We start from the raw sequence: 142223 nt of genomic DNA on the forward strand, positions 1-142223 counted from the left end.
TTTATTGACAATTTATGTTTAATAACTTTAAGACCACATGCACCCCATGCATATTTCTACCCTAGCTTTTGTTAATGGATTTGAAATTGCCCGCTGCTGCTAGACTATACAAAGTGAAGGCTGGGATTGTGCCTTGTCTAAGTCCTTCAATGGGTTTCCGTTCACAAGCCACAAGGTACTCTAACTGCATGCTTAGTTACCTGTCTCACCAGATCAAGCTCTGTGAAACAGGTAACAGTCTTGTTCATGAATGTTTCTACCATTTAGCATACCTGGACTTAGGAGGTGCACCGAAAGTATCTGACTTCAAACTTAAGTTGCCAGTGGCAAACACTTGGCACACAAAAATTCAGTGAAAGACAGTCTGAACAGTTCTGTGCTAGGAGGCAAGACATTTGGGGTTTAGGAGGACAAAAAGTAACAGGCCTGCAGAAGTCAAGTGGCCAATTCAGAGTCCACTGCTATTTTAACCCAAGAAAATTCTGTACATACACTATTAGCCACCCTACACCAGAGGTGTGCCATATGGCAAAGGAGGAGGAAGTAGCAGTGGAGTGAGTAGTAAACATTTATTTTGAGGACTTTCTGGTGTGACCATGTAGTTAAAATAAAATCACATTACATATCATGAATCAACTTGGCCTCTGTAGGTTCTTACTAGTGCTAGCTGATCTCATACCTTTAAATTTTTATAAAATTAACTGCACTGCTCACCCACGTATGCAATAGAAAAATTCATGAAAATCACCATTATTGTAGTAGTGTCTTTTCTGTCTGTTGCTATGCATATTTTAAGTTACTGAATGCTTTTTGAAAAGAGGTAGTTTCAGTTTTGACCACCTGCAGTAAGTTAGGCATTACTTCACAGTTCAGAGAGTAGCAGTCTCTCCTTGGAGAGTTCTTGCCTATCACAAAGAAAAGCTGTGCCCTTTATTGGCTAAAGCAGCAGTGTTCAAAACCAGCTGGTAAATTTGGGATTGACTGGATAAAGGTTCAATACTATTAAAGGATTAATACTATATTGTGAGCCATGATGCTTTTCCAACATGCAATCATCTTTTGCTTATCGTCAGCTGGTATTCCATGTTGTGCAATGGCTGCAAAGAGAGTTACAACGGATTTAGAAACATACCACCGAGACACTCATAGATGGTAAGAACCCCAGGAAAAGCCAATGAATGATTAAGTCGCTCCCAAATCCTCAATAAAGTGGCTCAAGATGACAGACTGATACCAATCACTTGTATTTATTTCAGGACATAATATACTATTTTGACCCATGGACGATACTAAACTATAATCCTGTTAAGTATCTATAGGATATTTTATTTTTGTAAAGATAGGTCCTTAAAAAAAAAAAAAAGACAGATTAATAACATATCAAAATTAGATTAAAAACATAGGTCATTGCTTTCATTCTCTGTCCTAGTGTTAAAGGTGTTACAAAGACACACAGAATATCACCCGGCTGGTCTCTTTTGGGGAAGCTATATTCAAGTTGACAAAAAGTACCCCTACATTTACAGACACAGCTGTTGCCAAAGGGGTCTTTCTCTGATTTTAGCAAAGAAAAACAGTCCAAATTGTATTCTTTATACTAGGTGATTTAACTAGTATATAACATGCTTGGCACATGGTATTATTTTTCTCCTACTGGAACAAGTTCTTGTTTTCTCAAAGCCTTTCCCCAACTTTTCTAAAATTAAGCTTAAATATCATTTATTTCAAGCCTTCAAAGTAAAATGCTATCCTCATATATACATGCACCAGGTTGGTATATTCATATCTATCCTTTCCAATTGCAGGCTAAGCAAAGACATGCATTTAGAGCTGTATTAATGTATTAAAGCAAAAGACAACCCAACTTAATATCAAGAGAAATTGTGACCTTCCATGTAGTGCTTGACAGAGAAACACTGATTTTGACACATTGTCTTATTTTATTCAAATAGCAGTCTGCTCACACATGGTCCAAGAACACCCAAATAACAAAGCAAAGATTGGTCTTCAAACATTATAGCCAATGATGCCACGCTTGCCTATGATCTCGCCAACATAAAACCACATCCACACCTCAGTGGCCACCAAACCATTCAGTAGAGCTTCCTGAAAAAAGAAGCACAAATTTTAATGTACATTTTTTTCTTATATATTTAAAACTATTCTTTTCCAGGATTAAGTGACTGAGAATATAAGGATGCTATTCAAATTAAAGGGCAGTTTTAGTCAAAGTCAAGAATTACTGATGTTAACTTTAACTGCTGAGAACCCCTGAACTTTCAATTACGTAAGGTAAGTAGGCCAGAGCTTATAAATTCTTTCAAAGCATTCTTTAAAGACCTGAACTGACTTAACCCTTTCATTATTAGTTTATGAGACACTTTATGAGCCCTAAAACAACCCACATCCTGGAAATAGCTGCCACATTTAGACAGGGCATTCATATGAAAGGATGGCTATAGGAAGGCAAGTCTCTGAACAGACATTTCTGTCTGGCCAAAGAAAATCTGTTGAAAGATGAAGGGCTCTATCTTCCCCTTTAGACATAATTTTTATTCATTTATTATTTGGTTTAATTCTTTCCAAGTATTCAGTAGTTTCCCAGATCAATGTTTTATTGCCCTAAAGAGAAAAAGTACACACACACAGTTCCAGAAAACAGCAGTTCACACAAGCACAAATATGGAGCTTGAAACTCCAGTTGAAAAAAATACCTTTCCACAACAAAACTGGGCCTTTTCCTTTCAGCACCTGGAAGTGAATTTGTTCCAACTCTTTTTTCTTTTTTTTTTTTGGCTGTGCTGAGCAGCATGTGGGATCTTAGTTCCCTGACCAGGGACAGAACCTGTGCCCCCTGCACTGGGAGCACAGAGGAGTCTTAACCACTGGACCGCCAGGGAAGTCCTCAAGTTCCAATTCTTTAGAATTCTTAAGTCTTTAGATTTTATCTCCACCCTTCATATTATATTATATGCTTCTAGGTTTTGGTATTTTTACCCTCCATGAGTCTTAGCTGCTTGACTGTGATATAGACCAAGAGATCTTTTGGCCAAATTGGGGATAGTTTTAGGACTACAGACAAAAAAAGTACAGAATCAGCAAAGCAAGCCATTCTATTTAGTACACTAAACAAACAGGAAAGGAAAAAAAAAAGCTGCCCAGTAAAAATGATCACTTCTTTGTTATAAGATTAATAGGAAACTAAGACATAAAACAGCCCAATTATTTCAACCCAGATGACAAAATTACAAAGTATCTTTCTTCACAGTCAAAAAAGAGATTATCTCTCATTATGTTGGTTTCAGCCTCACTGAAAAATACATATATTAATCAAAACAATCAGAAAAATCCCAAGGGGAGACATTTTCTTTTACGCACATACGTTTTCATTTAGCCCATAGTTACCTTAACTGTGAGCTGTTTGAAGCTACCAGTTTGAGCACTATTGATAATTTTTTTCAAGCTCTGAATAGCTGTAGGGATCTCAGCAGGGGTTGGAGGAACCAGCTCAACCTTGGCATAGTGCCAAAATGTGGCCAATCGAGGCTTCGAGTAAGTCACAGCAGCTGGAAAACAAAACAAAACAAAAAACCAGGATGAACTCACTAGAGACCGAAAGAAGCAGATGTGTGGGCTGGACACAAATATTTATTCATGCATCACATTCATTCAATGCTTGTACCAAATGTGCACCCGGTGTGAAAAGTCAAAGCTGCTCCCTGGAAACCAGAGGCTTTTAAAGATGCAGAACACCTGTGTCACAGGGCAGTTCAATCAGGCAGGAAGCTATAAGCACATTCAATTATGCCAGGACTTCACTAGTGGCCAGTACCAGAGTACTAGTACTTCATTTATGAATGGCAAATCTAGTTAACTATAAAGTTACTAGAAGTTGTGTTCAAAAACAAGAAAACAGCAGCAATGTAACCATACTGTCTTGTAGAGACCAAAAAATTTGGAGGGAAGAGGTGCAGAAGGGGAGGGAAGGAGCTCTGTAGAATGGCATCCTTAAGAATAAGATTAAAACTTGTCACTATACTGGCCACAAATCCAGATGGAATTATACCAATTAGTACCCATTTTTGGTATCCTCATCAATATGTGCTGGATTAACAAAGGCACAGCTGCTCCTCCTTCAAAATACCACAAATAATAAAAATAAAGCCTACATGTAATGTTAAGAGCAGCCAAAACTTAACTCTGTTATTAAGCTGAAATTCCTCAAGGTATTTACTATTTCAGGAAAAAAAATTTTTAACAACCAGGGTAGATGTGAGACTGTGGTAGTGATTTCAGCAAAAGAAAAGGTATTTTATATAAAAAATTACAAGACAGCATGACAAAAATAGCACAAATACATGAACATCCATAAAGTGTCTACTGTTTAAAGACAGATAACCCAAAGCTCCTGGTACTTTCCCTATTATTAACTGCCTGTATTTAGGTTATTTCACTACTCTTAAAGTTACTATCTCCGTCATCCTCTGGCTTAGGGCCATGGGTAAATCTTTAAGCGGACCCAAAGCTCTAACAGATAGTTCTAAATAGAACTGCCAACGCCTGCGCTATCAAAGAGAACAAAGTCTTGTTTAACAGTCAACAGTCTTTAAAATTATCTTCAACATACAGATATATTCTTTATAAACAAACAAATCAGTACAATGTACACAAACACTGTACTTTAGTTGGTAAATTTGTTTCTCAGGGAGTTTAGGTTAAAAAGTTTGAAACTGCTTTACATGCATACAAGGGATGAACAAAATGTAAGTAAGTTAATGGTGGATGATGGGAGCCAGGTTTCTCACTGTTAAGAGAGGGAAGTTACAGATGTGGAAAAAAAGAACAAACCTTGCGGTACTGGATTAGAGTTGGAGACATTCATTATGAACCTATGTTTAGTTTTATATACAGATTGATCAATAAGAAACAATTATAGTTGACCTTTGAACTGCACAGGTCCACTTATATGTGGATGTTTTTCAATAAATATGTACTACGGTACTTCACGATCCGAGGTTGGTTGAATGCATGGATGTGGAACTGTGGATATGGAGGGCCAACTGTAAAGTTATACTCGGATTTTCAATTGCATGGGGGTCAGCGTCCCTAATCCCCACATTGTTCAATGGTCGTGTGTGTGTGTGTGTACACACACCCATGGGTGAGTATACAGATGGTCCCCAATTTTTGATGGTTCAACTTATCATTTTTCAACTTTACAGTGTGAAAGTGATATACATTCAGTAAAAATGATACTTTGAATTTTGATCTTTTCCCAGGCTAGCAATAGTGGGTACCATACTTTTTTGTAATGCTGGGCAGTGGTGGCAAGCTGCAGTTAGTCTATCATGTGATATGAGGGTAAACAACCAACACACAACCATTCTGTTTTTCACTTTCAGTACAGTACTCAATAAATCACGTGAGATATTCAACACTGTTTTATAAAATAGGCTTTGTGGTAGGTGATTCTGCCCAACCGTAGGCTAATGTAAGTATTCTGAGCACGATTAAGGTAGGCTAGGCTAAGTTATGATGTTTGGTAGGTTAGGTGTAATAAATGCATTTTTCGACTTACAATATTCTCAACTTGTGATAGGTTTACTGGTACGTAATTTTATTCTAAGTAGAGGAATATCTATATGCACACACCTCCTTGTCCACTGAGAGGGCCTAGAGGCAATGATATTCTAGTACAACAGTCCCCCCATATCTGTGATTTTGCTTTCCATAGTTTCAGTCAACCACTGTCCGAAAATATTAAATGAAAAATTCCAGAAATAAACAATCCATAAGTTTTAAGTTGTGTGCCTTTCTGAGTAGTGTGATGAAATTTCGTGCTGTCCCTGTTCCATCCTAATGCTGTGTCACAATGCCTACATCATCTGCCCCACCTCATGCTATCATGTAGGCATTATAACATCTCACTCATCAGAAGGGTGAGTACAGTACAATAAGATATTCTGAGAGACAGCTCCCCTCACATAACTTTTATTGCAGTATTTTAATTGTTCTGTTTTATTAGTTACTGTTGTTAATCTTTTACTGTGCCTAATTTATAGATTAAACTTTATCATAGGTATGTATGTATAGGAAAAAACAGCACATACAGGATTCAGTACTATCTGTGGTTTCAGGCATCCACTGGAGGTCTTGGAACTTACGTTCCATGAATAAGGGGTAACTAGCATAGTCTAGCGGCAAGGAACATATCCAGTACCTAGACCTTAGTTTCAAAATACAATTGTCCAGTAAAAGGAACTAGGGTTCCCTGGAGAAATGGCTAATTCTAAGGCTGGGGCAGGGGATACATAAGATGAATCTGGGGAATTCCCTGGCGGTCCAGTGGTTAGGACTCAGCGTTTTCGCTGCCGGGGCCCGGGTTCAATCGCTGGTCAGGGAACTAAGATCCTGCAAGCCATGTGGCGTGGCAAGGGAAGAAAAAAAAAAAAGTCTGAAGCATCTTGTAGTACCAGAAAGTAAAGGGGAATGTCGAAGGGACAGAGGTGCCAAAGTGACAGTTCTCAATGACCAAAGCTGGAACAATGTGAGCAACAAAATAAATAACATACTACTGTACTACTGGAGGTACAAAGTTTGAAATAAATGTACGTGAGTCCATACAATAAATGACTGAATAAAAAAATGGGGAAGAAGAGACAAATCTTTCTCACAGAAGAATTCTATTTAAATGTGTGTAAATATTCCCTCTTACAGGAGATAGAATCCTGTCCCTGCCTCCCCTAATTTAGTTACTTGCTTCTAAAGAATACAGTATGGAAAGGAAAAAACAGTAACTTTAGGAGAAACCTAGTGAAACTACCTTAACCAAGTGATGAAAGCTAACTTCACTAGTGATGTTATATGGATATCACTTACATCATGATATGTGATTAGGGGACTTCATTTTTGTGGTATTCTTTCTCAAAATCCACAGCTCCAGGGACTTCCCTGGCGGTCCAGCGGTTAAGACCGTGCACTTGCACTGCAGGGGGCGCGGGTTCAAACCCACATGCTGCGAGGTGTGGCCAAAGAAAAAAAAAAAGAGAAAGAGAAAAACAACAACAGCCCCATAGCTCCAGACTAATCATGACAAAGACACCAGACAAATTCAAAATGGGGAACATCTTTAAAGGATACCTAGACAGATACCTACACAGACATCCTGAGACTGTCAAGGTCATGAAAGGTAAGGAAAGGTTGGGAAACTGTCACACAGGAGACTAGAGAGATAAGACAACTCATTGCACTGTGGTACCCTGGACTGGTTGCTGGAACATAAAGAGATTAACTGGAAAAGCTGGTGAAATCCAAATAAAGTCTCAAGTTTAGTTAATAGGAAAAAAAACAAAAACCAAAAAAAACCCCCAGACTCTATGACCTTTCCGGGGAAGTTTGATGAATAAAAATTACTTATTTCTGTAAGCTTCTTTGTCCTCCAGGAGAATTAACAGATACAGTTAGCAACGTTTTAGATATTTAACATTAACACTTAATACACTAAGTTACGAAGCAAAATACAGCTCCACTTTAACATTCTGGCCCCAGTTGAGTTCTCCTTTCTGAGTACTTCTGGAAGAATAACAACCTATATCTTTCAATTATTCATGGTAATAGAGAAAATGGTTGATATATTTCATAATTATTTTCATATTACTTTTTTTTGGTAAATTATCATTAAAATTAGTTTGCAATTCCCCAAGATGCACCACCGAAAAGATGTGAAAGCCCTGGGAGAAGAAGAAAAATCCACTTGAAATTAAAAAAAATTTGCCTCAAATCATCCACAAAGTCCAAATAATCAAGCTACTATTCCTTCTCCTTGTATTACGTAAAAATGTAGAGCTTTATCTTAGTCAAGTTGTAAACTTAAGTTCTTCGGTGAAGTGTGTAAACGGATAATAGTAGTGGACTGTGGGGTTCCGTAGGAGAAGAGAATCAAGTATTTATAGTATCTGACACTGTCAGGCATTCGGTAACTCATTGTTCTGACTGCTGATGGAGAAAAGGGAGGAGACAACGACGAAAATTTGAGCGAAAGCCGTTCAGAGATCTGCGCTTCAACCACTTACTAGAATATAGCACACCTAGCGAAGAAGCTTCCGTCTACTTAACTGATCTCACTACGGGGATAAAATGAATAGCTTGCTACCCAGCAGACAAATGAAATATTTACTGACATAAGACTACTACCCTGGGCTGTGACTACTCAGGGTTGTTCTGAAATACAGCGTTCTACCAGTAAGGCTGCACCCAGCTTTTTCAAACAGAAAATCCTCACGAACGCTAATCTATGGTAATAAACATCGCTCCTTACAAATATCCCTTCCTATGCTTACCGGGGCAGGAATATTCGTTCGTAAAGCTCAATTTCACCTAAAAATTCCCTTAGATTAAAGGCGAAGTATCTCAGAATCTAGCCAGGACAAAATGCAAAGGCAACGTTCCAAAGGTCACCCATCCTTAAAAATTCTGCAGACTTCCACATACTCCACTGAGAAGCAAACAAGCTGATGCGGCCGCATTTCTGTGCTTTCAAGTGTCTCTGCCTGCCGTCTCCCACGCTCTCCTGACTGAGCCATCCCCTCTCTATCCCTCCTCGTGGAGGTCGAAGGGCGTCATGGCGACGGCTGCTGGGCGACCCCGGCTGCCTGCACACTCCTTCCGCTCGCTGTCGCGGTCAGAATTCAGAATTTCTAGGTTGTAGACAGAACCCAAGCCGCAGCCGCAGGCCTGGCCCGCGGAAAGCTTGAGAAGAGCCGCCAATCCGCTTCCTGCCCCCCACCCCCCAACCCACGTTCAGGCCGTGCCCGCCGCGGCCCCCGCTGGCCGCTCCGGTGACCGCCGGCCGCGTCCTCCCCTCGGGCCTTCGCAGGCCTCTCCGCCCGCCCGGGTACCCGCGTCGGCGGGATGATGCCGCGCTCACCGCTGACCAGCGCCGGGGCCTTCTCCGCGAGGTTACGGACAAACTGGGCCATAGTTCTAGGACGGAAAGCCCGTCGCCCCGAGTGGCCGGCTGAATGTCACCCTCCCGGAAGGACCTGCCGCAGGACCCCGTTCCGCTTCCAAGGTCAGGCCTCCCCTTTCCGCGCCGGTCCAAGATACTTAGGTGTCCTAGTATTTTTCCGGAATTCAGTGGGCCAATTCATTTTCTTCAGTCACAGATGAGAAAGTGGGTACGAGAAGATGAGACCAGAGAGCACGTAAAAAACAACGGAATTCCGCAGAGAAACAGGCATTTCTTGGGGCAGCCGCTCAGGGAAGTTCGAAAGGCCGGCGCGAGGAGGGAAGGCGCATGCGCCCTGCGGTGGCGCCGACCTCCACTTTTTTTTTTTTGCGCACGTTGCTTTTGCAGCTTTTCAGAGAGAACGAGGCAAGTTAGGGCTGGAAGGCACCGCTGCGATTTTTCTAGGCCAACATAATCGTCTTACGAAGGCAGAGAGGGTCCTAGGCCAAACACGGAAAGTTAGGGGCGGAGCAGGCGCCACACACCCTGTCAGCTGACTTAGCCCATTGCCTTTAGTTGATCTTTTGTAATCCTGGTCTTCCCCGCATCCTGTATTAGGATTGGAATCCAATTCCCCTAATTCCCTAACCAGCCGCAAGGAACTATGGGGATATAAGGAACAAAACCGCATTTACTGAGGGCCTCCAGTCTGTCAGGCATTTTGGAATTTAAAGAAAGCCTGTGTGTTAGGTAGTGTGCCCATTTAAGACTGGCATTGGTAAATGGCCACAGTAGCTAGTGAGTGGCAGAGTTGGGATCTGATGAGGTTGCAATGTAAACAGAGAAGAGGCATTAGTATCGGATTAGGCGTGATGCTGATCTGGGAAGACTTCCTAGAGAAGGAGATCCTTGGGTTGATGTATAACAGAACAGCTGTGTCCTACCGAGTTGAACTTTATAGTTAACATGACTGGAAGGAAAGATATACGTAGGGATGTGGCATTTGATGAGAAAAACACAATAAATAATGGACCCGGGAAAGCTGAGTAGAAGTAAAACTCTGATTGATGGAATGGTTAGAGGTGGAATGAAAAATTAGGAGTGATATCAAGGAGTCAAGAACAGCGCTTCAGTGAAGGAGTGATAAAGTTGCCTGATACTCCAGAGAAGTAAAATTAAGGATGAGGAAGTTAATGGAGCAATATAGAAACATTAGCTAGAGCAGTTTCAATTAGGATAGAAGCCAGAGTGAATGAGTGAAGAAATATGGCTATAAAGGAATACCAGCCAGAAAACCAAATATGAGATATGAAAAGGGAGAGATTGCAGATCAAGAAGTGGGATTGACAAGATTCCTGATGAGGCTGGAAATAAGGTTGGAGGGATGAGCCTTGAAACTGTGGGGCCTTTTCCACAGATGGGATGATGGAAGAGAAGGTTGAAAGTGGAAATTCTGAAATCTATGAAGTAGAAGGCAAGGTCATCTGAGTGTGAGGGTTAAGTGGGAGGGTGGGAGAAAATCTAAGGAAAGAAGTTAAAGTTTGGAATAGCTGTTGAAGTTAAGGACACACAGGATTGTTGGTCGCACCACTCTAAAGTTTGTGTCATTTTTCTCCAACAGTAACCTGTAGCTGGGATATTGGAGCAGAGGGAAATGGTTGGGTTAATCTGGGCTGAGGTTTTGCATAGCAGAGGTGCAGAAACAAGGGGCAAGAAAGGGGAACTTGATAGTGAATGATTAAAATGAAAGACCTGGAGTTTAGGCCAGATGAAGAAAAGTGAAGCCAAAAGTGAACTGCTTAGGAAGAAACATGCCCTGAGACTCATCTGAAGATAACTCCAGGGTCCAGAAGCCTGGTAAGGCAGGTTAGGTCAGTCAGGCCACACATTTGATACGACCTTTAAAAAAAAGTCAAGTTCAGAGCCTTCTAAGTTTTCAGAGGGATTTCTGGAACTGCCACTAGCTTTTGATACTGTAATAAAGGCAGTGATAACAAAGGTTGTTAAGTCAGATGTTCATTTATTAAATACAAGCTTTGAACAAACACCCCCAGGCAAGTATGACAAGAAGTAACCTTCCTGGAATGTTCCAAAATACAGTTACGTTGATCAAGTTTTATTTCAATCAAACTTTTTGTTGTTTTGTTCTTCATTTTCTTTGTTTCTAGGTTCTTTTTCTTTTCCAAGCAGTTAGAGCATGTGCATTATTTCCTCACATGACATCAACAGTGCAGCACCAGCCTCTGGCTTGTAAAGGCACCCAGTAGACTTATGCTCTGTGCAATGGCTGCTTAGTAAGCAGCATCAAATAAAGTAATGAAGCTTTTGTAGAGTGTGATACCAAATAGCAACTGGCACCTTCACCTGCACCATTAAAAAACCTTTGACATTTCTTTGTTTTCACATATCCATTAAAAACTGTATTAAAAACAAACAAACCCAGATTGCTTGATAAAACCTACTTAATTTTCCAAGTTTAGTATTACCCTCTTAGTAAGCAATACTAGAGCTGATTAAAGAGTCTTCACTTTCCTATCATACGCTAGCAAAGCCAACACATAAAACTAGGTATGTCAGAAAGTCTGCTCTAATAGATTTAGAGCTTGCTTCCGAGTTCCAGAAAACACAAGCCCTCTTTAAGCTTCCGAGTGCACATATGCACCATGTTGTCCCACGATCATAATTTTTTAGTCTCATTTTTGGGATGTCTTAAATTACTTCAAGGAAAGGAAAAAGGCACAGAGGACACTTGGTTTCCTTACCAATAGTGGCCTTAAGCTATGCACTTGCCTTTGTGATGAGTTTATAGATATTCAGCAGCATTAATGGTGCCATAGCCATTCATAAAAAGTTTCAGGAAAAGAGATTTTTTTTTTTTTAAAACAAAACAAAAAACCTTGCCAGAAAAGGCTTACAATCTGAAGACTTAATACAGAAGTAGAATACAGACACAGATACAAGAGGCAGCATAGAGGTTGTTAACTAGAAAGCTGCTGGGAACAGCTGCCTTCTGAGGTTTTGTGCCCGTTTTTTCCTCCAATTTTCTCCTATAAAACTCTGGTCTTTTCCCCACTTCTTTTAAAAATGAAAATATCCTACTACATTGGGTTTGGAAGATAAATGCAAGTAAATTGAAGCTTATTTTATACAGTTCATTCTCAGAGAAGTAAAGGAGGATAATAAATATGAAATGAAGCTCATTTTAAGAAAATAAACAAATCCTGTCAACCCATGCCTTAAAGGCCCAGGGAGCATACTGAATTACTATCTTACATTCTGGCATTTGCGAGAGTCCTAGACTGCCTTTTTCATTTATAAGCACAGCAATAGGCAACATCTACTTTATATCTAGTGTGGGATGCCCTCTGACTTGAGGGTTTCCAGCTGATACCATCAAAAACACATCAAGGACTGCTTATAACAACTTGTGTTGGATTACCGTAAAACTACCATCTTATTTGAAAGAGGCCGTGGTTAACAATAATATCCTCTAAATGAAGCAATGACCCCTGTTTCTAGATCATACCACTTTTCTTGTTAGTTATATTTTCGGGCTTAGAGGGATAGTGATATAGACAGTCCCTAGGGGAATGTGCCTCGCTCAGCGTGTTAAGCTGCACAACTGAGTAGGGAACTCAAGCTCAACTTGTAAAAGTGGGGCCCATCCATCTACTAACTGCATAGGGCTAAGTGGGTATTTAAAATGGTTTGTGGACAAGGTTGTGCTCAAATTCCTGCTCTGTTAATTGATGACCTAAGGCTGAGTTAGAAGCAGCTCTTAGAAGTCAGGTCATAAGCCCAAACAAACATTACCTATATACATTTTACAGTCTCAGAACTTTGTCTAGAATAAGTGTTAGTAAACATGGCCACACACTGCATACATCTTACCATGGAAGAGACAATATAAAGTGGTACTCTGTTTACACTAGACCAATATAAAAATGTACATGGTGTGTGTATGTAGGTGTGTATATATATATATATATATATATATATATACTGAGATATACTGCTGCTATTAGTGTCTTAAAATGACATTTTTCATAGTTACAATGTTTGTTGCCTAACTTTTCTACTCAAGCCTAGTCCTTGATTTCCAGTAGATGAAAAGGGCCCAACAGCCTTCTTCTTTCACCTCGGAATTTTCTGAATAAAGTGTCAAAACTGCAAATTTGTTCTACCAATCCTCCTAAAAATATTATAGGGCTAAATTTTCTGTGGTAATGACAACTCCATGGGGGAGTGTTTGGCCTCCAAGGTATCTCTGAGTTACAAGATAACACAAAACTAAGAGCTACCAACTGAAGTTGCATAAGATTCCTTTTTTCATGTCATCTTTCAACTTATTCAAAAATCTACTCAAACATCAAGTATCTGCTTTTATACAAAATGTTATTCTGTAACATTGCAGAGCTGTAACAAGGAAAAGGGCTGAAGTCTGGGTCACAAAGTCTAGTAAATACCTTGATAACACAGGACATTCTGATATCAGCTGTCACTGAAATATGTGACATCATACACTTAAAAGCAGTGCTCACCAAAGATGTTTGAGCAGTTCTTGGAAGAGAAATAGTAAGGTGGCAGGAGGTTTTAGTAGTTGAAGTTAATGTAATTTAAGGTAAGAAAAGGAAGAAGAAAGAACAGGAAGAGATATAACAAAGGGTAAAAATTAGTGATGATTTCCAAATGTGGTGATGCTATAAGTATAATTTCCTGCAAGCCAGCACTGTAAAGTTCTTAGGAATTTTAATTATCATAATATGAGAAAGCGCAGTTCTCTAATTTAGTAAAGGGTGAAGAAAAAAAAAGAAAGAAAGCAAGAAAAAGGCAAGGAACAGAACCAGAAAGAGAGAAACCACAAACAATTGTTTATCTACACTCTGGGGTTGGTTTTTGGTTTCTTTAGGTCGCAGTATTTATTCAAGTTGCTCCTTTTGTTGTTGTTTCCTCTCTGCGAGCCACCGTTGGATTTTTTCTTTTAGTTCTGTGTTTGGCCGGATCTGGTCCATGGTGAGGGGACTACGGTTAAAGGGATCTGTTTGGTCACTGAGACAAAGAGAAAAAGAGAAATGGGGGTTATTTCTGTAAGTTCTAACATCTTCAGCCAAAAAGAGAATACCTAGGCATCTCACCTTGAGACTGAAGCTAGAGTGTATTATGATTCTGAATCAAGTGCTGACTTGAGGTTAGAAAGAATGGGATGAGAGAGAGTGATCTGGGAGGTTTTTTGGTTTTTTTGCAGATTTTTTAGCTACTTTGTCTCTCTGCTTAACAAACTTTATCTCAGCATTGCTCTTCAGATGGTATTTGATTCCATTTCCCCAAGACAGAGACCCTATAACAATCATGTCAGCATAAAGAGCTGTTTGTAGTTTTAGTGACAGACTCTTGAAACAGTATAAGGTGTTAAGGGATAAAGCTTTGTAGGTTGACACTGGATTTAGCTAGCTGATTGCTCTTCAAGTAAATGCAGATTATGGCTTCCTCATAGGTAAGATGATATACCTTCTCTCTGTATTCTGAAGCCACGATAAAAATATAAATTCTCACTGACACTTTGGAAAAGACATACTACCCAGCACAGCATCATGCATATAGCGAGTGCTTAATACCAAATACCATCAAGTAGAACATCCTTTTTTCCAATATTTAAAAAACATTATTTCCCTAGATCTGGGTCAACTTATATAACTTCATTTTAAATAGGCAGAGTCTCTCAGTAGCCATTTCTTTCTAATGCTGCACTTAGAGTAGGCAGGCTGGGGAAAACTTGTAGTCACCATGGCTGAGTCCAACAGCTGCAGCAGAATGTGGGTAAACCCATACGATGAGTGTAAAACCTGAATTTTTTTTTAAAATCTGTCTTTTATATTTTTACAACTACAGTAAAATTAAAACAATTTCATGTCAACTTATACTCCAGGTTGACATATTTTATAATTGATAGAAATTATTTCCTTGAGGAAGGAAGAGGTAAGGTTAGCGCCAGCATTTCTCAACAGGTGTCTTGTTTTGGATGTTGAAATCCTTAACAATCAAGTGATATACTTCTACCAAAATGCCTCCTCAACACAATACGTTAATAAATCAACAATGTGGAGTACCTACTGGGTGCACAGTACTGTACTGGGAGAAAAAGATGATAGCAGACAAATGTACACCTGTACTCTTGAGGCTGCTTTCGGGGGCTGGCTTACCTGAGCAAATGTCTGGCAATGGTGGATCTATCCACAGTGACTCTGGAAGACGGCAGCACCACAGGGTCAGACATCAGTGTGCTCATGATGGGATCCAGAAACTCATCACAGGCATCTGCATAGGTCTCCTCTTCCTGTTGTTGGAGGTCTGCTAGAGACTGAGCACAAATACCGGGTAGTTACGGGGAAATCACAGAAGCAGCTGAACTCAAAATGCTCAGTGACTATACCTTAATCTTCAAGGGTTATTGTTAGTAACCCTTTACGGCGACAGTAACAATTCTCAGCTTTATGTTCGAAACACGCCAACATGGATACTATAGGAGCAAATTTAACATTCAGCCCCAACTCTGAATCTTCAGTTTGGCTCAGCTGCTAGCAGCCATGACCAGAAATGGATTTAAATGTTAACAGGGAAAAACAAAAACCACACCACGCACAACATCCATCCTTCTGACAACAGCCCGGCTGTAAGGGGTGGGGGTTGGAGGGGGTTATTATTTGTATAATTACAGAGTTACTCATGCAGTCTGTGTATGAAAAGCAGTTTCCGGTTTTAGGTACAAACAGGTATGGGAATTTAAAAGTGGCTTCAACATCTGATTGAACTTTAGTTCCTCAGCGATCCATCTGCCTAAGCTCTAGGCAAAGATGAAGCCCAATTCAATAAATAAGTAACTCAATGAAGGGAAGACTGTTATCAATTAGGAAGGTTCTCCATTAGACTCCGTGCCATAATTTTTCCTTCTTCATAAATGCAAATGAAGCCGCTCCAACGAAAGGGATTAGCTGAGTACAATACAGTATTTTAATCTTTAAAATGTATGGCCATTCCTATATAAGCCAACTACCAACTACAAATAGCGAGAACAGAGAAAAATCAATAAAAATCAATGACTAAAAGATACTAATCTTGAATTGTATTCTGAAAAGTTCTGCATTAATATTGTAGATTTTCAAATCTATTGGTAACACTGTACAGAGAAGTTTTCATAAAAACAGCCTATTAAAAATCTGAAAAAAAAATTGTTTTCTTTTAGTAGAAGCTTCTTATTTTTCTGTTCTCACCCTCATATTGAAAAGAGTAGTACTATTAAAGAATATGGTAGTTTAGCTATTGACTAATCAGGAAGAAGCAGCTATATGTATTTTCTCAACGCAATACTCTTTTCCCCCCTCAAATTGGATAAAAAAGCAGAACGGCTGAGTTGACATGATTTTTATTGAACATGTTAATAAGCAAATTATCCTCCTCCTTACCTTGATTCTCTCTGCTAAGTTGCTGAAAGCCACAATCATATTCCCAGGCTTATTTATTTTCTTCAGGACTCGGACTGTCTGTGCAAAGAGAGTTGGGGAATAGGAACGTCCATCCTTGGGCACAGTGGCACAGAAATTCTCCTCATCCCTAGAAGGTCAGCACCAGAAAGAAACTGAGCATCAGAGGATAGGTCAAAGAGGGCAATAACGGATGGGTTGAGGAACAAAGTTCCCCATCACTTATATACCATGAATGTTCTTTTGATATAGAATGATTTCTTCTAATTTTTAGGAAGGAAGTCTTATCAAGTAGCCCATGGCCTTAAAAATATACTGCTTTACCAAACAATGGAACAATCAGTAAAGTTTATCTTTGCACAGATCAAGGCAGAATGTTGGAAATTCCAAATAACGTCCCACAGGTCATACAAAATCTCATTATTTAAAACTACAGAAGATTCCTTCATCAGCCAACTAGAAACAAACCATTTCCTTTCTATTTCCACATAACTACCAGCTAGTCATTCCATTGTCAAAACCCCCAGTTAAGACATGAGCAAGGCCTCTGGCCTGCCCAATTTAAATCTCAGGTACCCAAGATTTAAGTAGATGGTGCAGATATCTGAAACGAGCTGCTGGGGTTTGAAGTCAAATTCACTGAAGTCCTTGACTTTTAAGGCCCCCATCTTGGGGCCAACCAGGTGCTGCAGGAAGTAGTTCAGCATGGAGATGATGCGCTCGGCCAGGAAGGGATGCACAAAGAGGGATTTGATCTCTGGAAAAAAAAACCAAAGTCTGTGAAAACTCAAGCCATTAGCAATCTTCAACTTACAGTGTCTTAGAGTTTTACTTGGAGACCTCTGGGGACTGCTATTTTTTAAAATACATTTTCATTGCAGTAATATTAGAAAATATTAGACAAGGAAAAGCAAACAAACAAAATATAAAAACTACTACTCAGATGTAAACACTGTTAACATTTTGCTAATATATCCTTCTAGTTTTTCTGTCCATATTTACATACATATACATTTATAAAACAAAGTGATTATCATATTGTACATATTCTGTAACTTACTTTTTTCATTAACGATATCGTAAATACCTTACCATTTCAGTAAATATTGGTTCTTGTGCTGTCCAACATGGTAGCCGCTGGCCACATGTGACTATTTAAATTAATTAAAATTAAATTAAAAATTCAGTTTTTCAGATACACTAGCCACATTTCAAGTGTTCAATGGCCACATGTGGCTAGTATCTATAGTATTGGACAGTCCAGATTTATAGAACATTTCCATCACATAAAGTTCTATAGGATAGTGACGATTGATACCCTTTTTAATGGCCACATAGTTTTCCAATGTGCGACTGCACCGTGAGTTATTTATTTACTCTATCTTTATTGCTGGACATTATGACTGTTTTCAATTTTTTCCTATTATAAGCGTTTCACTAATTGATGAACTTCACTGTGTACATATCTTGTAGACATTACTTCCTACAACAAATTTGTAAGGAACTGCTAGGTCACAGCATGAATGAATGAACGAATGAATGAATGAATAAATAAATAAATAAATACCAAGTGCAACAAACCAAGCAGTATAAGGCTTGCTTAGTACTGCTGGCTCTTAATTTTTCAATTTTAGTCATTATCTGTTGACTCTACTACTGATGAGTTTAGCTCTCATTGCTGTCCCTCTTCCCCAAATACAAATTGCCCTAATATATAAACAAATCTTTCGTGAAATAATTTAGATTTTGTCATTAAGATTATGTGAATATCATATACAGCAGAGCCACAAAGTATTCTAATGATTATATATATACTTTTTAATTTTTACTTTTTAAAAAAAATTTTTAATTAAAAAAATTGTTTTATTTATTACTATTTTTGGCTGCATGGGTCTTTGTTGCTGCACACGGGCTTTCTCTAGTTGCAGCAAGCAGGGGCTACTCTTCGTTGTGATGCATGGGCTTCTTATTGCAGTGGCTTCTCTTGCTGCGGAGCATGGGCTCTAGGTGTGCGGGCTTCAGTAGTTGTGGCACGCGAGCTCAGTAGTTGTGGCTTGCGGGCTCTAGAGTGCAGGCTTAGTAGTTGTGGCGCACGGGCTTAGCTGCTCCACAGCATGTGGGATCTTCCCTGACCAGGGCGTGAACCCGTGTCCCCTGCACTGGCAGGCAGATTCTTAACCACTGTGCCGCCAGGAAAGTCCCAATACTTTTTAATACTTTTTTTCCCCCGCTTATTTTCAGAGTACCTATCATTAAATCTTTCGAAACTCTCCACCAGAAATGTAAAACTCTCAAAAATAGTTTTTGGAGATGTTCTTTCTGGAAGCTTCCATTCATCACTCCAATCTGGACTCCTTGTTTTATAGGCCTATGGTGTGGTCATACAAGCTACCTCTATCATCAGCCTGGGAACTTCCTTTGCATCTCTCTTACAGGATTCCACTTTCTTCCTTCATTTTGATGGAGTATATTTATCCTTTTGTAGCTTCCCAAAAAAGGGTACACGGGAAGTAAATCTGATACCTTCATATCTGAAGATGTCCTTACATTTTACCCTCAAACAGGGTAAAATTGTTTGGTTGGCTAGAAGATTCTAGGCTGAAAAGATATTTTCCATCAGGACTGTGTTCCAGCTTCAAACGTCAGTGCTGTGAAATTCAAAGATGTTTTGATGCTTAAACCATTGTACATGACCTGATTTTTCTCTGGAACCTTTTAGGATGCTCTCTTTACCCTGATTTTCTGAAATGCCACAATGATATACCTTAGTGCAGGGGTTTAAAAATTCCCTGCGCTGGGTACTTGGTGGCTCCTTTTAATTTAGACTCTCTTAGTTTTGGGGAATTTGGGGGGTATTATTTCTTTGATAACGTCCTCCATTTTTCTCTTTTGACACGTCCTAGATTGATCCTTAATTTTCTTGTTTTCTCTTCTAATTTCCATCTCTTTTTCTGTTCTACTTTCATGGAAGAGTTCCTTGAATTTATCTTCTAACCCTTCTACTGACTTTTCAAAATTTCTGAAGTTACATTTTCAATATCCAAGAGCTCCTTCTTGTTCTTTGCATAATCCCTTGTATTGCCTCTTTGTTTCTGTTTTACGTATGCTGTATCTTCTCTCATACCTCTGAGGTTATAAAGATATTTTAAAGCAGCAGTCCCCAACCTTTTTGGCACTAGGGACCGGTTTCGTGTAAGACAATTTTTCCACGGAGTGGGGGTGGGGGTGGGGTGATGGTTCAGGCGGCAATGCGAGTGATGGGGCGCGATGGGGAGCGGCAGATGAAGCTTCGCTCGCTCACCCGCCGTTCACCTCCTGCTGTGCGGCCCTGTTCCTAACAGGCTGTGGACCGATACTGGTCCGTGGCCTGGGGGTTGGGGACCCCTGTTTTAAAGAGTTTTCATGTGTTATCTGTGTTTCACATTAGAGGATTTCCTCAAATGTCTGGTGATCCTTGGTTGTCATTTCATATATAATCAATATAAAAATTATTAATGAAAGGTTTTACTTTGTTTGTAAATACAAAGTCTTGCAGTGTGTATTTTCTACTTATATCACATCTCAATTCCGACTAGCCAAAGTTTAAATGCTTGAGAGCCACATGTGGCGGGTGGCTACTGAACTGGACAGTGCAGCTCTAGAGGGAGTAGAGATAAATATCTCTGTTTGATCCACCACATTTAACCAGAGTTCAAGAATATTTTTTTTCAGGTAACACAAACACCCCCAGATACACTGATATGGCTAAGTTGTCCTCAAGAAAAATGATACTAACTTATGCTTTCTGGCAGCTGTGTGAGGACGACCATTTCCTCATTCCCATGTCAACAATGGACAACATCATTCTTTTTGAAGCTTCTCTAGTGATTCACTTCCTCTCAGACTGTGGAGGAGGATACTGTCACCAGAGCCTCAGTGGGCTGATCCCTCAAATGAAGCAGATCTTAACCACTGCATGTTTTGGGAAAGCAGTGTGTTGTATCCTTACCTGATGTCAGAAAGGCAAGGGTACCAATTGTTTCATTGGACATGATGTTATGGAAACGTGCCAGCTGTCCAAACATCTGTAGGCCAGCCTCCTTCTCTCGGCGGGCTTCTGGAGTCAGACTGTCCCATTCACCTCGGTCCTTCTCAATTTGTTGAATTTTTATCTTGCTCAAATACTACAGAAACCAGAGGTGGAAGGTATCAGAGAACAAAGTGTATTGAAGGGAAGATGATATTTAAGAGGTCCTATTTAAAATCTAGTCCACTAAGCTGGGAAAACCACGGACTATCTAAGAGACATGAGGCTTTATTTCTCAGCACAGGGCTGAAGTTTAAAAAGAAATTGCGAGGAGACTTCCCTGGCGGTCCAGTGGCTAAGACTCCATGCTCCCAATGCAGGGGACATGGGTTCGATCCCTGGTCGGGGAACTAAGAATCCTGCATGCCGCAAGGCACAGACTTAAAAAAAAGACGAAAAAAAAGACAAAAAAAGATAAAAAAGAAATTGTGGGAAAAATTGTTTCAGCCTGGGTAGACTTATGGGTAATTCCCCTGGAAATACTATAGTCTATGAAATAGAAACGAGGATAAATAGTATACGAAATATTGGTAAAAGCAATCAGGCTACAGGGAAAAAATAGATGAAAGATGGAAAAAAAAAACCACCCCCCAAAACTGCTTATCAAAAAACAAAGCTCTATCAAATATGCAAAAATGTCTGGAAGGAGAACCATAAATATTTAAAACCCTCTACCTCTCACCACTCTTGCTGTTGTAGCAAGCATGTTAAACTTACAGTCCCATGAAAACGCCATCTGTGTCATTCTGTCACATAGCTCTTGCTTAGAAAGGTCTATTTATTACAGGACTTGTTTTCTAAGGCAACAGATCTAAAATCTTCAAGTATGGGATTATGAACAAGCAGGAACATTTTCTCACAAATTAAATACAAGCTACTGGGAGATTGCTAATCAATACGAGGAATGTGTGGGCTATCCAACAGGCTACCCTCATGATTTACCTGCTTTGTCTCCCTTTGGGTCACTGCCCTTTCTTACACCTGTCGCAGATAAGGGAAGTTTTTATAGGAGCAATAAGCAGCTCCACAAGGGATGGTTAAGCTGAAGGAACTGAGAGGCCCCCACGTGTATACTCTGTAAAACTCATGTTTCAGATATAGCTAAAGATTTGGGAGGCAGTGGACAGATGAAGAGTACTGATGACTTGGAGTCTTTATGTGAAAAAATAACCCAAACCAGAGATTTTTTTTTCAAATAGTGGTATAAAAGTCAGAAGCTTTTAGGAAAGAGGGCTAAGGATCATTGCCTTGGTCAGTCACTGTTACTAATGTCTTGGGATGGAAGAAAGTTGAAAGTCACTAACTGAATGAAGATCCTGTGATTTCTTTCTGTAGTGCTAGACTGATTAGTTCTGCCAGTGTACCTTAGTTTGGCCTTTCACACTTTCTTTTCCACTCTCTGCCAAAATATCATCCTAGCTCATAAGGCCCTTGGTCTTGGTCTCTAATGGAACAATACCTATCAGACTCTACAAGGGCAAGGTTGGTGGTACATTACTACTTGCAAATTTTTGGTGTCCAAGACTGGTACTAGGGGGTTGCTAGCATAAGGATTGCTCTATTATGACTAAGAGGTAAAAAGTATGTATGACAGTATAAGGGCAGTTAAATCTGTTTGTTTGTTTACCTGTATGGCTTCATCCAAAAGGAAGATGGCATCGTTCATTAGCAGGTTAAGAAAGCGGAGGAAAAGTGGGGGATTCATGGCTTCTAAATTCTTAGAGGCATAGTCAGCCAAATCCTGTAAGTCCCAGCCCAAGAAAAAACCATTTTAGTACCGAATCACAACCCACTGGGGCTTATGTGGAGCAAAACTCAGATAACTCAACTTTGGTTTCACCAAAAACATTCTCACCTTAATGCTCTCTCGATAGGCATCTGTCCCCCACATGTACCTGAGGATGGGATACATGGGGCGGCGGTAATTAAACTTCTGCTCAAACTGATGGGGGTCTCCTGCAGTAAGGTAAGAGCAAAACATCAGCAAAGGTGGTGCTATTAGAGAAAAGGCACGAGCTTATGTTTATGTGTAGCCATTTTATAAAAATTCTGGATGTTGTCAAGGCTACCGGCAAGACCTGCTGTGGGAGTTTATGAAGGCCTAGAGTCATAACCAAGTGTTTGCTTATCTCCTTACCGATAGAACAAGAGGGAGACATATAAACGATACAGTACTCAGAAAAGGACAAGGACTGAGCTGCAAAATAAAAGCCAAGGGAAACAAATGCTTCCATATCCAAACGTAGACTACTTATCAGACTTTGAATGAGGCCTCTGAGCTGGCCATTGTGGCCGTGCCAGCCATGTGCAGAATGGGCTACTAAAAGTAATCCCCACATTCTTCATGGATAACATCCCAACTGTGGGGCCAACTGGTTCTTGATTACTCTGAAAAATCAGGCCAGGAGCTAAAAATCTGAGGCTTATACTGCTTTTGACATGCCAGAAGTACCACCAGAGCTCTACAGGCTGGGTCATATAATAAAGGAGGGGCATGGGATTTGGAGTCAGGAGACTTAGGTTTTCCTTCTGGCTCCACTTAATGCAAGTCTCTTACTCTTTCTCAACTCCCACTTCCTCAGAAAACAAAACAGGAATTATAATACACCTTCTATTATTACAACCAAAGGGTCGTAGTGGCTGTATAATGAGATAACTGCAATGATTTATTGTGCAACTTCTTATATATTATAAAGATTTACATACACTGCCTCAACCATCACTTCAACCCCTTTTACAAATGAGGAAACTAAGTCTCGGAGGTAAGCAAGTAACAAAGTCAAAATTCAAATATGGAAAAACAGTCAGTAAAGTGTTAAATGTCTCTTTAATATTAACTGTATTTATCACTGGCTGGTAGGACATCCCCTTTAAAAGGGGTCTTAAGTAACTGCTTTGCATATCTTGTTTACTGGTTGAGAGGGGGTACTGTTTACTCAGACATAGCATCTCAGGGTTACAGCTCAAAAGGGCATGAGAGAAAGGGAATGCTGCCTGCTGTTATTCTTAATCTAACAACTAAACTGTACGAGAGTTAGACCGTCTGGACAAGACAAAAGAATATCTCAATCAGCACATTGTCTCATTATCCACCATTCTGTAATTTTGAGGCAGAGAAAAATAAAGACCCGGGGTTTTAACTGGACAGACTAATTAATTTGAGTATGATTCTATCAAAAATTATAGTGAAGTTGTTAACAGTATGCGTTTTTCTTTTTTAAGGTGAGAGAGACCTGATTCTACCACTTAGTTGTATGACATAAACAAATAATTTAATCTTTTTGAGCACCCATGTCTTCATAGGTAAATGGGGATAATAGAGTAAAACTTTCCAGATGGCAACAGATTAAGTAAACAATGTGAAAAAAGCACTTAGCATCAAGGGTAGCACATGGTAGGTATTCAATACATGATGGCTTATGATAGTTTCCTGACATTTAAAAACTGATCGGCGGCGATGTATCAGTTTCTTGGTTCTAGACTGCTTTACCTGTAAACTCAATGTCCACAAAGACCTTGATTAGAGCTTCTGCGAGGTGGGATGCGTAGGGAAAGTTGCAGAACACACGTTTCCGGTGGAACACACTGGACAGCAAGGGATTTGGGGTCTGATCCATGTGGGGCATCACTGCTTCCAGCACCTCAGCGAGTTTGGCCCTTAGGTGGGGATTCTTCATCCTATGAATAGGGCAGAAAGCAAACTGAGCAGGCAGAAAATTTGACTCCCAAATTTATAACTATTCTCTCCATACGAGGAGTCAAAACATCATATATCATCTGTACAGAGAGTTACAGGAGAAAACACGACTCCGCAGTTTTAAGTCGGTCAATTTCTGGGGGATATGCAGAGTGTACCGTTCAGCTCTTTAAGATCATCACAGCTTACCAATTACGAGGGTGAGTACTTAAGTTTCTATTTAATGCTCCGCCGTTCTGTTTACTTCTCTATAACAATGCATGACTTACTATTTACTATTCTCTGACAGCTTCATCTGGGATAAACTTGCCTTTCCACGCTTTCTGAGGCTAAGGGCCAGGATATTATTATTCCACGTTACTTATAATGCATACCATGTGCGCCTAATACTTGTTGACTTATGATTTTTCATTAGGTCTGCTCAGTTCAGTGAAGGACTGGCTTCTACCTATGTCTCACTGACACGGCTCAGGGGATTGTGGATCTCTTCTTTGTGCAGCAAATTCTCACTTACGTACGTACTGTTTCCTTTGGCCTACCACCAAAAAATCAGAGAAGCAACTCCACAGGTCAATGAGCGTCTTCCTTTGGGAAGGAGGACTAGAAGCTATGAATGGTAAGACTTGAGATCAGACAGCATTTACCCAAGTTTACTGCTCATCCAACTCAGAATTTTAAGAGCAAACTTTGCTATCATACACTAGAAGATCATTAGCACCTGGCAAGGTCTCTGGCATTAAGGTAACTATTTTAACCAGGGACTAGCAATGAAATTCCCATCAGGTACCTTATATGCAGGTTCAAATTCTCTGTGGGCAAAGTCCTTTGTTTATTATGCCTCTCAAGTGTGGGATTTTGGGCTACCCATAAGGATAGTCAGGTGATTCATTAATGTTAACACAACTTCTGAAGGCAACCCCTTATGATTCAGGCTTGTTTATTTCTTGGTTTAGAAGTCTTCTGAATGTTTTGCAGCTCTAAACTGTGACAGAGCCACGCTTTCAGCACTTCACCTTTCTATGCTTCCAGTGAAAATGGTGATAAAACGAAGGACATGTTCCAGGGAATCTGCTGATGTCTCCAAGATGTCGTCGGCAAAGCGGCGGAGAAAAATGAGGAAATCACCCAAGTTATCTGCAAAAAATTCTGAGAAAGAAAATATACACTGGAATTAGCCAAACATCTGACTCTTTGTATTATGCAATATTTAAATTCCTCCCTTTTACTCTACTCAGTGAAGGTTAAAAAAACCCCAAATGTCTTGTAGGTACTAGAAATGACGATAAATTAATATAGAATCTCCTTTGAATGTAAGTCAATTTTTATTTTTATCCAAGTAAACAGAATAGTAGAGACATAAAATGTTAACACACCAGTGCAGTTTAAGAAAGTATACTGATAGACATTATACTTCCACACTCAAGGTTAACTGTGCGTTAAAATAACCCTTTAGATGAAAAAGAATCTTGAATAGAAATGAATACGTTAGATGACTATGGTCTTCACTCTTCGGGGTCCTCCACTGGTCCTTGCCTTCTAGTATTTACGCCCTTGTATACCTCCTCCTACACTATTCCAGGGTAGAAGACACACTATGGGGCACACAGAAGTGATGGCATGTCATTTCCGTAATTAGGTTATAAAAGCCTACAGCTTCCATTTTGGTTCCCTGCTCTGAGGGAAGCCACCTGCCATACCGTTAGCAGTACTAAGGAGAGTCCTGTGTGGCCTGGAAAAGAAGCCAGCAAGCAACTGAGGTTTGCCAACAACCACACAACTAGGCTCGTAAGCAGATCCTCCAGCTCTGGTGGAGTCTTCAGATCCCCATGGCACTGGTGGGCAGCCTGGCTGCAACCTCGCGAGAGGCCAGAGTCAGAACCTTGCAGCTAAGCTACCCCTGGATCACTGACCCGTGGAAACTGTGTGTGATAATGTTTGTTGTGTTAAGTTGCTATGTTTTGGGGTGATTTGTGACTCAGCAATAGATGACCGGTACAGTGATCAAGAACAGGTAACCTGATTTTGACGGACAGTTTCTGCCGACCCCTCACCAACATACATACATACATACATACACAATCTCACTTCTGGGTTAACCGAGAGGAGATGATTTTTTTTTTTCTAAAGAATAGCACAGGGGGGTGGGTTAGACAGATAAATTTGTAAGTTGAACGACAAACAATAGTAATGATAGAAACTAACAGCTCTGAAAACCCTGACCGCACTTCATCCTTTGAAGACTATTTTCTTATCTGCACAGCAGTGGCGACACAATGCTGAGGAACAAGCTGTCAGTTCCCCCAGGCTTCAACCAACAGACATTACCTACAAGTTTGAGCTGTTTCTCCAAAAACAGCTGAATGATAACTAAGGAAGGATATTTTGAGGATTAAACTTCCAACGTGACCCAGTTAAACTTACATGGCTATAAATAGGAAGCTCCCAAGGGAGAGCCTGCTTACCTGGCACGTAAGCCAAAGAACTGTAGCCATCTGGCAAAGGAAAAGTTAACTCTATCGGCTGTGAGCCCTCATTGCCTATGGCCAGTTGAACTAGGAGAACAGCCATGGACACCTGCAAATTTAGGCAGTTTTGCAGCATTTGCGGCTCAGTCATGGCAGTCTTAGTAGAAAGATAGATGGTCATCAGTCGTTCAAACTGCTCACGGAGGTTGTCAGCAGCAGGGCTAGAACTTTGCTGAGCATCCCGCCAGGCTACCTGCAGCCGATGCAGATTTTGGTTGATTTTTACCATCTGATCATGCAACCTGCCCCCAAGAAAGCAGAAAAGGCTGGGTCAGGAGGCTCATATAGGGACAGTTGAGTACAGACCGTTTTTTTTAATTTTAACATCTTTATTGGAGCATAATTGCTTTACAATGTTAATTTCTGCTGTATAGCAAAGTGAATCAGCTATACGTATACATATATCCCCATATCCCCTCACTCTTGCACCTCCCTCCCATCCTCCCTTACAGACCATTTTTGAAAACCAAATCCTCACTTATTTATTCTATTATTCCCTTTTAGGATGTAGGGAGCTGCAGTTGTGATGACACAGAAGGCAATCACAAAAGTTATTGACAGGACAGAGGTGGGGGCATAGCACCGGGAAAATGTTACCACGTATTCAAGAATTGAATCTAATTACATAGATTAGTTGTCTTCGGCTGAAATGCACCATCCATAGAATGGCTCGGTTGAGCAGGGTGTAGATTGGGCTTTTATTATGTACAATATATAACGATCAGGCAAAGTACAAGAAGCCCAGCAGGAGAGTTTGACACCACACAAGCGCAATGATTGTACCTGGATGTGGTTATATGGACAGTCTTTCCATGGGTAGTAGAGAACTAACGCTGGTGAGAAAGGACTCTAGATTACTAATGACCACATATCAACCAGCAGCCACCTATGATGCAGCCTAAGAGCAGCTTCCAGTCCTCTGATGCTCAATATAAAATTAAATGATTCTTCCAGAAGGGTCAGCCAAGTGTTCTCTAATGAAAGGAAGACCCATAATTCAATGTTATAGATAGTTGTGTCTATGTGTACAGTCCAAAGTCATTCTTGGCCTCGTGGATAAGGTCTAGGGTTAGCTAGTCAGTCAATACTGGGAAACTAGATGACATTCATTTTTGTGTTTGAATCTACGTGGTTGAACAGGTTAAACACATGCTAAATTGTTATCTATTGTCTCACTTAAAATGTCAATGATAGGGATAGAAAATGTCTCTAATAAAGATATAATTTCATTTTTCCAAAAATTTGCTGAGTTTTGAAAAATGCTGTGTCAGTTTAAGTATCCCGAAAAGGCATTAAAAATTGCTGTCCTCAATATACCTTCCTATAGACTGTGAGTGAGTAGCTATTTTCTCCCCTTATTTATACTTGTCACAATCAGCTAAATCAGAGGGAAAAAAAAAATCATAGAATAACATACGGTTAGCCAGAACCAGACCATTTTTGGAAGTCATACACTTTAGCTCTCAAATCTTCACACTTCCAGAATCCTCCTTATCTTTGGTACATAGATTTTTATGTTCCTACTGATCTTATTGAAATACCTTATACACATTTAATTTTGTCAATTTTGTCTCTATACCATAGCGTAAAGCTTTCTCTTTTTTCATCAGGAGTAATAAGTAATGAAAATTCAAGAGCAGAATGTGAAATGTTAAATGAAAACAATTCCACTTTAGCAGATGACAAAAGGAAGATGGTGATTTAAAAATGTGCAAGTTTAGAGAAAAATACTAGTGTATCTTTAATTTTAAAAAGTTTAACAGGTCAAAAATTAAAAATAAATTCAAGTTATATGGATAAAGCCGCTTCATGTAGACACAAATAAATGCATATAATGCCCTTTTCCTACTAGATCCTAATGTCAGCCTTCAGAATAAAGTGAGATTGTTATCTGTAAGATGCACTTTCAACCTTCTGGTTATCAACACAACCAAGCAGTTCTTTCTTAATGACATCAGAGCAGTTACCTGTGAAATCCCAAGTACAAGGTGTACTCTGTCAGGACAAGGTTTTCTGTTACAAGGTTGTAGTTCTGGGGAAACTCTGGCTCCCGCACAGCTGGGATCAAACAGGTTTCTTTGTCCAAACCTCAAAGAAATTAAAAGGAAGAGTAAATGGCTTGCCACAGACATCTATCTTGGCTCCAGTGTCCCCTTATTCTAGTTCAACTTCCATCCTGCTATCAGTGAATTAAGTAATACCTTCTTAAAAACAAATCTTCTCACATTCCTACTCTCTTGTCTAAAAATGTAATTTGGCTTCTCAGTTTATAGAAATACAGTTAAATCTCTTTAGCTTGATCATGAAATCACCAACAATTAAAAGGAATGATAGCACTGTAGATTTTTCCAGGGGATAGATAATAGATCATTTGTATCTATTCTGTGCTTTTCTGTATTTAAGATTATTTGCTTTTGAGCATGTGTTACTTTTATAATTAGAAGAGTTATAAAACTGGGAGGAAATACATCAAGATTGAGTGATTCATTTTGAGTGGTAGAATTAAGAGTGATTTATCTTCTTCTTTTCACTTCTCTGTGTTGTTTGAGTTTTCCCCAATATTCTTCCTCCCTAGGCTAATATTTCCTGCCAATTCCCATACCCCTTCCCCCACCTACCCCTTGTTCCAGCCACATTGAGCTTCTCACTGTTCCTTAGTTAAGACATTACACAGCTGTGTACCTTCATACTTGTTTTTCCCTCTATATAAAGGGCCTCCTTTGCTCCTTTGCTTGATAAACCCAACTCATTTTTCAGGACTCAGCTATGAAGACCTCCAGCTTCTGTAGAATTAATCATTTACTCCCTCCTCTGTGCTCCTGTAGATTAGCCCTAGACCATATTATGATGACCTGTTAACATATCTGCCTTCCCGTGGAGACTTTGAGTTCAAAAAGGACAGGGACTGTACTTTATTCATTATCATAAAGAATGAATGAATGAGCGAATATCCAAGTCTGCCAAATTCAGACAGAAGGTCTCATTAAAGGACAACATCTAAAAAATAACAGTTTTAAAAAGTTTGTCTTTTTAAAACTCATAATAGCTTTTCTTTTTGCCTCACCTTCTTTGATAAAGAGGGACCTCTGTGAAAAAGGATATAGAAGTGAATGGCTTAGATGTTACGCGCACACAGTTTTGAGAAGACCAGCTCCCCCTTACCTCTCATGTGTACATTTTTTATTTTTCGTTCTTCATCATTCAACTCCTTCAGGGCACAGTAAGTGGGATTAAAGGTGAGGAGCCGAGAAGATCTGGGTTTGCAAAATGGCTGGCATAACTTCAGGAGAGCAGCACCCAGATTCAGAAAGAAGGCATCCGAGGCATACATTTGGAAGAAGATTTCTGGCATCTGATTGGCCCAAATCTTGGTGCGGCCTGCATTTGCATGCAAACAGTTTCCAAGCCAGGACAAGGTACAGTGTTTGGTTTCTGGAGAGAGCTGGAGTAAGTTCTTCAACATCTGGTAGATCTTTTCATGGAACCGAGCCATGAACTGTTTAACCAGAAAACACAACCACAGAACATTCCAGTTTCACAATCCTAATATTTGTTACTCTCAAATCTTAGCCACTGCCAATTTCCAAAAATACACGAATCCTAATCTTCTCCCTCACTCTCCCTGTGCCTTATGCCACCATTTCTGATTAAAAAAAAAAAAATTTTTTTTTTTCTGGGAACTTTTAAGAGATTTCCTGATGAGCTGTCCAACTGCAGGTAGCATTTACACAGCTTTACAGTAGGGGATGGTAAACTTCTTCTGCAGAGGGCCAGATGATAAATATTTTTGGCTTTGCATGCCATATGGTCTCTGTAGCAACTATTCAACTCTACCACTGTGGCATGAAATCAAGCCATAAACAATACATATACACAGGGGCATGGCTGGGTTCAATAAAACTATTTACAAAAACGGACGGCAGGCTGGATTTGGCCACTGGTATAATTTGCCAACCCCTGCTTTAGAAAGTTGTGATGACGGGAGATTTAAACTGCCCCCAATTCAACCATTTATTGCCATATGTTGGCCAGACTTCTACCATAATTTATGCTAAGAAGCCCAAAAAGAGAGGACATAAGTAGAAGGAGGAAAGGGAAAACAATTTGGCTTTTAAGCTGGAGTTCAATCAGAAGATTTTAGGAGCTAAAGTTATAAGAAATAGCTTGGTGAGAAAAACGAGGATTGAGAGCAGGTAGCTGTGCTACAGCACAGGGCAAAGAAGAGCAGCAGCTTACTCTTCAACCACACAAAGGTTTGTCCCCTGCTCTTAGCGCCTGCTAAAAAGAGGGCCATTTCTGGACATGATTATGGTAGAGAGCCAACCAGATTGATCTGCTTTCCCAAAGAGGCTCAAGCAGCCTTATCTGCATCTGCTTTCTGAGGAAACGATACTTAATCTAAGATCAGGGGGCTGGGATACACCGGTAAACAGCTCCACCTGATGAATGTTGGCCTCTTGTACTTTGATCTCCTGGGGACTGGAACGAGATGGATTCAGGAAGTAGCCATGATTTTCTACTACACCCGGAGTCTTTAATAAGCAGGAGATATTCAGGATTACTCCCAGCAAGGTCTTCTGGTACATCTGCCCATTACTAGGATCCTTGGGCTGAATGTATTCTACAAAAACCTGTAGGAGAAGACAAGCCTAGTTATTTGTCTGTATGATGAGATAAATGATGGGATGAGAGGGCCTCAAAGAGTTAAGACTATACAACAACCAATGTATCTTTCTCTTATTCCATAGGCAATATTACACTGCCCTCAGGATAGGGAAGCATAGAGTATTAAGCTTCCAACTCAACTGAATACATATGAGCTTTCAGACCTACCTTTGCCATATCCTTTTGCCTAGTGAAATACAGAAGAATGTCCAGATACGCGTACAACATGATCTGGCAGAGTTCTAGATCTTTTATTCGGCCCAATAAAATATCAAACACTGGAATCATGACTTCTGGAAATGTTCGAACTTCCTCATCCAGTATCAAGGCTTCGATGACCTCATCCAGAAACTCAGCTACACCTTCAAAATCTGACAGAAGACAAAAGAGAGAGAGAGGAGGCCATAAGAATTTTTAGACGCCTTTACACACAGCTCTTTACTCTTCTGATACTTTTGATAATTTTATTGGTATTCAACCTCAAAGGTCAAGGTGTGAGCTCTCTTCCTTAATTTACGCTGGAACCATAGTAGCTCTGAGGCTTTCTAATGCAATCAGAGGAATGTTACACTTGGAAATCAAATGTAGAAGCTCATAGATGTTGCTTATGTACTCACGGCCTCCTAGGATGGCTTCCAACATCAAATCTACCAGTTGCTCGTGGATGTTTTGGTCAACATAGATCTCTGGGGTGAGGAGAACTGTTCGGGTATTGGACACAGTGAGGTTCCTGCACTGCACTGCAAAGGGTAGCAGGTTCTCTGGAACTTTGGTAATCTGGAAACAGCAATGAAAAGAGGGAAGAGGCTAGCTCTGTGACCTGGCACAAGGACAGATATAGCAAATAGAAGGGAAAAGACACTGTGTCCCAAAACAGTAGTGCTTTCCTGTGGATGCTTGAAAAGCCATGAGAGTTCATTCTTTGGTTTAAGGAATCACCTGTTAGAAATTCTAATGCTGGAAGTGATCAAGCTTAGTCTACTCTGTTATATACACCTTAGTGGAAATGAATTTATCAGACCGTTTTTTAATAAGGGTGTGATATATTAAGACGTTTGTGGAGAGAATAATAGGAGGCACTTGTTAATTGGGGAAAGGGGTAGACCCCAAGCCACAGAAAGGAGAGACTAAAACTTTAGAAGATAAACTAACAGTGCCTCTGATATCCAGTTCCACATATAATATGATGTATATAAATTGATATAATAGACACTGATCTTGGGACTTCCCTGGTGGTCCAGTGGTTAAGACTCTGTGCTTCCACTGCAGGGGGTGTGGGTTCGATCCTTGGTTGGGGAAGATCCCGCATGCTGCATGGCACAGCCAAAAAAAGAAAAAAAGACATTGATCCAACTCTCTGGCTTATGTGTTAAAGTCATACCCAAGAGGACAATGGAGTACTCAATAGGGATTATTCTTTTACCTCTTCCTTGGCTCTTTGGAAACAGGAATAAAGGTAACAAAAAATGTGCCTCTCCCCTGCATCTCGATCAGCAGAGAGATTCAACGTTGTAGAAGAGGTCATGTTAATCAAGTGGTTGCCTGGATCTTGAAGTAATAGGCGAGTGAAGACGGCCTATTAAGAAAAACAAATAAACAAAAATACTAAATCATTGCAAAGTTAATTTATTTTTAAATTTTTTTGATGTATTTTTTATTGAAGTATAGTTGATTTACAATGTGTTAGTTTCAAGTGTTCAGCAAAGTGATTCAGTTACACACACATATATAGATATTCTTTTTCAGATTCTTTTCCATTATAGGTTATTATAAGATGTTGAATATAGTTCCCTGTGCTATATAGTTGGTCCCTGTTGTTTATCTATTTTATATGTAGCAGTGTGTATCTCTTAATCCCAAACTCCTAATTTATCTCCCCTGACCACTGCAAAGTTTATTTTAGAACATCAAGATACAAAAGATAATTCTGACACAGGTTATTATGAGAATCACAGAACACAGAACAAATGGGGAAAAAAGAGCTCAGTGTATCATTACTTTAGAAAGTATTACATATACAAATCTAGTTGTTTATGTAGTTATCCTAAAGCAAGCTTAAGTGTCTAGCATAGCCCCTAGCACAGAGTAAGCATTAAAAGAATATTTGTTGAATGGTGTGGAGAATCGGAGATTAAACTCGTATGTGAAATCTACTACTCTGCATCACTGCTGACCTCACTCAGACTTATAATAAACACAGTTTAAATGTACTGGGTTGGCCAAAAAGTTCGTTTGGGTTTTCCCATACCATCGTACGGAAAAACCCGAATGAACTTTTTGGCCAACCCAACTATAAAGTTAAACTACAAGTTGTCAAGTCTTCCCTATCAAACTTTTATTCCTTTAATGTTAATTAGGCACCTGTAAGGTAAAATGTATTGTTTTGATTTTGGAAAAGATATAAAAAAAGAGATGGACCTTGGCCTTGATAAATTAGTGTCTACGGGAGAGAGAAGACAGGTTCATAAAGAAGCCAAGACATGAGACAGAAAGAGACAATTCCCGTAAGAGATGCATGGAGATTACTGCCGGAGCCCAGAGGAGAAAATAACTCCTACTTGGCAAAACTTTGTAAACAGGATGGCATTTTAACTAGGTCTTAAAGGATGGGTAGATTTGGACATGGGACCATGGTAGATGAGAAGATTCCAAAAGAGGAACACCACAAACAGTGTAAGAGATGGAGCTAAGCAAAGCCATGGTTGGAGAAAGGTAAGCAGAGTTCAGCTGCAAGGTTAATTTTTGCGAAGGCACATGTAAGGAATGTTAAGAATGGTACCTGCTCTACGTTGTTCATATCAAGCCAGTCTTGATCTTCCAGGTCTACTGCCATTTCTTCCAAATACACACAACGGCTGGGGATGCCATTCCCACTTTTCAGGCTTGGGTCACCTGGGAAATGGTTTTAATCTGGTAGGTTAAGGATAATGCTTCTGTCTTATACAGACAACTGATCTTGATGGCATTTCTCTTGAACCCCAAGTTTGACTCAGGTAACATCAGAATGATCTTGACACACCGAGCAGTATCTAAAGATTTAAATCTTTTTTACCCCTCAAGAGTATGTGCTTTGTTATAAACCTAACACCATGATATTTAAAGAGTAAATCCCAGACATCAGCACTAATTCTGGGGTTTAACTACAGATAGGGCACAGAGGGGAAACACTATCTGACCCTTCTTGGGGCTTTCATCTAAATGTTTAGGTCACCTCTGAGAAGAAAATGGATTTAGCTACCATTCCCATTTCCCTTTTAAGGTAGTAAAGGCAGTAGCTACATGGCCCAGTCAGTATCAAAATAGAAATGAAAGTTGTATCTGTGTCAAAATTCTGCTTTAGGTCACATTAAAAGCTTCCTTGAAATATAAACCCTGTGTTCCAGGGAGTATGATGGGTTTGTTTAACCATCAGATACAATAAGTTTCTAGGAGCAAGTCCCTAGCCCAAGCAGGAAGGGCAGAGTAATAAACACACTGGCTGCAAATATGTAACTCACTGTTGTCCAGAGTGATGAGGAAGATCCTTTGGATCATGTGATTGATGTTGAGTTGCTCACATATTTCCTGCTGTGAACGGAATGAGCGGCTAATCTCAGCCACAGAGTAATCAAATTCATCCAGGCTCTCTGACACACTATTATCTGAGTCATCTGGGCTGGCTGGGAGTTCATCTGCCAGAAAATGTAAGTCATTAACAGTCACAATGCTCTCTTTAAGAGAAAACCAAGTACACATGATAAATGTAACCAAGAGGAGGATAATTTGGGGTGTTAAACAAGTTAACTATCTAATTAGTGAACATCTCAAGTCAGGCAACATCTTTTGTTTTTTAAATTATGGTATCATTGACATATTAGTTTCAGCTGCACAACATAATGATTCGACATTTATATATATTGTTAAATGATCACTACAATAAATCTAGTTAATGTCTGTCACCATACATAGCTACAAATTTTTTTCTTGTGGTAAGGATTAAGATCGACTTTAACAACTTTGAAATACACAATACAGTATTGTTAACTACAGTCACCATGCTGTTCATTGCATCCCCATGGATTCTTTATTTTATAACTGGAAATTTGTACCTTTTGAAACCCTTCACGTATTCTGCCCATACCCCCCCGCCCCGCCTCTGGCAACCACCAATCTATTCTCTGTATTTATCAGCGTTTTTTTTTTTTTTAAATATTCCACATAAGTGAGATCATATGGTATTCGTCTTTCTGACTTATATCCCTCAGCAGAACGCCCTCAAGGTCCAACCACTGTCCACCTGTTGTTGCAAATGGCAAGATTTCTTTCTTATTTATGGCTGAATAATATGCGTGTGTGTGTGTGCGTGTATGTGTGTGTGTGTGTGTGTATGTAATTACATCGTTTTCTTTATTCATCCGTGGATGGACCTTTAGGATGTTTTCACATCTTGGTTATTGTATACTGATGCAATGAACATGGGGGTGCATATATCTTCTTGAATTAGTGTTTTTGTTTTCTTTGGATAAATACCCAGAAGTGGAATTGCTGGATCATATGGTAGTTCTATATTTATTTTTTTTTAGGAACCTCCATTCTATTTTCCATAGTGCCTGCACCAATTTACAATCCCAGCAACAGTGCACAAGAATTCCCTTTTCTCCACATCCTTGCCAACACTTGTTATTTCTTGTCTTTTTGATAATAGCCATTCTAAGAGGTGTGAGGTGGTTTTGATTTACATTTCCCCAATTAGTGACAGTTTTTTTTTCATCGATTAGTGATGTTGAGCACCTTTTAATGTACCTGTTGGCCATCTGTATGTCGTCTTTGGAAAAATATTTATTCAGATCCTGTGCCCATTTTTAAATTGGACTGTTTGTTTGTTTTGCTATTGAGTTGTATCAGGAAACATTTTAAATACAGAATTCTGAAATCCCTGGTTATAAAATCTACATTTTAAAAACCAAAAGTTTTATTCTTTATACTCATAATTAATTGTATTCCAAAATGCCAATAGTAGCAACACTATCTTCCCTACAGAATCCTAGTGGGCAAAGAATTACCCAATAGATCAGTATGCCTTTAATTATATTAAATATGGCTTGGGGCTTCCCTGGTAGCGCAGTGGTTAAGAATCCGCCTGCCAATGCAGGGGACACGGGTTCAAGCCCTGGTCCAGGAAGATCCCACGTGCCGCGGAGCAACTAAGCCCGTGCGCCACAACTACTGAGCCTGTGCTCTAGAGCCCACAAGCCACAACTACTGAGCCTGTGTGCCACAGCTACTGAAGCCTGTGCGCCTAGAGCCCGTGCTCTACAACAAGAGAAGCCCATGCACTGCAATGAAGAGTAGTCCCCGCTCACCGCAACTAAAGAAAGCCTGCGCACAGCAACGAAGAAGACCCAACGCAGCCATAAATAAATAAATAAATAAATAAATAAATGAAACCAAAAAAACAAAACTTCATAGACTAAAAACTATCCTAATTGTTCTTTTAATGGGCATTTCTCTAATTATTAGTGAGACTGGATTTTTTTTTTTGGCTGCACTGGGTCTTTGTTGCTGCACGTGGGCTTTTCTCTAGTCGAGGCGAGCGGGGGCTACTCTTCGTTGTGGTGCGCAGGCTTCTCACTGTGGTGGCTTCTCTTGTTGTGGAGCATGGGCTCTAGGCGCATGGGCTTTAGTAGTTGTGGCTCAAGGGCTCTAGAGCACAGGCTCAGTAGTCGTGGCGCACGGGCTTAGCTGCTCTGCAGCATGTGGGATCTTCCCAGACCAGGGCTTGAACCTGTGTCCCCTGCATTGGCAGGCGGATACTTAACCACTGTACCACCTGAGAAGCCCGAGACTGGATTTTTAAAGTAACTTGATTATCATATATAAATCATTTCTAACTTTTTTTTGGCCGCACTGTGTGGCATGGCATGCAGGATCTTAGTTCCCCAACCAGGCATTGAACCCATGCCCCCTGCATTGGGAGCACACGGAGTCTTAACCACTGGACCACTAGGGAAGTCCCTGTTCCTAACTTTTGTTGTTTTTCCAATGAGTTACTTTTTTCTTATTGATTGTATCCTTTTATTTTTTATAAAGCAACTTACAAGAGCTTCTCAGGATGGCACTCACGCTAAAGGGGTATATAAGTACGTTGTTCATTAAAAGCTACACACAAGTCTGCATCTGCTTTTTACCTCTACTGACAAAACAGTTAACTCTACAAGTCCAGGCAAAACTCGCAGAAGCAAGAGTTGTGGGACTTCCCTGGTGGTCCAGTGGTTAAGAATCTGTCTTCGAGGGGCTTCCCTGGTGGCGCAGTGGTTGAGAATCTGCCTGCCAATGAAGGGGACACAGGTTCGAGCCCTGGTCCGGGAAGATCCCACATGCTGTGGAGCAACTAAGCCCGTGCTCCACAACTACTGAGCCTGTGCTCTACAGTCCGTGAGCCACAACTACTGAGCTGCAACTACTGAAGCTCACGTGCCTAGAGCCCATGCTCTGCAACAAGGGAAGCCACTGCGATGGGAAGCCCGCGCACCGCAATGAAGAGTAGCCCCCACTCGCCTCGACTAGAGAAAAGCCCACGTGCAGCAACAAAGACCCAATACAGCCAAAAATAAATAAATAAAATAAATTTATAAAAAAAAAAAAATGAATGCGGGGGACATGGGTTCGATCCCTGTTTGGGGAACTATGATCTCACATGCTGTGGGGCAACTAAGCCCGTGCTCTAGAGCCCATGCCCCACAACTAGAGAGCCTGTGTGCTGCAACTACTGAGTCTGCGCGCTCTGGAGCCTGTGTACCACAACTAGAGAGAAGCCCTCACACCGCAATGAAGATCCTGTATGCCGCAACTAAGACCCGACGCAGCCAAATAAATTATTTTTAAAAAATAATAATAAATAAAAAATAAAATAAAATATCTTAAAAAACAAAAGAAGCAAGAGTTGCTTCACTGTGGTGACTTTAGTAAAAGTGAAGCTCAATAAAGGAGACCAAAGGTTTTGGTAGAGTACTAACTGCTGGTGGAAAACGGGTTAGGTCAGGTGGCCTGACTAACTCACTGTAAACAAACTAGGACGATGAGGTGCCAAAATAGTAACAGAAGGGCATGCACCTGACTTGTCCCCACTGCCTGGTGCCTGCAGTGCTCCCAAACCTAGCCAGCCTTATGTCTGTTTATAGCCAGAAGGATGAACATTCTGTCACTCTATTCCTATACCACTCTATTCCCTTCTGAATTCCAAGAGTAATAGGTGCTGATTAGCAAAATTTCCCTTAACCACATACTTAAAAACTTTATTTTCTCATTTCCTTATTTTTCTAACTCCTCACTCTCCATTCTCTCCTACAATCTCTTAATCCAGGGTTTCCCATTCTGATCCTATATATTAGAAATCTGGGAAAGTTTTCAGAGGCGGAGACTCAGAGCTGCCTCTTTCTATCACATGAAAAAAGTCAGCGTTACATGTTTTTCTCCCTTGTTTCATCCATCACTTTGTCTACTACTCATGTGTCTTCCCCTGACCTCCTTTTTCTTTTTTTAAAAAATTTTTAAAATTTATTTTTGGCTGTGTTGGGTCTTCGTTGCTGTGCGTGGGCTTTCTCTACCTGTGGTGAGCAGGGGCTACTCTTCGTTGTGGTGTGCGGGCTTCTCATCGTGGTGGCTTCTCTTGTTGCACAGCATGGGCTCTAGGCGTGCAGGTTTCAGTAGTTGCAGCACGCGGGCTCAGTAGTTGTGGCTCACGGACTCTAGAGCACAGGCTCAGTAGTTGTGGCGCACGGGCTTAGCTGCTCCGCGGCACGTGGGATCTTCCTGGACCAGGGCTTGAACCAGCGTCCCCTGCATTGGCAGGTGGATTCTTAACCACTGTGCCACCAGGGAAGTCCCCTGACCTCCTTTTCATTCAATCCTAATCAGAGAGTAAGGCCACAACTTAGCTACGTATCTGAATACTTCAGAAATAAACAAAATAAAGGGAAAATATAAACATTTCTCCTTTCCTAAAAACAATCACACTATTATCCTTTTTGGAGGAGGGAGAAGGGGAGCGATTTCTGGCTTGAAAGATCGTGAAAACCCTCAGAAGGCGAATACATTTGAGAAACAGCACCCTACTTCTAGTCCATATGTTACCTTATAGGAGGGAGCTGGACTTGATCTTAATTTTGGTCCCAGATGAGGAAAATCATTGTTCTGATTAGTAAGATATTATCCTAATTTTCTTCACATTAAGGTTAAGGATCAGATTTTCCTAGATGTCTGTTCTGAAAGCAGTAAATTATGAAAGTGGCCACTCTATGGAGTGAAAGAAACGTTCTGCTTGAGATAGACTCTGAAGCACTTGGCTTAAGAACAAATCTCATTTATTTCTCTACAGGCCAAAAAGCTTTTAAAATTCTTCCTTCAACACATCTGCTTTCTACAGCTGCATGTGACTTGCTTTCCGCACCTACGCCTATAACCTCAGTTTCCTATGTGAAAAAAAATTAGTATCTTTGTTAAGTATCTTTCACTAGGTGATTTTTAAAATAAAAGAGCTTGACAGCTTTGGGATAATGACTGGCATCTGTTCCTCTGGAACCACCTGTCATCTGGTCTCTTTTTCATGCGGGGGATAGGACAGGGAGAAGAACCCAAAACAAAACAAACAACAAATACGAACAAAGAAAACACTTCTGCCCTAAACTTAAATTCTAGTTGCAATTAAGGACCCAAAGAATACTTAATTTGGGAAGACCCCATTCTCGGTCATCTCATCTGCCGCTACTGGCTCGTCCACTTACCAGATTGCTGCTTCAGCTGCTCTTTTTGGATTGCTGCAAACTGCTTGGCATCAGCCAGGGAGCCAAAAAGAGCAGCAAAGGGGTTACTTGAGATGTTGTTGTTATTCTCCTGGTCTGTCATTTCACTTTAAAGTATCCTCCATCCAGACCTAGGGGGAGGGGCTATAGAAAGGACAGGTATTAGACGCCGAAGGGCAGATAACACAACAGTTATAATATTATCATAGTTGTTTCTTCTCCCATTTCTTGAATACATTTTAAAAGGGTTTGGGTAAGACTTGCCAACTCCTATTCCAAGATTCAAGACAATTTTTGGCAAAAAGGTTACAAACCTACCAACTGGACAAGTTGGCTTGATTTGGGGGTGGCTAAAACCAAAAAGCTTAATAAATGTTCAGCTGGAATGCATTTATCTGTTGACATGTTTCTATTTACTATACCTTTAAAAAATAGATTACATAGAAAGAATTATTGAAGTCAAAGAGGAAACTCAGCTACTAATTGTAACAACAATGTGGCACTTAAAAGTAATAGGACAAAAACTATGGATTTCCCATAAATCCCTAGGCTGGTCGACTAGTCCTCACTCACCATGAGCATACGGTGGTGCTTGCACAGGCTTCTGTGACTTAAGAGTTGGAGCTGGGAATTCCTCAGCTACACAGAAACTAAATGTAAGTCTGTATGTCAGATGTGGAATTGCAAACCAGGACAGGAATCAGATTAGCAGCATATCGTGGGTTTTAAATCTATATTAAGCAATCTATCTCTACTTCTAGGCTTATGACTACAGATATTTTTTCCTCTAAAAACTAAATGGTCTTTACTTAATTCTATATTTAACTTTCCCTATTTATCTGACTTTTTACAATACTGAAGAAACACAAATTCCTAACGTACAATACGAAATAGATATATACCTCAAAGGTATTTAAAGGAGCTGACTGAGCCTGCATTTGCACTCTTCTGACTACATTTCCTCATCCAAGCGCCAAGGGGACTCAGTGGCACAACGGGATGAGCAGAGCTCCCTGAAAGGCTTTCTCCCCTTTCTGAAATTTTAAGGCCACAGCATAGAAATACAACCCTGAAAAGGGTGAGAAGAGACAAAGGGTATGAATACTCTGCTTACAAGGATGCTGAATTGCTACAAGGACAGAGGCCTTAGAAGGAGTGGGGTCAGGGACACAAATGTGGGAGAAAAAAAAGAACGTTCGGTCTACCTTTAATTAATTGAGTTAAGACTCCTTACACAATCCTATTAACAAAAGCTAATTCAAGTCGGAAAAGTTCCCCTTATTTTTTGGAGGAAGAGAGACTAACACTTTTTGACACTTCTGAGGCATCTCTACCAGTTGCTTCATGCTCCTCTGCCGTGCTTTCTGCATAAGAGCTAATGGCTACTGAGCTGTAATGACTCAGGCAGACAGTCTAGTCTCATCTCAGCATGGTGCTGGGCTTTACTGCTTCAAGGAACTGAACTGTTAGATGTTGCTCTATGTATTTTACTTTTTACTATGTATAGTTTAGTTGAGCTTAATAATGCAGAAAAGAAAGACAGCATATTTACTGTTGGAATTAACAATCCTTGAGAGGTCTTTCCTCCCATTTAAACATTGCATAAGCTTAATTATTACCCCTAATTCATGTAGAGGCACCAAGAATTGTGTCACTGTTAGCTGACCACCACCCTACCTCTATTCTGAGGTACCCAGAGGAATGCAAAAAGTGTAGTGAGCTCTCGTTACTTTTCTGTCTGCAAAATATCAACCTCTTTTTTCAACATGACACCCACACTTTTCCTTTGGGGATCCAACCCATTCCCGGTCCGTGTGTACAGAAGGGGATGACTTTACCCATTAGCTCTAGAAATGGGCATATGAATCTGGCCTGGCCAAAGAGAATACAGTATTCTCTGGCCAAAGTGACTGATTCAGGAGTGGGCACAAGACCCTAGCAAGGCCTAACAGAATCAATGAACACCAGCTACAGGCCTTTGGCTAAATCTACAGAAAAGGGGACTCTTTTTTCCTGCTTGGGTTGTTAGGCTAGTAAGATAGGAAACTGGAGTTGCCATCTTTCTACCATCTAGAGAAGGCCTAGCCTAAAACTAAGCCAACATGTAGGAAAAGAGATGTGAGATGGAAAGAGTCTTCTCAGTTATAAAAAAGCCAGTAGATTTCCCTACATTGTGGAAGCCAATACAACTGAAAAGAGTTCAGATTAGTACAAAGGAAATGCATCACCTGCACCATCTATGCAGAAAGGAAGTGAGTTGAAAGCTAAGAATCAGAACATAGGACACAGGCTCTTAAGACTATCAAGAGAGATAAAGAGGATTTATCATCACAAATGGCATTATTTCCTCCTTTCAATAATATACTGTTGCAGTATATAAAGCTAGCTTCCCACTACATTTTACCTATATTAACAGGATTTATAACTTTCTACACTGTATTCCTAATGTAGATCTTCTATCTTACTAGAAGGTAAGCAATCTGAATACAGGTTCATATCTGATTATTTTTTTCTTCTGTACCTGGCATATTCCGTAATCACAAAATCCCAAATAAACATGTATTGAATGATTCAATCTTACATGTAATTACTCCTGACCTACTTGTAATCAATAGCAGCACCCATAATCCTACTTCAAGGTAAGGGTTTTACTGTTTGTCCTGGGTTGCAGTGGAAGGTCAAACTATTGGGCCAGACACTTGTGGCTCTTTGATATCTCAGAACGTGTAGAATAGAGAATGGAAATAAATCTCTGTTGTCATCTATGCTGTCTTTTTGAAAAACAAAAAGGGCTTTGCCTACCTCACTAAGCTCAACTTTCTCATATGTACTTCAAATCTATTTGAAGTAATAGTGCAAAAACTATTTTCATAGAAAAATAGCTAACACTGTGCAACCAGGAAAATTTTACAGGAAAAGGGAGGACTGATCACTTGATGGGAACCTTTGTGGAGATGTCAGTTTAGATTTGTTCAATGATCACACAAATGTAAAAAGAGTACCCACTCCAAAAGAAAGGTCTGATAAAATGGAAACTTGATATTTTGTTTAGTATTCAATGTCATCAGGAATTTATAATCTCCTACTTTCAACTGCCATACAAAGATAAAGTACTACCCTGTTGTCAGCCTTTGGCAAATAACCAATCCATATAACCACCAATCCTTAGATGTTTTTGGATTTGATTTTTAAAAGACGTCCTCTTTATTTATTTATTTACTTTTGGCTGCACGGCTTGCAGGATCTTAGTTCCCCGACCAGGGATTGAACCTGAGCCCTCCGCAGTGAAAGTGCCGTAGTCCTAACCACTGGACTGCCAGGGAATTCCCCAAATATGTCCCCTTTAAAAACACGTTTCCCTCTTTTTTTTTTTTTTTAAATAAATTTATTTGTTTATTTATTTATTTTTGGCTGTGTTGGGTCTTCGTTTCTGTGCGAGGGCTTTCTCTAGTTGCAGCAAGCGGGGGCCACTCTTCATCGCGGTGCGCGGGCCTCTCACTATCGCGGCCTCTCTTGTTGCGGAGCACAGGCTCCAGACACGCAGGCTCAGTAGTTGTGGCGCACGGGCTTAGTTGCTCCGCGGCATGTGGGATCTTCCCAGACCAGGGCTCGCACCCGTGTCCCCTGCATTGGCAGGCAGACTCTCAACCACTGCGCCACCAGGGGAGCCCACGTTTCCCTCTTATATACATGCTGCAAGACTCTACATTTATAAAAGCTGTCTATCTCCAGTCCTACAAAATCCTCTCACCCTCCCCTGATTCAATCTTTTGTTTATAAAGAGTACTGCTAATCCCTTAAGGGGCACTGTCAGCTTTTAAAGAGGTGAGCACATAAATGTTTTAACATCAGATTTGGTATTGCTTTTAAACAGAAATACTTGGAATACGTCACAAAACTAGGATTGTCAAAATCAAGCTTTAGGGTTTCCCTGGTGGCGCAGTGGTTGAGAATCCGCCTGTCAATGCAGGGGACACGGGTTCGAGCCCTGGTCTAGGAGGATCCCACTTGTCGTGGAGCAACTAAGCCCATGCGCTACAACTACTGAGTTTGTACTCTACAGCCCACGAGCCACAACTACTGAGCCCGTGCACCTAGAGCCCGTGCTCCACAACAGGCGAGGCCACTGCAGTGAGAGGCCCACGCACTGCAGCGAAGAGTAGCCACCACTCGCCACAACTAGAGGAAGCCCACGTGCAGCAACGAGGACCCAATGCAGCCAAAAATGAAATAAATCTATTTTAAAAATCAAGCTTTATTAAATTATACTCCATAAGGTCTCTTTCCTGGTGAGTAATACATAGATCAAACCAAAAAAGGAATTAAAAAAATGTTTTCATTGTTACACATTCAGGCCTCTGTTGTGGCAACAGATCCTCCCATCACATCAGCAAGCTAGAAGGATCTCATCAAGTCGCAACGCACACAGCATTCCTTCCTGGGTCCCATTTTATCTCAGGACGGCTCCCATGTGAGACCAAAACAGACCAAGGCAGTGAGGCTAAACATATCCTTGTTCTGGGAGTGAAAAACTGAATCCAAAGAGAAGACCCATCAAGTATAAGCTCCTGAGCTCTGGTTACTCAATTTTAGAAATGTCTTCTAAACCCAATTGCTGAGGGAGCAAGAAGCAGAGTGCTAGGAGAGTTTTGAGTGGTGAACTGATCACTTGCCTTAAGAAATATCAACACCTTGCCATACGGATTCGGCTGGTTTGACTACTGCGACTCGTGCTTAATTTTCTCTTCTTTGGCACCTAGCTATTTGTTGTCTACTCTTTATATTTTATCCCTCCAGGTTCCATAAGGGATTTGCGGGACGGAGGGAGACCCACCCACTCGGCGCACGTTCTAGAGAAAGGAAAGCAAAGATAATGCAAGGCCAGGATTCGGCCTTTTCCAGGAGGGAAATGGCAAAGAGGGGCAGAGATGCCATAAGCTGGAGCACTGTAAGGGGTTCCCAAAGCAGACAGGGTCGAAGTTCGTGAAGGAGAGAGACAGTGTTTAGGAAAGCACAGGAGAAGGCATTTGGAGGAGGTAAGAGAGCAGAGGTTTGGACTGGCATTCGACTAGGAGAAAAAAAATCCCATTGTAGACTCAACGATCCCCTCCCCTCCAGCTATATCCTCTCTTACCAGAGCCTGAGGGCCAGCAGCGACGACACGACTGAGTCTCAGTGGCCGAAGGGTTCCCACTTCCGACTCAGCACGGCAACCGGAGCTAACGTCATGACAAGGCGCCGGGCCTTGTGGAATCTCATCTGGGCGCCGGAAGCTGGGTGTGTCGCCCTGCGCTGGAAGCGGGCGCGCAAACATCCCCACTGCGCATGCGCTAACTGGCTTGGGCGGGGCGGAAGTGGCCGGAAGTGGATTTGGGGTTGAATTGGGGACAGGTCAGGTTGAGTTGGGAGTGGATTGTGGTGGAGCTCACTGGGATATGCGGCCCTCGGAAACCCATGTATCAGCAGCAGATATGACTTGGTGAACCCTGGCACTGCTAAGGCCTCTGTGGACTTAACGCTAATTGTCCCACCGATCTTAGGCCTTTTTTTTTTTTTTTTTAAACATCTTTATTGAAGTATAATTGCCTTACAATGGTGTGTTAGCTTCTGCTTTATAACAAAGTGAATCAGTTATACATATACAATATGTTCCCATTTATCTTCCCTCTTGCATCTCCCTCCCTCCCACTAGGCCTTTTTGAAACAGCTTCTGTAACTCTTCATAGATAATTATTATCTATGAAGCAATAACAGTAGCATTAACAATAACTGAAACTTGTGAACTGTTATTACGTACCCGGAAATGTGTTAAGATATGCTTTGATTGGAGTGCAGTTTTCTTATTTGTAAAGTGAAGACGAGTACTAAAGGTTACTTTGAGGTACACAAAGGCAAAGGAAGCAGCATACTTTTCAAGCACGCAAGTGAAAAGACAATTCATAGAGTGACAGAAAATATTTGTAAATCACATATCTGATCAAAAATTAATATTCAGTTATATAAAAAAGCCTATAACTCAACAACAAAAAACCCAAACAACTTGATTAAAGAATGGACAATGGGCTTGAATAAGCATTTCTCTATAGAAGATATACAAATGGCCAATAAGCACATGAAAAGAAGCTCAATGTCACTAATCATTAGGGAAGTGCAAATTAAGACCACAATGAAATACCACCTCATACCCATTAGGAAGGTGATTATGAAAAAAAAATAGAAGATAAGTCTTGGTGAGGATGTGGAGAGATAGGAACCATTGTGCATTGCTGATGGGAATGTAAAATAGTGGAGCACTTTGGGAAAACAGTTTGGTGGTTCCTCAAAAAGTTAAACGGAATTATCATATGATGCAGCAATTCCACTTCTGGGTAAATACTCCAAAGAATTGAAAGCAGGGACTCAAACAGATACTTGTACACCACTGTTCATAACAGTATCGTTTGTAATAGGCGAAAGGTGGAAACAACCCAGAATGTCCATTGACGGGTAAATGGACAAACAAAATGTGGCATATACATACACATGATTATTAAGCCTTAAAAAGGAAGGAAATTTTGATACTTGCTATGAACCTTGAGAACATTATGCCAAGTGAAATAAGCCAGACACAAAGGGACAAATATTGTATGACTCCACTTATATGTGGTACCCAGAGTAGGCAAATTCATAGAGACAGAAAGTAAAATAGAGGTTACCAGGGGCTGGGGTGAGGGAGGAATGGGGAATGGGGGGACTTGTTTAATGGGTAGAGTGTTTCTTCAGGATAATAAAAAATTCTGAAAATGAGAGTGGTGATGGTTGCACAACATTGTGAATGTACTTAATGCCACTGAATAGTATACTGTAACATACACAGACACACACACCAAATGTTGAGCAATCTTAGAGTGCCTATTATGTTCCAGCATTGTTCTAGCTCCTGAAGCTACAGTAGTGGAAAAAATATACAAGTTTTCCTGGAGCTTACAATCTGGTGAGAGTGGAGTGGTAATGTAGCATTTAAAATTAATGTGCACAAGGTGGATTATTCAATAAATACTTCCAGAATAAGTGGGTAGCTATGGATTTAAACGTTAGTCAAGATATTAGACCTTTACACTAAAATTAATTCAAGATGGATCAAAGATTTAAATATATAAAGTGAAACCAGGAAAATGCTAGAGAATTAATGGGAGAAGTTTTGTAAAAGAATAATCTAAGAATGGGAGAAGGCCTTTCTAAATAAGAAACAACCCAGAAGCCATAAAAGAACAGTGAATTCTTCTACAGTCAAATATTTGTAAAATGTGTATAGAAAACCAACCATAAGTAAAGTCAAAATCTAAATAACAGCACTGGAAAAATATTTGCAACTAATGCCACAAGCAAAAGATCTATTTTTCCAAATATGTAAAGGGTTGTTGCAAGTCAGTAAGAAGAAGATCAGGGGCTTCCCTGGTGGCACAGTGGTTAAGAATCCGCCTGCCAATGCAGGGGACCTGGGTTCAATCCCTGGTCTGGGAAGATCCCACATGCCACGGAGCAACTAAGTCCGTGTGCCACAACTACTGAGCCTGTGCACCACAACTACTGAAGCCCGTGCGCCCTAGAGCCTGTGCGGCACAACTACGGAGTCCACTCGCCACAACTACTGAAGCCCACATGCTCTAGGGCCCGCATGCCGCAACTACTGAGCCTGCGTGCTGCAACTACTGAAGCCCGCACACCTAGAGCCCATGCTCCGCAACAAGAGAAGCCACTGCAATGAGAAGCCCGTGCACTGCAACGAAGAGTAGCCCCTGCTCGAGCAACTAGAGAAAGCCCGTGCGCAGCAACGAAGACCCAACGCAGCCAATAAATAAATAAATAACACTAAGAGAAGGGGTTATATTCTAAACATCAAGAGTAACAGTAAAAAAAAAAAAAAAACAAAATCAAAGGATATGAGCCTGTATTTCATGAGAAGGAAAAACAAATGGTTAGAAAAATGCAGATTAAAATTAAGCTGAGATGCCATTTTTAACTTATCAGATTGGCAAAGTTCAAAAAATTTAAGGGCTTCCCTGGTGGCGCAGTGGTTGAGAGTCTGCCTGCCAATGCAGGGGACACGGGTTTGAGCCCTGGTCTGGGAAGATCCCACATGCCGCGGAGCGGCTGGGCCCGTGAGCCACAACTACTGAGCCTGCGCGTCTGGAGCTTGTGCTCTGCAACAAGAGAGGCCGCGACAGAGAGAGGCCCGCGCACCGCGATGAAGAGTGGCCCCCGCTCTCCGCAACTGGAGAAAGCCCTCGCACAGAAACGAAGACCCAACACAGCCAAATATAAATAAATAAATAAATAAATAAACTTCTTAAAAAAATTTAATAGTACACTGTTAGATTGTGTATGGAACAGTAGGGACTCTTGTTAGGATTATGTATCGGTCCAACCTCTATGAAGTGCAATTTGGCAATATTTAATTAAATTACAGGTGCAAATACATTATGGTCCTGCAATTCCATTTATTTGTATTTGTTACAAATAGTCTTAATGTTCAAAATGACATTTATTTTTAGAAATAAAACTGTAAAAACAAGACATATGAGAAATCTTTGTGACCTTGGGTTTGGCAAGGATTTGTTAGACATGACACCAAAAGCACAATCCATTAAAAAAAAAAAGGATAAAACAGACTTCAGCAAAATTAAAAACTCTTGCACTTCAAAAGACACCATTAAGAAAATGAAAAGACAAGTCACAGACTGGTAGATATATTTGCAAATCATGTAGCTGATAAAAGACTTGTATTCAAAAATATATAAGAACTTTTACAATTCAATAGTAAGAAGAAAAACAACTCAATTAAAAAAAAAAGTTTTGAACACACGCTTCACTAAAGATATGATAATAATAGCTAATAAGCACATGAAAAGATGTTCAACATCGTTAGTCATTAGGGAATGCAAATTAAAGCCACAATTAGATACTATTTTACATCTACTAGAATGGTTATACTAAAAAAGATAGTAACAAATATTTGTGAGGATGTGGAGAAACAGGAACCTCATTCATCCATCGCTGGTGGGAATGTAAAATGGAACAGCCAGTTTGGCAAACTGGCAGTTTCTTAAAATGTTATACATAAATTTACCATACAACCCAGCAATTCTTCACTCCTAGATATCAACCCAGACAAATGAAAACATATGTCCATGCGAAGACTTGTACGAGGATGTCCAGAGCAGCATATTGTATGACTCCATTTATCCAGAAAAGGCAAATCTAAAGAGATAGAAAAGAGATTAGTGATTGCCTGGCGCTGAGGGTGAGAACAAGGAGTGGCTGCAAAGAGCACAAGAGATCTTAAGAGACTGGTGGAAATATTCTAAATCTGGATTATGGTGATGGTTGTACAACTGGGTAAATTTGCTAAAAATTACCGAGAACAGGTGAAATCACTTAAAATGAGTGAATTTTATGTAAATTATACCTCAATACAATTAAAAAAAAATGACATTTATACAGTCATTGTGGCATTTTAAGAGCAAAAGAACAAACTTAAATGTCCATCAATAGAGGACTAGTTAAATAAATTATAGGGGATCTGTACAAAGTGGCTGCATTAAAAAAAAAGGAGCTCCTGTATATATTGGTATGAAGTAATCTTCAGGTTTTATTAGGTGAGAAGTGCAAGATGTAGAGTATGATAACATTTGTGTGGAAAATAGGGGAAGGAAGAAAAATGTGTACTTAAGAATTTGCTTGGGGACTTCCCTGGTGGCACAGTGGTTAAGAATCTGCCTGCCAATGCAGGGGACACGGGTTCCATCCCTGGTCTGGGAAGATTCCACATCCAGCGGAGCAACTAAGCCTGTGTGCCACAACTGCTGAGCCCATGTGCCACAACTACTGAAGCCCGTGCGCCTAGAGCCCATGCTCCACAACAAGAGAAGCTATCGCAATGAGAAGCCAACGCATTGCAGTGAAGAGTAGCCCCCACTTGTGGCAACTAGAGAAAGCCCACGCGCAGCAATGAAGACCCAACGCAGCCAAAACCAAACAAAACAAAAAATCACGATGCATTTATCACCCATTAAAAAAAAAAAGAATTTGCTTATGTATGCCTAGAATACCTCCGATGTATAATACTTTAAATATCTTGTAAAGCTATATAAGAAACTAGTATTATTGTTTGCCTCTGTAGAAGGCAACTGGGTGGCTGGAGAGGGAGGCGGAGGGAGACCTTTCACTGCATATTTGAACCATGTGAATTATGATTTATAAAGGAAGTAAATAAAAATTAAAACTTAAAAAAATGGTATTCAAATAAAGGAGGTTATCTGACCTTTTCGTTTTTTTTACAGAAAAATTACTTCCAATAGGTGGCGCTCCTGAAACACATACAAGTTTTACTTTACTTTTTTTTTTTTTTTTTTTTTTTGAGAAAAACCCGAATTTGCTCTGATGGCCTTTCTTCTCCATTTGTCACCTTTGGGAATCTTGAGTCTAGATTTAGGGTTGAAAATCTCTACTAGGATTGCTCCAAAATGTATTGCTTTTTTTCTGAGAACTGGATAGAAGGGAAAACACCTGGATTAGAAAAAGAAAAATTGCAACCGGTTCAGAAAACCAAATAATGCTTGGGCCCTGTTTTCCTGATTGAAAATTCTGGTTGATTGAATTAGAACTTCTGATTGATTGCTTGGGTGATTGGAAGGTTAATATAGGTTCAGTGATTCTTAACTAAGGGCGACTTTGCCTCCCGTGGGGATACTTGCAATATCTGGAGGTATTTTTTTTGTCACAGCTGGGGAGTACTACTGGCATCTGGTGGACAGAGGCGAGGGACGCTGCTAAAAATCCTACAATGCACAGGAGTGTCATCCCCTCCCCCCAAGGAATTATCAATCAATCCTCCCTACCCCCCCATCCTTATAGCTGCTTGGGGAAAGGAGATAAATTTGGCAGTAGTTGGGAAGGCAGGTAGTGCAAAGGCACTTTCTTAGAAGTGGTGTAGAGAGACACACCTACTCTGAGTCCTGGGCTCAATTCTTCCTCAAATGGTTTCCTTGAAGGTGGCTGTATTGGTCATCTTCCCGTTCCTTAAGGGGCTAAAAAGGATAGTACAGTCATACTCATTTTCCATCGTCCTCTATGAATTAATTTGATGCATATTTATTTTCAAATTAAAAAAAAATTTTTAGCTTTCACTCTAAATGTCTTTATATTTTTCACCTTTCTTCATATATATATACTTTTAAAAAATTTTTATTGGAGTATAGTTGATTTACAATGTTGTGTTAGTTTCAGGTATACAGCAAAGTGAATCTATTATACATATACATATATCCACTCTTTTTAAAAAAAAAACTTTTTTTAAGATTCTTTTCCTATATAGATCATTACAGTGTATTGAGTAGAATTCCCTGTGCTATACAGCAAGTTCTTATTAGTTATCTATTTTATATATAGTAGTGTGTATATGTCAAATCCCAATCTCCCTATTTATCCCTCCCTGCCCTTACCCCCTGGTAACCATAAGTTTGTTTTCTATTGATGCATACTTATTGAGTGTTTTTTATGTTCAAGGCTTTGGAGTGGTTTCTTTATGGTCCTGGGGGTGGGAGAGGACAAGAATGGAGGCTCTGTATCTAGTTCCTCTGTGTGTTCTTCAACTTTTTCTCACTAGACCCTGACCTCAGTCTCTCTCAACCCTTCTCTTTATTTCATCCATTGTACCCAAAGGGATAACGATGCCATCGTCTGGTATGTCCTAAGCAGTTTCTTCCAAATAACTTGTCCCCCAATTCCAAAATTTTACCACTACTAACTAGCAATGTCTCTTTCACTTCACATTCCCTTACCTGATAGAGCTGATCATTGGACAACAGTGTCTGCTTGTCTGAAGCTGCACAAAAAATAAACAAAATGTACATATACACAAGATAGAATGAATAATAAACTGGGATATATTCACCCAATGGAGTACTGAATAGCAATAAGAATTAGTGAAATACATCTACATATAACACTGTGGATAGATCTCACAAGCATATTGTTGAGTAAAAGAAGACACACACAAGAGTACTTACTGTATGAGTCTATTTACATAAGAAACAAAAACAGGCAAAATGAATCAATGTTGTTAGAAGTCAGGATAGTGGTCGCTTTGGGGACTAGGTGGAGGCTGGAAGTGACCACAAGTGTTAATTCTCTTTCTTAAACTGGGTGCTGGATTCATGTGTGTGTTTGCTTTGTCAGAAAATTTTTTTGAGCTGTGTGTATGTGATTCATGCACTTTTCTGTATGTAGGTTTTACTTCAAGAAAGAGTTTTTTAAAAAGCACAGAGGACAAATCAGAGAGAGTTGGATCTTGAGATAGGCAAATATGCTGTGAAAACACCAAGTGTCCTTTTCTCCTGCCTACAGAACCAGAGCCCCACCCAGCCATGCTCATCAGTGACACGTGCCAACCCAGTCTTTTCTATTGGTTCTATTTTGGTAGGAAGGAGGCTAAGGGTCCCAGGTGGTCTCACCTCTCGTCTAAGAGCATTCTTTTACCTCTTGACTGGCGAACTCCTTCCTGTCCAGCAATGTAGTAGACCCCAACAGCAAGGAGGAAAATGCTGATGATTTCAGTGAAGATAAAGCCAGACACAGTGGCTGAATTCAGCTCAATGCAGTTCTGACACACTGTGGGGAAAGGGAAGGATAAGCCTCCTTCGAGGTGTGAAAGTTGTTCTGGATTTTTTTCTCCTGAGATAATACCTCTGTCTAGGGCAGCAGACTGCTCTCTCTGTGGGTGGTATGGCAAGGGAATTGCCTGGGAAGATCCTTGGACTGAGAACTCAAAGCTTTTTGATGTTCCTCTGTCCCCCAGGAGTCCTGGGGAAGCCCATGTAGTCTTACTACCAGCAACTATTGAAATATAAGGAAGACCAGATCCCATTCTCCATGCTCAACTGCCTTCTACATTTCTGTTGCTTACCTTGTAGTCTCCCCTGTCTCCCTTACCCGCTCTAACTCACTTTATATAAACTGCTGACTGCTCCAGTCTGTGGGGCCTACCCGAAAGTGAGTCAGGCTTTACAACACAGGCTATGCTTTTTCAAGAATTTGGGGGAACTGCTTTGTTAAATTCAAAAAGAAGTAAGTTGAGGGACTTCCCTGGTGGTCCAGTGGTTAAGTCTCCACGTTCCCAATGCAGGGGGCCAGAGTTTGATCCCTGGTCAGGGAATTAGATCCTGCATGCTGCAACTAAAAAGATGCTGCATGCCGCAACTAAAAGATCCCACATGCCGCAACTAAAGATCCCCCATGCCTCAATGAAGATCCCACGTGCCACAACTAAGACCCGGTGCAGCCAAATAAATAAATTAAAAAAAAAAAAAAGAAGAAGTACATTGAGATTAAGAAAACTCGCTCTTACTTCACTGTTTAGCATCTATTTCCACACTCACCCCAGACAAGAAGCTCACCAGAACAGCAAGTACTGCTTAATTTCACACAAGCAAACCAAAGGGGTTACGTACTTCTATAATATACTTGGAGTGGTTTTGAACGGTTCTTTGATCCTTGACACCAATATATCCCTCGAGGGTCCTTGGTACTACTTCCAAGATTCCAAGTCTTTTTATTTGTGTTTACAGGACTTATTTCCACCTGATCTTTAAACCATCTGATATCTTTTTCATTCATGTCACAAGTCAGAAGTACTGAACCATCTTCTCGATTGTCATCCACTTTTACTGAAAAAGGAAATGTCTGTTAAGATCTTGCCTCTGAAATTCTCCCTGTCCCAGGGCATCAGGAGAAGACCATGACAGTAGTGCTTCTTAAGCTTTAATGTGCACATGAATCACATGGGGTCTAATTAGAATTTCAGGTTTTATTCAGTAGTTCTGGGGAGGGACTGAGATTCTGCATTTCTAACATGCTCCCAGGTGATGCCAATGCTGTTGATTCATAGGTTGTGCTTTGAGTAGTGCCTAGCTGCTAGGGTCCTGTTTCTCCTCCAAGAACCAGAAAATTAATTGTTTAGCTACAGGAAAGTTGCCAGGGAGGTCAAGACTGGCCACTGATTTGGTTGACGCTGGAGAGGTTTGCTGTCTATCCTTCATCATCCCATCCCTTCTTAGCTCTTCACTTGCTCCTATAGGACTACTGTTGTGGGAAGCCATATTTCCATGAATTTCCTCAGAGGTTGATGATAGAAAGAAGGCATTTCCCCTACCTTCATTCAACTGCGCCATAGTACCTGTAGAGACAGAAGAGAGACAGTGGATCAGCTGGGCATGGAGTCATTCAGATCCCCTGATGTATCATTTCCACGGTCATTTGAGGCCAACATGGAGAGCGAGAGCCTAATTCATGTGAGTGACAGTATCTATACCTATTTCCTTGGATTGTAGCCTAAATCACCAAACCGAATTTAGGGTGTTGTATAGCAAAGAGTTTGTCTGGTCTTTCTCCTGGGTTGCTGGGAGGGAGTTTCTCAACCCTTGGAATTTCATGAATGACAGGATTGCCTTTGTGATTCTTCGTGGGCCCTTAGATCACACATGAGTTTATGCTAATGAGATGACTCAGGATGGGACTGGTCAAGACCAAACATGTGATTGGAGAATTGGGGCTTTGAGCCCTAGGAGGGGGAGGAGGACTGGAGATTGAGTTCAGTCACATGACTAATGATTCAATCAATCATGCCTATGTAATGAAACCCCAATAAAAATTCAGTTGTACTTCCTAGTTGGTGAATATATCAATGTGCCAGGAGGGTGATGTATTTTAATTCCTGAAGGAGAGGGCATGGAAGCTCTGTGTTCAGGACCCTCCCAGACTTCACCCTATGTGTCTCTTCATTTGGCTAGATCTGATTTTATTTTTTATAATAAAACTGTAGTAGTAAGTATAGGGCTTTCCGGAGTTCTGTGAGTTGTTCTAGCAAATTCTGAGGGTGTTCTTGAGAACCCTCCTGATTTGTAGGCAGTTCGTTAGAAGTGTGGGTAGTCTGGGGATCCCTGAACTTGTGCCTAGCTTTTAAAGTGAAGGCAGTCTTTTTGGGGAGTGAGCCCTTAACCTTTGAGGTCTGACACTAACTCTGGACAGTTAGTATTGCAGAACTGTATTGCAGTATACGTAAGGGTATTGCCTGTACAGTGTGGAATGCTCTGCTCCTTTAGCAGCTAAAGCCCTGGCAAAGACTGGGTGTGCACTAGCTAAAGTCTTTCAGAGCTGAGTTACTTCTAAAATCTTCAGCCTTGGTGATCCATTTTTTGTGGAAACCCTGAACGTCCCAAATGAGTTAGCTATTAAATAGCCCTCAAATCTGTCTCAAAACTCAGAGTAGTAGAGTTGCATGGTAGACATACTATAGAGAACCAACACTGGAGTTCAGTTCAATTGGATTTAATCCAAACACTTACCACTATTATGTGCCTGACATGAGTGACGAGTGTGGAAGAAACGGGTGGTGATACAAATAACTAGTTGTCGCTTCTGAAGAGTTTACAATGAAGTGGAAAAAAAATAAACACAAATGTAATAAATGTAATAGTACTTATAAATTATCATTTAGTATTTGTATAAATGCATATGGAAAGGGGTAGAAACTATTGATTTTGACCAAGGGTGAGGGGACAGGGAAAGCTTGACAGAGAAGATGGCATTTGGTTCTGCCTTGAAGAATGAGTAAGAATTCACCAGACAGAGAAAGAGTTTCCAGGTAGAAAGAAGAGCTGAACAAAGATACAGACTTGGAAAAGGACAAAAGAGGTAGTTTGGCTAGAGGTAGAGTTTGTTATGGGGAGAGATGGGGGCATAGATCAAAGTGTGATGGAAACAGTTGGAAGGAGTCAACAGTCTTAGAACTTCATACAGGGGTGAACTGTTTATGAATAGTTCACCCGGAACAGTGCCTGGAACATGGTAGGAGCTTTATATATTTTGAATGAATGTATGAGTGAATAAATGAGTAAATGAAGATAAAGAAAAGCAAGACAAAGAGTTAAGCAGATTTCTAACTAGCTCTTCTCCCCATCCACCTGATCACCATGGGAGGAACAAAGAGTCCCCTCATTCTAACTCTGATTCAAAACTCCCCATATCTCCTCCCTCTTGTGTCTCCCTCCCACCCTCCCTATCCCACCCGTCTAGGTGGTCACAAAGCACCGAGCTGATATCCCTGTGCTATGCGGCTGCTTCCCACTAGCTATCTATTTTACATTTGGTAGTATATATACAGACTTAAAATTTTAAATATATTCTTGTATCTGTGGACGTCTCTTTAGCATTTCATACTCATGGTGATTTTCTCCGTCTGGAAGCTCTCTACTCCCTTGGTTTCTATGGAATAGCACTCGTCTGATTATTTCAGCTCTTGGATCATTCCCTTATCTCTTTACTGACATCTTTGTCCTCTAACTATTCCTTAAAGGTGGTATCCTCACAGTTCTATCCTCAGCCTCCTCTTCCTCACATCTCTCATAGTTCTTGCATGATTTCAACAACTTTCAATGTGGAGAGAATCATCTCTAGTCCAGATTCCAGGCATCGGCCCAGTTTATCCACTTCCTATTGTATTTCCAACTGAATATTCGTTCAGGCAACCTATATTGTACCTTACACTCAATCTGGCAACGTTGAAACTTATCTCTTCAATTAGACTACGAGCTAATTGGAGCAGAAGGTTTTTATTCACTTTTATACCCTTCTAGCCTAACACGTAATAGGATCTCACACATATTTGTTGACCAGCTGACCAACAGAGTGAGTGAATGCTTCATAGGTCTACTTCTAACCCCAGCTCTGAGTTAAAGAACACATACCTTTTCTCTTCAGATTCCTGGCCTGTGCCCTTTGGGCTACATTCAAACCTAAGATGGTGGCATCCGGATTCTCTCTCAAGCCAGTAAAGTCATCTGTTTTGATTTCTTAAGACACAAGGACTCCATCTTTCCCATGGAACACGGCTTCTCTTTAGCAGAGAGCAGTAAGAAGCTTCATTTTTGCCCTTCCTTCTCTGAACTTTAGGGTGACAGCTCGAGGTTAGGGGATCCCAATATTCTTGCCCCCCAGTGATGGCTTCTTCCCTTGAGCCCTTCTCCAGACTGTCAGACCCCCTAGCGGGCCCTTACCTTGAAGAAGAGTGATAGCCAGGATGAGGCCAGCCAGACGCATCCCCTGCTCCATAGCAGCCTCTGTTCTTCTCCCGCAGAAGCACTGAGCAGCCCCTAGCAGCCAGCCAGCCAGCCTGTGCTAGCATATAGCCTGGCTCCGCCCAGCATCCTTAGGGCTGGGGCCCCTGTGAGAAGGCAAGAACCCGGAGCCTCCACCCTCTGCTTCAAGCGTGGGCAGTGGGTGGGGGCAGGGCTCAGGAGGGCTGCAGGTGCAGATATCTCTGGCTTTTCAGTTAAGGAGAGGAGCGTGGGTGGTGGAGGGGAGGGAGCGGGAGGGAGTGCTGGATTCCCATCTCAGAGACTCAGCTGGTACAGAAAGCCACCTTGGGTGCTGGGCAGGAGGTGGCCTGGGCCCCTTTCTTTTTATGAGGGGAAGATAAACGTTTCTGCCACCACTTGTTACTTGGATCTCAGCCAGTTGTTGCCTGTTGCTAGCTGTTGTTGTTAGAACTAGTGAATTTAGGTGGGAACTCTTAGGTGCTTGGGGCTGGAACTCTGAACAGAAAGCCGCCTCAGTCCAGGGATTTTTTTCACTGCTCTCTGAGATGCGCTCATCAAAGTGGTGCCTGCCTGGAAAGGAATGGGTAGGACAATTCCACCAAGACGGACCATACATTTCCAAGGACTAGGGTCAGCTGCGTTCCCAAGATCTCAGGCCCCTCAGCCGGTCAGCCAGTGAATTGACAAAAATGTACAGAGCTCTCGTCATGTGCCACACACAGGCCAGGTGCTGGTGATACAGAAGTGAGCGAGACATGCACGCTCTCTGCCCTCAGATAAATTACAGTCTAACTGCGACAGTGTAGACAGTTTGGGATTTCCATAGCCCAGAGGAAAAAAGTCCATTTGTCTCCTGGGGAGGCTCAATTGTGCTGCGAGTTAATCATATTGTTATTAATAACTCTCTCTCTTATTGAGAACATATGAAGTGTCAGGCACCATGGAAACATTCCATTCGAATTCTTCTCATGATACTGAGGGAATTAGGCTCTGAAGAATTCTGTGACTGGCTCAGACCCAGCAGGTAGACAGTATTGGAGCCAGGATGTAAATCTCTCATTAGGGGCCTCCCAAAGCTCAAACTCCCACTGCTAAGAAGCTATTTAGTCTGGTGTCCCAGGCGACCCAAGGAGGACCTCGGGTAGGGTCCCAGGAAAGACCAGGAAAGGGAGGAACCTAGCTGATATGGCTTATGGGATGGAGTTCACAGCTTGTCTCAAGGGTTTTGATAGGTGGCAGTTTTTAGGTGGTGAGTAAATGTAGTGATGTTGCTGACAGGAACTCAGAATTTCTTGTTTTTCATCAGTGACTCAAGAAAGGACACCCTGAATCTCCTTTTACTTCCTAGAAGTCCAGGCAACCTTTTCCATATCGTCTGCTTCCCCATTCTACCCCTCCCCCACCCTCCATGCTCTGAGAAAGAGCGATTTGCACCTGCTTCCTTCCTACCCCACCCCCAGCCTACCTCTACCCTGGCAGCCTCCCATCACCAACAGTGGAGAGCAGAGAAATAGGCGTCTTCTAGTGCCTCCGCCACCCTTTACTTTTTCCGGGTACACATGAGTCAGTTGGGGGAAGGCGGCTTTCACCTTGGCTGATAGTTCTGTGACTTGGGTCTGTCTACTGGATGAATTCTGCTGGAAGATGGAACACAGAAGTTTTCTGTCTGGCCTGATACTGGCTGCCCTTCTCTCCCAAGGTAAGGCTTCTCTGGGTGGATGGGGGCATCTTGGAGAAGGGACCTAAGGGGGACATTACCACCTGGAATGTGGTCCACTCGAAAGTCCTTCTCAATGCTAGCTTCAATTCACCAGGCAGCGTTGTCAAGGAGGTCCATGTTGGGATGTAGCACAGGGTCTGGGAAGCACAGGCTCTTGGCTCTGACTGACTCCAGCTAGGGGTGCATCTTGGCCTTGAATGTCTCCCTGAAGACCTTAGGCCAGAGATCTGTAGGAAGTGTTGCAGTATGTGCGTGCCTTAGCCTAGGGCTGGTAATGGGAGCACTGTTCCTTCTAGGGCAGAGAGCCTATGGGATCCAGGACTCTTGGTCATTTGGCCATCATGATGTCCCACCTGGGGCCATGGCCCAGCACTCAGGGGAATGCTTTAAGAGAAAAGTTAAATTGAGGCTGAGCAGGAGGGAGGGCAGATTTGGGTTGGTAGAATGACCCACTCATCCACGTTTGCCTGGTTTTAAAACTGATACTCTCATGTCCCAGGTATTCTCTCAATCCCAGGCAAACTGGGATGAATGGTTACCCTAGTAGTCAGCGTCTTTGGGACATCCAGGATTTCCATTGGAAACGGATCCCCAAGGAATACATGACTATGCGATGTGGAGCATCTGATGTACATGTATCTCCCTGAGAATACATGCATTTTCTCCTGACCTGCTACAGAGGCAAGAGAAATGGCTCTTCGGGGGGTTTTCTAGAGGATGCTCTTCTATCCAAATTGGTAACTGACTATGAATCTCAGGAAGAATGTAGATTCCACTTTTTCCTGGGATTGGAGATATAGATTCCAGTGCCTCTGTGGGCTGTGGAGATGCTCTCAGTCACAGCAGTTCAGTGGATCTAGAAAGGTGCCGTTCATACCTCCAACCCTTAAACTCCCCACAAGACTTGACCTGTGTGGAGCCCCAAGAACAGATTCAATAAAAAGTTTTTTCCTGTCCCTCTCCTCCTAAGCAAGTGTAGAACAACTAAAAATCTTTACATGGGATTTGCCCTAGGTCCCCTTTCGGACCACTGGGATGGTAATTCATATTAGCTTCTCTCCTACCCCCAGCCGTCACTGGCCATAGGAAAGGCTTTAGTAGTACCATTCCCTTGGTAGTGGTTGGGGCAAGGGTGGGGCGAGGAGGCAGAAGATGAGAGGTTGACGTGGGAGTGTTGCAGGCGGCTGGGAAGTAGAATTAGAAGGTTTCTTGGAGAAAAAAATGTGGACATCTCCAATTGAGTACCATTCTTCTGCCTTTCTATATCTCTTGGGTGTTTTAGCAGTCTGGGCTCCCCTCCTACTTCTAATCAGTGGTCTGAACACATTTCCAGGAAGGTTCTTGGATCAACCCAGCTCCACGTTTTCCTCTTTTGCTCCATGTCCATCAGGGCCTGTCCTCTGTTTGGATTGTATCCTCATGTCCTTCTTGGTCCCTGCAGTTTGTGGGGGGCCTATTGAAGCACTTCTCTTGTGACTTCCGTCTTTCTCACTAGAAACCATGCACTATTCTAGACTTGGGAAGTGGTCCTTCTTAAGTATGAGCCTCAGCAGAACAAGGAGTCTGGTGCAGACCAAAGAGCTGGCTCCAACTGTGGTATTTTTTCCCTTAGTGAGCCCCTTAAATGTCTCTGTGGAGGAACTTGAGGACAGAGTATTTTTGAGATGCAGTACCAGTATCACGTGGCTAGAAGGAACAGTAGGACAACTGGCCTTAGACAATAAAACTATGGACTTGGGAAAACGCAACCTGGACCCACGAGGAGTGTATGTGTGCAATGGGACAGATGGAAAAACCAGGAAAACATCTACTCTGCAAGTATACTATCGAAGTATGTGCTTCCAGGACCCTTTGGGTTGGAATGGATGGGGCCTCTGGATATGAGAACTTTCTAGGTGTAGGAGCCCTGGTGTACCAGTCTGTGCTCTCAACAAACTGGGTTGCTCTCGTAATGGTATGAGCCAGATTTTGGAGCCCTGAGTGGGAAATAGCTTAATGGCAAAAGAACAATAGGGACCTTGTGACCCAAGCTGTAGGGGCTTGGTTGGGAGAGTGGTTGGCCTACTGCCTTGTTTAAGTTCCTACAAAGCTGAGACAACTTCTTGGCTCTCCTCAGGGATTTCTTGGGTTGAAGGTTAGAGGTAGATGTAGCAAGGCTCTCAGCAGGACTTTTTCCAAGTTTGGGTCTTGGCATGAGAGACCCTGGGGCTGCCCTAAGAGGCAGAGATGGTTCCCTGATCTTGAAGACCCTCCACCTCTCCTTCGGCCTCCCCTCCCCCACAGTGTGCCAGAACTGTGTGGAGCTGGACTCAGCCACCCTGGCAGGCATTGTCATCACCGACATCATTGCCACTGTGCTCCTTGCTTTGGGAGTCTACTGCTTTGCTGGACACGAGACTGGAAGGCTCTCCAGGGGTAAGTGGAAGGGACAGAACATGTGTGTCTTGTGGCTGTGAATGTGGGTATGAGTGTGTACCTGCTAAGGAATGGGGCTGGAGGTGGGTTGTGTCTCATCTGGGGGTCACTATTGCAACCTCCTAAGGACTCCTACAACTGGTTGCTGACAGAACTTAGGTGCCCATATGGCTCATGCAGACTTCCAAGGGTGTGACCAGCTGCAGTCCCCCTGCAGCATTCATGGGGTCTCACTGTCCCATCTCCTAGGCCCTTGTTGACTCTCTTTCCCTGGTTCTTCTAGCTGCTGACACTCAAGCTTTGTTGGGGAATGACCAGCTCTATCAGGTGAGCCCTGAGGGGAAAAGGATGAGAATGGGGGGAGGAGTGAGTGGGGATGGAGAGCCTGATACTAGGTTTAATGTGTATGTGTGTGAAGGTCCTAGTGGGGAATTCATCACTGGGGAGTCTGGAAAGGCCAGGAATGAGCTCTCATCTCTGGGGTCTGCTGGGGTTCTCCCTGGGAGAGTTCTGACACTGCCTCACTGTTTCTCCTTCTCATCTCTTAGCCCCTTCGAGATCGGAATGATGCTCAGTACAGTCGTCTTGGTGAGAACTGGGCTCGGAACAAGTGAACCTGAGGCTGGTGGCTTCTAGGCTCATTGGTTATCGACTGGACCTTCTCTCCTTGCTCAGCCAAGAAAGCTGTCCTCCTTCACTCAGCAGGCGCCTGGACTTTTGAAGGCTCCAGGACAAGGCATGGGAGTGGCCCTGACTTGACTGGGCCCTTGCTCTCCCTGCCCATCTGTGTCCTTCCTTCATCACTTCCCTCCTCTGCCCCACATGGACCGTGTGATGGACAGCCTCCCACCACATCTTGACCCACTGGTGTTTCTGTCCTGGTGGGCTCCCTGGGTGCAGGATCGGCCCCACCACACTCTCTTGGCTCCAGTCCCCTATTATAACCCTTCTACGGCTTTGACTTCCTCACCACAGTGGAGGGCGGGCTGCTGTGTTTAGGGACACAGCCACTCAGAAGTTTCCATGACATCATGAGCGGAGGTGGCAGAGACATCAAAGGTCCTGAGGATCACTTCTTATCAAGGCTCCGAGAGTGTGTATGACAAAGTCCCATTTCTGCTAAGGGGCTGGCCTTGGCTTTATGACCCCTGTGGAGTGCCAGCCACTACCTACAAGGAGGTCTCAGCCAAGGCCCCTTCAGTACCCTTTTCCCCTGTATAGAAGGTACCATTCTACTTTTTTTCCGCAGAACCTGTCCCTGCCCCACCCCTGCCTTCTGCATAGTAAACTGACATCAGAAACTCTTCATCAATTAAAACATACTATCCTTCTCCACCCACTTGGAAAGCTGGAGTCTGAGACTGGGTGGGGAATTAGGTTATTTTCAATAGATGTCATCTTTAGCCATTGGGTTAGTGGTGGTTCTGAAACTTTTGGGATTTATTTAAAAAATACACACTTGGGTCCCACTTGGGGACACTCTTGTGTCCCCAGGTGATTCTGAAGCAGCCTCAATTCAGAGAATCTCTGGTTTAGAGGAAGAATTGAAGCTACTTATTCTTTTGTGTCCTTTACGCCCATTCCTGTCTACCATGTGTGGGAATCCCTCTTTTTTTTCTCTGCATAAGAGTAATTCAATAAACTTCAGAACAGTTTAATGAGAGATGGGAGGTTTTCTTTTTAAAGATTTTTTTGATGTGGACCATTTTTAAAGTCTTTATTGAATTTGTTATAATATTGCTTCTGTTTCATGTTTTGGTTTTTTGGCTGCGAGGCATGTGGGGTCTTAGCTCCCCGACCAGGGATCAAACCCACACCCCCTGCACTGGAAGGCAAAATTTTAACCACTGGACCACCAGGGAAGTCCCCAAGAGTGGGAGTTTCTTAGACCAGGGTTCCCAAAGGAGAAAATTATTAACAACCACATAGCCAGAGATCTGGATGATTCTGCCCACTATCTCCTCAAGATACACACAGACCCTAACTTTGTTAGAGACAGAATGAACTTCCAATTTACACATGTTTCATTCATGGTTGTGATTCATTCCTACCCTTTATACCCTACTGCTGCAGTCCTCCTAGCCCTAGATCCCATTTTCACACTGGATCCCTCCACCTTGGGCAACTCTTCCACAGGTTGCATTGCACCAATACTTGTGTCCTTCCCATGCCCTGCACACTTCCTTTGACCCTGTGCTCCTCATATACCCTTATGTCCCCCTCTACAGCTCACCAGTTCTCAAAATTCACTGCACATTGGAATCTCCTGGGGAGCTTTCAAAGTACTGATGCCTGGGTGACACCCCCAGAGATGCTGATTATACTGGGTTGGAACATCAGGACTTTTCAAACTGCTTAAGGTGATTCTAATGTGAAGCCAAGGATGAGAAACACTGACCTTCACCTGAGCCCTTCTGGAAACTTGGGTCCCTTCAGCTCTCTTTTTTTGTGTGCTTTTAAAACACAGCTTTACTGAAGTAAACTGACATGAATAAACTACATATATTTAACTTGTAAAATTTGATAAGTTTTGGCATATGTGTACACTTGTGAAACATCACCAAGACTGATAAGTATGAACTTACCCAATACCCTGGACAGTTTCCTTGATTGTCTTTTGAGTGTTTCCTGGTTTTGGCTATTACAAATTAAGTTGCTATGAACATTCATACATAAATCATTATATAAGTCATATGCTCATATACAAGGACATACACTCTTATCTCTATTGGATAAATACTCAGGAGCAGAATGGCTGGGATACAACTTTTGAAGAAAGTAGTCTGGCTATTCTAGGTTCTTTGCAGTCCCATATGAATTGACTTCTCAGTTACTACAAAATGCCTGCTGAGAGTTTGATCAGGATTGCATTGAATTTATAGATCAGTTTGGAGAGAACTGACATCCTAATGATATTGAGTTTTCCAGTCCATGAACACGTCTTTTGTCAGATTTATCCCTAAGTGTTTTACTATATTTTTGATGATATTGTTTATGTTATTTAAAAATTTTTGATTTCCAGTAGTTCCTTGAAATTGTATAGGAATACAATTACTTTTTGTATATTGATCTTCTATCCTGAAAACTTCCTAAACCCATTTATTAATTCTAGTAGCTTTTTTTTTTTGTAGATTCCATTGGATATTCCATATATTTGATCATGTTGTTTGTGAATAAAGACAGTTTTTTATTTCCAGCTTTTCCATTTCCAATCTGGATCTGTTTTACTTCTGTTTCTTGGCTCATTGCACTGCTAGAACCTCCAGTACAATGTTGAGTAGAAGTGGAGAGAGGACAGCCTTGCCTTATTTGTGGTTTTTTTGTTTGTTTGTTTGTTTTTAAGTTCTGGGTCCATTCTAAATATTTATTTATTTGGCTGTGCAGGCTCTTAGTTGCAGCACGTGGGATCTTTAGTTGCGGCATGTGAACTCTTAGTTGCGGCATGTGGGATCTAGTTCCCTGACCAGGGATTGAACCCAGGCCCCCTGCATTGGGAGTACGGAGTCTTAACCACTGGACCGCCAGGGAAGTCCCGCCTTATTTGTGATCTTAGGGGGAAAGCACTGTTTTTCATCATTAAATATGATGTCGGCTGTATGTTTTTCTTAGATGCCCTCTAACAGGTTGAGGTCATTCCCTTCTCTTTCCAGTTTGCTGAGAATTTTAAACAAAAATAGTTGTTGAGGATTGTCAAGTGCTTCTTCTGTATCCATTGAGATGATTATATGGTTTTACTTTTTTTGTCTGTTAATATGGTAAATTACATTGATGGCATGATCTGTTAAACCAATCCTGCATTCCTGAAATAAACTGTACTTGGTCATTATGTATTTTTTTTTGTGTGTGTATATTATTAGATTAAATGTGCTAAAATTTTGTGAAGCTTTTTTTTTTGGCTGCGATGGGTCTTCGTTGCTGCGTGTGGGCTTTCTCTAGTTGCGGTGAGTGGGGGCCGCTCTTCGTTGCGGTGCGCAGGCTTCTCATTGCGGTGCCTTCTCTCGTTGCAGAGCACGGGTTCTAGGCACGCGGGCTCAGTAGTTGTGGCTCGCGGGTTCTAGAGCGCAGGCTCAGTAGTTGTGGCGCACGGGCTTAGTTGCTCTGCGGCATGTGGGATCTTCCCGGACCAGGGCTGGAACCCGTGTCCCCTGCATTGGCAGGTGGATTCTTAACCACTGCGCCACCAGGGGAGCCCGTGAAGCATTTCTGCATCTATTCATATGGGATATTGGTCTGCAGCTTTCTTTTCTCGTAATGTCTTTGTCTGGTTTTGATATCAGGGTATGTTAGTCAGGGTTCTTCAGAGCAACAGAGTTGCAGTTGATGTTGCACGTTGAGCCCAAAGGAAGGTCTAGAGACAGAGAGAGCGCCCTCTTCCTCAGAGGACCTCAGTCTGCTTTTTCTTAAGGCCTTCACTGATTGGATGAGGCTCTCCCACATTATAGAAGGTAATCTGCTTTACTCAAAGTCGACTGATATAAATGTTAATCTCAGCTAAAGAGTACCTTCACAACACAATGAGATGTGTTTGACCAAATATCTGGGTACTGTGGCTCAGCCAATCTGACACATAATATTAAGCATTGCACGTGATAAGTTTGGTCTTCATAGAATGAGTTGGAAGTATTCTCTCTTCAATTTTCTGAAAGGGTTTGTATAGAATTGGTATTATTTCTTTCTTAAATGTTTGATAGATTTCACCAGGGAAGCCATCTTGGTCTGGAGTTTTCTTTGTGGAAAGGTTTTCAACTCTGAATTCAGTTTAATAGCTAAAGGGCTATTTTGGTTATCTAGTTCATCTTCAGTGAGTGGAGTGCCTTCTCCTTTGTCTTCAAATTCTCTCCATCCTTCCCTTCAGGGCCCAGATCAAGTCTCTCCTCCTCCATGGAGCTTTTGCTGACCACCTCAGCTCTCCCAGTTCCTCCTGGGAACACTGACAACACCGTTTATAGCACTTCTATGCTTACTCACATTGGTTCTGTCACTGTTTAACTTTTTGCATACTTGGCCACTCATATAATTGTAAGCTCCTTGAAGACAGGAACTGTTTGTATCCTTTTAGTACTTAGCACAGTGCTGGTCTGTCACACGAGTGATTAGAAAAGCACTCATGGAAGGAATACCTAAGCAATTCAATACAGAGTTTTAAAGTCAGGAAAATGGAGAGCACTTCTAATGATCACAGTCAGCATTGGGTAGCTGTTCAGAGCATTGGAGTTGGACAGCCTTGGCTGCTAATTCCAGCTCTGTCCCTGACTAACTGTGCACCTTGAGTGAATGACTTCCCCTCTTTGAGCCCCCTATTCTCATCTGTAAAATAAGGACATCTACCTTGTCGGTCAGTCATCATAGGATGAAATGAGATAACGCTTGTAAAGTGCTAAACACAATTTCTAGAGCAGAGTACATGCTTCCTAAGTGTTAGCTATTATTGCTTTCATTATGCTGAGCCACACCTCCCTTGCCTGGGCAGCATCAAATATACCTGGGACAGAACTGCCACCCCTGGGCCAGCCTGCTGATCAGCAGCTATTGATGGTCAACGTCACAGAGATTCCTTTTGAGCCTGAGTGCTGAGTGCTTACAGGGAGAGAAGCAGCTTCAGCAGGGACCAACAAATAGAAACTGTAGCCACAAGACCAGGGCCGAGTGTGTCCAGTATGTGGAGACTGCTAACGACAAAGGGCTTTTCTGAGTCGTGGTCACACTCTTCAGTAGTCCTGGGGTCAGCAGAGAGGTTTCTGAGTGCAGAGAGGGAGCAAGGAGAGCCCACTGGTTTGGGCTGGGCTGAGAGGTCCTCAGTGCTCTGGCGTCTTCTCTCTGCAAGCTGAGTGTGTGCCCTGGGAGAGTGGAAAGAAACCCTCCCACAACATGAGTCTCTGCTGCGCTGCACCCCGTCCCTCGCTCAGAGTGCAGCCCACATCCTGGCCGCTAAACCACAGCCCGCCTTGGGCTGCAGGCTGCTGCCTCTCACAGTGGAGGGAGAGGGGCCTGCCCGGCAGCACCTCCTCCCCTCCCCTCCCCTCCCCAGCCCCAGCTCCGTGGAGGCGCTTCCTTTTCGAGGCAGTGAGGAAATGTGTGTCTGCTGCCTCCCCTTCACCTCCTCTCTTCTGTCTGCTGCCTTCACCTACCTTTTAAGGCCTCTGTTTCTGTCTCACCCATTTTCTGAGCTGACCACTCCATCAGGGACCCATCAGGCACTCTCTGCCATCCTTGATGTTTTTCTCCAAAAGACGTTAGGCAAACGATCATTTCTTTCTTTCTCTTTCTTTCTCTCTCTCTCCTTTCTTTCTTTTCCTTCCTCCCTCCTTCCCTCCCTCCCTCCCTCCCTCCCTTTCACTCTCTCTCTCTTTTGATTTATTCCCTGATGCCCTTTCCAAAGAGAGCTTCAGATAATGCCTGTTTCAGCTGTGAAAACAGGTAGTACTGGCATTTGGGGTCATAGCTGGGAATATAGTCAGAGGAAGGGAGGACCTGCATTGTCTTAGGAAACGAGGCAGCCTCTGAGGGCCTCCCAGAGAAGAGGGACAGCAACTCTTTCAGCCAAATACACTTTATTTCTTTTCTCTCTCAGCTGAAAAGGAGCCTTGCACATTCATGGAGCTGCAAATGACCGTCTAGGGGCCTGCTGTGGAGACAGGGAGGGAAGGGGCACAGGACTAGATCTGGGCCAGGGTCTGTGAACAGGGCAGGACCTCTGCCAGCATTTACCCAGTCCATTCCCACAGAGGGTCGCCAAAGAGAGCTAGAAACAAGGAAATGTAGATGGAATAGTTAGGGATGGGGCAACTTCTATGCAGGAGAAGGAGGGAGCCAAAGGGAGAAGTAACAGCCAACAGGGCAGGAAGGAATGGGGGTATGTGAAGAACAGAAATAAATATCCTGATAAGAGGGCAGGCCAGGTGTGAGGGGTGAGTAGTGATGATGTTTCAAAGGATAATGAGGCAGCAATATCCTTGGATGGGGTCCAGGAGAGAAGGCAGGAAGGAGGCCGCTGGGGACAAGGCTGCGGGTGTGAGTTCCCCACAAGGCAGAGGAACAGTTCTCCTGTGGTGTCCAAGATTTGCCCAGGGAACAGAGAGTAGCAGTCCTGGAGAGGAGCCAGACCTGGGTCAGTGGGAGACAGTGTCTTCAGGAGCTGTCAGATGCCTCTCTGATTTAGGCCAGCATACAGGTCCCGCTGGCCTTTCCGGATGGGCTAGGGGTGGAATAGAGAGGGGTGGTCAGCAGGGTGGGAAGAGGTCACTCCTGAGAAAGAAGGGCCTCTGAAGAACCTTAGACCAGGGGTCAGGAGGCAGGCTCAACTGGTAAGAGATTTGATCTGGTCACCTCCTGTGAGCCTCAGTTTTCCCATCTCAAAAATGGAAAACTAAAGACCCAACTCTCAGGGCTTTTCTCAGAATTAAATGAAGTCACTCTTGCGAAAGTGAACAGCACACTCTTGACTGGTGCTCAATAAATATTTGTTGAGTTTGTCCAGGTGTGATATTCAAAATATTTAACAGTTGGTAGTGCCCATACACCGAGCAATCAGAACAATCCTGGTGGTTCTCTGCTATGCCAGGCAGTAACTCTTCAGTTGTCCAATCTAGAGGTGGTCCAGTGGGGGAGGGGCTGTGATGTCTGGCAGTGTGTGTGCTGGGGATGGAGGATGGAGGAAGCTTGGGGCTATTCACCAGTGAAATATTTTCATATTCCAACAACTGGTAGGTGCATGCCGGTGGAACATCAGTCATAAGTTTATCATGCTAGAGTCTGGGTGTATGGTATTCCCCATGGCTGTCACCCAGCTAATGAATAAGCCAGAGAAATAGGAGCAGCACCTCACCCCCACCACCCGTGGTTGTGGAAACCCTGCAGCCTTTGAGATGGCCCCGTTCTACCATGATGGATGCAGAGGCGGGCACGTGGTGGGTTGTCCTGGAGCCCTGAGGGAGGGGATTTGAAGTGTCTGATGGGCCAGATGCACAGTCCCATCTGTCCCCTTCTCTCCTAGAAAGACCCCTCCCCCCACTTTATCCCTTGTTACCTCGTAGTCTGGGTTGGGTACAGGTGGTGGCCTCTGCCTGTTTTGTCCTGCAGAGGAGGGAAGGGAAAAGGATTCATTTCCATGAGGAAACACCAATCTTGTGAGAATGAGACCCAGATCAAGGAGGGCGAACTCCCCTCTACTTCTTTTTTCTATTTCAGCTGCCCTTTCTCTTTGCTTTCTTTCATCCCATCTCTAATGACCCCACACTGTCCTTATCATTTGTGACCTCAGCTAAAGGTCCTTCCACTGTTTCCTTTCCCACAGGTTGGAGTCGGGAGGGCAAGGAAAAGGCAGGAACTAATGTCCCAAAGTCTCCCCAAAGATTGAGGGGTGGAGTCTGATTACTCCAGAACACTGACAGGCACTTGAAGAAGCCCATCCTGGTAGTAAATGTTTTTGCATTTTTCAAGGGTGGAGAGGACAGGAGTGATCTGAAATGGGACACTCTCTGTCAAGATCTTGGCCACACTGGTGAATGTTCTAGAGAAGCTGTCTTGACCTAGCCCTGGACTTGCCAGCCCATCCTGGCCTGGGCTGGACATCCCCCCTTGGCGGGAATCTCCTCCATGGTCTTACCCCTGGGCCTGCTGCCAGCACCCGCTCCTCTCGTCACAGGCATGGCCTTGGCCTTTCTGCTCTTGCTCCAGTAATACACCAGCAGCAGCAAGCCCAAAGTGACGCAGACGTCCACTACGATGATTGTGGCCACCACCATCAGATCTACCTCCACGCAGTTCTCACACACTGTGGGGCGGGGAGTGTGGAGAGAAGAAGAGAAATCACACAGAAAGGAAGACACAGGACACTGGAGATGAGGAAGGAAAAAATGAAGGTCGTTCTTCCTTTAATACTCACCTGGCTGCCATGGTCAGACACCCCCTGCCCCCTTTCAACACGTTTATAACAACAAGCAAACTGTGGTGTGTATGGGTAGAGGTTCTGCAGTCAGACAGTCCTGGGTTCAAGTCCCAGCCATGCTACTCACTAGCTGTGAAAGTTGTGAAATGTGTGTTCAACTCACAAAACCTCTGTTTCCTCATCTATAAAATGGGAGTAAGATAGCACTCAACCCATACGGTGGTTAAGAGGATGGTGTGAAAAGCCCTGGCAAGTATTTGGTATAGTGCTTAAAACTTAATAAGCACTCAATGATTGTTAGCTATCATTATTGCTTATTATTATGCCTTAGTTTATGACATTTTAGTAGAGTGGCTTTGAGTCCTTTTTGTAAATCCTGAAGAATTCCTCTCTGGATAAAGCATCAGATAAACTAATATTGGTGTCCCGTAATTCTGGACATGATATAATGCAAAGGACCCAATCTTGTCTCTTGGGACATTGTAGTTTTAGATCTAGAGCTGACTGAGGTTACCCAGACAGCCCCATATTGGTGTTTAATCTATATTTCAGAAAACACTGATGCTGTGTGGCCCCAGACAGTCCCGGATTGAGTGTCGGAGAAGCACAAAGATGCCAGGAGACTGTGAGTTGGGTTAGGGGAAATATTGAGAATGCCCTTTAGAAATGGTCCTCCCTAAAGAGTCTAATAGTGCTTGCTCTGAAGATCTATATTACCTCTTGCTTTCAGGTAGAGCTTATGATTCTCTTCCTTTGAGCAGGTATAATAACCGCTGTTCTCTATTTCTGAAAAATCCTCCAGTAACAGTGGGTTGTCATAATGGGGCATTTTTATATCATCTTTTTTCCAAGTTATTTCCTCAGATACAGTATCCTCAGGGCATGTCAGCTTTACGCTGTTTCCAGAGATGGAGACTTGATATACTGGGGAATGGGAGAAAAGAGAAGAGAAATTAAGGGGAGAACCCAGCAATATTTAAGGCAAATTAGTAGCAGAAGAACCAACCAAATGCGAAAGTCCTCTGACCTCCTAGATCTTAGATTTTCTTGTCAAAAGGGAACTCTGTTGGCTAGGGGGTATGAAAGAGGAGATATGTAGGAGAAGGGGCCCTAGAGAACGTTTTGAAGGTGACTTCAGAGTTTAGGCATGGACATGGGGACTTGGAAGTAAAGAAAATCTACAGCAGTCCTTATTTGTAATGTTTCTAAAATGGGAGTTAGAAATATGAGGTTGGGAGGACCTCAGTTCTTGGGGTTAATCTCTCTCAATCAGTTCCTTCTTCCCAACCACTGACTTGCATCATCAGATAGGGCAGAATAAAAGACTGATAAACTTACATTTCAGTGTTTGTGTTTGTGTAACTTCATCTGAAAATGAAAAAAGGAAGGAATGGTAAGAAAATAACCTTGGTTTAAGTTTAAATTGTAGGTGAAAAATTTCAAGTGGAACTAGATACTATCCCCAAGAATTCCCAAAGAGGGCCCGTTCTTTAGGGAGCTCCAAGTCTTGAAGGTGAGGTATGTACTTGTCCTATGAGATATGCTCATAGACACAACTCAGATACATCAAACTGAGAATATACCAGCATGTGCTTCTAGATTTAGATCCACTAAAGCTCAGAAAACCTTAAAAGCCTAAAGCTGAAAAATTCCAGTCGTCTTCAAGCTTATTCTTTTGCATTAGCAAGAACCATATTCCAGATAGATATGAAAGGGTCTTCTCAGAGCTAAAGACCTTCATATGTTTGAATCACTGATTCTTGGGCTTACCTGTTTTTCGTTATTCAGAAGTTCTTACTTATAACTAACAGAAACTCTCATAGCAGAGATCAAATATCTTTCTTCTTATTCCATCCCACTTTTCTGTTATTGCCCTTAAATTATGTGAAGCACTATGCACATTTTAAGGAAATAGTTATTCTAATAAAATGTGACTTTATTTTAAATTATATCTGAGTGCAATCAACTCTCAATTATTTTTGTTAGAACTATTGGTGTGGACAACTGAAATCCACTAGTATAATTTGGGGATCCAGCCAAATTCCCCACAGTAGGCAATTTTTCCCTGGGAAGTGGGCTGGGGAGCACCTTCATTTCCTGGAAAACTTGTGGCTGGGACACTGGGCGGCACTAGGCTATGCTTGAGCCTGTATATGACAGCTGGAAGAGTGGAGAGTGGTGTTCAGAGACAGCCCTCTCTCTGTTGGGGGTGTTTTGCTACAGTGTGCTGTTGGGGACAGAGCACCGGGCTGAGTCAGTAGCGCTGTGTTTGAATCCCAGATTTGCTTTAGGCTGTGTGACCAAGGGGAAATCATTTAACTTCTCTGAGCTTCAGTTTCTTCATCTGGGAAATGGAGAGAAAACATCCACTTTACAGGGTATTCGTGAGAATTAAATGGATTATGAAGGTGAAAATGGATGGTGCATAGCAGATGCTCAAGAAAAGTGTTAGTTACTTTCTTCCTTTCCTTCTGGGGGTCCTGCTAATGGAGAACAGAACAGAGTTCTGCCCCAGTTGCTCAGTCAGCCCTCCAGCTGAGATCATACGGAATGTAAACAAGTCATTCTCCAGGTGTATCTATCTGCTAATAATTGGGAGTTGAGTATAATGACAATAGATAGTCTATAATCTTTTGATTTGGGAATAATTTTTCAGCCCTGATATTTCTTAGAAATATTAAAATAGAAATCATAAATAAAATAATTTAGAAGTAAATAGAAGTTTCACTCTGATTGGTGTGTTTGTTTGGAAAAGCAATGTAAAGGAAATTGCTCACAACTCCATTTGGCACAAATGCAGTAGTAGAGATCAGAACAACACATTCTCATACAAGGGCCTAGATGTCTATGCTCACAAAAATTTTATACACATTCATAATGATTAAAAAGATGAGCTTCAGCATCAGCTAAATCTGCATTTATATTTCTCTCTCTGATTGGACTATATATTTATTTTCTAAGCCTTGGTTTTCTTACCTGTAGAATAGGGAAGTTAGAAGAACTACATGAGGAAATTCAGGTAAAATATTAAGGGCAGTACCTAGAACACACATGCTCAATAAACTTTAATGCATATTAATTAGTCTGCATACTTCCCATATAATGATAAAATCCACCCCCTGCTTTCTATACGTCAGATAATGTTCTAAGTAAATTACTCATTCAGTCCTCATAACAACCCTACAAGCTAGGTATCATTATTATTTCCATTTCGCATGTAATGATGCTATGGCACAGAGAAGTTAAGTAAATTATTCAAAGACACTCAGCAAATAAGAAGTTGAGCCAGGATTCAGATATGACTGTCTAGATTCAGAGTTAGACTCTTAACCTCACACTACATGGCCTTCTCCTCTGCCTGAGATATTCTTCCTTAAAATATAAGCACACCCTTTAAAACTCAGCTCAAGAATCACCTCCTCTGGGGAGCTTTCCCCAACCATCCTCTGTAGAGTTGACCACTCTTCTCTTTATATTTTATTCTGTATCTACCCATAACATGCAATAGACTATATTATCAATTATTTGTCGTTCAAATAAGACCATCAGCTTTTTTTTACGACCATACCACCTGTCTTGAGGGATCTTAGTTCCCCAACCAGGGATTGAAACTGGGCCCTCCGCAGTGAAAGCGTGGAGTCCTAACCACTGGACTGCCAGGGAATTCCCAAGATCATCAACTTCTTGAGGGGAAGGAACTAGTGATGCATTCACGTGTATGATCATTTATTCATTCAAAAAATATTCATTGAGCACCTACTATGTGCCAGGCACTGGGCCAGGTAAATAAGACGCCATCTCTGCTTTCAATGAATTCATGATTTACACAAAAACTTATGGTGGCTCCAACACCCACATGTGTATTCTTTCCTGAATGGATGCTCAGGGATACACATCACTCTCAGCTATAATCAGACCTGACAGTTAGCAACAAACCTAGGCACATCTCATTGAAAGATAATTGTATTTTCCCTCTAATAGTTCTGGTTCTTAGTATTTATTACTATGATTGTCTTCTATGACCATTTTGTTCCACATTTGAAAGGAAGTCGTACAGAGTGAAAATCCTCTTACCAGTTTCTTCAAAATCTGAAAAGGAAATGATAAGAAACTATTAGCAATACTCCTATCAGCTACTAAGATCAGACCCTGCTGCCATGGGTTAGGACTCTTCCCTCAACCTTTAGAAAACAATGGATATTCAAATTCCCCATGGCTGTATACGAAAAGCTGTTTAGGATCCTACATTAAACAACTGGTAGCTAATTATTTATAAAAAGTGTTCTAAGTAATCATTTTGAATATAATATATATATTTGGTATATAAATATAAAAAATATATTTATGAAATCATTACATTGTATGCCTTAAACTCACCCCATGTTATATGTCAACTATCTTCCAATAAAGCTGGGGAAAGAAGAAGATCTGTATTGGGCATAAATTAAATGATAAACAAAATCAACCCTAAATGGCCAATAACATGTGGAAGAGGTGAGTTATTCTGAAGCATATCAGTGCTTTTGACATATCCCATCTGTCAATAATGTAACATTAACACATTCTCCATGATATATTAAAAAGAGTATCCAAAGGACACTACAAATTAGGCAGTGTAATGGAATGGAGACTGGCCCAGTGGCTGCCTTTAAACACAAAATTGGTTCACTCAGTTTGGAGGAGCTGACTGAATAGAAAGCCTTCCAATATTGGGACATTCTTGACTCTCTGCAATGACTGAGAAAGTAAGTCCAGGGCAGGCACACTCATATGTATGTGCACACATGAACACATATGCACATACATTCAAAGTATTTGGACATGTAATTCTGAATGTGCACTCAAATGCTGCCCCAGAGGCTTATTCAGTGCATCTCCATGCAGGCATTCAAGCCACAAACCCTCTATAAAAATCTCCCATCAAATATGAAATGCAAACAAATGAAAACTGTTTGCACTTTTTTAGTTGTCTCAATTTTTTTCTTTTGAATAGTTAAGACTCATTATTTCCTATGATCTCTTTTGCATTCCTCTTCTTGGCTAGAACTATCTCTAGACTTATGAAGAAAAGGCAAAGGAGAAGATGATAGAAACCTCTTTTATTGGTATCTGTGGGAGCTCTGTGGGAGGTCTAGTGAAAACTCCACTCATAAATACAAAACACACTGGGCTGATTTCATAACGAGGAAAGAAAGCATATCTCACCTTCTTCTGCCCAAGCGCCAACTAGAAAATAAATAAGAAAAAAAGAGTTAGTAAATGTTGTGAGTGCCTGAGATTCCAAGCAGAAAAAGTTCTACGGCCTAGTCTGCCCATCTCTGAAGATCTAAGGTCCTTTCCACTCACTGCTGGATCACAGTTATTCCTATACCCCAGATAAGTGACAAAGACTGCTGCGTACTGACCACGGGTTCCTGGTCAATTTGGGATGAAACAGAAGAAGAAAGCATCTAGCATTAAACATGAACACACAACACTTGGCAAACAGAAGTTAGAAAATGTTGAGGGTACATCTGGGGAGATTGGAGAAACAGCAAAAGAAGTTTGCAGCCCAGCCACAATTTTGAAAAGAAATCTCTGACTGTGGGAGAAAAACAAGCTCTGGGTTAGGTACAAAGACTGAGATTCTTGTTCCATCTCTGACTCCTGCTTGTCTGATGGTTTGGTTTTTCCATTTGTTTCCTACTTGAGAAAGAGATGGAAATATTTGAAACCAATTATTTATCAACTAGAGCCTGTGCTTTGAAGAGTCCCATCATATTTCCACTGGGCCCTCCAGAGTCCCCGCACTTAGCAGTAATTTGGATTCTTTATAAAAACCAGTTTCCCTAACATTGCCTTAAAGTTTTTGTTTTTTTAAAAAAATTAATTAATTTTATTTTTGGCTGCGTTGGGTCTTCGTTGCTGTGCATGGGAGTTCTCTAGTTGTGGCGAGCGGGGGCTACCCTTCTTTGTGGTGGGCGGGCTTCTCATTGCGGTGCCTTCTCTTGTTGCGGAGCACGGGCTCTAGGTATGCAGGCTTCAGTAGTTGTGGCACGCAGGCTCAGTAGCTGTGGCTCGCGGGCTTAGTTGCTCCGCTGAATGTGGGATCCTCCCGGACCAGGGATCGAACCCATGTCCCCTGCATTGGCAGGAGGATTCTTAACCACTGCACCACCAGGGAAGTCCTGCCTTAAAGTTTTATGTGTACCTCTTTTATCAACAGCCACTATATTGGGTGAGACACCCCTCCCAACTGCCTGGGGCCCGCACCTGCCTAACCAGAGCAGACTGGGCACATTGTCATGATGCCAAATCTCTAGAGGTGCTTGGGTCTTTGGTATTCTCTCTCTCTCTCTCTCTCACTCTGCAGAGCATAGTTTATACTATAGGCCTCTAAGCCAATTCCTTGAAGGAGTCACACTCTGCCCCTTGACACTCCAAATGTGTCTCTTGGACCAGTAGCAGACGAATAAACCAGAGAGCTTATTAGAAAGGCAGAATCGCAGTCCCACTCCAGACCCACTGAAACAGAAGTTACAATTTAACAAGCTTCCCCCGTGATTTGTGTGCACATTCAAGCTTGAGAAACCCAAGATGGAGCAGGAAGTAGAGAAGCCATGGCTGTAGCTCTGAGATGGGAGCCCCAGCTGTGATAGCAGTTTCTAGGTCTCTGAAATAAAACCCTTGTGAGCTGTCTGGCCTCATGTCGTGCTGTCATTAAGAGCACAGGCCTGTAGGCAGTCCTGAGTTCCCAGATCAGCTTCAGCCCTTACTAACTGTGTGGTTCTAAACAAGTTATTGAGCTTCTTTGAGTATTAGTTTCTTCATCTGTAAAATAGGGGATACATATAACGTTTACCTTCCAAGGTGGAGGTAAGGATTAAATTAGTTAACACGTGTAAAGATTTTTTTAACACGGTATCTGACACTCAATAAACGGAAACCTTTAAAAGAATCTTCTTTGTCTGTTATGAGATATAGAAATGCTCTTGGTTATTTATCAATTTATATTCCACCTTGCTTCAAAAAGGACTAAAGTAATTGAAAGCTCTTGGTCAACTGAAGAAGACTGAAAATTATGAGGTGTTTCATTGTCTCAGATACTAAGCTTGCTGTATACCCTGTGCAGAGTTTGGGTTCAACTATCTAGTCTCCTCACAACAAAGAGTGAAGGTTAACTCTTCTAATCTCTTCTGTGTTAGTTCTTAAGGGCTCGGTTGTTCATTGACAGAATGAGCTTGTTCTCAGAGGCACAAAGACCGCCTTGCTTTCCGTAGATATGATCATCCCAATTGCTTTCCTTTGGCTGTTCTCTGAAAGGTCTCCTGGGCACACACTAGCCTCCAGCCCTGGTTCCCTATGCTAACATTGCACAAACACTTCATATTTTCTAGTAAATGAGGTTCCTTGGTACCACCGGGCAGCACCAGGTTAGGCTGTGAGCCTTCTACAGTCTGGAGAAACACCCCCCGTTTCATTCCATCCTACTCACCTGATAAGAGGCAGAGTCCCAGAACTCTCCAGAGGTTCCCCGACTGCATCCTTCCCTCACCGGACACTCACTCTACCTAAGATGGCGGAGGCCAGTTGGCTTATAACTTCTGAAAAAGAAGCCAGAGGACTTTTTCAAAACCCCTGATGGAGATGAGGACTCTGGGGCCATTGCTCCCAATGCTGCGATGAAGAAGGGGGCTTTGTAAGAGGGAGACTCACCATTTTCCGAAGCAGGCACCTAAGGCTGGGAGGGGAGGCAGGTTTCTGAAGCCTACACAGGAAGTGTGGAGGGGCCTCTGGGCCTGCAGGGTTCTACGTCACTGGGAAACGTTCGAGGCGGAGGCAGCCACCTGGGTTGGCTGGGGAGAGTTGGGCCCCACGTCCTCCCATTGGATGAGCGAGACCTGAAGGTGCTGTGAAAAATACCTGCAGTTTAGTTGTCTGGGCCTTGCACAATGTAACCCCCATGTCGGGAGCTCCCTTCTCAGAAACCCCTGCCCGCCAAACAATCTGTGACAGGAAGAGAGAGGAGCACCAAAGAGCTGCTTTCTTTCTGGCGTATGTGGCATGGGGCAGCAAGGCACAGCCATTTTATTAGCAAAACTGTTGGCTTGAAAGGACATGTTGACTTAAAACCATGAGATGCCATTCTTTTTTGCCTATAATATTTGGAAAAATATTTAAAAACACAATATTCAATGTTGGAAAGGGTAAAGAGTGACAGTCTCAGAATCTGCTGATGTGAGTGCAAACGGATACAGCCTTTCTTAATTTTTGAGCATGCCTCAATCAAATGCTTACCGGGTGCCAGGCACCGTGCTAAGGGCTTTACCAACAGATCTCACTTAATCCTCAAAACAACCCTCTAAGGTAGGTATTATTTTCATCCCCATTTTACACTTGAGTAAACTGAGGTTCAGACAGGTTATTTAAGTTGTCACAGATTACAGAGCTGGGACACTGGAAAACCTTTTGGCGAAATTCATTGATTTAGTAAATATTTGATATCTACTATGCTGTAGTATGTGCTGGGTGCTAGTAATTGAGCAGTCACAAGATAGTCCTTGTGGGGGATGAAAGGAAATGTGGACATTAAACTGATTATTTCAGGAGATTGATGCTGAGAAAGAGGAAATACAGGGGCTGTGGGAGTGATAAAGGGGGGCCTAATATAGTCTGGGGGTAGAGAAATTCACCCTTCTCAGGGTGACATCTAAGCTGAAACCTGATGGAGGAATAGGAGTGAGCCAGGTGCGGGGCGGGGTGGGAGAGCAGGTAAAGTATTCCAGTCAAAGGGAGCATCATGTTTGGAGCCTGGAGATGAGGAAGAGAGGCATTCAAGAAACTGGAAGTCCAGAAAGGCAGGTAACAGAGTGAGAAGGAAGGTAAGAAATGGGACCAGAAACTCAGCAGGTTCCAGATGGGGAGGGATTTGCAAGCCTTGTTAAAGATTCCTAAGGATTATTTTAAGGGCAATGGGAAGTGATGGAAAGGTTTAAAACAGGAGGATGACAGCATCAAATTCTTTAAACATTTTAAAATTTTTAAATGAAAAAATTAATTATGGAAGTAATACATGCACGTTACAAACAAAGAAGAGCACAGAAGGGTACATACAACAGTCTCTCACCTCACCTCGACTCAGCCCTATTCCTCTCCCTAGAGAAAACCACTTTCAACTTTGTAAACTGTTTTTTTTTTCTGGTGGTTACCTTCTTATCTCTAAATGTACGTTGTCATCATTCGGGTTCTCTGGGAAATAAACTTTGCCGTGGAGATTTGTGCGCAGGTGGCTCATGGAGGGAAGCACAGGAACAGCACCTGTCAGGGAAGGAAGCGGGATTGGCAGAGGGAGAAGGGGAATTACAACGAGAGCTCAGCCAATCCCATGGGGAGTTCCCAGGCTAGGATTATAATAGGGAAGAACCTTGTATTCTGTTACAAGTTAATCACTGAAGTGATGTTACCTATAAGCTTAAATTATACATAATGGCCCATCTCTGGGAACCCTGCCTCCGAGGTAATGAGCGTTAAGCTAAAATACCTTTGTTTAGCTCACAGGGACCATCCTGACCAGGCCCACCTGTGAATGACTGCGGGAAGGAAGAAATTAACACAACCCCTCTGGAGTCTGGCTGGAACCAGGACTTTATACCCTCCCTTTTCAGTATAAAAGAAGCCTGAATTCTAAATCTGGGAAGATGGTTCTTTGGAGCACTAGTCCCCCATCTTTTCCATCTGCTGGCTTTTCGAATAAAGTGGCCATTCCTTTCCCCAGTTACTCCTCTCTCTATTTATTGGTCTGTTGTGCAGCAAGCAGTATGAGCTTGGACTCGGTAACAGGATGACCGGTCAGGGTGGTCCTGAATTGAGGCCACAGGTATATCATCTAGTTTTGCTTATGAGCTGGTTCCAGAGAGGTGTGAACTTGGGTGTTACAGCTGCTTCCACTGAGAACGATGTCTGTGAAAGGGCTCAGCTGTGGGCTTTCAGAGGACACCCTCCCAGCAGCCAGGGGGGTAAGCAGTCCTCAAGGGGGAACCTGGGCAGTACCCACGCAGGTCACCCCTTGCACTGCTCAGATCCACTTGCTGTATAATAATTTCACGCCATTTTTTTTTTTTAAATAAATTGTCTAGTCACACAACCACATCCAGGGGTGCGGGCCCCGGAACCCAGGTCTCTCCACTAAGCTCTTTTTTTTTTTTTTAAATAGATTTATTTATTTATTTTTATTTTTGGCTGTGTTGGGTCTTCGTTTCTGTGCGAGAGCTTTCTCCAGTTGCGGCGAGCGGGGGCCACTCTTCATCGCGGTGCGCGGGCCTCTCACTGTCGCGGCCTCTCTTGTTGCCGAGCACAGGCTCCAGACGCGCAGGCTCAGTAGTTGTGGCACACGGGCTTAGTTGCTCCGCGGCATGTGGGATCTTCCCGGACCGGGGCACGAACCCGTGTGCCCTGCATTAGCAGGCGGATTCTTAACCACTGCGCCACCAGGGAAGGCCTCACGTCATTTTTTAAACAGCCTTTTCAGGGTTCTGGTTGATCTCTTTTCTTGGAGAAGCTTGTGAAAGGAAAATTATAGTCCCACTACAGCTCTTCTGGGGGTCCCATCTGATACTCATCATCTCCCTCCTTTATTACTCTTCTAGATCGCTCCTGGCCTCAGCTAGCCCTTCTGCTGACCTAAGAGAAGACATAGCCTGGGGAGCCTGAGCCCCTGGTTGGCATGGCCTTCTCAGGCCGTGAACCCTTGGGTTCTATATGTATTCTCCCTGCTCCCTGCAGCCCTGACTCCTCATGATGATAAGGAGAGATTCATCCTGCTGGGACAGTGAATTATTTTTTTGCCTACTGGTCTCTTGGCAGGGGAGGCAGCAGGTGTAGCTTAGTTTAATAGGACTCTTGGTGTGTATTATGGTGGAAGCATTCTGCCTCTGGAAACCATGGCCTCTAGAAACTCAGAGTCTAGAGTTACAGGGACAGGAAACACAAATTTCCTAAATGCTTCACTGGGAGTAATGGTAAATATGGATGGGCCTACTTCCAACCCTTGCTTCCTGGATGCATATATTCTACGTCTTGGGGATGCAGTATCATATTATGGTCACTGATTTTTTTAAAATATAAATTTATTTATTTATTTTTGGCTGTGTTGGGTCTTCGTTTCTGTGCGAGGGCTTTCTCTAGTTGCTGCAAGCGGGGGCCACTCTTCATCACGGTGTGCGGGCCTCTCACCGTCGCGGCCTCTCTTGTTGTGGGGCACAGGTTCCAGACGCGCAGGCTCAGCAGTTGTGGCTCATGGGCCCAGTTGCTCCGTGGCATGTGGGATCTTCCCAGACCAGGGCTCGAACCCATGTCCCCTGCATTGGCAGGCAGATTCTCAACCACTGTGCCACCAGGGAAGCCCCTATAGTCACTGATTTAAGATGTATGTCACATCCTGAAGGATAGTGCCCCAGGCTGCAGGGTGTCATCTTTAAGTTGATACCTTAGCTATGTCTTCTAAAGGCTATTCCATTGGTCCATTGGCTGGCAGCTTTAGGATGGTGTGGTATATGATAGGCCCAGTGGATCCCATTGTCATACGTCTATATACCTTTGTTATAAAGTGGGTCCCACGGTCTGTTGTGATGTTATGCAAGATCCAGTGCTTATGGATCAGACAGTATGTGAACTCTTGGATAGTAGGACTAGCTGAGGCATTACAGGCGAGAAAGTCAAACCCGTACCCAGAATATCTATCAATTCCTATCAAATGAATTGAGTCCTTTCCAGGTTTGGTTTGGAAGGGTCCGATGTAATCATCTTGCCAGGAAGTGGCTGGTTGGTTTCCCCCAAGGATGGTCCCAAATTGCAGCCTCAGCACTGGACTCTGTTTCGGGAACAGCAGTAACTAGATCAGCCTTGGTGAGTGGCAACTCACACTATTGTAACCAGGTATAGCCTCCATCACTGCCACCAATAGTTACTGCATTCATAACCCCATTGTCCCTGTGTTGGGGTGGCTGAGGACAGAGGCTAGTTGACATTAGCTGGCCAAGTCATTTTCTTCTACTTTGTGCTGTAGTGCCTCTTCCATGATGGATGTTCTCTGGTGGGTGTTAACTCATGACACAAAGACCTACTCACTTTATAATGATGCCCGTTGGTCCATACATATGCCTCTTCTCCATACTTTCTTGCTCCCAATCTTCTAATCTTATTTAAAACCCCTGATCAATAAATTAAGCCATCCACCACTGTGCATGAATCTCTATATATTCAAACATCCATAAAGTGGATGACCAGGTACAATGCCAGAAGCTCTGCCCTTTGGGAGGATCTCCCCTCACTACTGGCTTTCAAGGCTACTTCTTTTCTTTTTATTTTAATTTTTTTGGCTACGTTGGGTCTCCGTTGCTGTGCACGGGCTTTTCTCTAGTTGCAGTGAGTGGGGGCTACTCTTCATTGAGATGCACGGGCTTCTCATTGCGGTGGCTTCTCTTGCTACAGAGCACAGGCTCTAGGCATGCGGGCTTCAGTAATTGCAGCGTGCGGGCTCAGTAGTTGTGGCGCACGGACTTAGTTGCTCTGCGGCATGTGGGATCCTCCTGGACCAGGGATTGAACCCGTGTCCCCTGCATTGGCAGGCAGATTCTTAACCGCTGCGCCACCAGGGAAGTCCTCAAGGCCACTTCTGAGTGGCCTGCAGGGCTACAGCAGTCCATTTTGGCTTGCATCCACATACTGAGCTGACATCTGTCAACAAAGATCAGGCTTTATTCTCCACTATCAGTGGTGGAGGACATAGGAGTGTGGGCTAGGTACTCCTGCAGCTTGTATCCTCTGTAGCTACTCATGCCTGAACCAGACTGTATTCCTTACATATTATGATGGATTGTTGCTTTATCCACCCAACTTTACAACTTGGTGGATCTGACAAGTGCCTAACTTATAATGGGCAGTTCTGATTTAATGGCCAATTGGTGTTCCATAGTCAGTCACTCAACTCTACCAGTGTGTCTGTTCTAGTAGCTTGCCTGGAGCTGTTTTTCCAATGGTATACAATTCTCTGCTGAAGATGGAATGGCCTTGCTCCAGAGCCCTATGTGTCAACATTGTGATCCTCCTACTAGAACTTGCCATAGGGACTTCCCTGGCGGTTCGGTGGTTAAGACTCCGAGCTTCCACTGCAGTGGGTGTGGGTTTGATCCCTGGTCAGGGAACTAAGATCCCACATGCCATGCAACGTGGCCAAAAATAAATAAATAGATTAAAAAAAAAAAAGAACTTGCCATAAACTCCAAAAGGCAACTTTTCTCACCGCAGATATTTCTAATTACCATCAAGTGTGCCAAAATATGGCCCAGGTTGCAGAACTGCTTGCACTGCAACCTGGACTTGCTGCAGAGCCCGTTACTGCTCTGGGCTCCACTCAAACCTGGAAGAGTTCCAGGTCACATGGTAAATAATCAAGTGTGGAGTATGCTCCTCCAAAGCATGAGGTGCTGTGTTTCCTTCTTAAAGTTAGGATCAGTGCAAGGTGCAATAACATGTCTTCTACATTGGAAGGCATGGCCTGGCTGGTCCAAGACCCTGGACTCCTAAAAAGGCCACTTAGGTGGCAGTTCCCTGAATCTTCATAAGGTTTATCTCCCATTCCCCAAAGCCTCAAAGTACTTGCCATTTCTTGCTTATTCGATTTGGTTAGCGTTGATGTTATTGATATAGTAGACTGCTATAATGTTCTCAAGAATGTCCAGATCATCCAGGTCCCTTCAGACTATGTTATGACAGAGAGTGGACAAATTAACATAGCCCCAGGCAAGACCAGGAAAGTATTTGTCTGTTATGTCTGTTTCCTGTGTGTGAATGCTCTAACAAAGGTATTACATTTGGCACAGCTGCTGCAGTTGGGGTTACTATTTGGTTTTCAGTAATTCACTCTCATGTACAATGATTCCTCATTTTTTGCAAAAGCCAAATTAGTGAATTAAATGGGGATATGATAGAATCATTGTTCCTGCATCCTTTAAGTCTTTCAAAGTGACACTAATCTCTACCATTCCCTTTACGGTGCCATATTATTTTTTATTTATAATCTTGGCTGGCAGTCATGGACAGTTTCAAGGGCTTCTGTTGGCTTTTCCTAACACAACAGCTCTTACAGGTTGAGGAAGCGAAGGGAGGGTTCTGCCACCTGCTATGTCCATAAATGTCCCTTGGGCCATTTGAAAGTCATTTGGGGTGTAGGATAATTTTTTGTGTTGCTGACCTATTCTGTGCATGGCAAGATGCCAGCATTTGATTGACTATAGGCCTTTAGCATCCCACACAAACAACCCCACACCCCTCTAGAGAACAGTGCCATCTTAGTTGAGAATTACTATTCAAGAGCTTTCCTCCATCCTGGGTTTATAGAACCCAGTCTCCATTTCCCTCTCAAAATGAACAGAAGGAAGCAACAACTGACTAGGAAATCAGCAATATGGGCACATAAATGCTTGGTATGAAATGTCTCTACTCCTCTGAACTTTGCCCTCACTCAACCTGCACCACAGCTACTAGACCAGCCCAGAAGCCCACTCTGTTCACTGGGAGTCTATTAGGTATGTTCTCGCCTCTGGCTTCCCAAATGGTCCCCATCTCTCAGTTCTTAGCAAGCTTACAGTCCCCAAGCAGTGGAGTCATTTTTTTTTTTTTTGAAGATCGATTTAAAAAAAAAAATTGTGGTAAAATACACATAACAAAATTTGCCATCTTAACCATTTTTAAGTATACAGTTGAGTAGTGTTAAATACATTTGTATTGTGTAGCCAGTCCCCAGAAGTCTTTTCATCTTGCAAAACAGAGACTCTATATTCATTGAAAAACAACTCCCCATTTCCCCCTCCCTTCAGCCCCGGGCAACCACCATTCTATTTTCTGTCTCTATGAATTTGACTCTCTCATTTAAGTGGAATCATATGGTATTTGTCTTTTTGGAACTAGCTTATTTCGTTAGCATAGTGTCCTCAAGATTAAGACTGAATAATATTTTATCCTATGTATAGCATATTTTGTTTATCTATTCATCTGCTGATGGACTCTTGGGTTGCTTTCACCTTTTGGCTACTATGAATAATGCTGCTATGAACATGGGTGTACACATATCTCTTCAAGACACTTCAATTCTTTTGTGTATATACCTGGAAGTAGAATTGCTGGACCATATGGTAATTCTGTGTTTAATTTTTTGAAGAACTCGTGCACTATTTTCCACAGCAGCCGCGCCATTTTACATTCCCACGAACGGTGCACAAGTTTCCGATTTCTCCACATCTTTATCAACACTTTTCTGTCTTTTGATAATAGTCATCCTAATGGGTGTGATGTGGTATCTCATTGTAGTTTTGATTTACATTTCCCTGATAATTAGTGATGTTAAGTATCTTTTCATGTGCTTGTTGGCCCTTTTATATCTTATTGGGAGAAATGTCCATTCAAGTCCTTTGCTCACTTTTTATTTTTTAATTTTTTTTATTTATTTTTTATTTTTGGCTGTGTTGGGTCTTCGTTTCTGTGCGAGGGCTTTCTCTAGTTGCGGCAAGCGGGGGCCACTCTTCATCGCGGTGCGCGGGCCTCTCACTATCACGGCCTCTCTTGTTGCGGAGCACAAGCTCCAGACGCGCAGGCTCAGTAGTTGTGGCTCACGGGCCTAGTCGCTCCGTGGCATGTGGGATCTTCCCAGACCAGGGCTCGAACCCGTGTCCCCTGCATTGGCAGGCAGACTCTCAACCACTGCGCCACCAGGGAAGCCCCCTTTGCTCACTTTTTAATTGGGCTTTTTTTTTTTTTTAAAGCTGTCATACTTTATATATTCCAGGTATTAACCCCTTATCAGATATATGATTTGCAAATATTTTCTCCCATTTCATAGGTTGCCTTTTCATGCTGTTGATTGTGAAACTTGATGCACAGCTTTAAATTTTGATGTAGTCCAGTTTATCTATTTTTTACTTTTATTACCTATGCTTTTGGTGTCATGCAGTGATCCCATTTTATTGCCAGCCTAGAGAACCCTTCAGGCTGTGGAAGAGGAAGAGGAGGAGGAGGAGGAGGAGGGGGAGGAGGAGGAGGAGGAGGGGGAGGAGGAGGGGGAGGGGGAGAGGGAGGGGAGGGGGAGGGGGAGGAGGAGGAGGAGGATTGGATTAATCCTTTGAGTCACACTTAGCTATTGCAATGGTGGTCTTTTCACCTCCATACTTGGTCCCACCAATCCATACTCCATAAGACAGTGAGAGTGAACTTAAAACACACCAAAAATGTGATTTTGTCACTCTACTGCTTGAAGCTTAAAACACTCACGCATCATCCTCAGGATGATTATAAAGCCCAGGGATGGCGGTGGGGGTGGGGAAGGAGTCTTGTCCCTGATTCTCTTTCCAGATTTATCTAGCCTTATATTCCTTCCTCCCCCTCTCCCATGCTTCTGCTATACTAAATTATTAGTAGATGGCTAACCACTTCATGCTTTTTCTTTTTCTTACTTCTAAGAAACACTTGGTTTTTCTGCCTAGAAGATTCACCCTCATCTAGTCAACTCATACTAAGGCTTCAGGTTTTAACTAGATGTATCAGCCTCTGGGAAGCCTGCCCTAAACCCCAAACAAAAAGTTAGGTTAGGCAACACTTCTCCACACAGAACTTGTTATAACTGCTATTTACTTGTCTTCCCCCATCTAGATCACTGTGTCCTGTAAAATATTGTTTCTCTTCTCTTTGCTGAAGGAATACATAGGTGGCTGTGTATAACAAAGGTCTTAGTGTTACTGAACCAAACTTGGGTCTACTCGCCCATGCACAGTAAAGCCAATCTACTGACACTGGGTTGTGGTGCAAGAAAGTGCAGTGTTCATTGCACGGAACCAAGCAAGGAATCCAGGCAGCTAGTGCTTAAAAGACCTGAACTCCTTGATGGCTTTCACGGAAAGGTTTTAAAAGACAGGGTGAGGGAGGGAGATTGTGGGGTATGTGATAAGCTCGTGGATATTCTTCTGGTTAGCTGGTGGTGAGGTAAGCAGGAGTCAACATCATCAACCTTTTGGTTTCAACCAGTCTGTGGTCTATGTGCTGTGGGTGGCATACGGTTAACTTCTTCCACCTGGTGGGGGTTTCAGTATCTGCAAAACAGCTCAAAGGACATGGCTCAGAATATTATCTATGGCCCTTGAGGAGGAACTAAAAGCCCTTGACATGGTTTAATGGCTAAACTATTACTATTTTGTCTTGCTTGACTATTTTCCTTTATTTCCTTTTTTTTTTGAATTTTATTTTATTTTGAATTTTATTTTATTTATTTTTTTATACAGCAGGTTCTTATTAGTTATCCATTTTTTATATATTAGTGTATATATGTCAATTCCAATCTCCCAATTCATCACACCACCACCACGCCCCCCCCCCCCACCACTTTCCCCCCTTGGTGTCCATACGTTTGTTCTCTACATCTGTGTCTCTATTTCTGCCCTGCAAACTGGTTCATCTCTACAATTTTTCTAGGTTCCACATGTATGCATTAATATACAATATTTGTTTTTCTCTTTCTGACTTACTTCACTCTGTATGACAGTCTCTAGATCCATCCACGTCTCTACAAATGACCCAATTTCGTTCCTTTTTATGGCTGAGTAATATTCCATTGTATATATGTACCACATCTTTTTTATCTATTCATCTGTTGATGGACATTTAGGTTGCTTCCATGACCTGGCTATTGTAAATAGTGCTGCACTGAACATTGGGGTGCATGTGTCTTTTTGAATTATGGTTTTCTCTGGGTATATGCCCAATAGTGGGATTGCTGGGTCATATGGTAATTCTATTTTTAGGTCTTTAAGGAACCTCCATACTGTCCTCCATAGTGGCTGTATCAATTTACATTCCCACCAACAGTGCAAGAGGGTTCCCTTTTCTCCACACCCTCTCCAGCATTTGTTGATTGTAGATTTTTCTGATGATGCCCATTCTAACTGGTGTGAGGTGATACCTCATTGTACTTTTGATTTGCATTTCTCTAATAATTAGTGATGTTGAGCAGCTTTTCATGTGCTTCTTGGCCATCTGTATGTCCTCTTTGGAGAAACGTCTATTTAGGTCTTCTGCCCATTTTTTGATTGGGTTGTTTGTTTTTTTAATATTGAGCTGCATGAGCTGTTTATATATTTTGGAGATTAATCCTTTGTCTGTTGATTCATTTGCAAATATTTTCTCCCACTCTGAGGGTTGTCTTTTCGTCTTCTTTGTAGTTTCCTTGGCTTTGCAAAAGCTTTTAAGTTTCATTAGGTCCCATTTGTTTATTTTTGTTTTTATTTCCATTTCTCTAGGAGGTGGATCAAAAAAAACTTGCTGTGATTTATGTCAAAGACTGTTCTTCCTATGTTTTCCTCTAAGAGTTTTATAGTGTCTGGTCTTACATTTAGGTCTCTAATCCATTTTGAGTTTATTTTTGTGTATGGTGTTAGGGAGTGTTCTAATTTCATTCTTTTACATGTAGCTATCCAGTTTTCCCAGCACCACTTATTGAAGAGACTGTCTTTTCTCCATTGTATATCCTTGCCTCCTTTGTCATAGATTAGTTGACCATAGGTGTGTGGGTTTATCTCTGGGTTTTCTATCCTGTTCCATTGATCTATATTTCTGTTTTTGTGCCAGTATCATATTGTCTTGATTACTGTAGCTTTGTAGTATAGTCTGAAGTCAGGGAGTTTGATTCCTCCAGCTCCGTTTTTTTCCCTCAAGCCTGCTTTTGCTATTCAGAGTCTTTTGTGTCTCTATAGAAATTTTAAGATTTTTTTGTTCTAGTTCTGTGAAAAATGCCACTGGTAATTTGATAGGGATTGCATTGAATCTGTAGATTGCTTTGGGTACTATAGTCATTTTCACAATACTGATTCTTCCATTCCAAGAACATGGTATATCTCTCCATCTGTTTGTGTCATCTTTGATTTCTTTCATTAGCATCTTATAGTTTTCTGAGTACAGGTCTTTTACCTCCTTAGGTAGGTTTATTCCTAGGTATTTTACTCTTTTTGTTGCAGTGGCGAATGGGATTGTTTCCTTAATTTCTCTTTCTGATCTTTTGTTGTTAGTGTATAGGAATGCAAGAGAGTTCTGTGCATTAATTTTGTATCCTGCAACTTTACCAAAGTCATTGGTTAGCTCTAGTAGTTTTCTGGTGGCATCTTTAGGATTCTCTATGTATAGTATCATGTCATCTGCAAACACTGACAGTTTTACTTCTTCTTTTCCAATTTGTATTGCTCTTATTTCTTTTTCTTCTCTGATTGCTGTGGCTAGGACTTCCAAAACTATGTTGAATAATAGTGGCGAGATTGGACATCCTTGTCTTGTTCCTGATCTTAGAGGAAATGTTTTCAGGTTTTCACGATTGAGAATGATCTTTGCTGTGGGTTTGTTGTATATGGCCTTTATTATGTTGAGATAGGTTCCCTCTATGCCCACGTTCTGGAGAGTTTTTATCATAAATGGGTGTTGAATTTTGTCAAAAGCTTTTTCTGCATCTATTGAGATGATCATATGGTTTTTCTTCTTTGATTTGTTAATATGGTGTATCACATTGATTGATTTGTGTATATTGAAGAATCCTTGCATCCCTGGGATAAATCCCACTTGATCATGGTGTATGATCCTTTTAATGTGTTGTTGGATTCCGTTTGCTAGTATTTTGTTGAGGATTTTTGCATATATATTCATCACTGATATTGGTCTGTAATTTTCTTTTTTTGTAGTATCTTTGACTGGTTTTGGTATCAGGGTGATGGTGGCCTCATAGAATGAGTTTGAGAGTGTTCCTTCCTCTGCCATTTTTTGGAAGAGTTTGAGAAGGATGGGTGTTAGCTCTTCTCTAAATGTTTGATAGAATTCACCTGTGAAGCCATCTGGTCCTGGACTTTTGTTTGTTGGAAGATTTTTAATCACAGTTTCAATTTCATTACTTGTGATTGGTCTGTTCATATTTTCTATTTCTTCCTGGTTCAGTCTTGGAAGGTTATACGTTGCTAAGAATTTGTCCATTTCTTCCAGGTTGTCCATTTTATTGGCATAGAGTTGCTTGTAGTAGTCTCTTAGGATGCTTTGTATTTCTGCAGTGTCCATTGTAACTTCTCTTTTTTCATTTCTAATTTTATTGATTTGAGTCCTCTCCTTCTTTTTCTTGATGAGTCTGGCTAAAGGTTTATAAATTTTGTTTATCTTCTCAAAGAACCAGCTTTTAGTTTTATTGATCTTTGCTATTGTTTTCTTTGTTTCTATTTCATTTATTTCTGCTCTGATCTTTATGATTTCTTTCCTTCTACTAACTTTGGGTTTTGTTTTTCTTTCTCTAGTTCCTTTAGGTGTAATCTAAGCTTACACCAAAACGTTTACTTGAGATTTTTCTTGTTTCTTGAGGAAGGCTTGTATTGCTCTAAACTTCCATTTTAGAACTGTTTTTGCTGCATCCCATAGGTTTTGGGTCATCGTGTTTTTGTTGTAATTTGTCTCTAGGTAGTTTTTGAATTCCTCTTTGGTTTCTTCAGTGATCTCTTGGTTATTTAGTAGCGTGTTGTTTAGCCTCCATGTGTTTGTGTTTTTTACGTTTTTTCCCCTGTAATTGATTTCTAATCTCATAGCGCTGTGGTAGGAAAAGATGTTTGATATGATTTCAATTTTCTTAAATTTACTGAGGCTTGATTTGTGACCCAAGATGTGATCTATCCTGGAGAAAGTTCCGTGTGCACTTGAGAAGAAAGTGTAATTTGCTGTTTTTGGATGGAATGTCCTATATATATCAATTAAATCTATCTGGTCTATTGTGTCATTTAAAGCTTGTGTTTCCTTATTAATTTTCTGTCTGGATGATCTGTCCATTGGTGTAAGTGAGGTGTTAAAGTCCCCCACTATTATTGTGTTACTGTTGAGTTCCTCTTTTATAGCTGTTAGCAGTAGCCTTATGTATTGAAGTGCTCCTATGTTGGGTGCATATATATTTATAATTGTTATATCTTCTTCTTGGGTTGATCCCTTGATCATTATGTAGTGTCCTTCCTTGTTTCTTGTAACATTCTTTATTTTAAAGTCTATTTTATCTGATATGAGTACTGCTACTCCAGCTTTCTTTTGATTTCCATTTACATGGAATATCTTATTCCATTCCCCTCACTTTCAGTCTGTATGTGTCCCTAGGTCTGAAGTGGGTCTCTTGTAGACAGCATATACATGGATCTTGTTTTTGTGTCCATTCAGCGAGCCTGTGGCTTTTGGTTGGAGCATTTAATCCATTCACGTTTAAGGTAATTATCGATATGTATATTCCTATTACCATTTTCTTAATTGTTATGGGTTTGTTTTTGTAGGTCCTTTTCTTCTCTTGTGTTTCCCACTTAGAGAAGTTCCTTTAGCGTTTGTTGTAGAGCTGGTTTGATGGTGCTGAATTCTCTTAGCTTTTGCTTGTCTGTAAAGCTTTTGATTTCTCTGTCAAATCTGAATGAGATCCTTGCCGGGTAGAGTAATCTTGGTTGTAGGTTCTTCCCTTTCATCACTTTAAGTATATCATGTCACTCCCTTCTGGCTTGTAGAGCTTCTGCTGAGAAATCAGCTGTTAACCTTATGGGAGTTCCCTTGTATGTTATTTGTCAGTTTTCCCTTGTTGCTTTCAATAATTTTTCTTTGTCTTTAATTTTTGTCAATTTGATTACTATGAGTCTCGGCATGTTTCTCCTTGTGTTTATCCTGCCTGGGACTCTCTGTGCTTCCTGGACTTGGGTGGCTATTTCCTTTCCCATGTTGGGGAAGTTTTCGACTATAATCTCTTCAAATATTTTCTCTGGTCCTTTCTCTCTCTCTTCTCCTCCTGGGACCCCTATAATGCGAATGTTGTTGCGTTTAATGTTGTCCCAGAGGTCTCTTAGGCTGTCTTCCTTTGTTTTCATTCTTTTTTCTTTATTCTGTTCCATGGCAGTGAATCCCACCCTTCTGTCTTCCAGGTCACTTATCCATTCTTCTGCCCCAGTTATTCTGCTATTGATTCCTTCTAGAGTATTTTTCATTTCAGTTATTTTATTGTTCACCTCTCTTTGTTTGTGCTTTAATTCTTCTAGGTGTTTGTTCTTTAATTCTTCTAGGTCTTTGTTAAACATTTCTTGCATCTTCTTGATCTTTGCCTTCATTCTTTTTCCGAGGTCCTGGATCATCTTCACTATCATTATTCTGAATTCTTTTTCTGGAAGATTGCCTATCTCCACTTCATTTAGTTGTTTTTCTGGGGCTTTATCTTGTTCCTTCATCTGGTGCAAAGTCCTCTGCCTTTTCATTTTCTCTGTCTTTCTGTGAATGTGGTTTTCCTTCCACAGGCTGCAGGATTGTAGCTCTTCTTGTTTCTGCTGTCTGCCCTCTGATGGATGAGGCTATCTAAGAGGCTTGTGCATGCTTCCTGAAGGGAGGGACTGGTGGTGGGTAGAGCTGGCTGTTGCTCTGGTGGGCAGAGCTCAGTAAAACTTTAATCCACTTGTCTGCTGATGGGTGGGGCTGGGTTCCCTCCCTGTTGGTTGTTTGGCCTGAGGTGACCCAGGACTGGAGCCTACCCAGCTCTTTGGTGGGGCTAATAGCAGACTCTGGGAGGGCTCACGCCAAGGAGTACTTCCCAGAACTTCTGCTGTGTCCTTGTCCCCACAGTGAGGCACAGCCACCCCCCGCCTCTGCAGGAGACCATCCAATACTAGCACGTAGGTCTGGTTCAGTCTCCTATGGGGTCACTGCTCCTTCCCCTGGGTCCCGATGTGCACACTACTTTGTGTGTGCTCTCCAAGAGTGGGGTCTCTGTGTGGATGGATCTAGAGACTGTCATACAGAGTGAAGTAAGTCAGAAAGAGAAAAACAAATATCATATATTAATGCATATATGTGGAACCTAGAAAAATGGTACAGATGAACAGGTTTGCAGGGCAGAAACAGAGACACAGATGTAGAGAACAAACGTATGGACACCAAGGGGGGAAAGTGGTGGGGGGGAGGGTGGTGGTGGGATGAATTGGGAGATTGGGATTGACATATATACACTAATATGTATAAAATAGATAACTAATAAGAGCCTGATATATAAAAAATAAAATAAAATTTTAAAAAATGTATTCAAAAAAAAAAAAAAAGTGGAGTTTCTGTTTCCCCAGGTCCTGCTGAAGTCCTGCAATCACATCCTGCTAGCCTTCAAAGTCTGATTCTCTGGGAATTCCTCCTTCCGTTGCCAGACCCCTAGGTTGGGAAGCCTAATGTGGGGCTCAGAACCTTCACTCCAGTGGGTGGACTTCTGTGGTATAAGTGTTCTCCAGTCTGTGAGTCACCCACCCAGCAGTTATGGGATTTGATTTTATTGTGATTGTGCCCCTCCTACCGTCTCATTGTGGCTTCTCCTTTGTCTTTGGATGTAGGGTATCTTTTTTGGTGAGTTCCAGTGTCTTCCTGTCGATGATTGTTCAGCAGTTAGTTGTGATTCTGGTGCTCTCACAAGAGGGAGTGAGCGCACGTCCTTCTACTCTGACATCTTGAACCAATCTCCTATTTTCCTTTATTTCTAAATATTCTGACTTCTCCAGTTAATTTTATTCTTTGGAACTTGGGGAAGGCCTGGGAGGTTAAAGTTTTTCTACAAACAAGAAGTGGGTGGAGGACATGGAAGGCTCTGTCCTGGGAGGGCCCCCCTGGGTCCTGCTTGGTTACATTAGTCAAACTGGAGGCTGGATGCTGCTTTCTTCTCACCATTGGACACACCCCGAGGTGAAGATTTTATTCCACTCATGACAAAGTACCACTTGTAGGGGACTGGGCTTATCACACGTTTCTGGTCCCAAAGTAAGTTTATGCCTAAACTGGGAACCTTGAGACCTGTCAATTCTGTCTGAGAGTCTTAGCTGTATAGTTTTCCTTAGGCCACTTAGCTGGCCTCATGCTCTTATCCCATAACTGCTCTACCTTCTGCCCTACCCCCGTGGTTCCTCTCTCGCCCTTTCCCTTGTGCCATTTGAAATTCCAATGTAAAGAGATTGCCTGAAATCCTCTACCTCCTCACACAGGAAACTTGGCTCCTCTTCTCCCTCCCTTCTCAAGACACTGCTTTTCTTGCTCTTTCTTCAAATGCCCCTACCCCCTTATAGGACAAGAATCAAGAGAAAAAATTTGAGGGACTTCCCTGTGGTCCATTGGCTAAGACTCCACGCTCCCAGTGCAGGGGACCCGGTTCAACCCCTGGTCAGGGAACTAGTTTGCACATGCTGCAACTAAAGACCCTGCATGCCGCAACTAAATATCCCGTGTGCTGCAACTAAGAGCTGGCACAGCCAAATAAATAAATAAATAATTTTAAAAAAAGAGAGAGGGAGAAAGTTTGAATATTTTCCTTGTTCCTCACTGCCTTTTCCAGCCTGTTATGTTTCCACTCTCCTGCATGAAACCTTTGTGGAGATGCTGTTGTCATCTTATGTCACATCCCCTTGGTCCATCTATGGCTTCAGCTGCAGCTGTGTGGTCACTTCTGATGCACATTGATGCCATCCCACATCAAAAGCCTGCTGCTATGACACCTGCAGCCTTTTCTGCCTCAGTTTGCAGGTGGGAACAACTTTGAATGGGTAGGAGAGGGTAGGGAGTGAATGCTCCCAGAGGCAGCCCTCTACTAGTGGGAGAGGAGTTAGTGGATCATGGCCCAGCCTTTCAGTCAGAGGATTCATTTCTGAAATGCATTCTACATGGTTCCTCAGAGGGCCTCCGAAGAGATTGACCCAGGTGCCCAGAGCAGTTACTCACTTAACACTGCACTCTTCACTGGCTCTCTCCTTCCCTCTCTTACTCCCCCAGCTCCCTCATTTTGGCTTGATAGGATCGATTCCCCAATAAACTGCCAGTTCCTAGGTCCTCTCCTCTGGCTTTCTGCCCCTCTTCTTTTGAGGTTTTGTGTATGATGTAAACAAGAGATTCAATTTCACTTTTCTATATGACATTTTTCCAAGCTCCACATTTTTAATAGTCTTTCCTTTCCTCACTCCTCTGACATGCCCCCTGTATTATATACCAAAATTTCATATGTGTAAAGGTCTAACTAATGGGGTATGATTGTTTCACTAGTTAATTTTTCCATCCCTACATCAATGCCACATCATCTTTATTTTTTTCTCTCTTTTTAAAAATTGAAGTATAGTTGATTTACAATATTATATAAATTTCAGGTGTGCAACATAGTGATTCACAATTTTTAAAGATTATACTCCATTTATAGTTATTATAAAATATTGGCTAGGGCTTCCCTGGTGGCGCAGTGGTTAAGAATCCACCTGCCAATGCAGGGGAAACGGGTTCGAGCCCTGGTCTGGGAAGATCTCATATGCTGCGGAGCAACTAAGCCCATATTCCACAACTACTGAAGCCTGCATGCCACAACCACTGAAGCCCACGCACCTAGAGCCTGTGCTCCGCAACAAGAGAAGCCACCACAGTGAGAAACCTGCGCACCGCAACAAAGAGTAGCCCCCGTTTGCTGCAACTAGAGAAAGCCCACGCGCAACAAAGACCCAACTCAGCCAAAAATAAATAAATAAATAAATAAATTTACAAAGAAAAAATAAAATATTGGCTATAGTCTCTTGAATTCCTTTTTTAAAATAATATTTATTTGTTTTGGCTGCGCCAGGTCTTAGTTGTGGCATGCGGGATCTTTAGTTGTGGCATCTGGACTCTTAGTTGCGGTGTGCATGTGGGATCTAGTTCCCTGATCAGGGATCCAACCCAGGCCCCCTGCACTGGGAACATGGACTCTTACCCACTGGACCACCAGGGATGTCCCAGCTCTCCATTTATTTATTTTTAAATGTCTCAGTGTTTTATAATTTCCTCTATATAGGTCACATTTTATTGGGGTTAGATTTTTGTTGAATATACTCTGATACTATGTTAGGTGGTATCTTTTTTTAAATTGAGGTATAGTTGATTTTCAATAATATGTTAGCTTCAGGTGTACAACATAGTAATTCAATATTTTTATAGATTATACTCTATTTAAGGTCTTTTTTAAGCTATGTTTTAAGTTAACTGTTGGGGATACAAATGTTTATTAATATTATGTATATTAATCTTATATGTTTCATTGCTAAATCCTCCTATTATTCCTAATCATTTGTTTATATTCTTTTGTTATGGTATTGTGAAAAATCATGTCATCTGCCAACAATTACAGCTTTAGTTCCTCTTTTTTTGTTCTGTAATCCTCTAATTTGTTTTCCTTATTGTACTGCACTGGACAGGGCTCTGTCTGATACAACGTGGAATAGAAGTGGGGACATTGGGCGCTCTTCTCAATTCTTAATTTGGAAATGAATCTGCTATTTCCCCATTTAGGATAATATTTGCTGAAGGATTTTAATAATTATTGTTTATCAGGTTAAAGAATTCCCTTCTAGTTCCAATTTACAAAGAATTTTTATCCTGAATAGGCATGGGATTTTATTCAATCCTTTTTCTGCTTCTATTGAGTTGCTCATGTAGTTTTTCTCTGAATCTGTTTATGTGGTAAATTACGTTTGTAGATTTTCTAATATTAAACCATTGTTGTATAACTGGTGTTGGGCTGCACCCTGCAGGCCTGCACACTTTGTAGTTGCCCAGTTAGTGACCGAAGAAAGAGCCTGGAGACAGGGACAGAGACATCAATGGTTTATTGGACAGGGGATCTTCCACAAAGTGTCCTGGAGCGACACCCCACCGTGTGTGGCAGATGGCCTGGAAGGACATAGCGGCTTTTGCTCTGGGGGGCGTGGTGGTGGGAATTGATGTCAGTTGGGCTCAGTTATCAGGGACTAATTAAGCCCTATGATTAATTGGATAGTAATGTGAGTGAAGCAGCGACTGGTTGAGCAGGAGATGTACAGAGAGCAAGAGAACAACCATCTTGAATGGCCTGACCATACAACTGGATAAATCCTGTTTGGTAGTGGTCCCTTCCATCCTCCCTCCCTCCGTATTTTCTTTCTTCCTTCCTTCCTTTCTCCCTCCTTTCTTTCCTTCCTCCCTTCCTTCCTCCCTTCTTTCCTTGCTTCCTTCCTTCCTTTCTTTCTTTCTGATTTTTCCCTCTATTTTCATTAGTGAAATAGGCTTGAAATTTCTTTGTTACAGTATCTTTGATTTTTGCATTGGCGTTATGCTGACCTCAATGAATGAGTTAAGTAGTATTTTATTTCTTCAATACTCTGGAAGAATTTAACTTTTTTTTCATTCATTTGCCACTCATTCACTGGTTTTTCAGCTTCTAAACTTTTGTTCTATTTCCTATCTGCTGTTATCTTCACATTCTCCTTGTCTTTTATGGGTATATGCCGTTTTAGTAGGGTTTCAGGAGTGAAAGGGGATAAATAACATGTGTGTGTTCAGTTTGTCATACCAAATCTGGTATCTCTATTTCTTTTCCCACTTATGCATTTATCTGTAAAGTTGGACTAATTGAGAGTTGATTGTATAAAGAGTAGATTCAGATCTGAGCTTGCATATTTAACTTTAAATTATTCATTTTAATGGAAGAACTAAGAAGCCTATATAACATAAAACAGTACATAGTTAAAAAAATAATTTACCAATTCAGTAGCAATGAGCACCCCCAAAGCCCAGATAAGTAGGCCTCAAACACTATTTCCCATTAAAAGTAATCAAGGAGGGCTTCCCTGGTGGCTCAGTGGTTAAGAATCCACTTGCCAATGCAGGGGATATGGGTTCGAGTCCTGGCCCAGGAAGATCCCACATGACGTGGAGCAACTAAGCCCATGTACCACAACTACTGAGCCTGTGCTCTAGAGTTTGCATGCCACAACTACTGGGTCCGCGTGCCACAACTCCTGAAGCCCGCACGCCTAGAGCCTGTGCTCCGCAACAAAAGAAGCCACCGCAATGAGAAGTCCGAGCACCGCAACGAAGAGTAGCCCCCGCTCGCCGCAACCAGAGAAAGCCTGCACACATCAACAAAGACCCAATGCAGCCCAAAATAAAAATAAAAAAAAAATAAATTTATTAAAAAAAAAAGTAATCATGGATACCTGAAGGATTGTGGATGATTTCAGATCTGGGGCAAGAAGTAGACAAGATGAGGTTGCAACATCTTGTCACATGTGTCAAAAAGACTGTCATGTGAGAAATTACCTTTATGTTATGATGGCCTCTTAATATACTACATAACAAACAATCCCAGAGATCACAGAGCAGAATGGTTCACAGACAAAATTAATACCCTTGATTCATTTGGTTTATTAAATCAATTAAAAACATTTAGTGAGTAGCAATGGGAAAGAGATGTGGAAGGTTAATCCCTCTGGGGTAGGGTATAAACCGGTGGAAGACCCACTGGGTGTGAATCCTGTCTACATAATGTTCATCAGCCCTACCTTTCTCTCTGCTGCAAGGACTGGGAGTGTGGATGAACAGGGAGGCTCTGCAGATGATGGTAGCTGGATTGCAAACACTCTTGCTCCCATCAAGGGGCTCAGGACATACTACCCCAAAAGATGGCACCTTGGCATATTGAATATTTTAAGCTGAAGGACTTTGAGAAAACAGCAGCAGCAGGAAGCTCACTCTCTCCTTCCCCCCTTGCCCTTCTACCCTGAAACATGTAGGTCATAAATCCTCATGTGATAGGTGCCCTACCTATGCCTGGAGGAAAGGAACATTCTTATCTCCAAAGACAGAGGAACTCGGAGAAGAATCTGTCCTTGTTAAATTTCCCCCAGTGTAGTACAATGACCTCATACTCCTCAAACTATTATTCCACCACAATGGTCCACTCTTCAGCAAACCCAGCATAAAATACTCAGGTGTGCTTCTTTGAGTCTTCATTTCCTTATGAAGTCTCCCATGTCCTGCAAAATTACATTAAATCAATGTGTAGGTTTTCCTCCTGTTAATCTTTCTTTGTCAGTTTAATTTTCAGACCCAGCCAGGGACCCTAAGAGGGTAAAGGAAAACTTTCCCCTCTCCTGCACTCTGTTGTAGGGACACAAGGGCAACAATTCCAGGCTACAGCTGTAGCTTGTCAGTTACTGTGATAGGCAGTTATGGGTTTTACCTGCGTATGTCAGGCAGAGTACAGAGTGCCACAATAGGTGTCACAAGCAAATGACTGATTTAAGATTTTACAAATATTGAGTGTCTCAGAAATATCTGGTGTTTCATGTGCCTCATGTAGATTAGTATTCACCTATTTAGTCTGTCCATTGCTTCCTATATCAACAGATATCTGCTTTATTCATTAAGGCCTGCTCTACCTCACAAACTACTCACTTCTACACTTAATTTCTTGTATCCTCCTTATTTGTCTCCTTCTCTTATTTTCCATAGCAGACCTGACTATTCTTTTTTCTTTTTTTTGGCCGCACCGTGCAGCTTGCAGAAGCTTAGTTCTCCGATCAGGGATTGAACCCGGGCTGGGCCCCAGCAGTGAGACAGTGAAAACACCGAGTCCTAACCACTGGGCCACCAGGGAATTCCCAGACCTGAATATTCCTAAATAACATAGCAAACACACCTTACAAGGATTCAAGAGCCAATCTGAAGAGGCTCCCGCCAGCTAATGATGGGATAATTTGAGAATCAATAAGTATAATATCTGTAATGTTTGCAATGCATCAAATATGTTTAATGCCATGAGTTTATAATGACACTACAAACAAACAAACATACAAAAAAATCTTTAAATGGTAACACTTGGACGATACTAGTGAACCAGGTTGTTGTGTTCAAAACTAGTCTTTCCTGTATAAACTATCCCACTGGGTAACCATTTAGCAGATGAGGAAGTTTCTCTTCCTAGAAGTAGCCTAGCTAGTAAATGAAGCAGGAATGATAGAATTAGAACATCATAGTTTTATAATGCCTAATGAATGGTTCTAGGTACTGAGCATTGAAGACTGCTAACCGAACCAAAAAAGATGACATTATGTACCTCTTGAAGGAAGAATACAATACCACATGTGAGGTAGTCTCACAAAAAATCAACTCTGATTCTGACTGAGGCTCAGTCAAGTCTACAGCATGACTCTCAGGTGTGGTCAATCATCACCTGACAATTTGTTAGAAATACAAAATTTCAGGACTTGCCTCGGACCAGAAACAGAAACTCTGAAGGTCGGGCCCTGCAATCTGTTTCAATAAACCATTCAGAAGAGACTCTGATGACCACTAAAGATTGAGAACCACTGCTCTAAATCCAATTTATAGGAAATACAGAGGAACATATTACACGACATGATAATGTAGGCAAAAAGTCCAGACTGTGGAAAAATCCAGAGACAAATGACTCAGTTTCTTTAAATGTAAATTGCAAGGAAATGAAAAAGTGATGAAGAGGAAGCTATAGATTAAAAGAGACTTGGGAAACATACGGACCAATTGCAAATTTTGCACCTTATTTGGACCCTAACTCAAATATGTAAACTGTATCCTTTTGAATTATGGTTTTCTCAGGACACATGTACCCCAGTGTGCACTGCAGCACTATTTACAATAGCCAGGACATGGAAACAACCTAAATGTCCAACAATAGATGAATGGATAAAGAAGATGTGGTACATATATACAACAGAATATTACTCAGTCATAAAAAAGGAATGAAATTGGGTCATTTGTAGAGATGTGGATGCACCTAGAGTCTGTCACACAGAGTGAAGTAAGCCAGAAAGAGAAAAACAAATATCGTATATTAACACATATATGTAGAATCTAGGAAAATGGTACAGATGAACCTATTTGTAGGGCAGGAATAGAGACGTAGACGTAGAGAATGGACATGTGGGCACAGGGAGGGAAGAGGAGGGTGGGACGAATTGGGAGATTAGGTTTAACATAAATACACTACCATGTGTAGAATACATAGCTAGTGGGAACCTGCTGTATAACACAGGGAGCTCAGCTCAGTGCTCTGTGATGACCTAGATGGGTGGGATGGGGTGGGTGGGAGGGAGGTCCAAGAGGGAGGGGATATAGGTATACATATAGCTGATTCACTTCATTGTAGAGCAGAAACTAACACAACATTGTAAAGCAACTTTACTCCAATTAAAAAAATAAAACAATAATAAAACACAAGTATGTAAACTGTAAAAAACATAACATTTATGAGATAACTGGAAATTTTAACACTGTATATTTGATATTTAGGAAATGTTAATTCTTGTTAGGTGTGACAATGGCATTGAAGTTATATTTATGGGTGAAATGATTTTTTTCCATTTGTTCAAAATAAGATTGGATGGATAGGTGAAGGTATAAGTGGAAAAAAGTTGACCGTGAGTTGCTGATAATCGGGGCTGAGTGATAGGTACCTAGGGGTCATTATACCATTTTGTATACTTTTGTATATGTTTGAAATTCTCTATAGTAAAATGATAAAAAAAAAAAATTGCCTTTGACTTTGTGGGGCTATGTGAGAACCCATGGGAAGAGCTTTAGTTTTAAATACAGAATCCCCAGAATGGGCCCGAGTTCTTCCATTTATTTTGTAGTGAGAGTGAGCTGGATAGCTGGGCAAATAGCTTCACATCCTCCTCCTCGTTTTCTTCATCTGTAAAAAAGAATAGTCATAATTAAAGGATATAATGTCTTCAAATGCTTTGCAAAGAGCTTTGCAGATAGAAGCTTCTATATCAAGTATCTGTGAATTCCTTAAAGCCCAATATGGCATCTCCTAATATTTCTTCAGCACAGTGTGGGGCATATATCAGTCGCTCCTTAAGTGTTCAGCCTCAGTTTCTTTAAATTTTATTTATTTATTTATTTATTTATTTATGGCTGTGTTGGGTCCTCGCCTCTGTGCGAGGGCTTTCTCTGTGGCAAGTGGGGGCCACTCTTCATCGCGGTGCGTGGGCCTCTCACTATCGCGGCCTGTCCTGTTGCGGAGCACAGGCTCCAGATGCGCAGGCTCAGCAATTGGGGCTCATGGGCCCAGTCGCTCAGCGGCATGTGGGATCTTCCCAGACCAGGGCTCGAACCCATGTCCCCTGCACTGGCAGGCAGACTCTCAACCACTGCGCCACCAGGGAAGCCCTAGCCTCAGTTTTCTTATTCAATCAAATCATTATTTATTAAATAAATGAATGGATGAGTACATTCCAAATTCTAGGTTTCAGACCTCTAGGTTGAATCATCCATTCAGTAATTAAGACCTAGAATAAATGAATAAAAGTAGGAGACACATCCTGACAATTATGATTTAATGCATTACATTATACATATTCAAATAGAATCTATTATATATATTATAGATTATATTTGCTCCCCTCCTTTCATGATGGCTACTAGGCTGAAAACAGTGGAAGGTGGAAAACTCTTGTTCAGTGCAGATTTTTCAATTATGGAGAGAATCTTTCCTGAGATATAAAAATAAGCAAAGTTAAAGCTGGGACTTGGTTTTAGGTCTTCACCCTTGGAGCTTTTTTGGGTTCCACCAGAGGGCGCTCCATACCTCGTGGCTTCGCTGAGGTGTGGGAGCCCAGCATGGAGCCCACAGGAGCCTATCTGGTAGGCATGCAGTCACTCCTTTAGCAAATGTACATTGAGCCTCTACTGTGTGCCTAGCACGTTTAGGTGCTGAGGATACAGAGACGAAAAGACCTGGACCCTGCCCTCAAAGGACCCAGTCTAGAGTGGAGACAGACGTGTAAACAAGTAATGATGGCATAGTGCAGCAAGGGCCATAATAAAGGTGTTACAAGGTGTAAGGAACTATTAACTCTGGCTCCAGGGCTCAGGGAAGACTTCATAGAATGTGAGCTTAATTTTGAAAGGCAAATAAGAATTCATCAGATGGACAAAGTAGACAGAATAGCGTGTACAGATATATACGTGAAGGTAAGAACACACACGTGGTTCTTTTGGCATGGCCAAGAGTGAGTTTCAAGGAGCCTGGAAAACGTGGAAGTGGGGCTGGATAGTTGGTGGGGACGGATCATGAAGGGCCTTATTCCATGAAAAGAGAAGAGCCTCTGAGTGTTTTTTGTTTTCTTCTTTCTTTTGGCCGTGCAACTCGGCATGTGGGATCCTAGTTCCCAGATCAGGCATCAAACCCACACCCCCTGCATTTAAAGGGTGGACCCTTAACCACTGGACCTGCAGGGAAGCTCCCCTGTTCGTGTCTATATCCAGCTCAGTAACCACAGGAGCGATCTTAAACTCTAGGAGGGATTATCCTCTCAACACAGTTACGCACAAAAGAATTCTTTAGTTTTTGTCTTTGAAAGGCTCCTCAGGGAGCACGTACACACTACACAAGATCTTCATTCTCCTGATTTTATAATCAGTGGCGTTTGGTTATTCACTTTCTCAACTTTTTAGATTTGATCTATGTGACTTTTAGATGTGTTGGAGAATCAAACTAGCTCTCAAAAGCGTGAAGATTTGTCATCGTTAAGGATCTCAAAAAAAAAAAAAAATTGTGGTTCAAGCTGCTAAGGCAGTTCCAGAAGAGTCCTTCTAGAAACGTTTGGAATAATGTCAGCATCATTAGAGTAAGAGCTTGCACTCAGTGTGACAGCTTTAAATGATCATTTTTTGCTCTGTCTTTGAAAGCCTCATTTCCTCTGCTTACTGCTAGTGTAGCCCAGCAGACACTGACACTCAGAGGGCGTATAACACGAGGGCAGGCTGGAAGAAAACAGCAACGTTGCCGAGAATTTTTCCCTGTCTTCCCCTTTCAGAAGCTGGAAGCTGGGGAGGGGGAGGGGAACCCCCCGGGGGGCTGGGCAGGCGTGCTTTCTCTCTCTGGCTCTGACTCACCAGGGAAGACTCACATCCTGTTTGCCTGGACAAGCAGCGGGGCTGCCCTTTCCACCCAGAAATGCTTCTGAGTCGACAAGTCCAACCTGCTTGCTCCCTTGCAGGCAACAGGCCTCGATGGGAAATGGAGGGGAGCCCAGAGAGGCTGAAATGCCTTAGCTAACTCAGCACCTTTGCTGCTTCTCAGCATTCAATGGACCTGTGATGAAAAAGAGTGGTTCTGAGGCCCTGCGGCATCTGAGGTTTTCTGAGTAAGACTGAATTTTGAGGATGAAGCACGTTAAATCTTCGATGGTTACGACTAGAAGGGTCCTTCGAAGTCAGTTGGTCCAACCCCCTCACTTTATTAGTGTGGAAACTGAGGACCCAAGAGTTTAAAGTAGGGTGACCCTACATCCCAGTGTCCCTGGGAAGGCCCTGTTTTATTTTTCCAGTGTAAATATCAATAATGCCACTTTCACTCTCAAAACAGTTCCAGTTTGCAGTGAACTAAGTCAGACAGAGAAAGACAAATATCATATGACATTATTGCTTACATGCAGAATCTAAAAAAAAAAAAAGATACAAATGAACTTAATTTACAAAACAGAAACAGACTCACAGACTTAGAGAATGAATTTATGGTTATGGGGGGGTGGGCTGGGGGAGGGATAAATTGGGAGTTTGGGATTGACTTGTACATACTGCTATATTTAAAATAAAATGTCTTTCCATGGAAAACAAAAACAAAACCAAAACCCAACTGTTCCAGTTTGGACAGTAAATTATATGGTCACCCACCCCCACCCTAAGAGAAAAGGAAGGCTGTGAATAGGTGGGGAGCAGTAAAGAAAGAATGTTAAAGGAAAGAAACAGTTTGAGAAAGGTATAGAGAGGAAAATAAGAATGAACTTAGTATGGCAGAACTCTTTTTCAGTGATTCTGCTAAATTACATTTTCTTTCATAAAGGTTTTGCTTCTCAAGATAAAATAGAGAGGAATAAATATTAAAGTTTTGGTAATCTGCTGTTTATTACTAGTACCATGGTTAAATTCTGTTTGGCTGTTACAAACAAATTACTACAAATCATTCATATAAAAATACCAAAGAAATAAACTAGATTAGGGGAAAAACTCAAAATGGTAGACTTTTTTTGGGGAAAGAACACCTTGAGATGACTTTGGTTTTATGAAGAAGAAAGAATTTTTAGTCAAAACTTATGCTTTCCCCATTATCCTATAAGTACTTATTTCTCAGTAGAACTCAGTTATCACTTTTTGTGAACAAGCTGGAATTGTCATGTTACTGTGTATTTGATTTGCTTTAAGATGAACAATAAATTTAATAAAAAAAAAAAGTACTTGTTTCTGCTAACCAGAGATCAGCTTACTTAATCACCAGTGTTTACTGAACACCTACAGTGTGCTAAGTACTGTGCCTGATCAATGAGACAGGGCATTTTTTCCAAGGAACAGGTAAACTTTTTTTTTAATTGAAGTGTATTTGATTTACAATATTGTTTTAGTTTTAGGTGTATAGCATAGTGATTTGTTTTTTGTTTTTGCAGATTATATTCCATTATAGGTTATTATTAACTTATTAAGATATTGGGTATAACTCCCTGTTCTATACAGTAAATCCTTGTTGCTTATCTATTTTATGTATAGTAGTTTGTGTCTGTTAACCCCATACTCCTAATTTGTCTCTCCCCACCTCTGTGTCACATTTGGTAACCATCAATTTGTTTTCTATGTCTGTGAGTCTGTTTCTGTTTTGTATACAGATTCATTTGTATTATTTTTTAGATTCCACATAAAAGTGGTATCATATGATACTTGTCTTTCTCTGAGTTACTTCACTTAGTATGATAATCTCTAGGTCCATCCACGTTGATGCAAATGGCAATAGTTGACTTTTTTATAGTTGAGTAATATTCATATATATATATATATATATATATATATATATATATATATATATACCCCACATCTTTATCCATTCATCTATTGACGGACACTTAGGTTGCTTCGAAGTAGTGGCTGTTGTAAATAGTGCTGCTATGAACATTGGGGTACATGTGTCTTTGTAAATTAGAGCTTTTGTTTTTTCCAGATATATGCCCAGGAGTGGGATGTTGAATCATATAACTCTATTTGTAGTTTTTTAAGGAACCTCTATACTGTTCTCCATAGTGGCTGCACCAATTTACATTCCCACCAGCAGTGCAAGAGGGTTCCCTTTTCTCCACACCCTCTCCAGCATTTGTTATTTGTAGACTTTTTGATGATGGCCGTTCTGTCTGGTGTGAGGTGATACCTCATTGTGCTTTTGCTTTGCATTTCTCTAATAATTAGTGATGTTGAGCATCTTTTCATGTGCCTGTTGGTCATCTGTATGTCTTTGGAGAAATATCTATTTAGGTCTTCTGCCCATTTTTTGATTGGGTGGGTTGTTTATTTATTTATTTGATATTGAGTTGTATGAGCTGTTAATATATTTTGGAAATTAAACCCTTGTTGGTCACATTGTTTGCAAATATTTTCTCCCAGTCCATAGGTTGTCTTTTTGTTTTGTTGATGGTTTCCTTTGCTGTGCAAAAGCTTATAAGTTTAATTAGGTCCCATTTGTTTATTTTTGCTTTTATTTCTTTTGTCTTGGAAGACTTATCTGAGAAAAGATTGCTACAATTTATGTCAGAGAAGGTTTTGCCCATGCTCTCTTCTAGGAGTTTTATGGTGTCATGTCTTACATTTAAGTCTTTAAGCCATTTTGAGTTTATTTTTCTGGATGGTGTGAGGGAGTATTCTAACTTCCTTGGTTTACATGAGGCTGTCCAGCTTTCCCAAAACCATTTGCTGAAGAGACTATCTCTTCTCCATTATATATTCTTGCCTCTTTTGTCAAAGATTAATTGACTGTAGGTGTGTAGGTTTATTTCTGGGCTCTCTATTCTGTTCCATTGAACTATATTGTCTGTTTTTGTGCCAATACTATAGTATTTTGTAGCTTTGTAGTATATTGTCTGAAGTCTGGGAGAGTTATGCCTCCTACTTTGTTCTTTTTCCTCAGGATTGCTCTGGCAATTCTGGATCTTTTATGGTTCCATATAAATTTTAGGATTATTTGTTCTAATTCTGTGAAAAATGTCATGAGTACTTTGATAGGGATATCATTAAATCTGTAGATTGCTTTGGGTAGTATGGCCATTTTAACAATATTCATTCTTCCAGTCCAGGAGCACAGGGTATCTCTTCATTTCTTTGAATCATCTTCAGTTTCCTTTATCAATGTTTTATAGTTTTCAGCATATGAGTCTTTCACCTCCTTGGTTAAGTTTATTCCTAGTTTTTTTTTTTTTAATGTGATTTTAAATGGGATTTTTAAAACTTTCTCTTTCTGATATTTCATTACTAGTGTATAGAAATGCAACAGATTTCTGTATATTAATCTTGTATCTTGCTACCTTGCTGAATTCATTTATTAGTTCTAATAGTTTTTGTGTAGAGATTTTAGGGTTCTCTATATAGAGTATCATGTCATCTGCAGATAGTGACAGTTTTACCTCTTCCCTTCCAATTTGGAAAACTTTAATTTCTTTTTCTTGTCTGATTGCTGTGGTTAAGACTTCCAATATTATGTTGAATAGAAGTGGTGAGAGTGGGCATCCTGGTCTTTGTTCCTGAATATAGCGGGAAGGCTTTCAGTATTCTTGTGTTATCATTGGTGACTGGTATGCACTTTTATATTGCATATCAACCTGTATTGTGACTACTTTTTTGGTTTTTATTGGCCTGATCATGCCTTAAGGGCTAAGATCTTATCTTTTTTTTTTACGCTTGAATTCTTTTTTTAAAAAATATTTATTTATTTATTTTGGCTGTGCCGGGTCTTAGTTGCGGCTCGCGGGACCTTCATTGAGGCTTGTTTAGTTGCGGCATGCATGTGGCATCTAGTTCCCCGAGCAGGGATCAAACCTGGGCCCCCTGCATTGGGAGCGTGGAGTCTCACCCACTGGATCACCAGGGAAGTCCCATACCTTGAATTCTTGAGGGCAGTGCCTGATACTTGGTAGTTGCTCAAAACTATTAAAAAACAAAAAACAAATAACACACACAAAAAATGAGTAATAGGACATGGAAGGAACAACATAGTGAGATTTTGGCATAATCCAAACCTCATTTTTGACAAAATCTCCAAATATTCTCTCATCAAATCTTTTCTTTTAGGAGAGATGCCGAGAAGAGGATGCCTAATGTTTATTTCATTTACTTGTGCTTCAGAAGTCTTCCAGAATGGTGGCAGTGGTAGTGATGGGGAGGGAAGGAAGGCACCACTGGTCAGAGAGTGGCCTGAACATACAATGGAGGGCTGACTGTAGACAAGCTTGATACATTCTATTTTTTTTTTTTTTTGGCCTTGCTGTGCAGCTTGCAGGATCTTGGTTCTCCAACCAGGGATTGAACCCGGGTTCTGACAGTAGAAGCACCGAGTCCTAACCTCTGGACCGCCAGGGAAGTCCCATTTGATACATTGTAATGAGAAGGGGTGACTGGTATTGTAGGAAGAGTTCAAATTGGCTCTGGAGTTGACTTGAGAGCTGGGCAGGCCTGGTTTTGAATTCTGACCATGTCACTAGGTAGGTGACCTTGGGAATGCTACTTGACTTTGGCCAATTTCTCCTCTCATTCCTGTCACCAACTGTGTCAGACCTCCTCTCCCTTTCCGACTTCTGCTCCTCCGTCTCCTTTCCTCATCCTAGGACAGTGACCTTTCTTCCCTAGTACACAAATGAAGTAGGAACCACTAGATGAGAATTCTCTCAGGAGGCGAAAAAATCTTTATAAACGCACACACACACACACACACACACACACTCACACACACGGATGAAAACTTCAATTTTTGGTCCCAACACTTTCACTTTCAAAGTTAGCCAAGTCTGTGCCCAGCCTGGGCTTCCCCCTTATCTAGGTTGACCATATAAATTATCTTCCACACTGTCACAGTGTGAAAGGGGTACTAATTTTTAATTTTAATTTTTTATTTTTTGGCCACCCTGCATGGCATGTGGGATCCTAGTTTCCCACCCAGGGATCGAAACTGCGTCCCCTGCATTGGAAGCGTGGAGTCTTAACCACTGGACCACCAGGGAAGTTCCCCGAAAAGGGTACTATTAACCATTACAGCAGGACAACAAGTATAAAGCAGGACTGTCCTGAGCATCCCCTGAGCATTTAAAAAAAAATTTTATTTATTTATTTAATTTTACTTTTTTTTGGCTGCGTTGGGTCTCCGTTGTTGTGTGCAGGTTTTCTCTAGTTGCAGCGAGCAGGGGCTAGTCTTCGTTGTGATGCATGGGCTTCTCATTGTGGTGGCTTCTCCTGTTGCTGAGCACGGGCTCCAGGCACGTGGGCTTCAGTAGCTGTGGCACATGGGCTCAGTAGTTGTGGCTCATGGGCCCTAGAGAGCAGGCTCAGTAGTTGTGGTGCACAGGCTTAGTTGCTCCAAGGCATGTGGGATCTTCCCAGACCAGGGCTTGAACCCGTGTCCCCTGCATTGGCAGGCAGATTCTTAACCACCAGGGAGGTCTCTGAACATTCTTAACCTCTTGTTAACAATGAGGGAGGTACACTTCCTCCTGTTTGCTGGCTCATTCCCGGAAGCATTTTAACATGCTAATACTTTCCTTTCTTAAAACCAACAAATGAGCCAAAAGCTAAAAAACTTTTTTCTACCACGTTCCCTTCCAGCTACCGCCTCTTCTGCTCCCCTTCATAAGCTCTGACCATAAGTAAACCACTTCCTCACTCCCATTTACCCCTCCATCGACTGCAAAACGACCTCCACCTTTACTACCTTTCGGGTGAAAGTGCTTTCACCAAGGTCACCAGTTGGGTGATCTAGTGAATACTTTCAGTCCTTATTTTACTTGACTCTCAGCAGCACTTGATATTTTGTATATTTGTCTTTTTTTTTTTTTGGAAACCCCCCTCTTCCTTTAGCTTTGGGACACCACTCCAGTTATTTTCTTCTCTCTCCCTTGCGTTTACCCACTCTCTTCAGAGATCTCCTTTTCTCTTGTTCCTTAGGTGATGTTCAGCCTGTAGATTCTGTCCTAGGACTGCATCCTTTCTCACTCTACAGTGGCCCCACAATTGCCTTCTGGAAGGGCTGGAGACCTCAAACTGGCATCTCTAGCCCAGAGCTCTCTTTGGAGCTCGGATCCATTTATCCCATTTTGTACTGAACATCTCTGCTTGGCTGTCCCACAGGAACATCAAACTTGACAACTCCTCATCCTCTCCATTTCAGAGAAGGGCAGCCACTGTCCACCAAGTTACCTATGCTAAAAATTTGAGAATTGTCCTTCAACACTTTCCCTCACTTCCACTTCCAATCATGTACGAATCTCCATCCACTCTGCCTCCTTCATAGCTCTCAAATCCCTACTTCTCTCCATTCCCTCTGCCATTGTTTCAGTTCCTGTCAAATCATCTGCCTGTTGATTACTGTTCCCAGAAGCAGCTTCTTGCTTTCCGTCTTGTTCCTCTCCATTGTCTCTCTCCAAATTGTAGTTGCATGATCTTTTATTTTTTTATTTTTTATTTATTGATTTATTTTTAAAATTTTGGCTGTGCTGGGTCTTCGTTGCGGCGCACAGGCTCTTCGTTGTGGTGTGGGGGGCTTAGTTGCTCTGTGGCATGTGGGATCTTAGTTTCCTGACCAGGGATCGAACCTGTGTCCCCTGCATTGGAAGGCGGATTCTTAACCACTGGACCACCAGGGAAGTCCCACGTGATCTTTTAAATATACAAATTTGATCAGATCACTTTCTGCTGGAAAGTTTTCAATGTCTCCCCATTGCCCTCCAGATAAAGTCCAAACTCCTTAACCCTTATCAAGGGCCTTTAGGGTCTAGCCCCTGATGAGATTTTCAACCTCATCTCTGGTCATTCATTCTCCTTTTCCCCCTTTTCTCTCCACCCACAAGGGCTCGATGGGTATTAGAATGAATGAGTCTCTTTGTGCCTCAATTTCCTCATCTATAAAACGGAGACCTCTGCTTATCTTGCTATTATGAGGATCAGACATAATATCTGTGACATGCCTGTGGTGGTGCTGGGAACATAGTGGGCACTTGATAAATGGTAATTTTTAAATTAATGGTAATTTTTATTTGTTAAAATTGACCAATATTCTATCGAATGATGTCTAAACTATAATGATGTAAAATAATGACTCTCAAACATTTTATTTCTAAGTTTGGTGTTGTCATTTACTTAATGCTAAGGAAACTTGGTAAATGAGGAAGCAGATTTTTGCCAACATTTTATTATGAAAAGTTTCAAACATGCAGAAAAATTGAAAGGATTTTACAGTGAACACCTATATTCCCTGCTTAGGTTCTTCAGCTAACATTTTACTATATATTAATACATGATTTATATCATATATCTGTTCATTTCTCTTTTCATCCCTTTATCCACCTATCCATTAATATCTTATTTTTTGTATGCATTTTACAGTTTCAGACATCAGGACACATCCTCCTACATACTTCAGCATTAATGAGAGTTCAATATTCATTTATAATTCCTTTTAAGAATACATTGAAATAAAATTTGCATACAATGAAACACACAAGACTTAAGCATATACCATTCAAAGAACTTGGCAAATGCCTAAGCCTCTATAACCCAAACCCATATCAAGATGCAGAACATTAATATCACTCCAGAAATTTCCCTCATGCCTCTCCAGTCAATTCCTTCCCCCACTCACTCCCCCAAGGGCAAACACTGTTATGATTTTTTCCCACCAAACATTAGTTTTGCCTGTTCTAGAACTTCGTATAAGTGGAATCAAAGAGTAAGTACTGGGACTTCCCTGGTGACGCAGTGGTTAAGAATCCGCCTGCCAATGAAGGGGACACGGGTTTGATCCCTGGTCTGGGAAGATCCCACATGCCACGGAGCAACTAAGCCCGTGCACCACAACTACTGAGCCTGAGCTCTAGAGCCTGTGAGCCACAACTACTGAGCCCACGTGTCACAACTACTGAAGCCCGCGCACCTAGAGCCCATGCTCCACAACAAGAGAAGCCACTTCAATGAGAAGCCCGTGCACCGCATCGAAGACTAGTCCCCGCTCAATGCAACTAGAGAAAGCCCATGCGCAGCAACGAAGACCCAGCGTAGCCAAAAATAAATAAATAAATAAATAAAAATCTTCAGAAAAGTTGAAAAAAAAAGAGTAAGTACTACTTTATGTCTGGCTAATTTTGTTCAACATAATATATTTGAGATTCATGCATGTGGTTGTATGTATCAGTAGTTTGTTCCTTTTTATTCCTGAGTAGTAAACCATCGTATGAGTATTCTATGGAGTGTTTATCTATTTTTCTGTTGATGGACCCCTGGGCTGGTTCCAATTTGGGGTATTATGAATAAAGCTTCTCCAAATAGTCTCATACAAGTAATTTTGTGGATATATAACTTCATTTCTCTTGGATAAATACCTAGGAGTGAAATTGCTAAGGTGGTTAGCTTTATATGAAACTTAGCTTTACAAGAAACTGCTAGACCTTTTCCCAGTGGTCATGGGAACAGTTTTCAATATGTTAACTAAGTATAACCACAAACAAATAAATTTACTGAGCGTTTTCTATGGGCACTGCACATAGAGCTTTACTTAAATACAGCATTTCACTTGATTCTTATACTAAGTCTATGGGGCAGATAGTATTAATTAATTAATTAATTTATGGCTGTGTTGGGTCTTTGTTGCTGCGTGCGGGTTTTCTCTAGTTGTGGTGAGCGGGAGCTACTCTTCGTTGCATTGCGCGGGCTTCTCATTGCGGTGGCTTCTCTTGTTGCGGAGCACAGGCTCTAGGCGCACAGGCTTCAGTAGTTGTGGCACGTGGGCTCAGTAGTTGTGGCTTGCAGGCTCTAGAGCGCAGGCTCAGTAGTTGTGGTGCACGGGCTTAGTTGCTCCGTGGCATGTGGGATCTTCCCGGACCAGGGCTCGAACCCGTGTCCCCTGCATTGACAGGCAGATTCTTAACCACTGCGCCACCAGGGGAGACCTATGGGGCAGATATTATTTTCATTTTACATGTAAGATAATTGAGGCACAGAGAATTAAATAACTGCCCAAGGTCACACAGCTAGTAAGTGGCCAAGCTTGGATTTGGATCTAAGCAGGTTGGACTCCAGTTCCTATGCCTCATGCTTCCTAATATTTACTAGGAAAAAAAAAAAAAAAGAAGAAGAAAAAGAAGTATAAGAAGAGGCTATTTCTTTTCTCAGGAAATGAAATAATTTCCTAAGAATGAAAATTGGTCATGGTAACCAAAAGATACCACATTCATCAATAAGCACTATGTAAATGTAAATTCTCACCCAGTATTTAGATGTAGTGCATATGGTAAACAGGGAGATAGACAGATGCCTCAATCAAGGTCTCTTTATCCTCCTGGGAGACTCTTCAAGTTTATCTTTAAAGACACCCTATCTCTTCAACCCTGTGCAAATCCATCTAACTTCTCTTTAGAATATGAAGGGTTAAACTTCAGAGTCTCTTCCTTGGGCTGTTTAATAAGATTATGATGCCTCTCCTCTATAATTAAGAAAGGAGTCTGAGGCTTTACTGGAGAAGTGTACATATAAGCTGCCAAGAGGTGGGGAGGTAGAAGACATTCCTGCCCATGGTTTTACTAAGCCATTAGAGCTCAGTCTCAGATCCAGACTTGCCCTGGACTATCTGTAGGAACCTTGAGGCAAAGAGGAGGATCCAAGGGAACACACCTCTTCCTTGGGCTGAGAACCCACCTCTCATCTAGGACTCTGACATTCTCTCTCATCTTTGAAAAGGTCTCTAAACCAGAAGAAGTTAGAAAAAAAAAAAAAAAGGAGCTATAGGTTGGAATTGTTGGTTAGGGAAGGCTAGGAGTCTGAGTCTTCTGAAAACACATAATAAGTTTATATTTTCATTCTGGCTCCTAGGCCAGGGGCCTTATGAGATGGTTGAGTATGTGGTGGTTGATGTCTCAAGGCCTTCCCTCCTTATTTGTTTTTATTTATTTATTTTTGGCTGTGTTGGGTCTTCGTTGCTGTGCTCAGGCTTTCTCTAGTTGCGGCGAGTGGGGGCTACTCTTCATTGTGGTGTGCGGGCTTCTCATTGCGGTGGCTTCTCTTGTTGCAGAGCATGGGCTCTAGGTGCGTGGGCTTCAGTAGTTGTGGCATGCAGGCTCAGTAGTTGTGGCTCACAGGCTGTAGAGCGCAGGCTCGGTAGTTGTGGTGCACAGGCTTAGCTGCTCCGCGGCACGTGGGATCTTGCCAGACCAGGGCTTGAACCCGTGTTCCCTGCATTGGCAGGTGGATTCTTAACCACTGCGCCACCAGGAAAGTCCCTCCTTATTTGTTTTTTAATTATTAAAAAAAAAAATTCAAGTATAGTTAATTTACAATGTTCAAGTGTACAGCAAAGTGATTCAGTTATACCTTGTTATTTTTTATGGTTCTGGGAAATACCAAATTCTCTCCTCTGGTCACATGTTAGCTACTCCCAACGGATATATTTGTCAGGATCAAGTCCATACACCTTCAGATGGCGAATGAGGACCCTCAATATCTGGGCCCAACCTCTCTCCAGCCTCCTGAACTGCCACTCCTCCCTATGCACTAGATTTGAGGAATTGCTTGCAGGTTCCTGTGGATACCACATTCCACCCATCCGTTTCTCTTCTCTCCTCTCTATTCAGCCTTTTAGGACTGGTTCAAAAGTCACAAATATGGTAACTACTGGCTTACATACACACCCCACCTCCTAATCCTCTTTAGACTGATTCTTCCCCCCAGGCAGAAATGTCTTATTCTACTTTAAAAAAAAAAAATTTATTTAATTTAAGAAGTCCTTCTTATTCTACTTTGTATTTCTAGCCTAGCATATAACAAAAATTTCATAAAGCTTTTCTAGTAAGAAAGACATATGGACCAAAAGTTTTGAGTAACTAAATACTTTATTTGAACCACCCCAAGAGCTAAATTATTTGTTTTCCTTGCTTCACAGAATGCTATTTTCATCTTGTGGTAAAAAAACACATTTTTCCCTAGGATGCTAAGACAACAATTTTTACAAATATTGATACAGGCCAGTTGTCCTTTTTGTCTTCTGAGCCCCCAGTGAGTTTCCTACTGACCACGGTCTCAGTATCCATTAGAAATATTTTTAGGAAATGTGTAGGGGAAGGGACAGATGAGGTGCTTTCAAAACTTAGTATGCCACGAATTTTAATGACAATCAGAATTTTTCTCTGGAAAAGTTTAGAGAGAAAGTAATGTCTCTGAAAACTTCACTTTTCTTCTTTTTAAACTCCAGAATTCCTCTTCTTTTTCTCTCATTTGCCCAGATACGAACTGAACGGTAACGTAGGCCTTACCCAGATGCCTCCAGCTCTCATCAGACTCCTGCTGACTGGCATCCTGGGGACTCTTAGGGACAAACGTCCTTTTTCTTTAGTGTTTTCTCTACTTAGCAAGTCCAGCCCTTGGCCTCTCCCCTCCCCACCCAGGGAGGAGAACCGGGTGACTCTCCTGCTAACTGGGAGGAATTGGGTGTTGCCGGGCACACAGCCAGGAACTTGAACTCTGCTGAGGAACGGGGCCTGGGCAGCGGCTGACTCCCCGGAGCCATGCTGGCAGCCAGCTCACAGGGCGTCTGGCTACCTGGCAAGGGGGAATCTTCTCCTCCTGACAAAGGGGCAGTTTGTTCAGCCCTTCTCGCCCCGATTCCTCTCATGCTGCTGTTCACTGCATCCCTGAGCCTTTTGGTAACCCTACCTCTCATCAAAGTTTGCAATTTGTGGTAGACTTCAAAACCTCAGGCTTTACCTCTCCAGAGCTGCACTGCCCTGCAATCTGAAAGCCAACAAAGAGGCTCAAGTTTCCTTAACTCCTTTTCTTTCAGGCTCCTGGAGCTGAACTCTTTGGACCTACATACCAGAAAAGCTCTTTTATCCTATCACCATTTGAAATGTTTCCCCAGCATTTCCGACCTAGAAGCTGACAAAGGAGCTAAACATTCTGTGTTCAGAAACACTCTTCACAGGACACTCAGGCTGGGACACCGCTGATCTTCATTTGGGGGAGCCCCTGTTTTCTCAGTTCTAATGGGGACTGATTTTTGCTGTTGTTTACCTTTTTTTGCTCCGTCATGATGACATCTTTCTCCTGATGCTTTTCTCTCCTCCTTTGCTTTTCTTTTTCTTCTGTAATCTGCCTCTCTCGGTGGAATTTTCTCTTTGCTTCCCTCTTTATGCTGTTTTATTTTTTCTAGGTAGCTTGCCCCTTCCTCCCCCCCCTGGAAACTTCTTTGTTCCAGGGTTTCACTAGGAGATTTTATGAATCACTAAAGAGCTTCTAGATTGCTAATCCAGGGATAAGGGCAATTTGTTTCTTCTGTTCTAGATTAGATTCCTGGTCAAGCCTACTTCTTAACTGCGTGCGTAATCTTCATCCCCCTCCTACTGCTGTTTCCACGCTGCTTCATTAATCTGTAACAATCACCCATCATCCTTCCAGACAAGGAGGCACCTTTTCTCGTTTAAAGTCCTCAAATCTTTAGATTTCTCAGACAGATGGCTGCCCCCAAAATGGCAGATAAAATCTGAGGTACAAAAAAGTTATTAGGAAAAACTTTTCCTTGAGAGTCCTCTGTCTGATTGTTCACATTAGCTATTATTTTGTGGAAAGAGAACTAGATTTAAGAGTCAAAAAAGGGGATTTAAGACTCTGCATTTCCATTGCAGGGGACATGGGTTGGATCCCTGGTTGGGGAACTAAGATCCCACATGCCGTGCGGCCAAAAAAAAAAAAAAAAGAGCTGGGATGACGTCCTGATTCCTCTTTAAATCCTTCAAACGTAAAGGGTCATTAAACACTGAGATTTGTTTTGGTCAGTCTATTTTAGGTGGGTCTCGGGGAAAGCTAGCAGCTAGAAAAGGTACAGCAATCCTTGTGGTAACATTTGGCTAAAATTGAGGGTATAAACTGTAGGACTTTTTGAACACAGAGGGTCCTAAGGAATTCTGATTACTTTGGATTTGGGAACCCAGTTTCCACTGCTGTGGCCCCAGGGAGGTGCTTTGATAAGTGGAATCACTGCAGGTAGGTTCAGCATTCACTTCTCAGGCGAGCCTGAAACCTGTTTTTAAAAAAACGTGTGTGTGTGGGCCAGAACCAAAGCAGCCTGGGACATTTCAGACGGGCACCACATCCTCTGGTTGTTTTCAAGGCCATCCAGAGGCCAGGGTCCAGATAAACTGAAAAGTTAAGACAGGACTGCATGGGACTTCCTGCAGACGCGCTTGTAGCACAGAGGGTGGGAGGGAGGAAAGGAAGGAGGGAAGGAGGGCGTTGGGAGCTGAGGCCCCACCTTTCATTCCAGCACCGGCAGAGCAGGAATGACTCACAGGCACGGGTGCTCAGGTTCCCATAGGTGAGGGACTGACTCCCCTCTCCGGAAAAACGCAGTGTGCTTTCCTCCTGGAGTGGCCTTGGCAGGGTGCTGGAGCGCTCGGTCTGCCCGGTCTGGTCTCTGGGGCCAGGGCTGGGTTTCCCTCATGTATGGCAAGAGCCCTATGCGTGCTGTGCTTTTTCTCCTCGGCATACAGCTCACAGGTAAGAGCTCTCGGGCTTCTCTGAGCCTACCTCCTTCACTGCCTACCCTATAAAGTTAGCTAATTGTCGAAGAAGTTGCAAGAGTCTTTTTTTGGAGCCTGAGCCACAGTTGCATTTCGTTTTAGTTTTGACTTTAGTGAAACTGAAGTGGTGGGTTGTTTTGGGGGAGTTGCTTTTGGAAAAACAGGTTTAGGTGTGTTCTCAGGTGCCAGTGATTCAGGCACAGAGAGGGTTTTCTAATCTCAGGTTACACACCATTTTTTGTGGCTACTCTCAAACTCCCACTGCTGGCAGAACCTGGCACTTCGATTTCTGTGTGTGGGTCTTGTCTGGGGCTCTCGGCAGCACTGGGAAAGCTGAGATTGTTAAGGAGAGAGACCCACTGTGGCTTTGTAACTGCCCCAACATGCACATTCTAAATGTAAATATCATGCTAAAAAAATGCCATGTGGTATAAAGGTTCCAGCGGCGCAGGCAAGCTAAACTGTCTGGGACTGATTAACTCAGTTTCTGCAGAAGACTAGGAACAGTGTGAAATTCACATAACAAGGACACTTTCTGGAAAACTTACCTGCTAGGGGACCATCAGACACATAACATACAATGCTTAATCTGAATACATGTCTAATTCATGTTCTGATTAGTTCTGATGTTTTGTTTCTGCTTTCAATTTTATTTGCCGATGTTTGTAGTTTGTTACAGCAGTTTTGAAGTGGGTACCATGAGGCTAGGGTATCATGCTTTGGAGAAAGTGAGAGCACTGTGTGGTATTTTTAGTTGTTTAAGGAATGGGAGGGTCAAGGTTGCATGTAGTAGGAGTATGTAGACTCTGAGTGAAGTGAGTTTGAGTGAGAGCTGGGGCATCTCAGTTCTGTTTGATGCCCTACTCAGACCTTTATTTTGGTAGTGTCAGCAGAAATTCTCTTAATACACATCTCCTGTTAACCCTTCCTTTCCCTTTTTTTTCATTGCAGCTCTTTGGCCAATAGCAGCTGTGGAAATTTACACTCCCCGTGTGCTGGAGGCTGTCAATGGGACCGATGTTCGGTTAAAATGCACTTTCTCCAGCTTTGCCCCTGTGGGTGACACTCTAACAGTGACCTGGAATTTCCGTCCTCGAGATGGGGGGTCTGAGCAGTTTGTAAGTAAGGGTCCCTTGGTTAGGAAAATAAGCCAGTCCATTTCTCCTTGCCCTTCCTGTATTTTTCTTAGCAACAAGCACAGAGTAAAGCTGGGAAACAAATCAACAGACAGAACTGAGAGGCTGGCGAAGGGGAAAGAAAGAGGTTCTTGCAGGAGAGCTGCAGATGGGACAGTCAGGCTTACTTGCGTTTCTCTTCTGGTCCTGCCATCTCAGCCTCCCTGCCCAGGTACCAAATAAGACCTTTGGCCATTTCTCCTCTCTAGGTTTTCTACTACCATGTGGATCCCTTCAGACCCATGAGTGGGCGTTTCAAGGACCGGGTGGTCTGGGATGGGAACCCTGAGCGGTATGATGTCTCCATCCTCCTCTGGAAGCTACAGTTTGATGACAATGGGACATACACCTGCCAGGTGAAGAACCCACCTGATGTTGATGGGCTGATAGGGGAGATCCAGCTCAGCGTTGTGCACACTGGTAGGTGATGCAGAGAAAAATCGTTTTGGAAAGCGTGAGAGCTTGTAGAAAAGAGAGGGGCAAACTTTTGTGATGGCTGAAAGAGTAGAGAGAAGGACCAACCCTTTGGATCTGGAAACTGCAGAGGGAGAGTGAAGAGTCCTGGGGTAAAAAAGAGAAAGGCTTTGTTTGGCTGTGGAAAGAAACAGAAAATAAGGGGACCTAAGGAATCTGTTACAAAAATGGCATTGAGATCGTGAAAGGGAGAGGAAGCAACCCTCTGATAAAGGCTAACACAATAGGTCCATTCATTCACTCATTTATTCACAAGGTACTATTGAGTACCTACTCTACATCAAGCACTGTCCAAAGTTCTTGACATGTACTATCTCATTTAATTCTCACAACCACTGTTGGAGGCAGATACCAATAAGGGTAGTTATTGTTTATTGAACACTTCCCATGTGCTAGGGGATTTACGTATCATATCTAATCTTTACATATCATATCAATTTATTGTGCTTTTAGTGTGCTCCCCCCACCCATTTTACTAATGAGGAAATCGATGCTCATAGAGGTTAAGTCACTTGTCCAAAGTCATGGAGCTCATAAATGGAGTCACTCAGAACTCAAACCCAAGCATCTCCGTCTCCAAAATTGTGCTCCAAACTAAGGCACTGTATTGCCTGCAGTTCTATAAAGGACAACCTGGAAAACTGCCAGACAACAAAAAGCAAAGACCGTAAAACTTACAAGTTGTAAATCTGGGTTTGAGTACTGCTACAGTTTACCAGCTGTAAATAACTTTTCTTTTTCTCCTGTAAAGTGAGAATAATATAGCAAAGATTATGGTGAGGATAAAATGAAGTAATAAAAATAAAACCCCCCAAACTCTTGAATTGTACTGAAAATTATAATAGTTACCATATATTGAAAGTTTATTATGTGCAGGCACAGCGTGGAACAATTTACATAAGCAATTTTAGTTTTTACAAGAACTCAAGAAGTGAATATTGTTATCTCTATTTTATACATTGAAGAAACAAAGACGTTAATTACCCCAAATCACACAGGACCTGGTATTTTAACCTAGCTGTCTCTGCTGTATGCTCTTAACCAACACACAACATTACTACCCAAAACGTAAAAGCCTATAAAGTGGTATCATTTCCTCCTTTCATTCCTATTATCATCCTTCAAGGCCCTATCAATAGAGAGCTGTATAATCTTGGAGAAGTCATTTGAGTATTGAAAGAAGTAATGTAATATCTTTGGCTCTCAGTTTCTTATCCTGCAAAATGAACAGGTAGATAAGAACACATGGTTCTTCAACATATTGGGATCACTACTCTTTGAGAACCTAATGAATGCCATAACCCCTGTTTACCACAAACAATGTACACATACAATATGACATAGATTTTGTGGGCTTGTGCCCTGCTCCCCCCATCTTCCTTCATAGACTCCAGGCTGGGAACCCCTGGGCTAGATATTCTCTAATGTCTTTTCTGGCTCTGAGGGTTCGTTGAAATTTAAATCAGAAATCAAGGTAAAAATTAAGAGACCCAGGCTTCACAGACTCTAGCCTGGTTTAGGGACCCTTCCCTTTGGGTTCTCTCTTGCATCATATATCCACTAGACTATAGTTACTGATTTACTTGTCTATCTTTCCAGTGGGCATGAGTTCCTTGAAGATAATGTCTTTTTTGGCTTTGTATTTCCATCAGAGTCCCTGGAACATAATAGGCCCTTAATAAGCCTGAATAAATGACTGACTGCATGACAGAGGGGAAAAGGATTCGGGGAGAAATAGTTTAGACACTGGATTCGATTAGGTCAGCAATAACCTTACCCCACTAGGTAGCTCAATTGGCCAAGTGGTTCTCAAACTTTTAGCATGCATCAGAATCATCTGGAGGACAAATTAAAACAGATTGCTGGGCCCCCCCCGTAATTCAGTAGGTCTGGGGTGGGGCCTGATAGAACTTGCATATCAAAGTTTTCAAGTAATTCTGTAGCTGTTACTTCTAAAACCAAAGTTTGAGAACCACTAAAGTAGTCTGTATGTTTTTCCTACTTTTTTTTTTTTTTGCCACACCACGCAGCATAGGGGATCTTAGTTCCCCAACCAGGGATTGAACCTGCGCCCCCTGCATTGGAAACACGGTGTCTTAATCACTGGACCGCCAGGGAAATCCCTGTAAGGCTTTTCTACTGCTACTAGACTTTACAAAATTAATATCGTAGAAGAAAGGAAGATTTCATTTCAAGATGAAAATACACCCCTTAAATGATTCCATTTAAGGATGAATATCTTGGGACTTCCCTGGTGGTGCAGTGCTTAAGAATCCGCCTGCCAATGCAGGGGACACTGGTTTGAGCCCTGGTCCAGGAAGATCCCACATGTCGTGGAGCAACTAAGCCTGTGCACCACAACTACTGAGCCTGTGCTCTAGAGCCCGTGCGCCACAACTACTGAGCCTGCGCTCTAGAGCCCGTGCGCAACAACTACTGAGCCTGCGTTCCACAACTACTGAAGCCCGTGCGCCTAGAGCCCATGCTCCACAACAAGAGAAGCCACCGCAATGAGAAGTCCGTGCACCGCAACAAAGAACAGGCCCCACTCGCCGCAACTAGAGAAAGCCCGCACACAGCAACAAAGGCACAATGCAGCCAAAAATAAATAAATAAAATAAATAAATTTATTTTTTAAAAAAAGGATGAATATCTTTAGATTTCATTATAGTCTTCCTCTTTTCAGAACCCCAACTTGATCTTTTCTCCTTACAGTACGCTTCTCTGAGATCCACTTCCTGGCTCTGGCCATTGGCTCCGCCTGTGCACTGATGGTCATAATAGTAATTGTGGTGGTCCTCTTCCAGCATTTCCGGAAAAAGCGACGGGCTGAAAGAGCTCATAAAGTGGTGGAGATAAAATCGTAAGGCTGGGCAGTTCTGGGAAAGTCTTCTTTTAACACTGTTTTATGGCAACACTTGGTATTTTATAGTGGGGCTAAATAATTGTTGAACAGATGTTCTTCCTCTTGAGTTTATCTTACATAAAAGAATTCAAATTCACAGGATGGATAAATTAGGGTGTGAATTAGTAACTTTAGCTTTTTTTAAATTGAAGTGTAGTTGATTTACAATGTTGTGTTAGTTTAAGGTGTAGAGTAAAGTGATTTATATATATATATATATATGTATTCTTTTTCAGATTCTTTTCCCTTATAGGTTAATACAAAATATTGAATATAGTTCTCTGTGCTATACAGTAGGTCCTTGTTTGTTCTCTATTTTATATATTATAGCGTGTATATGTTAACCCCAATCTCCTAATTTATCCCTCCCCACTCTTTCAAACAAACAAACCGTAAGTTTGTTTTCTATGTCTGTGGGTCTAGTAACTTTAGTTTCTTAATTTTACAGAAGATTTTATTATAAGCTTTCTTTACTATGCAGGATTTGATATTATAAAAATTTACTTATGTAAAGCTTTTCTAGGATATTCCTCACTTTAAAAAAATAATTAATTAATTAATTTTTGGCTGCGTTGTGTCTTCGTTGCTGCACTCGGGCTTTCTCTAGTTGCGGCGAGCAGGGGCTACTCTTTGTTGCGGTGCGAGGGCTTCTCATTGCGGTGGCTCCTCTTTGTTGCAGAGCACGGGCTCTAGGCGCACGGGCTTCAGTAGTTGTGGCAGGTGGGCTCAGTAGTTGTGGCTCTCGGGCTCTAGAGTGCAGGCTCAGTAGTTGTGGCACACTGGCTTAGTTGCTCTGCGGCATGTGAGATCTTCCCGGACCGGGGCTTGAACCCGTGTCCCCTGCACTGGCAGCTGGATTCTTAACCACTGTGCCACCGGGAAGTCCTGGATATTCCTCACTTTTAATGTAAAGCATACATTTCTAAGAACCACTGGGCTGTCAGCAGGGGCTCTATGAATCAGTGCCTAGCAAAGTCAGCCATGCTGATATAAGGTGCTTAATATTTTTTTATTGAGATAAAATTTACATATAATAGAATTCATTATTTAATGTTCACAAAGTTGCGTAACCATCACCACTAATTCCAGAATATTTTCATCACCTCCACAAAAGAAACTCCATACCCTTTAGCCATCACTCCCTATTTTCCTCTCTCACCTGCCCCTGACAACTACTAATCTGCTTTCTGTCTCTATGGATTTGCCTGTTTGGACATTTCATATAAAGAGGATCATACAATATGTGACCTTTTATGTCTGGCTTCTTATTTATTTATTTATTTATTTATTTATTTATTTATTTAGCTGCCTTGGGTCTTCGTTGCTGTGTGCGGGCTTTCTCCAGTTGCGGCGAGCGGGGGCTACTCTTCATTGCGGTGTGCGGGCTTCTCATTGCCGTGGTTCCTCTTTGTTGCAGAGCAGGGGTTCTAGGTGCACAGGCTTCAGTAGTTGTGGCTCACAGGCTCTAGAGCACAGGCTCAGTAGTTGTGGTGCACGGGCTCATTTGCTCCGTGGCATGTGGGATCTTCCCGGACCAGGGCTTGAACCCTTGTCCCCTGCATTGGCAGGCGGATTCTTAACCACTTTACCACCAGGGAAGCCCTGTCTGGCTTCTTTGACTTAGTATAATGCTTTCAAAGTTCATCCATGTTATAGTACTTCATTCTTCCTGTGGCTGCATAATATTCCATTGTATGCATATACCACATTTTGTTTATCCATTCAGTTGATGGACATTTAGGTTTTTCCCACTTTTTGGCTATTTCGATTAATGCTACTATGAACATTCATCTACAAGTTCCATGGGCATATGTTTTCAATTCTCCCGTGTATATAACTAGGAGTGGAATTACTGGGATATGTAGTAACTCTGTGTTACCTTCTTGAGGAATTGCTAGACAGTTTTCCAAAACAGCCGCACCATTTTATATTCCCACCAGCAATGTATGAGGGTTCCAGTTTGTCTACATCCTCAACAGCACTTGTATTGTCTGTCCTTTTGATTATAGCCATCTAGTGGGTGTGAAGTGGTATCTCATTGAGGTTTTCATTTGCATTTTCCTAATGACACTGAGCATCTTTCCATGTGTTTATTGGCTATTTAAATATCTAATTTGGAGATGTATCTATTCAAATATTTTGCCCACTTTAAAATTAGGTTATTTGTCTTTTTATTGTTAAGTTTTAAGAGTTTTAAAAAATATATTTTGGAGTATACAAAAGCGTCTTATTAGATATAGGATTTGCAATTATTTTCTCCCATTCTGTGGGTTGCCTTTACACTATCTTGATTAGTATCCTTTAAATTTTGAAGAAGTCCAATTTATCTTTTTTTCTTTTGTTGCTTGTTTTGTTGGTGTCATATCTAAGAAACCACTGTCTAATCCAAGGTCAAAAAGATTTATGCCTATGTTTTCTTCTAAGAGTTTTACAGTTTAGTTCTTCATTTAGGTCTTTGATTCATTTTGAATCAATTCTTGTATATGGTGTGAAGTAGGAGTTCAAATTTATTCTTTTGCAGTTGTAATTTTTCAGCTGTCCCAGCACCATTTGTTTCTTTTCCTCAAGAAATATTTACTATAGTAAATAGAATTGATTTTTAAGGAGACTAATGAACCCAACTCTGAGTTGGTTTGAATAGAATACAATCAATAAAGATGACTTCTAGGTCAGTCTTTTTTTGTTTTTGTTTGTTTTATTTTTTATTTTATGCTTTTCTTTTTTGAATAGGAAGTAGAATTAGAGGTAGAATACTAATGGTAAACTAAGGTGTCTGCTTTAAACCTGGAGTTCCCAAATGATATTGTCTTCTAGAAATATTCTGAAAAGTGTCTAAGTTCAGATACCCAGGGTCATGTGGAGGTATGAGTATTATTAGATAGTGCTAATAGGTTTAGCACTCTGTAAGCTTGGATCTACTCCCAGGTGCATACAATTCTTCCCCAAATTTGGGGGAATATATCTCACCTGAACCTTTGTAGGATTTGCCTCCCTTGCTTCTTGCCTTGTTCCCCTGACATTGGTTTCTGCTTCTATGTTACAGAAAAGAAGAAGAAAAGCTCAACCAAGAAAAAAAGGTTTCTGTTTATTTAGAAGACACAGACTAACATTATTAGATGGTAAGGTTCACAAATGGGTTCATTTCTTTCCTTAGCTTTTTTTGGCTGCATTGGGTCTTCCTTGCTGTGCGTGGGCTTTCTTTAGTTGCGGTGAGCAGGGCCTACTCTTCCTCGCGGTGCGCGGGTTTCTCACTGCAGTGGCTTCTCTTATTGTGGAGCACGGGCTCTAGGGCAAGGGCTTCAGTAGTTGCAGCACATGGGCCCTAGAGCACATGGGCTTCATAAGTTGCAGCATGTGAGCTCAGTAGTTGTGGCTCTCAGGCTCTGGAGCGCAGGCTCAGTAGCTGTGGCTCACAGGCTTAGTTGCTCCTCAGCATGTGGGATCTTCCTGGACCAGGAATCAAACCCGTGTCCCCTGCATTGGCAGGCGGATTCTTAACCACTGTGCCACCAGGGGAGTCCCTCCTTAGCTTTCTTATATGGCTCATTTCTACTGTGGATCTCCCAGATTATATGACAGGTGTTTCCTGTATGAAATTACAGGAGTTGGGCAGAGAGATGAAAGGCTTCTCTTGTGTTATCGATGGCTTCCCCTTTGAGTGTGTTTTGTGCAAAGGACAGGAAGCTAGACCCTACTACCAGTAAAGCTGAGATAATTCTATGATTATTTGAGGCTTTGGGGTTATATTTACCACCACAAAGAATAATAAATTAACTTTCAACATGTAAATAAATTTTTTTAAATGAAAGAATATCTGCTTTTTTTCTTTTGTTTTATTGTAAACTAATCATGGCATTTAAGAGAGTGACTCAATAGATATGCTTGACATTTTGATAGGAGAACTTTTGTATTATTTGGAATTGATTTCTACTCCTCTCATTTAGTTATTGGGACTATGAATCCAATTTTAGTGGTGTGTAGTTTTGTTTTTCCAGTTTTTAGGTTTATTAGGCTTAAAAGGTAGGATGATTTATTTTTCATATGATCACAATTTCTTCTATTCTCTGAAGTAGGTCCACTATTATTATTTGCAAAAGGAGCCACATTTTAAAAAAAAATTAATTAATTAATTTTAATTTTTGGCTGTGTTGGGTCTTCGTTTCTGTGCGAGGGCTTTCTCTAGTTGTGGAGAGCGGGGGCCACTCTTCATCGCAGTGGGCGGGCCTCTCACTGTCGCGGCCTCTCTTGTTGTGGAGCACAGGCTCCAGACGCGCAGGCTCAGTGGTTGTGGCTCACGGGCCTAGTTACTCCGTGGCATGTGGGATCTTCCCAGACCAGGGCTCGAACCCGTATCCCCTGCATTGGCAAACAGATTCTCAACCACTGCGCCACCAGGGAAGCCCCCAGGAGCCACATTTTTATAGCCTAAAGCTCCAGTGAAAGTTCTCAAGGATTTATAAAATAGAATATGGAGAAAAATGGTTCTATTGTAAACCTAGAAAAAAAGTTTGGTGTCAGAGAGATTTTTACGAAGGGCTATTTTTAAAATCAAGCAGATTTTCTAATAAGCCAGAGTCATGGAAAATAAAGATGGAGGTTAAGATTGAAAAAAATTTAAGGATTCCAAAAAAGAGGGGATATATTTATACATATAACTGATTCACTTTGCTGTACAGCAGAAACTAACACAATATTGTAAAGCAATTATACCCCAATTAAAAAAAAAAAAGATATATAAGGAATTAACACAATCAAGTGCAGTGTACGATCCCTGACTGGATGGATACTAATTTGAATAAACTAGTTGTAAAAAAGATTTGGGGGGACAATGGGAAAGTCTTAATGTGAAAATTTTCAATCTGGACAATAGGGAATTATTGTTAACTTTTATTAGGTATAATAAGGGTATTGTACTTACATAGGAAGATGTCTCTATTTTAAAAATGCATATTGGAGTATTTAGGGTTAAAATGTCAGTAATTTGTTTTAAAAACTTTAGCCCCCACCAATATATGTATTTATAGCAAATAAGGGAAAAAAAAAAAAAAACCTTTAAAATTAAGTGATAGTGAATTCCATACACTGCCTTCTTTACTTTTCTGTATATTTGATTTTGTTTATAATAAAGGGGTTGGAGTGATGGTGGGGGTGGGAGAGAGAGAGAGAAGAATGAATGCATGTGAGTGAGCAGCTATGGATCATGCAAGTGTCCATGCAAGGCAGAGACTATGAATTAAGGACACTGACCCTCAGAAATATGTAATAAGGATCAGGAAATTTCTTTTAAAAGTTAAGTTAGAAGAGGACAAATATACTTAAGAATGTTTTCCTTCACGATGGAGAATAGATTATATATATACGTATGTATTCATAATGCCAGGTACTCCTATTGCACTCTTGCCATATACATTATCCATTTAAACTTTTATTTCGTATTTCAGGAAGCTGAAGATTTCCAAGAACAAGAACCCTGAGATAAGTTGGAGTTAATGGAAGCTTTTCTTTGGCTTTTCCAGTTGTGACCTGTCTTCCAACCAGCTCTGCAGTATATAACCACCTAGACAAGCAACGTTCCTCTGGTGCCAGCATAGGGCCCTTCTTGAGCAGATACCAGCAGACTCACACACAGCCCTGTTACTAAGGTTTTATTTAATTTCAGAGTACAAATATTGTATTTTTTTCAAATGCTCATTAGCTTTTATATACTAGGAAGCTACATTTTTGCCCTTAAACACTCCTTGTGGATTATGACTTGTATACATATATATTGGCATCAAATGGGATAAAAGTCAACTTGTGTGTCATAACATTTCCTTTAATATATTAGCTTCCTTAGAGCAGCATTCTTGCTACTAAAGTTAACATGTTTACTCTTTCCTTCTCACACTCTCGATTAAAAGGTGAGCTAATTCTCCCAACTGTTTTTGATTGATTAACAGAAAATCCTAAATTCAACCTGTTAAAGAACAGTTTGATTTTTATGGCTCTCCTTAAGTATGGGACACATTTTATCGAATTTCTTTCAATACCCTAGATGGCAGGTTTTTGTTTTTGTTTGTTTTTGGTCAGTTGATCCAAGGTTTACAGTAGTACAAGTCTAAACCACAGAGTAACTAGGGAAGGTTACAGAAATGCTAGTAGATTGACAAACACCACCTCAAGATGAATTGCTTGTCACCTTTTTTCTCTGCTGTGACAAGCAATCAACAGCTCAGAGCTTTCATGAGCAGTGAATGACTGTTTAGCTTACTATAGTTTTTCCCCCAATTCAATTATTTATAACAACAGAGCAAAATCTATGCTCATTTGTAGACTGGAATCATTAAGCAGTTAAATGGAAGGTTTCTGAAGGAGTATATTACAACTAAAAAATTTAGAGCTAGTGAAAAAAAATCACCCTAAATGATAATAATTTTGTATAGTGTTATACAAAGCTCTGAGAACTGGAAGAGATTAAAATTTTTTCTTTTATTTATTTTTTAATTCAGTTGCTTATTTGGGGGGAGGATTTGGTATGGGGGCAAAGAAATACCAAAACTAACAGAATGAAACCAACTTTGTTTTTTTTTTCTTTTATATTAGTAGATAAAACAAACTTTATAAGTGGGTCATGGAAAGAAGAGTGCTTTTGAAAAAGTGTCTAGTCTCCCAGTGTCTTTCCAAACTTAAGCTACTGCAGCACTTATTTAAAGAAGAGAAAACATCTAAATGTTTAGGAACCTCTCCCTCTACCCCCTGCCCCCCATGTTTACAGCTTGATATTTTCAGTTTTCACCAACTAGGCTGAAGATGTTATTTCTTTTAAAACTGGAATTTCCAAATAGTTTATCTGTATTTAAAGATGATGAACTTTGATATTTTTTCCAATACTAAAAAAAAACCTGGTATAATTTACATATGAACCTTGATTCTGAAATGCATTCCATACCTGTCTCATTTTGCCTTTTATACTGTCTAAAAAAGTACAGTTTCAGTACCCAGTTTCAAAAGTAAAAATTAGATTTAAAGTCTATATTACCTTTCACATTTTCTATTTTTCTCCATAATTCAACCTTTGAAAATATAGTAACTGGGTATTTCTTCAAACAGATGGCCTGGGTGATGTTCCATAAGTGTAAAGAGGTAGTTAAAAACTCATGGAAGGTTTTTCCAGCAAAATTGTAGCTTTTGTGTCTTGGCTAAATATTCAAGTGTTCATATAGCCCGGCTGTTCAGTGTCTTTTACTTGAAGAGAACTTTTGTATTGTAACTTATTTTTTATTGTGCCTTAAACACTATGTAAATAACCTTCAGTAATAAAGCATTACAATTATATAATTTGCTTTTATGCAAATCTAAAATTTTTACATAGCAGGTCACAGAAAACTGATGGGAATACATTTTATCTTCATTGAAAAATTTTCTTAGAGGCAGCCTGGAAGTCAATAATGGATAGAATTAGTTTCTACTGGATAAATAAACCTGTATGAATTTCCACATTGCCTCAAATAACCGAGAATTGGGCACAACCAACTACTTAGTTTGGGGACTCTTTTGAAGGAACAGTATCATCTCTTCCATTTGATACTCTTGCATTACCTTCTTAATAGAGAAAACTACCAGCTTTCAAGTCTAGTAAAGGAATGGGAGTTGAAAAACGGAAAGTTACTAACTTTCCCAAAAGCTGAAGCATATTTTCGTTCCTCTCTTGCTTTCATTAAATATACATAGATTCCAGGAGAATAGGTTGACTAATGATTAGAGCAGGGTACCATCCCATCTCTTTTTCAGAAGAATGTGACACCATCTCTTCATTTCACTTCAAGCACTTCCTCACTGTTCCAACCAAAAGTGGCACAAATCTCAGCTCCTTTTTGTAATGATTTCATCATTGCCACTGTCAACAGCAATTTAATAAACACCCAATTTAGGTAAGTACTGAACTGGATGCTGTAATAGCTACACACACACACACAAAGAACACGAACCAAACAGTCTTGAGGCACAAATTGACAGGAAGGCCTAATACATATTTATCTATTCACTGACTGATCCTGTATGATCTCCTAGGCCCCTCTGAACTCTAAATTTATAGAAATCTATTCTGAGAGCATTCAAATAAAATAATCTGTAGGGAGTAAAAAGGACTTCTGGCTTAGAGTCAAGGGGATCAAGACGATTAAGTCCTTCAGAATTCCGTAAAAATAAATAGTAAGTTCTCCAAAGCCTGTCCGACTTCATTTTCGAGCAAAAGGGAATAATGAACTCCTACTTGAGAGTTAAGAATCGTTGACTTGAAGTGAGCAAGTCCAGGTGCGGCTCTGGAAAGAAGCCACGTTACTATGGCAACTTCGAATCGCCATTTTAGGTCTTCCCGCGGCCTCCCGCCCTCGCGTCACTTCCGGTGTCACCTGTGTGGTTACAGAGAGCCGTAAACAAGGTGTGCAAACTTCTGGAGAGCTGTCGGGATGCTGCAGAGCGGGGCGGCTGGAGGCCGTGGCTGTGCTCTGTGCCCACTGCTGGGCGTCCTATTCTTCCAGGGTGAGTGAGTCGGCGGTGGGCTCGGTCGCACTTCCGGCCGGGGGCTTAGGGAAGATGGTCGCTTTTCCGGTTCCGGTGGGGGGTCTCAGGAAAGCCCCCACTGCGCTTCTGGGAAGGAAGGAAGCGGGAGGGCGTGGGGAAGATGATCTCTTCCGGTAATCACCACCCACTGAGGGGTGTCGGTAGCTTGTCCGTACTTTCATGAGCCCCTGGCAGCTCGATCACCTTGCGTGACTGTCTGTTGTACTGTGGTGATGGCACGGATAGATAGAATCACGGAGGGCACTGGGTTTGGGGGCACCCGGTGTTATCTTATGATGAGTTATCAGTGGTTGACTCGGCTGTGGTTTTGTGGGCCGTATATCCTGATTCGGAAAGGACAATTCTAGTCTTCAGTAGTTCCAGAAATTTTGGGAAAGAAAATGATGACTGTTGCTAATTTCTTTTGTAGGTGATTGTCAGGGCCTATGAAGTAAAACGTTTATGAGTCACAGAAAGGATGTGCTTTGATTTCATTGTAACAGAGATGCATGTGTTGAGGAAAAGCAACTGCTTTGGTATTTTAATAACAGTTTTGTTTTGTTTTTTTAATACAAGGAAGGGAATATCAATTCTGTTAAGATTTTAATCTATTAACCGATATCAGAAGTATAGTATTCACACTATCACATAATCTTAAAATTTGGATAAGTTTTGCTTTCATGCAATTTTCAAGTTGCATAATTTCAGTCAACCTAAGTACCTTCATTTAGGGTGCAATTATTCCCTGGATTTGTGTGTGTGTGTGTGTGTGTGTGTCTTCCCCAGGAAATCATATGTTAGAGCTAGCATAGGAGTGTATTGTTAACTTCATAAAATTTCCCTGTGAGTAATGGGAATTTCTGAAGGGGATCTTTGATATAAAGGCTTCAGGTGTGCTAAGTCTCAGCAGGTAGGGCTAGGGAGTTTTAATTTATTTGATGACTAGTATTTATGCTGCCAGCATACTCCCTGATCCCTCCCAGCTGCCTGTGTCATAACAGGTGTCCAGTTTTTCAGCTAAATTATTTTGCAATATACTATTTAGGCAGACCTACTGTCACTCCAAATCATCCTAAATTCTTTTTCAATATACTATTTAGGCTGAACTACTGTCACTCCAAATCATCCTAGTTTCCTCTCTCTGTCTGTCTGCCTGTCTCTCTCACACACACAGAGAAATGTTCAAATATTGCCCTACTGGAAAAAAATTATAGAAATGGTGGGTGGTTTCACAAACTTGATGTCATTTCACATTGAAAAGTGTCCATCAGTTCAGCAACCAAATAATTCAAATGTTATAAGTTGAGTCTATGATCTGTATGTATTTGTTGATTTATCTTTTGCCTAAAAAAACCACCCAAAAACCCCAGCTTTATTGAGATATAGTTCACATGCCGAACAATTTACCCATTTAAAGTGTACCATTCAGGGAATTCCCTGGTGGTCCAGTGGTTAGGACTCCTTGCTTCCACTGCAGGGGGTCGTGGTTTAGTTCCCTGGTTGGGGAACTAAGATCCCTCATGATGCACAGCATGGCACGGCCAAAAAAAAAAAAAAAAAAAAAAAGGCGTACCATTCAATAGTTTTTAGTATATTCACAGTTGTGCAATTATTATGACAATCAGTTTTAGAACATTTTCATCATCCCAAAGAAACTCCATAGTCATTAACAGTCACTCCTCTTTCTTCCCTCCCCACTGCCCCTGGCAAACACCAATTTACTTTCTATTGCTGTGGATTTGCCAATTCTGCACATTTCATAGAAATGGAATTGTACAATATGTGTTCTTCTGTGACTAGCTTTTTTCACTTAGCATGTTTTCAAGGTTCTTCCATTTTTGAGGGGGTCTTTTGTTTTGAGTCTCTTAGGTAATAGACTCTGGTTTCATACCAGTTTAATTGCCTTTCCTCTTCATATTTAGGACCCATTAAATTATTAGCTTGTTTGAATTCTTCCTAAGTTATAAGTATGGTCCTGCTATATCAGTTGTCTAAGTATGTAAAACCAGTAGATTAACAAGCCTAGGGCTCTTACACTTTTCTCTTTTCCACTTGAGTGTGCAATTTTATGACTCAGTTTGACAGATTTGTATTTTGGAAAATTGGGTGTATAAAATTGGGAGTTTTTGTCATTTTTTCCATTTCTTCCATGTATAAAGTTACTTATGGTTAAATGTGATTTTCTTGTTTTCCTCCCAGATTAAAAATTTTTTAAAATTATTATAATTATTTCTATAGTTGGCTGTTTTTACCTGGCAAGAATGCTTTTTCCCTCTGGGGAAGAGATAAATATCCATTAGCACATTAGGCCTAGGGTGAAAGTTTCTGAATGAATGTAACATTGGATTGATATTTTTTTCTTCTTATTTTATTTTTTGAGTGGAGGAGGCAAATTATTTTATATCCATTGATTTTAGAATACTTTTAATTTCAGTAAAACAGAGAAAAGTGCTTATAAGTGTACAGCTTAATGAATTTTCAGAAACTGAACACACCTGCGCAACCAGCACCCAAATCAGCATGTAGATTGTTACTGGCATTCCAGAAACTTTCCCTGTGCCTCCTTTCAGGCATTCTTCCTTCTCCTCCAGGGGGAACCGATATCCTGATGTATAGATTAGTAGTGTAGATTTGTTTAGTTCATCCATGGATGTTATGGTTACTTTTCTGTAACTATACATTTAAGACCTGCTTATCCAGTGTTTAGATTTCAGTGAAGTGACTTTACATATTGATAACTTTGTGGCAAAATTATGTTCATGAATATGGAGTTTATATATATTAAGAAGGAAGAAGCTGCTAGTAGGTAGTTTGATTAAAGGTGTACTTGCTGTAATTCAGTAACCAAAATTTGCTCAGAACTTGTAATTTTTATGCTTACTTTATAACAATTTTTGCTTTATAAAAGGAAACTCTTGGTTTGGTTCAGTTGAATAAATATTACTGAGCATCCATAGTGTGCTAGGTTCCATTTCAATGAGCTTAGGGTCTATCGAAGAAGACAGACAAGTCAGCAGATAATTTTAAAATCTAGTACTAAGAGAGAAATGCACTAGAAACTATGGCATCACAGAGGAAGTGCCCTTAATCTGCCAAGAGGATACAGGGAAGACTTCCTGGAGGTGTCTCCAAAGTTAAATCTGAAAGAAGGATAAGAGTTAGAGAAAGGGAATGAGGAAAATTCCAGACATAGAGAAGAACGTAAACAAGGCATGGAGGTAACTTTCCAAGAAAATTTTCTGAAACTTACTTTGATTAGATTAACTTAAATCCCATGTTGACCCCAAATATATCTCTGTGGTCAGGAGGATGGTGTGCTGGAGCTACCTCCTACTGGCTCTCAAGAGCCAATCATACACATGTCTTCCTAACTCAGCATTCAGAAACTTTTACCTTCATAGCTTGAAATTAGCCATGGTGGGAATATTTGTACCACAGAAATCAGAAATTGTCAAACCTACATATTTGGGTTTTCTATTTTTAGCTGTTCACCAGCACACCTCTGGTTGTAATGATTAGTTTAGGCCAATCTGAGTCACCTTCCAGAGCTGGGAGTAGGGTCTAGTTATTCTTGGTTTGCTCCCCTCCCACCAGATCCATTCACTTCTCTTCTCTGTTTTGCCTCCTCCCTGGAAAGCTGACCTATAAACCGCATCATCCAGGCTCCCGTCCTCTGGGTTCCAGTTAGGTTTGATCAGTGGTAGGCATTGGCAGGAGATTGGAGAGCAGGAGGAGAAAGACATTTTTCTTCCCTGCTCCCTCCCTGTCATGGTGCCATGGTTGATAGTGGTTATGTTCCTCTGTGGCTACAGCTTCTGTCAAATGGCCCACAGATCCACCGCTTACCAGGCTTCAGTAACACCATTTCCTCCCTCTGCCCCTTCAGGCGTGGAGTGGTAAAGGCTTTGTGCCTTTGTTGGCTTCCTTGATGCTGAGAAAAGTCCCTTTGAAAAGTGACCCATACACTTTTCAAAGTTTTAGCTGATTTTGCCTTCTGTTTCCTGCCTGGACCCTGACAGAGGCCTCTACCCCCAAGCTCATGGGCTATGTAGGAAAGGGTGGATATCTAAAGAAAATCTGGGCATTGTTAGGAAAGGAGATGAGGGGAATGGATATTGAGCTGGTAACAAACAAGAGTTCACTACCTTCAGTTTGGGTTCCTGTGGTGGTGATAGTCAAGTGGGTATATCCAGTAATATTTGGACACTCAGAGGCAGGTCATGGCTAGCAACATAGTTTGGGGAATCATTAGCCTATTAGTGGTTGTGAAATCTATAAAACTGGATAGGATTGCCCAAAGAGAACATGTTGAAAGAAGGACCATGGGCTCAGGGTGGAACTCTGAGGAACACCAGTGTTTAAGGGATGGGTAGGAAAGGAGGAGCCTTAGAAAGAGATTTGATAGAAACTAGCTGAGATGTCGAGTGTGTGCGTGTGTGTGTATGTAACACAATCAGTGTGGAGAGTTGGTTGGAGGGAGACTAATGAGATTCTGGTTTATAACTCTAATCCATAGTTCTTTTTTGCTATAAACCAGGGTTGGCAAACTTTTGTAAAGGGCCAGATAATATTTTAGGCTTTGTGGGCCACATGATCTCTGTTGCAAGTATTCAACTTTGCTGGAGTAGCACAAAAGGAGCCCTAGATGATACATAAATGAATAAAGTTGGCTGTGTTCTAATAAAACTTTATTTATAAAAAGGTGTTGTAGGCTAGATTTGACCCATGGTCCATAGTTTGCCCATCCCTGCCCTAAACCAACTGCCCCCTTGACATTATCCCTTGGATATCTCAAAGGCACCTTAAACTTATCCAAAATCAAACTCATGTTCTTCCCTGCCAAACCTGGTACTTTTCTAGTCTTCCCTGTGTCAGTGAATGGTATCACCAAGCCAGAAATATGGGAGTCATCCTCAATGCCTCTCTTTCCCAAACATTCCACATATGATCTAACACCAGTTCTTGCTGATTTTACCTTGTATTGTTGTCTTCCTAGTTCTCTCCATGTCCACTGCCACCAACTTAGTTCAATCTTCCCTTATTTCTCACTTGACTATTGTAGTAGCTTCCTAAGTAATCTCTTTATATATACTCTTAGTGCCTCCTAATCGTCTTCCCTAGAGTGAGGTTTTAAAAATGCAAACTTCTTCATGCCCCTTCTCACTCAGTCCCATACTTAAGTATTTTCCATGGCTTCCCATTACTCTAAGAATACGGACCCAAATCTCTAAGGTCCTGCCTGATCTAGTTTCTGCTTACCTCCTAGCCATGTCTCAGTCTTCTCTCTCACGCTCTTTGTGTTGCTGCCATTCTGCCTTTTTTTCAGTTCTTTGACTGACTGTGGACAGTTCCTTCCTAGTTCCTTCCTGACACAGGAACTAGGAACTAGTTCCTAGTTCCTTCCTGACACAGGACCTTTGCATACGCAGTATCCTCTGCCCAGAATGCTCCCCCTCTCCTCACCTTGTTATCCTTGCTTCAGAACTCAACTCAAAAGTAACTTTTTTCAGGCAAGCTTTCATTAACCACTCCCTGCTCCCCTATCATAACTGGTACAGTTCTCATAACCACTCTGTCTTTTCTTCACAGTGCTTATCAGAGTTTGTAATTATACATTTGTCTTTATGATTGTTTGATTAGTGTATTGAACTTCTGCTGCATTTTAAGCTCCAAAACAGGGAGTGTATGTATTTTGCTCACATTTAATCCTGAACTTAGAGGGTGGCACTAAACAGACGCTCAATAAATCTTTGTTTGAAGAATGAGTGAATGAATGAGTGTATCATCCTGGAAGGCTTGAGACAGAGAAGGTCAAGGAGCAAACAATTACTGCTGCAGAGGGATCCAGTAAAATCAGGAGAGAAAGCTGCCTATTGGAGTTTTTGTCCCTTGGATTTTGCTGTTTTAAGACAATAATGCCTTTTACTAGAAGTGGTAGTGGAGTCCAAATTGTGCTGTAGGGGTCCAGAAGTGGATGGGAAGGGAGGAAAGGGAAACGTCAGATACAAACAACTCTTTCACAAACTTGGCTTAGGATAGAGAGGGCAGTAGTTGGTAATGAGTAGGATTACAGGGTTAAGGAAAATTTGTTATTGTTTTGTTTTATTGTTATATATTTGTTTTTACAGATGGGAGAGAATTCTGTGTATTTAGAGGCTGAGGGGAGAAAGCCCCTCTTGAAAGGGAAATGTTGAAGACAGTAGAGAGGGCTTTTTTTTTTTCTTCTTCTTTCTTGCTGGAGCAAGGCTTGGAAGGGAGGGATCCAGGCAGAGAAGAAGGGCTTGACCTTGCTTAGAAAAAGGGACACCACATCCTTTCAGATTGGAGGTAAGAATGGGTGAAGATGCAGGAAGATATGTGACTAAGCAGTTTGTATGGCTTCAAGTTTCTTGAAGAAGAGAGACATTTTCTTCTGAGAATGAGGGGTTTATATGTTGCACAGAGGATAAAAGAGAATGGCAAAGTTTGAGGAGTCAGAAAGAGGAGATGACCAAGGCTGGTTAAAGAGTCATCATGCCTCATTAAGGACTTAGCTGTGGATGGAACTGATGAATTTCTTATGGTAACTGTCGGTGCATTGGTGTGATTTTTCTCCTTCAGCGCACACCAGCCATAGTCTAGAAGTGGTCATCTAGGGCTGAGCTTTTCCTGATTCAGTGCAATGGAAAGGTAGGTGTCTAGGGGACTTAAGAATGTTGAAAATACTTTAAGAATGGGGATAGGAAGAGAATGGGTGACTAATAAGCACACTTTGTTCCTACATGAGAACTTTTGGTGACCTGTCCACCTCTTTCTCTTGGTCTCTCTCTGCCTTCTCCCTTCCCTCTGACTTTTGCTCTTAAGGTACTTCCTTTAATTTAATGGAGGAAATCGTCTTTACAAATTGAGTGCAAGCAATGGTATATGTGCTCGAGTAGCATTATGTACTAAATGTTATGTGAAAATTGAAAAATAGTAATAAACTGCATCAGAGAATTTGGGAAGGCATCACAAGGGGGGTGATATTTGAGATGGGTTTTGAAGGGTGTGAGTATTGGGGATGTGGTTACCAGGCAGGATTGGTAGGGATGGGGAGAAACTTCCAGATAAAGACATATTCAAAGAAAGTCACAGTGGCATGAAGGACATAGTAAATTTGAGAAATGGCAGGACATTCTGGGCATAGTGAAGGGGATGGGATGGGTAGGTGGGCAGAGTAGCAGAAGTTGGGGGCCAGACTGGCACTATTTAGATTTTATGTTATAGCCCAATAGAGAATTACTGAAGGTTTTTGAATGTTTGTGGTGTTCATTTTAATGACAATAGTTAACATTTATTGAAAGTTTCAGTTTCAGGTGCTATGCTAAGCATTTTATGTGTTACCTTCTTTAATCTTATTATATCCTCACAGTGACACAATGAAGTAGGTCTTTTAATTATTCCCACTTACCAAGTGAGGAAATTGACTCTTGAACAGGTTAGGTAACTATGATCAAGGTCTCACAGCCAGAAAGCAGCTGGGCTAGAACTCAAGTTCAGGTCTGTCTAATTCTAAATCTAAACTTTAAAATCTCTTTGCTATACTTATGTTTTAGGATATATAAAGAGTATATAAAGGATATATAAAGGATATATATCCTTTATATATAAAGGATATATAAAGAGTATGGGGAGTGTGTAGATTAACCATTCATTTCTGCCTTCCATTTTTTAGAGCTTTATCTTAAGTCATGAGTAAGGTGGGTCAGGAGTGAGGGCTTAGGAGAGAGTAGGGATTGAGGGATGAAGGCTTTCCAGGCAGAGGAACAGCATTTGCAAAGGCATAGGAGGAATAACAAGTTTAGCATGGCAAAGTCAGAGAGGATGTCTTGGATGAACCAGAGGTAGTCCTCATCTTTGGGATGGTCAGATTCTTAGTAGAGTTGTGAGCTTAGTCTTGGTCTCCTGATTTTAAGAGGAATGTGAACAGACTGGATTGTCTAGAGAGGAGCAAGAAACATGATTCAAAGCAGCAGAGGTAAAGGCAGTGGAAATGATGACTCATAAGTATGTCTCTGATAGGAAAGTTTGAGAGACTAAGGACAGAACTAAAGAGGTGTCAGTAACGATGATGAAGCTATCTAACGTGCATGGAGCATTTACTCTGGGTTAGGTAGGCTTCTTAGTGTGGTACATGTTTTAATTCATTTATTCTTCACAGTGACCTTCTAAGGTAAGTGTTATTATTATCATTCCTACCAGGATGAGAAACTGAAGAAATCAAGTAAACCTACAAAGGCCACAGAGTCAGCAAGTGATAGGGCTGGGATTTGCATCCTTTCTCAACCAGAGGGACTGTTGTTTTCTAGGATGGTGTGTGGGTTTGCTCTCTTCTGAAACCTTGCTGCTGTGTTTGCCTTTGGCCTGCCAGATGAATCATGGCTCATTGTAGTGGAGAAGGAAGCAGGAAAAACAAAGTGCTGGTGGCTTACTTTCCTAAAAAATGGCTCCCTAGTGGAAGAGAAATTTCTACCACTGTTCTCTGAAAGCAGAGGGAATGGTCAGAGGAAAGTGCCAACTCTTTTGGGGGAGATGGGATGTCAAAGTTGGATATATGAGGGGGCTTCCCTGGTGGCACAGTAGTTAAGAATCCGCCTGCCAATGCAGGGGACACGGGTTCGATCCCTGGTCTGGGAAGATCCCACATGCCACGGAGCAACTAAGCCCGCAAGCCACAACTACTGAGCCTGCGCTCTAGATCCTGCGAGCCACAACTACTGAGCCCACGTGCTACAACTACTGAAGGCTGTGTGCCTAGAGCCCGTGCTCCACAACAAGAGAAGCCACCGCAATGAGAAGCCCGCGCACCGCAACGAAGAGTAGCCCCCACTCGCAGCAACTAGAGAAAGCCCACATGCAGCAACAAAGACCCAATGCAGCCAAAAATAAATAAATAAAATAAATAAATTAAAAAAAAGTTGGATATATGAGGTGGTTTTGGAAAGAAGAAGTCTCTAAAGAGTTTATAAATGATATCTTATTTTTACATTTTAAAATGCATTACATTGTAAATTTAATAAACTTTTTCCTCCCCATGATTTACTTTTCATGGATGAGTGATTCATTAACCAGCTTTAAGAAAGGGAAAAACAAAACAAAACTAGATAGAACCTTGGGGTAGATTTATAAAAATTTTTTTTTCTTTGAAAAAAAATTCCTATTCTTGTTTTCTACTTTTATTTTGCTGGTGGTTGAGGCAGTGATAGCTTCAGGTTACAGTCGTGCTGTACTTGGGGTAAATCCCTCAGACCACAGCAAGTGCCATATTCCTGGAGTATAAGTGTGTCAAGAGAGTGGGCGGTGTTGCCTTTTAGCCTTCTGTGGGCTGACCCGCTTGGTTGTAGTTAATTTAACCACAACTCTGTATTTGGAAAAAGTGCTGATGTGACCAGGTTTTAAATTTTTACCCAAACATTCTATGATTTAATATCGTAAAATGACAAAAATACCACCCTTGATTAATGCAGATATCTGCTCCTTATCCTTTTGGGCCTGCCTGAGAAGATATTTATTGCTACGGCTTTCTGATGAGAGCCCTAAAAATGATAAATAGTGTTTCTAGGGCTTCCCTGGTGGCACAGTGATTAAGAATCCACCTGCCAGTGCAGGGGACACAGGTTCGAGCCCTGGTCCGGGAAGATCCCACATGCTGTGGAGCAACTAAGCCCATGCGCCACAACTACTGAAGCCCTTGCACCTAGAGCCCATGCTCCGCAACAAGAGAAGCCACCGCAATGAGAAGCCCGTGCACCTCAATGAAGAGTTGCCCCTACTCGCCGCAACTAGAGAAAGCCTGTGCACAAAAACGAAGACCCAATGCAGCCAAAAATAAATAAATAAAATAAATAAATAAATAAAATGGGTTTCTATATTGTTCACTCACGTCTATATATTCCACCCAGTGTACACATTTTAAATGTTTGGGCTTGCTTTGATTAGGTGTTTACATCGTCCTTTCCCTGGAGATTAAAGCAGATGCCCATGTCTGGGGTTATGTTGGAGAAAATATCAAGTTGAAATGCACCTTCAAGTCAACCTCATCTATCACTGACAAACTCACCATAGATTGGACATATCGACCTCCAAGCAGCAGTCGCACAGAATCAGTAAGTGTACACTTTTAAGGATATTTCTTTGAGCCTTCTGTGGTCAACAGCTCTGGAATTCTATGTCACAGGTACACCTTAGGCCTTCTCATCTTAAAATAGAAGATGAGCTTCTATTAAATAGAAGGAGATGAGCTTCTACCCTATATGACATTCATCTGGTCATGTAGGGCTTTTTCTTCTTCTGTGTGAGAATCTTGCAAATAAGCTATAGGAAAAAAAGTCAGAAACTCAGAGGAAATGTGGTTTAGTTTTGTTTCTCCTTTGTTGTTTCTTTTTGCTTGGCTTCATAGCTTGAGTTTCAGATTTGTTGTACTAAAAAGGGTACCTCCAGGCTGTTGAACAGAGAAATTCTATAGGTCCCAGTCTTAGACATCCTTTTGCTCAAAGCTGCTCATTTCCTGTCATGTGAAGTTGTCTCAGTGGGTGTTTCTGTTTGTATATCGGTACTTGTAGATTTATCTTGGCATCTTCTCCCAGTGTATAAACATCTGCACTGATTTATACAGCTCCCTTTGAAGGAAATTATAGGGCACCTTATGCTGATGACGGATGCTGTTGATGACAGATGGTCTTGCAATATTAGAAGCAATATATTTTAATCACACAGATAAAACACATTTATGGCTCAGATCCCATTGTGGATGTCTAATTGAAGATTGCAATGCTATTAAAAAACCCGTTTTCTGTATGCTTCCAGCAATATCCTAGGTCAGGATACTTTTTATCAAGAATGTGAATGTCAGAGCGGTATGTAAGATTGTATTTTTGAAAGTATCCTTGATTTGTTTATCCTGTTTCCTTCATTAGAAGTACTTTCTCTTTGATTTTAATGTATAAACTTTGGATTTTGTTTTAGGAACCATTATTGAATGCCATGTAGCATCTCTCAGTAACTACAGTAGGTGCTCCAGTTGTCCTAGTGAAGGTGGGTCCAGTGAGCTAGGCTGTATTTGTGGTCCCTTTTTCTCCCTTCCTTCCTTCCTCCCTCCCTCCCTCTTTCTCTTTCTTTCTCTCTCTCTCTTCCTTCCTTTCTTTCTCCCTTCCTTCCTTCCTTCCATCCTTCCTTCCTTCCTTTCTTTCTCTCTCTCTTTCTTTCTTTCTTTTTTTTCTGAGGTAAACTTTTATTTCTTGGCTGACAGAACTTGCAGACCCATGCTCCTCCCAGCACCTTTTATCCTGCCCAAGCAGCGGGAGCCTAGTCCAAAAGGTGCCATG

The 142223-nt window shown here is 41.6% G+C and overlaps 7 protein-coding genes and 1 long non-coding RNA gene across 9 annotated transcripts in view; 4 read left to right on the forward strand and 4 right to left on the reverse strand.

The window, feature by feature from the left end:
• Window positions 1–1920: 1920 nt before the first annotated feature.
• ATP5MG (ATP synthase membrane subunit g) lies at window positions 1921–9066 on the reverse strand. The gene is made up of 3 exons (XM_068556552.1): window positions 8927–9066; window positions 3406–3566; window positions 1921–2106 (listed from the first exon to the last, which is right to left on the reverse strand). Exons 1-3 carry the CDS (start codon window positions 8976–8978, stop codon window positions 2008–2010), a joined length of 312 nt encoding a protein of 103 aa, XP_068412653.1. The 5' UTR covers window positions 8979–9066; the 3' UTR covers window positions 1921–2007.
• Window positions 8984–25319, forward strand: LOC137772567 (uncharacterized). Its single transcript, XR_011075499.1, has 3 exons — window positions 8984–9070; window positions 24604–24702; window positions 25164–25319. It is a non-coding gene; the product is annotated as an uncharacterized lncRNA (long non-coding RNA).
• Window positions 10948–45416, reverse strand: UBE4A (ubiquitination factor E4A). Its single transcript, XM_068556551.1, has 20 exons — window positions 45293–45416; window positions 40141–40302; window positions 34876–35049; window positions 34158–34270; window positions 32802–32954; window positions 31996–32155; window positions 31547–31749; window positions 31153–31344; window positions 29876–30209; window positions 28681–28801; window positions 26651–26955; window positions 25202–25334; window positions 23982–24169; window positions 22347–22447; window positions 22119–22232; window positions 20414–20588; window positions 17002–17182; window positions 16408–16555; window positions 15148–15305; window positions 10948–13996 (listed from the first exon to the last, which is right to left on the reverse strand). Exons 2-20 carry the CDS (start codon window positions 40259–40261, stop codon window positions 13867–13869), a joined length of 3204 nt encoding a protein of 1067 aa, XP_068412652.1. The 5' UTR covers window positions 40262–40302; window positions 45293–45416; the 3' UTR covers window positions 10948–13866.
• A 3823-nt stretch (window positions 45417–49239) lies between these two features.
• CD3G (CD3 gamma subunit of T-cell receptor complex) lies at window positions 49240–57306 on the reverse strand. The gene is made up of 7 exons (XM_068555877.1): window positions 57252–57306; window positions 54350–54373; window positions 53649–53864; window positions 52678–52809; window positions 51981–52024; window positions 51144–51227; window positions 49240–49398 (listed from the first exon to the last, which is right to left on the reverse strand). Exons 1-6 carry the CDS (start codon window positions 57304–57306, stop codon window positions 51162–51164), a joined length of 537 nt encoding a protein of 178 aa, XP_068411978.1. The 3' UTR covers window positions 49240–49398; window positions 51144–51161.
• A 1563-nt stretch (window positions 57307–58869) lies between these two features.
• On the forward strand, window positions 58870–62042 carry CD3D (CD3 delta subunit of T-cell receptor complex). The gene is made up of 5 exons (XM_068556006.1): window positions 58870–58992; window positions 60626–60844; window positions 61297–61428; window positions 61712–61755; window positions 61977–62042. Exons 1-5 carry the CDS (start codon window positions 58938–58940, stop codon window positions 62040–62042), a joined length of 516 nt encoding a protein of 171 aa, XP_068412107.1. The 5' UTR covers window positions 58870–58937.
• Window positions 62043–68000: 5958 nt separating this feature from the next.
• Window positions 68001–78046, reverse strand: CD3E (CD3 epsilon subunit of T-cell receptor complex). Its single transcript, XM_068555748.1, has 9 exons — window positions 78011–78046; window positions 77790–77898; window positions 75521–75541; window positions 74390–74404; window positions 71654–71683; window positions 71033–71239; window positions 70034–70201; window positions 69455–69501; window positions 68001–68623 (listed from the first exon to the last, which is right to left on the reverse strand). Exons 2-9 carry the CDS (start codon window positions 77836–77838, stop codon window positions 68567–68569), a joined length of 594 nt encoding a protein of 197 aa, XP_068411849.1. The 5' UTR covers window positions 77839–77898; window positions 78011–78046; the 3' UTR covers window positions 68001–68566.
• A 30280-nt stretch (window positions 78047–108326) lies between these two features.
• MPZL2 (myelin protein zero like 2) lies at window positions 108327–128106 on the forward strand. The gene is made up of 7 exons (XM_068556182.1): window positions 108327–108379; window positions 117531–117763; window positions 118738–118904; window positions 119171–119381; window positions 122151–122298; window positions 125384–125459; window positions 127782–128106. Exons 2-6 carry the CDS (start codon window positions 117706–117708, stop codon window positions 125445–125447), a joined length of 648 nt encoding a protein of 215 aa, XP_068412283.1. The 5' UTR covers window positions 108327–108379; window positions 117531–117705; the 3' UTR covers window positions 125448–125459; window positions 127782–128106.
• Window positions 128107–130753: 2647 nt separating this feature from the next.
• The window catches only part of MPZL3 (myelin protein zero like 3), a 24078-nt gene continuing 12608 nt past the window's right edge, over window positions 130754–142223 (forward strand). For both annotated transcript variants that reach the window (XM_068555705.1, XM_068555704.1), the window contains exons 1-2: window positions 130754–130860; window positions 140839–141005. In XM_068555705.1, coding sequence (XP_068411806.1) covers window positions 130788–130860; window positions 140839–141005 — 240 coding nt within the window. In that variant the 5' untranslated portion in view covers window positions 130754–130787. The remainder of the gene's footprint in view (window positions 130861–140838; window positions 141006–142223) is intronic.

This window comes from Eschrichtius robustus, chromosome 11 (genome assembly GCF_028021215.1).
Source record: "Eschrichtius robustus isolate mEscRob2 chromosome 11, mEscRob2.pri, whole genome shotgun sequence".
Lineage (NCBI taxonomy): Eukaryota > Metazoa > Chordata > Mammalia > Artiodactyla > Eschrichtiidae > Eschrichtius > Eschrichtius robustus.

Coding starts and splice junctions, on each gene's coding strand:
- ATP5MG (XM_068556552.1), bottom strand. CDS start 8,978: ATGGCCCAGTTTGTCCGTAACCTCGCGGAGAAGGCCCCGGCGCTGGTC. Junction 3,567..8,926: donor GGCCCCGGCGCTGGTCAGCG/GTGAGCGCGGCA, acceptor TTTGTTTTCCAG/CTGCTGTGACTTACTCGAAG. Junction 2,107..3,405: donor TCAAACAGCTCACAGTTAAG/GTAACTATGGGC, acceptor TTCTTTTTTCAG/GAAGCTCTACTGAATGGTTT.
- UBE4A (XM_068556551.1), bottom strand. CDS start 40,261: ATGACAGACCAGGAGAATAACAACAACATCTCAAGTAACCCCTTTGCT. Junction 28,802..29,875: donor AAAAAATGTACACATGAGAG/GTAAGGGGGAGC, acceptor AATTTCTTTGAG/GTTTGGACAAAGAAACCTGT. Junction 26,956..28,680: donor TTGTACTTGGGATTTCACAG/GTAACTGCTCTG, acceptor TCTTGGGGGCAG/GTTGCATGATCAGATGGTAA.
- CD3G (XM_068555877.1), bottom strand. CDS start 57,306: ATGGAGCAGGGGATGCGTCTGGCTGGCCTCATCCTGGCTATCACTCTT. Junction 52,025..52,677: donor AGGAGTTCGCCAGTCAAGAG/GTAAAAGAATGC, acceptor TTTTTTGTGCAG/CTTCAGACAAGCAGACACTG. Junction 51,228..51,980: donor CCAATGATCAGCTCTATCAG/GTAAGGGAATGT, acceptor TATCCTTTTTAG/CCCCTTAAGGAACGGGAAGA.
- CD3D (XM_068556006.1), top strand. CDS start 58,938: ATGGAACACAGAAGTTTTCTGTCTGGCCTGATACTGGCTGCCCTTCTC. Junction 58,993..60,625: donor GGCTGCCCTTCTCTCCCAAG/GTAAGGCTTCTC, acceptor TTTTTCCCTTAG/TGAGCCCCTTAAATGTCTCT. Junction 60,845..61,296: donor TCTGCAAGTATACTATCGAA/GTATGTGCTTCC, acceptor CCTCCCCCACAG/TGTGCCAGAACTGTGTGGAG.
- CD3E (XM_068555748.1), bottom strand. CDS start 77,838: ATGCAGTCGGGGAACCTCTGGAGAGTTCTGGGACTCTGCCTCTTATCA. Junction 75,542..77,789: donor GGGACTCTGCCTCTTATCAG/GTGAGTAGGATG, acceptor TTTATTTTCTAG/TTGGCGCTTGGGCAGAAGAA. Junction 68,624..69,454: donor TACCCAACCCAGACTACGAG/GTAACAAGGGAT, acceptor TTCCACCCCTAG/CCCATCCGGAAAGGCCAGCG.
- MPZL2 (XM_068556182.1), top strand. CDS start 117,706: ATGTATGGCAAGAGCCCTATGCGTGCTGTGCTTTTTCTCCTCGGCATA. Junction 119,382..122,150: donor GCTCAGCGTTGTGCACACTG/GTAGGTGATGCA, acceptor TTCTCCTTACAG/TACGCTTCTCTGAGATCCAC. Junction 122,299..125,383: donor AAAGTGGTGGAGATAAAATC/GTAAGGCTGGGC, acceptor TCTATGTTACAG/AAAAGAAGAAGAAAAGCTCA.